This window comes from Manacus candei, unplaced genomic scaffold (genome assembly GCF_025592945.1).
Source record: "Manacus candei isolate 608988 ecotype Guabito, Panama unplaced genomic scaffold, ASM2559294v1 h1tg000014l, whole genome shotgun sequence".
Taxonomy (NCBI): Eukaryota; Metazoa; Chordata; class Aves; order Passeriformes; family Pipridae; genus Manacus; species Manacus candei.
The window spans coordinates 36925593-37049659 of NW_026138062.1; the positions used below are offsets into that span (position 1 = coordinate 36925593).

At 38.0% G+C, this 124067-nt stretch overlaps 1 protein-coding gene across 12 annotated transcripts; it reads right to left on the reverse strand.

Moving 5' to 3' along the window:
• Nucleotides 1-7310: 7310 nt before the first annotated feature.
• ZMYM2 (zinc finger MYM-type containing 2) lies at nucleotides 7311-93988 on the reverse strand. Of its 12 annotated transcripts, none has more exons than XM_051779101.1 (26): nucleotides 92730-92831; nucleotides 91595-91652; nucleotides 73257-73372; nucleotides 71522-72020; nucleotides 71164-71257; nucleotides 66523-66808; nucleotides 63105-63270; nucleotides 62053-62265; nucleotides 49841-49991; nucleotides 48991-49106; nucleotides 44333-44449; nucleotides 43620-43770; nucleotides 32649-32821; nucleotides 26518-26683; nucleotides 25677-25711; nucleotides 23744-23873; nucleotides 23457-23572; nucleotides 22425-22596; nucleotides 20920-21030; nucleotides 18943-19037; nucleotides 17627-17795; nucleotides 16568-16719; nucleotides 12528-12642; nucleotides 11196-11447; nucleotides 10734-10854; nucleotides 7311-8152 (listed from the first exon to the last, which is right to left on the reverse strand). In XM_051779101.1, exons 4-26 carry the CDS (start codon nucleotides 72011-72013, stop codon nucleotides 7960-7962), a joined length of 3786 nt encoding a protein of 1261 aa, XP_051635061.1. In that variant the 5' UTR covers nucleotides 72014-72020; nucleotides 73257-73372; nucleotides 91595-91652; nucleotides 92730-92831; the 3' UTR covers nucleotides 7311-7959. The 12 variants fall into 12 exon arrangements, with proteins under 12 accessions (XP_051635061.1, XP_051635060.1, XP_051635054.1 ...); XM_051779100.1 differs by having other exon boundaries at nucleotides 71522-72023; XM_051779094.1 differs by lacking the exon at nucleotides 92730-92831 and adding an exon at nucleotides 93969-93988 and having other exon boundaries at nucleotides 71164-72023.
• Nucleotides 93989-124067: the final 30079 nt, after the last annotated feature.

A 124067-nucleotide genomic window follows, 5' to 3' on the forward strand; every position in this document is an offset into this window, starting at 1 on the left:
TGTCACTTCCTCACATTTAAAAAAAAAATAAATTTAAAGAAGCTATAAGTTATTTCTGTGATGCAAAAATACATCCACCCCTACCTAGAAGACTTAGCACTGCTCCTCTCCTCCAAGATCCCATTCCAGTGGGTTTCTGCAGAGTAACAAAACACTGTGAAGGGGCCATTGCTCTTCTCATTGATTTTTGTTTCTTTTGCTCAACAGTTTGTACTGACATCCCTTGTTATTCACTTCCTCCCTACTGAGTTCAAACAGTCCAAATCATTCGGCCCTTCTCCCAGAAAATCCTTTTCACATCTTTGCTAGGCTCCGATTCTTAGAAAGTTCAATAACTGCAGCATGAAAGCTGGCCCCCTGTTAAACTGCGGAGCCACCAAGGAATTTCACAGGCTTCTCTATTGTTCTGGCAATGCACTGAAACTCAGCTCACCACTTGCCTGTGGTTCTGGAGGTTCAGTTGATATGAGGAGTTGCTGCTCTGAACCTCCTCCTCTCTTCATTTGTGGGATTCTCCAGTTGAAGCTGGAGAAGAAATCACATTATATCTCGACAAGACACCAATGACGCTGATGAGAATGTCCTCCCTGGCGAGTGAGCGCACTTTTTTAAAAAAGTCAAAATACACATTGGACATTGCCTCTGGGGACGAGGTGGGATTTTATTAGAAGAAATACTTTTTGCCTGAAGGCCACCAGAGATGACTGCTTTAGTGCAATGTGGTCATCTCTCTGGATGAAGAGTCATACATAGGTATTCTATAGATATGTCTTTGAAGAATATCACTTCAAGTACATTGGCTACAGGAGCTGTCCAAGATACAAGAACATTTACATGAACAAGCCTGCCCATTACAAAAGATGCCTGAGCTCCTATCCTCCAACCAACTTGAACTGAATGGACACACCAGTAGAGAATTCAAATTATGGCCTTTTAAGTTCCCTCAGCTGATATTAAGGCCAAAGACTGCTCTTCCTCCTGTTCTCTTTCAAAGCTTGTCTTTTTTTATTTATAATTTTTTAAAACTCACCTTTAATCCTGCTAAGGTCACTGATCCAGCCAGAATTCATCAGAAGGGGGGGAAAGAGGAATAAAAAAGCTTTATTTCTTAAGTTAATAGAAATCACTTTTTGTATTTATTCTTTTGATTACCACAATAGAATTGCTACATACTAATGTAGGTGTCACATCTGGAGCTGGAGAAAAGACAAACAAAAAATACTTTAATATGTAATGAGGAGGGAAGATTTTTGGGATTCATTTTTTTCCAAAGGTACCATCAAGACTGATCATTTTGCAGTGATGGTGGGCACCTTCCTTTGCCTTAGTGACGCAACTTTATTCTGAGTTTTATTTCTGAGCTGAAAAGCTTCCTCTTCACTTCTGCGTAAGGTATTTAAAAAAATATTAATTGAAGACTAGAAATGCAAATACATATTTGCCTTGTATAATGCATGTTGAAAGCAGGAATAATCTTCATGACTAGAAGGAATCTTCATGACTTACTCAGCAAACATACTGTGAAATATTTCATATTTTAAACCAGTAAAGCGCTTTCAGTGGTTTTGCGCAAATGAAATGTCAGCAGTTTAAATTATTCAGATGACAAGGATGTTCCATTTCCTTTCCCAGAAAGGACACAGGTTTTGTGTTTAATGAACCAGAATTTTAGTGTAAAAACAAAATAGAGGACTTACAAGTATGCAGGCAAATTGAACATGACACAACCCACTAATACTCTGATCACTTCCCTCCTCTGTGACTGTGAACCAGGAACAATTATCTAAATAAATAAATCAGCTAATAAATAAATGAAGGAAAAAGTTGCTAATAAACCTAACTCTCCTTGTATTGGGGAAAAGACCCATCCTTGAGGAGTTCTTCTGGGAGAAACCAAACCACCCTGCTCGTGTGTTTGGGAAGATTTAGCCACCAAAGCCTTTTTTTTTTTTTTTTTAATGTAAAGACTCAAACCCCGGAAACAACAGGCACAGTTTGAAGGAGCTTGGTTTAATGCTAGGTTTTGTTGTTTCCAGACCTCACAAGTCCCAGTCACTGTCTTCTACTTGACATCTGTGGGATTTGCCTTCCAAAGCCTTCACCTCCTGCACAGTTGTAGGTACCTGGCAACAGAGGGACACACATTTTCAGTATCTGCTCTTCTGTCAAACTCTCACCAATTCAGGCCAAGGTAGATAATATAACATAAAGATTTAAACTTGAGGAACAATTCTAGGAAGTTTTCAGCACTCACATCACAAAGGAATACAGCAGCTTTGTTGTTACCTTGATGGTGTCCCCAAGGCAGGGTGGCAGCCAGAAATGGCCCTCACCAAGAGCCACTTCTCCAGGAAATGCCACATTTCAGAGAAAGCAAAACTCAGATCATGTTTGAGTCCCGTGGATACTCACACCCCTGGAGTCTGAAAAAGTACTTGAATAAGAAATCAAAGTTGAGCTGTATCTTGTAATTTTTTTTTCTATTTGCTTTTTGTGAACATCTGCAAAAACTGCTCTGCTCAGAAGTGTTTCCAGGGCTGCCACCAACACGAGTTTACATGGGTAAAACCATGCTTCATGAAGGGAACAGCAGAGTTTGGGCAGTCATGCCATAGTTTTTCCCAGCTATGACAAACAAGAGGGCTACTGTATGGCTCCTTGCCAGTAGCCACCTCTCACATCCTCCTGCCAGCAACAGAGGAAATGACCGATTGTGTCCTTGAAGGATTTTTCCAAGAACTCTGTGATCTTCAAAGATTTTCTCCTTTCAATTCACAAAAAACAAACAAACAAACAAACAAACAAACCCCAAAACCCAAAAAAACCCATAAAAGTAAAAAAGCACACTGGAGATAGAAAAACATTTGATGAAACAATTAGAAGTGCCACAATACCTCACGGGTACCTGGGACACAATACAATGAGTTGACAACATCCTTCCCTACTGAAATTATGCACTTGCAAATGTGCCATGACTGCTATACCAGTGGCTTTACTCCATAAAGACATTAGTTCTTGGGTGAGGAAGTATTTTCCAGACATCTGTATTTGGAAACAGCAACACATCAATATCCTGAAAATAAAAACTAGCCAGACTAAACCCTTTTAAATACATACCTCATTTCCACATCCACCGACGGCGTACAGCAGTTGCTGGGTGAAAACCTTCGAGCCAGGCTATGTGGGAAGTTGTTAAGAGGTGTCACAAGCTCAGAAAGCCTCACCACGGTACATATTAACCCTGCAACTTTTTAAACCCCATTAGTTGTTCAAAGTAGATACAGCCAACCTTCTCTGTCCTGTCTCCCATTGAATTTACTTACTCCCCTTGCCCACCACTAGCTTGTATAGTGGTCATCACATATGTCTCCCCCTGCATCCCAATGCTCTTTATTACACTAGTGTCTCACTCAAATCCATTCTGGTATTTTGCCTTGGAGAATTGGGTGAAGAGCTGGCCTAGGGAGAGGGGAGGCTTTTGTAAAGGTAATGTTAAGGTGCAATTATGCCATATTGAGGAATCATGAACTTGGCTCATGTTGTAGTCACACATTTACCACCACAGACCAACAGCAAGGAACTCTGAAGTGATGGGAGCTCCTTGATAGCAAAGGAAAAAGCACAACAGACACCCCATGCACAGTGCAGGTCCTGCCCTGACTGCGAGCAGGAGAGGGGGAGCACTGCCCACCAGTGCCCACAGCGAGCTGGGGCCCTGCCAAGGCTGAGCCACTTGCCAGTGGTTGCCAGCTCCAATGGAGTAGCATGACGTGCAGGCACTAATCCCCACATCATCTCTGTGCAGCTGTGAAATGCCTGCTGTGCTCACGGGTGTCCACAGAGACGCCTCATTAGCGTCACAGACACTAACACCAGCCCAAGTTTTGAAGCAATGTGCCCCATTACGTGCTGGTTCCAAGCATCTGTGCCATGGCTTGTGTGGTGAGGCTTTCAGCTTTCAACACTTCAAATTCAAAAGCTGCCAGAGGAAAGATTTATTTCTCATTTGAGAAATGGGAAATTCCCACAGTTAACCGAGCCCTGGGTGACAGCGTGTCCTGTGCTGCGACCACACTCACAACCCTCATGAGACACACACAGACCCAGTGGCTTAGTTCTAACTCTAAACAAAAGGTAACTCAATCTTTAATTCTTCCAAAACATCATTAACCTTTGCTGTTATAATCCAGAGACTCATTTCACATATGATGACCAAAACACCCTCTTAAGTCTCAGTAACTGAAACTCCCACTCCACTTACTCTGCATCATACTCAGTCCTACATATAACACGCATGACATAATGCACAACATGAGCATAACAAACTGAAAAGTGAATGTTTAAAAAAATGGAAATGAAAATCTTTAACTGCCACTCCTAACACTAACAGACAAAACCAGGAAAGTGTAACAGCCTTCTATATAATAAAAAAGGTCAGCAAAAATGGATATGAGGTGAGTGCTTACCACCACTCATGCCTTTTCCATCTTGCACACCACCTCCTTTTGGGACTGCAAGGTTTATGGACCACCTCTTCTGTTTTCCCCACCTATTCACACAGCCTCTCATGGGGCAGAATCATAGATACCAAGAGAAAAAATTTTGCTGCATGATAGAATCCCACTGTGAGTACTTTAAAGGTAATTAATATTGTACACATTGAAATTACACCACAATTTTTTGTTCAATAAAAATTAACTGGTGTAATTTATGCTTAGTTCACTAATTACGAAAAGCTCCATTTTCCTCAATGAATGACCACAATTACTTACAAAAAGAAAGATGACTAACAAAGTAAATTTATTTTCTGAAAATTGCATGATTTTTTTCACTATTTCTCACACTGAACTATATTTTCTGTGTAATTTGCTTACCGCTGCTGTCTAATTTCCTTAGTGTCTTAAGGCTACTACTTCACCTGAGAATTGTTCAAGACTCAACCTCAAACCAAGGAGATGCAGAGCACATGCTGGCATGACTGGAGAAATCAGGAAACCCCTGCCTGGACTGAACTGCATTGCCAGGACCATCTGCAGGGCTCTGTGTGGAAAGAGCAATATAGTCCCCACACTACACTTCTCAGGTGAGCTCTGTCAGAGCTCACAGGGATGGTCAGAATAGCCAAGGTGCCACTTCACACCCTCTTAAGGGGGAAAGCGAGGGCAGGTTTTTGATACACATCAATAACCTGAAAGCTGTGTGCCTGTGTAGAACAAGGCATCAAATACTGTCTTGCAGAGCAACGTGTATCTAACTCCTTGGCACCAACCTTATTCTAGTCCAGCTGCTGACAGTTCTTACAAAGAAAAAGTATTTGCCCTGAATTCCTAATTATTATAAAATTGCACGTCTTTACTTTTTCAGAACTAAGGTCTTTTATTGCATTCTGCATCATCGTTCAAATAAAATGCATACATTGAACCATGATGCATACTTGACTGCAGTACCTTTGCAGCTTACAACGTTCAATCTGAACACACGAACCACTTGAAAAACATTATTGCTGATGATGGAATAGCTCCATCTTCTGGAATAAAAGTTCTGTTCTTGGAAACCATCTTTATATTTCCAACACGGATCTATATGTAAAACCTTCTATTTCAAGACCTAACTTGGATATTTCTTCCCAGATGAAGCTTGGGTAGAAAATGGGAGGAATTTAGAACAATAACGTGATTTCTTATAACCCTTAGAAAGTATTTTTTATTTCCTAATGATGCTGAAAATGTCTATATATTCTTCAACATGCCACACTAAAGACTGACGTTACTATTTAAGAAATAGTTTTAATCTGATTTTGAGAACCAGAATTTAAAATTCTGCTTAAGACAAAACACTCAACAAATATACTTCAGCTTCCTGTTAAAAGTTTGCAGTTTTACAAGAGTGTATTTGTGGTTAAACACTGTTGTAATCAGGGAGCAACTGAAGCCCCTGCTGAAGTATCTGAAGTCTGAACTGTAGAGAAGGGGTTGCAAGTGATCCTTACTTCTATTTATCAAAACACTTAAAGGTGTGTTTAAATGAAGTATTTCAAGTTACGCACATGATGCATTTTACACAGGTAGTTAGTAACAACTCCCATATGTAAAATTTAACTTATGGTCAATTCAGGTGCTAAAAAAGCTGGGGACACCAGAACAAAACAATGACTACAATTCCTGATTTCATCACTTTTATGTATCATGGGCACATTCTATGGCTGCTGTTCAAAAAAAAAAAAAAAAGTGTTAATGAACTAAGTATTCACTCACAGAGGGAGAAGTGCATTGAAGTTGTTAGTGATCTACTCACTGGTGCTGCGTAGTATTTCTTGATTTCACAGGAAGGGTAATGCCACCAGAAAGAAATGAAAAATTAAACATGTACATCTTCATCTCCATTTGAAATAGTAGTATATCTAAAATTAATACATACTCACAGACACACCAGAATAGCAGAAATTTAAATAAACTTGCTTAACAAAACAAAGCAACTGAAGCTTTATTTCTCTGTATAGAAAGATGCGTCCTTATGTGTAATCCTCTAAGCTAAGGAAAATGAAAAAGCCATGCAGCCTCTGCAAGAAATTAATGCTCGGGCGGTAATATATATACATAGAAACTTTCTCCTTTAGTAGATGGCTAATGCTATTTAGGAGAGACTTAAACTTATGACTACTTTATAGTAGAATATTCTACTACATTTTTTTCAGTACAATAGCAAACCCATTGCTTGAACCACCATATTTTTTGCATCAGTTAAATAAGAGCAAATAACAAAACTTGAGCAGTTAAATGTGTATCTGGAAATAAGACTACTTATGCAAAGTAAGTACAACAAGAGGATATAAACAAACAAAAGGACTTTTCTTCAAGAAAAATTGTCTTTCGACTTTCTGTAACTTCACATCTCATATGGCTTTTGAATGGAGGCATCAGTTAAGAATTTTCCCACCCATAGTCAAGTATTGCCTGTATTTAAATACAGCAATGCAAGGACAAACAAAGGTTAAAAATTTAGCATACTGTATTACTTCATGTAATACAGTAGAGAACCCCTTTTTCTAAGGCTACAAAGGACAAATTTACATTAATATGAGGTACTGGTAACTATGATTGGAAAAGTAAAGATGAAAAAGGATTATACAGCATTGTCATCAGACTTTTTTTTCTTTTTCTTTTGTTCCTTTTTTTTTGAGGGGTTTTTGGTTTTAGTTTTCTTTTTTACAAAATACATGTCTTGATGACCCCATGCTCTAAGCTTATATTCATTTATTTGTATATATATTTTTTATTTGTAGGGGCAATTGAGAGAGAGTCACAAATAACGAAAGGACACTAGGGTTTTAATAAGGGCAACAAAAAATGTTTTCACCAGAATAGATTCACATTACAGTACACCAATATTGACAGCATTCTCTTTTGTCTATTTTTGGTACATAAGATGGAATCTCTCTACATAACCTCATAAGGCTTCAGTAACTAAAAAGTAAAAAACCTATTAGTTTACAATTCATTTAAAAATTCTGAAAGACACAGCAAGTTCTAAACTTTAGTAGTGCTACCCATACACAACCATCCAGTTTAAGAAGCTATTAAAAGAGCCTCCTTTCGTGAGAGCTTCCAACAGCAGAGTTGTGCAACATGGATGTCTTGTACTACAAGGGGGAAAAAAAATACACATGGCACATTCTCATTCATATTTTGCAATGTAAAAAGTTACAAACATATCTAATCAAATAAATAATAAAAAAAGAAAATCTGAAATGTGTTTGTTATGTATCCTAAAATCACTACACAGAATAATGGAAACTTTCACTCACAGACTATTTACATGGTAATACCCACATTAGGGTACACACTGCTACAAAACTCATAAAACAAAGGGTAAACTTGAAATGTTTTCCATAGTAAAGGTCTAGCAGCATGACTATATCTAATGCTGTTTGTTTTCTTGACAGTTTTTTGGAAGTTTGTTTTAATCTATGTCTTCATCCAGTTCATAATTGTCTTTATCATAAATATCTTTTACTAAAAGAACCCGTACGAGCATATTTTCCAAAGTGTTGCGGTCTAGTGAAGTGGCAGTGTACCAGATGGGACTCTCCGCGGAGACAGAGCACTCTGGTTGCAGATAGAACATGTCTGTCCTCTGATTCAGATTCTGTGGGCTACAAGGAGGTTAAAAAAAGGGGGTTAGAAAAACAGCCTCACAGGACAAAACAGAACACTAGCAATTCCAAAATCCTGATCAAACAAAACTTTAACTGCACCTAGGCAAGTTACAGTGTGGAGAAATGCAGTCTTGCGCACAGAAGGAGCCATGGCCAGGTCTGGCCCAAGCCCAGTCGATCCCACATCCTCAGAGTCCCAGATGCCCGGGACTTCGCAAGCATACGAGAGACCACAGACTCTTCCAGCTTTCAAAAATCTGCAGATCCAGGACTTGTTAAACCAGGAAGTACTTTCTACGATTTGCAAAGAGGCCCAACACTGACATCAGTAATTGCTCACACAATCACTGGCTGATAAGGCTATCTCTGAATTAGAGCCTGGGGTTCTCCTGAAAAATCAAGGATGGTAGTTCTGAGATGCTCAGAAATACAACAAGCTAAAATCCCTCCTCCTCCTATTTTACTTAAAAGGTTGGTTGTTATAAATCTTCATTGCTTAATTCCTTACCAACCATACTATGGAGTTCGATCCAGCTCAGAAACATCCTCTAAGCCACTAGAAAAGGCTCCTTTAAGGAAATTCTAGCATTTTGTCCATTTAGGCAAGTCTCAGAAAAGAATTTTCAATTCTGTATATGCAAGTGCCCACTCATGCTCCCTCCTTCACAAATGCTGTAGATCTCAGGAGTCAACTCCATTTCACATTTCTTCAGTAAAATTAAGAATTTTTACCAGCTCACCTTCCCAAACTGGCTGATGAGATTTTAAGTATTGCTCTTCACCTGCTAGGGTAAATGTTGGTTTATTCTGCTCTCACATAAATCAGAGTCAGATAAGAACCAAATATGCATGTTTAAAATATTCTAGTAATATCTGAACCTCCTTCCTACTTTCTTGAAAAGTCATTATTTTTATAGGAACAAGCAATCACAGAATCAATTAGGTTGGAAAACACCTCTGAGATCATTGAGTCCAAGCTATGACAGAACAGCACCGTGTCAGCTTGACCATGGCACTAAGTACCACATCCAGTCTTTCCTTAAACACTTCCAGGGATGGTGACTCCACCACCCTCCTGGGCAGTCAATTCCAATGTTTCATCACTCCTTCTGTGAAGAAATTCCTCCTAATGTCCAGCCTTAACCTCCCCTGGCACAGCTTGAGACCTAATGAGACAATGATATGGTGTTCATAGCTCTGAATGAAAGCATCCTGAAATTTCAGCTGCAGCTGTTCACTGGTTGCCAAGTATATTTCAATCAGCTGGCATTGCCTAAAATTTTACAATACTTTTTAAAGTGTTAAATATTTCATTAAAATTATTTCAACAAAGATGCAAGTTGTATGTTATTAGAAGCAGAACCAGGAGAAGCAGTCTGCTCCTTTAGTCAGCAATGGTGACCAATGTGTGCAAGACACCATGACTTCAAACCACACCATAAATGACGCTCCAAATGGCTCTAAGTGCATTCTTTTTGCCAAAGTTGAGATGTTTCTAAAAGAAAAAAAGAATTATGTGTTCTCTCTCCCCTAGTGGCTATGTAACTCAGTTAAAAAATCCATCTTCAACTCTTTAACAACATATACTCTCCAAACCATGACAGTAGACAGTGAAGGCAAAATCCTCCTGCAACAATCAGAATTAACTGAGTTTATGAAAGACAGGTGGTTGCATTAACAGACCACAAGCTACTCTTTAATTGTTTCTCTCTATAACACAACATAATTGCACTTCCACTGATGCTGTGTGTAAGCGCTTTCTTCACCTTTAAGACTAAGATGCTGTTTCCTAATGCATGTTGGGTCTCATACTTCATTTCATTTATTGTGTTGTATATACAAGGTGACTTTATTTCTTTGGTATCACTTGCCTATATTTCCCTTAGAGCTACATAAAATCTACATTAAAATCAGTCACTTGAATGGCTGTTACAAATAATGGAACATATTTCCCAAGGAATCCCATTTTCAAGCTTCCAAGCTACTAAATTAATTCTTTTAGGAGTTGCCTAAGTTTTTTTTTTTTAATGTATTAATTTCTGCTTCCTTCCCGCACAATTAATTGCGCAGATTGGAAGGAAACAAGCTATTTCTAAATGCTGGGTTACCATCCATAGAACTTTTCCTAGGACAAAATACTACAAACATGTTTTCACACTTGGTATCTCAAAAGCATCTACATTTCAGATTCCTGATAACTTATAATGCAGGAAACCCATTGTCTCAATCCAATTGTTACTGAAGAGATGGGGACCTCACAAACAAAACCCTCAGCAGCAAAACCTACCAGATGCCTTGCTGGTAATTCTCTGCAGAGATACTTGGTGTTCACAGATAAGAAAATTGAATTGTACTGCCATTTTCAGAAGGAGTCCTTGACAATTAACATCGAAGTACTCCGCTGCTCCCACATCTTCTGCCCATCTTGTCCAGGTACAGAATGGGAGATTTCAATACTTTCATTTTGGTATTTTTCAGATGATCTTTGCTTGAGTGCATTTCATGTTGAATCAAAGCAGTTCCCTTCTGCATCTGGTTTAGTCTAGACCCCTTCTGTACTACCCTGTATCATACTTACCTTTTAGACAGATAGCACTCAAACATTTTCACAGGGCATCTAGCTGGATCAGACGTGTTTTCAATTTGTTCAAATACTGGTACATCATCTTCATGTTTCCTTTTTCCAGTAGTAATTTTATCTTTAAGAAGAAAATCAACAACATCTAAGATATAACTTGAAGTTAGTTTACAATTTTCAGTAAACTTCCCAGTGCAGGCAGCCCACCACAACTATGCATATCTGCAAACTGGAAATGCCACCCACAGCCACAGCAAAGTCACAGCATTTTACAGAGAGACGAGTGGGCTCAAAGAGATCACTTAGTGCAGAGACCCTGTAGTCTCCATGGACCACACACTCCGATTAGAGATCTGGGAGCTGAGAGCTGCTAAACTTTATGCAAAGGTAAAGCTCCAGCTCAAGGCAAGATGCCCAGACATTCCTCAGAAGAGCAATACTAATTTTCAACTGTTATAGTACCTTCACTATCAGCTCTGCACAGGGAAGACACTTGATATCGAAGACAAGCTTTGCTTTCCATTGTTAGCGGATTTTTTTTCCACTGTCTAAAAACAGTGCCAAAAGAAAGCCTTAAGTGCTGCTCCACAGTTTTCAGGCCAAAATATTTAGTGTTAAAGTAGAACAGAGTATTCAGAAGAGCAACAGGTGAATGTGATCCTAGCTGTTTAATCCTCCAAAGGTAATCTTCTTCAACTCGAGAGAATATTGATCCTTGGAAAAAAAAGAATATTGGAGAAAATACAATGAATTAGCCCATATACTGTCCAGGTCCAAAAAAATCAAGTTTCTGTTTACTGTGAAATGTAACAAAATGCTCATGACAGAAGCCTCTAATAAACATGTTTAATTATATGTCCATACCCCCAAAACCACCTCTTAAAGACATAGACACTCACTGAGACAGTCAATGGGAAATATCAGTATAGGTAATTTCACAGGGAACACATTTCTGTTTAATTACAACAGCACTGCTGACATGCAGCTCCCTCATGTTATTACATAAAAATAAATGCTCAAGGGGTAATCTTAATTCCCTCATAAAAAGCATATTTTTGAGTTAATTTTATTCTGCTCAGGTAAGGCCTCCAAATAGCATACTTTCTTATTACTAATGAATATCTCACATGGAAAGCACTCCTTGACAAGGATCATTAACAGGGTACAGGAAGGACCCAACGCAGAGCCTCTCAAGAGCTATACAGAGAGAAGCCAATATCAAAAAGAGAGAGGAAAGCATCTGGCAAGGACAAGCCCTCACTCAAGAGAGGATTGTGAGAAAGATGGAAGAACAGCTGATTCTCCAGTTCAGCACCAACATTTATCTGCTGGGGAAAATTTGCTTTCTCCATGAACTGACGATCCTCCTGAGCAGAAGACCCACATCAGAGAGTCCTCCTAATCCAGCCAAGAAAGGCCAAAATACATCACTTGTTAGCCCTACCAACACATAGCCCACTGCCTGCCTGTCTGCTTCCTGCTGGGAAAAAAATGGACCAGAAAAAAAAACTACAGGTCAAAGAGCTTATTCTAACTTTCTCTCCTAAAAACGGATAGTCAATTTTAACAGGCAGTGGCAAAATCAACTCTTGTAGCATGGATTACCCAGAAACCAGATAAAAAGAACAGGTACAGCCTTAACTGAAATCTTAGATGATATCTTCATAATTCTTCATCAGTTACTATCGCAATGCATAAAATGTTTTTATATACATATATATATATATGTGTGTGTGCTTAAGAATACAGAACTATTAAGAGATGAAAAACATACATCACTGAAAAGAAAATTACCATCTGGAAGTATGCTTGGTTGCCAACTTCTAAGGATTTTATTTAATTCCTGGACAAACGTCTGGTAGATTGGATCAATAAATATGTTGTCTTTTCGATTGCTTCCATATAAATACTACAGAAAAGAGAGAGAGACACAGCATTTATGATTCCAGATTAGAACAACTCCTGTGGTACAGGGTTCTTTTTTTAATAAATGCGCAAGCATTGTACTGAAAAAGAGTATCTAACAATAAAGCTATGCCACTTTTCCAATATTTAACAGTTAAAAGTTACCTCCAATATAATATATGTTGTAAATTCCTAACTGGATATGAATCATAGTTTAATTACAACTCTAACATTTTTCTCTAAGATTTCTTGTGTGCAACATTGTATCAGTGAATGGGGAGTCATTAAAAAAAACCAAACCACAAACAACTTATTTATCTTTTCCTCCACCTAGGTCTTCAAAGAAGAAAACCCCATACCTAGCAAGAGTTGGGCATTTTAAATGTGAACTCCAGACAGTGACAAAAGCATCTTCAACACAAAAGTGGGAGCAAGAAACACCCCATAGTGACATGCAGCAGTGCAAGAAAAATGACAGGATGGTGCAAGGCACTTGCCTATTCTGCAATCTAATTATCTTAACCTTCTTGACTTTACAGACAGAAACACTTTTAAACCTTTACCAAGAATTACTGGCTGAGGGCTGTACCAGTATTTGACATTACCCTCTCTGGAGACATTTCTAAAATAGAGAGGATTGGCTTCTTAAATTTTCCACTTCAGAGTTATCTTTGCATGAACAAGCCTGTTAGTGAATACAATAAAAGTGACAGACAAAAAATGTACTCATTTCTGAAAATGGCATCTATTTCTGTACACATATTTGAAATAGCATTAAAGACAGCACTCATTAAACACTAGGTGGTCACAGTCCAGCATATCTTGGCTTCTTTATTTTTGCACTTAGATTTATAATACGGAAAAATGAATGAATACACTTCCTAGAAGTCTCCAACACAACTCCTTCATTTAGATAACTATTTTATACAATACATTTAACTAACTCTTCAAAGCACAATATTCCCCCAAATGTGCTTGTTTTTACATATACCAGTCCTAGTTTCATAAAGCAATTCTAAACCAGATAATATAGCTTACTAGAAGCTTCACAGAGTCTGCCCCTCCATGAATTTTTGTTTTTCTCTGGTTTGTATTAAACACACACACTGAATGCTGGCAGTGAAAATGAAATCAGACTGAAAATCAGAACAAAACCAATTCACACGAAAGCTTGTGAGAACTCATCTAAAAATATTTCTGTTTCCTGGTTCAGAATAAGTGCTTGGCTAAACCCTGACATCCCCAGTAGAAATCTGTGAAGCACTCTGGACCAGCAGCACTAGAGAGTCTAAAGAAGAACAGTGTGGTGTAGCAGGGGAGACTGCAACATAACACTCAACATGCATCTGCAAACCTTCATTCCCACACTGTAACACTGCTCTGCTACTCTACTAACTCAAAGGGGGGCAGCAAGATTAGCATAGGCTATTCCCACCTGGGATGAGCTCTACTGTAACTGCAGCAAAAAGGAAGGAACTGGCTGGATGGGCTTCCGAATCCCACAGAGGAGAACAGGTTGAATCAATGCCCAGAGCACCTTCAGACAAACATCTGCCAACTCCATCAGCCTGAATTTTGCCCAAACACCCCCATTACCAGACATACAAAGAAAACAAACCCCAAATCCCAATCTACACTGGGACAAAGAATGAAGGCCATGATGCAGCAGAGGAGCACCAGCATACTAACACCTTTTTCTAGATGAACCCTCTCTACTAGATGCCTGCCTGACCATGCGGCAACCTTTAAGCGTGATATTTTTCAGGATCAGTACTTCAGAGTTACAAGAACCATTATTGAACCACTTCTGTCTGAAAACAGAACAATTTCAGCTGCAAATGAACCTGAACTGAGAGACTGCACTATCTGACTCAGGGACCAGATTCCTGGAACAGATTTTACAATGCTTCCTTCAGGAAAAGTTATTTCACAAAATCAAAAACCACCAACTTAGGTCTTGAAGGCTCCTGGGCACTTCACCTATGCTCAAACCACATTACACCCACGAGGAAAAGCTCCAACCTGCATGTGCATTAAGCCACAGTGAGTGCAGTAATTCTGGTGGAGGGGAAAAGTACTTTTTTTACTAACCTATGGTTCCTACATTCTCTTCCTTTGAAGAGAAACTTACTCTAAATTAGCAAAGTATTGATTTTTGGCACAACTTCATCCTTAAATGGCATCATTTAATCTCCTCTGAGCCTCTCCTCAAAGCCTGTACATTTCATGCAGTAGTAGACAATTTATTCTCTTTCAGGGGTACCCACACAGATAGAAAAAAAGACTAGGAAAATTATAGAAGGCAATGGAGTTTTGTTGTACATTGTGACAACTACATTGCATTTAGTGTATCACTATCTTGTTTAAACGTGTTTCTTCAGAAGGGTAACACACACCCCAATATGTACAATTTGCCATTAGCACACAGAAGATGGCTGCAGCCCTTGACAGCTCACATGCTCACATGTTTCTGTACCTCACTTGCTGTCTGCCTTTGTGAAATGCAAACTCATCAGAACAGGGCATGTCTTCCTACCAGTCCAAACAGCAGTGGCACAATTTGGACAACTAATCAGGCCTGTTAACATCACCTGAATTAAACACTGGACACTAAGTATAAGCAATAATTAAGTGACCACACATTGTTCCACTAGTGTTCCAGCACTCTGTATGTGCCACACACAATAATTGTGTTGTGCCACACAAACTATGGTTCTGAAGAGCTGAAAAAAAAAGTTTCACACATAACTAGCTTTCATGACTGACAAAATAGACTATGTCAAAGGCACAAAGAGAAAGGTAAAAAAAAACAACAATAATTTGAGTTTCATTTTATAAACACATGCCTCACTCTGTGTATTGTTTATCAGCTTAACACAAGTATTTTCAATTCAACAGAAAGATACAGAGAGACAGTGTATCATGCAAGTGCAGAAGCAGAAAGCTAGCTGAATTTGAAACACGCCTTGCAGCAATATTGACTAAAAAGCCATTGACTAAAATGAATGATTGCTTGTCAAATTTCAACCATGATGTAAAAATATAAATAAACTCTTTAATTTTGCGTACTTGCAACACAGAAGAATTAGTGGAGATATTGGTTAAAAATATTTCAATTAAAAAATTTGTTACTTGATTCAAGTCCTCTGCCTCAAGTATGGAACAGTTTAAGTAAGATTGCAAGCCCGTGAACAGCTTGCTTTCCACATCATATGCATTTTTTATTGCCTTGAATGAAATCTTCTGTGCACTGAGCTCTGAACACTGCTTATTCCACCTGTGTTTTGCCTTATGTATCAAAAATTAAGATACCCCCCGCTTAAAAGCTAAGCTGTGGAATAGCTTTTCTAATTATCTAATGATATAAGTTACTGCCTTCACATACATTACATCTAACCTAAATTCCTTCTATCTTACTGTGTGTTAGACAGCTAATATAGCAGTTCCCTGCACTCTATCCTGACTGCCCACAGTCTGCAATATTCAGTAAATTAGACCCTCCCCAAAAGACACTTCAATTAGCTTGTTTCCACTATATGTTAAGTAACTGAATTAGTAAAACTTTTACAGATCATGCCTTGTTTCATTCTGTTTTTACATTAGACATCTTTAGCATACAAAATGAAGCACAGCATTTGGAAAAACTATGTAATTTTTGACTGCTAATTACTTGCTTTAAGCCAGTAAGAATATTAAAATTATTACAATATACCAATTTGTATTTGAGTTTTCAGGATGGGTCTGCAAACTTGCTTCCTATACAGACATCTTTCTACAATGTGATTTACAGAGCAGCCTGTGTTCCAGATCATAGCCATATATTAAGAATAGCTCCTAGCCAGTAAATCCATGTTATCACCATTCTTCCACTGAAATGGGTTACAGTCAAATCAGCAGCTTAATTTCCCATCTCTACAGCCTCTACTAACCTCCTGAATCCCAAGACACAGATAATAGATGCTGTCAGGTGCATAGTTCTCTCCATTTGGCCTTCGAATTTCATTGACAAAATGTGTCAACCCATAGTTTAACTCAGCTGAAGTATGTGATAATAGATCTTCCTTTAATTTCACAGACTTTACTGTAAAATAGAGAAAAAATGCTACATTATACAACAGAATTATCACACAGTGAGGGTGAGATGGGATATTTTTTGGCTGGAAAGTGAGAAACAGGCTTGATGTCCTCTCCACTAACCAGTGAACAAGACTAAAATGTACTAAGTAGTTAAAATGTTAGCTTTGTATTAAAATAAACAAGGCTATCAGAGTAAAGTCTAGTTAACCAAATGCAGTAACACTCGCTAACAAATGTACTGTCATGCACAGCTGAGGATGATACAGAAGCAGACCAAGATGCTGAAGACAATGGTGTAGAGAGGCACCTTCAGGGGAAACAGCAGTTTCCAAAGATCCAACAGCATAACATAAGGGTGCTAAGATGCTTGTAGGAGGTGAAGAACAGCAAGAGTAGCAGCAATTTCCCTCTTCTGTCACAGTATAAATGTACACAGAGAGGAATGTTGCAGAAAGAGCAGTAAGGCTCCACAGGATTGAAAGTCACCTTGTGCCAGAGTTCCACAGCCAGGTAATGCCAGCCTTAGATGAAGATCATTTTCCAGGAAAAAGAGTAGGATATCCCTCCCTTGCAATTTAGAAGTCCAGAAATTATGTGAATTCTGAGGTTAGAATATGAGGAAAAATAGGATGCAAACCAAAAAAATCAAAATGGTCACAGAAAGTCAGAAGATCCAGGACGGTGTTGTCCTAGATGGCATGAGAAGTGTGACACCCAGCATTTTGAACCAAACAGGGAAAACTAGAAAAAAAAAGAGTTTGGCTGCTCTGTGATAAAATAATCTCAGTCATGGTGGGAACATTAGGGACATGTGACAACTTCTATTAAAAACCCCAGCTGAGAATCATACGAGTAGAGCAATTTTCCCTACCAAATAAGAATCTGGATGCCAGACTTGTGGAAACACTTACTTGATTTCAGTTCCTCTAGTTCTGGAAGCTCTTCATCTAAATATCGAGACTTTACCCAGTGCTTCCATGCATTCACACCGTACGCATATTTGAATGGAAAACTACACTCAGAGTTTTCAGAGCTGTCATCGTGCGACTGGTACTCAGACACCGCTTTCCTCTTGACTCCCTGCCGTGGAAACACAGTGGTTAACACCACCAGCAGTCACCAACAGCAGTAACACAGAACCTGGGCAGAACAAGCTGCAGGCCAAAGTACAAACTGAACGTTCAAAGAAACACACACTTCATCCAGGTGATGGTTTCTTTGTTGATCATCCTTCTATGGACAGCATCTACTTAAGCTGAGAGACGTTTCTAATTCACCTTTGAAACTGGTTCCTAACAGAGACAGTAATTTTTGATAATGGAGTTGCTGTATTCGTTCTATTGTATTATGCAACAAACGTATGAGGTACCAAATAATTTGATGTATTTATAGGATTTCATTGTGTTAATGCACAAGAAGCTAAAGATGCTACAAATCTATGCCAAAAGCTCAACTTTTAGGCTCAACAGAACCCATCAATGGAAAAGCCAGCACTGGTCCCAAATTAAAGCATGTCCAGTAGTGCATATGTGGATAACATCCAGTGGATAATACTGAGAGCTTAGAATCCAATCTTAATACTAGAAAGACACATTTGCTCTTAGAAAGCTTTACTAGAAGTTGGTTGGTTTTTTTAAAGCTGCAGTATCTACTGCAATTATTGGAACAAAATCATTTCAGCTTTGTGTCAGGCACAGGAAATTATTTCCTGTTAGTGTCCTTCTAAATAAAAGAATATGGGTAATTTCTTTGCAATGTCTAAGCTAAGATTGACTGAAAATAAAATCTGGGAATATTACAAGGAAATAATTTTTTTTTTAAACTCTTTTATATAGAAGATGCTACAGCTCCCATTATAAGCCATGGCAATGCCAGCATTCTTCCATTTTACTACCAAATTAAACCAAGACAGCTTTGTTCAAAGTAGAAGGTAGAAAAGCATTACTAAGAGTACAGCAGGTACAGTACAAACTAGCACATTACATCAATAATTCTACCACTGTGAAGCAAAAATGGGATCAGAATTTACAAACCACACTCCTCTTAAATCCAACAGTTATCTGCAACAGACACAGGACTAAAATAATTTTATTATTTGAAATATATCAATTTACATCATAAATATAGGATATTAGATATTAATAGACAGTAACATGTTTTAGAACGGTATGATAATTAAACTTAAATTGTGCTTTTTTGGATATTTTTAATAGCATGACAAAATTACCTTCTTTTTGGACCGAGGCCTTGGCTGTTCCTCATATTCTTCACCAAAAACAGGAGGTAATAAAAACTCATTTTCTGTATCAAGCTCCTCAGTTGCTGAAAATACATTAACAGAAACTTATTTCTAAACATCCTCTGAATAATACTGCTTTGAAAAAAACAATGAGCTACATTAGTGTGCTTTAACATAAGGGGTCCACAAAGGCACAAATATAAACATTACCAAAGACTGGATTCTTATATTCAAAGACCTATTCTTATATTTGAAGTAAGACAAAGCTGTCAAAATGTTTATTTCTAAAAAAACTGTAGAGGACACAATGCTCAACACTTTCAAACATTATCTGAGGTCACCATGGCAGCATTTCTTACAGTGGGCTCTTACATAATTTTTTCTGCCCAGGTTGTCTTGGTATCAAGAAGTTTTACTTATGGTGAGAATGAACAGCTTTGACTGGAAAAAATACAAATTAGTACATGCACTTCTGTTCATGTATTTCTATCATTTCTACTCATGGTTTATATTTTATAAAGCACATTATATTTGATTAGAAATATTAAGAACCAGAAGGCAAACTCCCTTCAGAAAAACTGGCTTTAGTCTATATTTATACAAGTGGTGGAGGTCTATCTCATGATGGATATTACAGTGAGTTCATTAAACAGATATATGGTAATCTGTCAAAATACTATTTACCTAACGTTTCATGGGTAGGGTGATGGACTCTATTTCAAGCAGCACAGTGGAACGAAACAACATATGAATTTAATGTTGGAAGTTCCATCTTTATTTATTTTACTGAAGGTGGTTCATCCCTCGTTTGGCCATCAAACAATGTCTTCACTCAAAATTGAATGCCTTTCTGATAGTCTGATTTTATCACCTTACTTCTCAAGATACCTCTCAAACTGGTGCAGATGAAACAGCACTCACATCCAAAGATTTATGAACTCTGCCCTAGACTAAATAGCAGTCCTTCTCCTGCTACCACAAAGACTATTATCTCAGAAGCACTTCAGTGTAATCAATCTCTCTTACAGACTGCTGTTACTATTCCACTTTATTTCTTTTCTTCCCTGGTTTTCCTTTCTCATGTACCAAGCCTCACTTACAAAGACGGTTAAAAATCTAGCACACATCTGACTAGTAAACTTCCTAAAATTAAGGTCAGACTAACCCCCAGGCTTTCTCTTTAAAATAGACATACAGCAAAGTGAGAAACCCAGTCTGGGTATCTACTGTGGTTACCTATGGCAGAACACAAAAGGAGAGTGTAAACATTAGATACAGAAGCTACCCTGGTAAGGTATCAGTTGTATGTCCAAGAGAAGCTATGTCAAGAGGGACACTAACTAGAGCCAGAAAGAAGCATTCTTGGATCTTGGATTGATTAGGACATGGTGAAAGGAAACAGACACTGTTCCCTGCATTCTGTAGAGTGATAAAAAATGTACTATATAAAACGAAGAGCTTCTTTCAACAAAGGTCTCAAAGTAGTGATTTTGCTGCTTCAAATTCAAACAATGCTACCTTTTTAAATACAGGTATGGATATTAACAAGATATTAAAATGTAATACAAGTGGTGTGCAGCATGCCAATTGTCATTTCTGCTCTAAACCATGGAAATACCTGGCAACTAAAGAAGGCATCCATTATGTTTTCCAAGACATATGCCAGCTGACTCCTTGAGTCTTCAAAACAGCTTTCCTAAATCCATGTTCAAAACAAATGATGCAGCTAAGTTCTCTGTGAAAGGTAAATTCCCTTTTTTTTTGCATTGTTTCAAATATTGTATTTAGAAAGATAGGAGAACTAATTCAGAAGTCCCCAGTCTTACAACAACATGGCAAAGTTTTACCTAACAGTTGCTCATGTGGATCCTGCAATCACATTAAGTTTCTCTGAAAGGATGATTAAACAAGGTACAATGGATGCACACAATGTCACGGTATTTATTAAAATCACAGAAAAATTACCTCTTGGAAAGTCTATTTCAATATCAAGGTCTGGTTCATATGGAATATCAGGCAAGCTTATCCGTGACTCTGTTTCTGAGTTTAGTAGACTTGATTCAGCTATCACACTTGCTAAAAAAAAAAAGAAAAACTCTCATTATTTTAACCAACACAAGTGGTTCTAAAGCTGCTTGTCCTGCTTATCACCATCCTACATTTTGTTGTTATTGAGAACTCAGATTTACTTCTCCAATCTGACTTCCTTCAAACGTAAAAGATACTTACTAGCTCTTTGTCCTCTTCATTAAGATGAGTCAGCAAAGCACATGTATAGAAAATCAAATACTAATGAATCTGGATCATATCAACCAATCACAGAACTCAAACAAGCTTGACAAACCTAACTATCTATTTTTCAACCTGATTCTCCCATAACAGAACAGATTTTCAAGTTTCTTTTTGTAGTATCTGTTTAACAAACATGGCAAGCAGGCAGGGAGAAACAAAGTTTGACCTCTTTCCAACTTCTGGCAAAGACAGATTTCTCCAAATTCAGTCCTCTGCAAATGAGTAAGCTCTGATGCCATATATCTACTCATTTAGCTGTACTTCACAAAAGAGAGCAAGGAACTGCAAGTGACAACTTTGCAGCACCACCAGAAATGTGCAGTTGTAGTAGGGGAGTGGCAATAGTTTGGAAAGCAAGAAGCCTCCTGGGACTGCAGCTCCACTGACCTTTGTTCATTAATTTATCAACATTCTTTCAGACACCTGTTAAAAGAGCTTGAAAGAAACTCACAAAATTTCACCTGAGCGAAGGCAAATTTTCCTGGAAAGATACAAAAGAGACCTGAGGATTGTGGCAGGCAGAGCCAGGAAAGAGGAACAAAGAGACATGTGGACTGAGAAAATATAGTTACAGGATACATAAATTTTTATTATGAGAATAATATTGCTCAAGGACTTTTCAGTTTCACGTGTTCTGTCAGAGAGTAGGTGCGCAAGAAGCTGAGAGGGAGTAGATCTAACACAGTTGAGCTGAAGTGTCCAAAGTGACACCCCATACCACAGAATGTCATGTTCAGTATATGAAGGGGAGTTGGTTGGGGAATCACTGAACGTTGCTTGGGGGAGGATGGGCATCTCTCAGCAGTTGGTGATCAATTCTATCGTGCATCACTTAGTCTTCTTGTGTTTTATTCTCTCTCTCTCTCTCCCCTCTTCACTGTACTTATTCGTGTTAGTAGTACTATTATATTTCATTTTGTTTCAATTATTAAACTGTTCTTAACTCACAAAGTTTACTTCTTTCCCGATTCTCCTCCCCACCAGGTGTGGGGGAAGTGAGAGACTGTGTGGTACTTAGTTGCCCTCTGGGGTTAAACCACAGGGCAACTTAATATAAGATCTCAGCACAGTACAACAGCACTGTTGTACTCAAACTTCCTCCACGAACCCAATGCTTCACTTGATTCACACACATCCCCCAGCACTCCAATGAGCCAAAAACTCACAAGGAAACTCACTGGTCACATCAGAAGCTTCCGCTTTTCCAGCATGTTCAGGCACCATCCCTGACAAGTTCAGTAGATCAGTTTCCAGAGGATCTGAGGGCACTTTTCCCCTCAGTTCTTCTATTGCTGCATGGATTTTCTCACTGCTACCCAGAGTAGTGGGTAAAAAAACTGGAACTGGCACCTGTGCAGACAGGGAGGCAGAGATAATAGAGAAAAGAAAAATTGCTGCAACAAAGCATCAACAGTAGCCAAGACAGAAAAAAATTCTACACTCCTCTTCTAAAAGACAAAGTTAATACAGATTAGAAATAAATCACTCAAATGTGAGCTAGCAAAAAGTGTTGACAGGTTAAAAAAGCTCAATATAAATGATTGAGAAGAGAAGGAAAAGCAGAAAAGAACACAGAAGAAAAAAAATATGACAAAATATAGGTCGTCAGAGAAAGAACAGAAGGAACTTTGGAGCTTCAAACATGTCTGATTATAACTTCAGACTAACAGTTCAGACAAATCAGCATCCTGTTCTAATAGCTTGTTTGTGAAACACAGAATGTTAGGAAATCAGGGGGTTTTTTTCCACCATTTGGATGAAACGAGGTACATAAGTGATAACAAAATAAACTTAAGAGCTATTTTCTTTTGCTGGTACAAGTTCAGGTTTTGGTATTTTTTCCTTTACTTTTCTTCCTTCTATTTATCCCATGCTGCCATCCCTCCCCAACACAACTTTTTGGCTTCCTCGTTACTAGAACAAATCTTGCTGTTGAAGGTTCATTCAGCAAACTCAAAGTATCAGTCAGAACTGTTCCTTAAAAGTTCAGCAGCACAAGATTTTCACACTGAAAGCAGGCAGATAAGTACTAAAGAACAATCAGGAAATTAAGTGCCGCTGGCAGATTCTAATGCTTTTTCAATATATAGTGCTGCAGCATCCTGCAATGCTTTAGACAGACCAGAACAAGAACAGCCAACAATATGAAGTGGTCCCACACGTGCATGTGAATGGATGCAATTTTAAAATGAAGCTGAAGTCTCACTTACAGGAACAGGAACTGCTGTAGGAACAGGAACGTTTTGACTATACATATTCATAGGCACCGGAACATAGACGGGTACAGGAATAGGCACTGGGACATACTCTTTTTTCCAATCATCTTCTGTTAAAAGAAAAAAGAAAAAGGTGAACACTACCAGGTATTTAAATACATTTTACAACTGCTATTTAGGGAAAAAAACCCCAGAACATTTGCAATATGTTCAAAGAAAATAACAGTTAAGAAAAATCTGCAATAAAGAAATTTGTAGTTCCAGCACAGTTCAGGAGTTACCTGTCTGACAAGATTTTGTCTGCATATGAGGTTTACAGTACGTGGCTTTCGTCATTGTCAAAGGCTTGCAAAGAACTGCCTTGTTCTTCATTTCTCTGTTAGGTGTTGGAGAAGGTGGTGGTGCTGAGCCCTGCAGACAAGCAAATAAGAGAACGTGCTGTTGTTCCACACTGATTCCAACATGAAGTTCTTGACTTAATGTACCAGTTGATACTTTTCATAAACAAGATACTGAAGAGGAAGCTCACAAAAGCTTAACACAACAGGACCAATTCCTATTCCATAATTTCAAGCTATTCTATATTCCTAGTAATGAGGTGCCACTGCCAGGAATGTAACATTTAGTTGTATTTTACTCAGTCAGGGTTAGCACTATGAATAACAAATTCTGGTTAATTTTCTTTTTTTTTTCTCCCCCCCCCTTTTTTTTTGTTATTATTGTTTTTAAATTTAAGATAAATATTTTTTTTTTACATTCTTGTTCAAATGAAAGTGCAATTTAAGCACTTTCATAATGTAAAAGTAATTTTAGCTGTAAAAAGAATTCACTATAAGCAGTATAGCAAACTACGGCATTCTTGAATTATGCTACAATCCAAAGATCCCATTTTAAAAAAAAAAGAAGTACTTCTGAATAAAAATTCTCTAAACAATTTTTTAGTACCTGAAGTATGAACTTCGAGCTCCCCCTACTGGTTTTACAATAGCGACAACAAATACTTGGGAACATCCCATAATGCTCCAACTGCATCCTTACAGTCAAGAAGTAAAAAAATCCCCCTTGTTCCAGACATGGTTTTTGCACCCTATCACCTGTTTTGGAACCTGATTTAAGAAACAAACTCTCAGTTTAATTCAGTCATATATATGTAGGAAGACTATCCCCACATGTCCTTTTAAATATGGAAAGAAAGTGAAGTTCCAAGGGCAGCAGTACACTATAACAGTTGTACACTTTCTAAAATATATTTAAAAATACTGTATCACACATAGCTTTGACGTGGTCTTTAAAAATTTATGGACTGAATTAACATCATTAAACATAAAATACTAGAAATTTTAAACATGACAGTTTAGCTTGTCTGATGTCTCTAATTACCTAAGCAATTTTATTTTCTGTGTTTTTCATAAATATATTTCTAATGCCATCAAAAAACTTTCTCTTAAGTCTAAGATTTATCTTTAATGCCTATTTGCATTTAAAAGGTGAGTCAATTTTTTACTTGGTAAAAATAGGCAGTTCTGAGACCTTCCATGTGACAAATAAATCAAAACAAAACTAAGTTTCAAACAAAATACCCTAGGCTAACTGAAAACAATATTAATACTTTTGACAAGCTGACAAAAACCAAAACTGAAAATGAAGGCTGGTGCTTCACTGATGATCCCACTCTCCCAGACAGCAATCCCGCAAAAGGTTAGTTATGCTTCCCTACTCTGCCACCTGCAGCAAAGCCAATCAGACCTTGACCACCTAGAGCACTCTACTCTTGGGAATTATAAAATTTAAGATCTGAAGCCTTATTTTCAGCCTTTCAAAGCTGAGCTACAATCTTCATATTTTAATTGGCCAGTGAAATTCCCTTCCCTTTCTATACTCAATAAATACACCCAGTTGGTCTAAACATGTGAATAAGATACACAGTTTGTTGACTAACTTTTAAGCAACTCTTGAATGCATTATAGATGTAAAACAAATGGCCGATGATTTAGTTTCCCAGAAGACATTAAAAAGACAAAGTATGAATATTTTAACTACTGATGTGAAGAAGACTAAAAAACTCTGTAAATTATCATTCAAAGAGACCAATTTTTGTTTTTTAATAGCATCCCCTTAAGTCACCAGGATCTCAAGTTTAAAATATATCTAGTTATGTTTTTTATATATAGATATATATTTATGAGCGTGTGTGTGTTAAATATATGTACTTACCGTTATTTTTGTCCGGGGGGTTTGACAGCCCTGATCTAAAAGTATAAGGAAACATTTTTAGAATTGTTTTTCCCCTTCTTCAAAATCAAAGCAAATTTCAGTAAGCAACTCATGACAACATCTCTGATCAATATAACATTAAATTAACAGCACTGATGAGCACTATATTGCAGGTGAGAACTGCACCCAAGACTTTTCCTTCACAGGCACCTCTCTACTTTGGTACTGAGTCTTACACAAAGGCAAACACTAAATCAATGTTCTAGGCAGGTCTGAATACAAATATGAAAATAGTTATACAAAGAAGCTGTGTTGCCATAATTACATTAATTTAAAAGCTGATTTACATGAACTTTGCCTGACTTGCCCTAATATCATATAAATCTGCACTGAGTGTCCATCAGCAAATTTACATAGTACCTATTACCAACAGAAAGGAAAAAAAGCAGTGTGTTCCTCTTATCTAGATACTTTTATTCCATTCTCTTTTCATTTCCATTTCACTTACTTCCTTTTAATTCCTTTTAATTTATTTTTTTTCATTCCTAGTGCATTTATCTGCTCTCTGTGACCAAAAGGGATTTTGAGAAGTGTTTCCACAGAGCAAATAATGACAAACTGGAGCACAACGAAAAGAGGAAAACATTTTCTGTTCCCACAGTGATACAATACTAAAGTTACACTTAACCCAAAGCAGCTCAATGATGCCTCTCATGATAACATAAATACGATAATCCCTAATGCAGTTTATCACAACAAATAAATAATTCATGCAGCTTTCAATTTTTCATTTAAAGGAAGCATCTTGTTCGACATTTATCAGCCATAAAGCAGCACATACCATAGTGTAAGTTCTCAGGTCCTTTTTGGGTTGCCAGATTTGGTTCATTTTGTTGGCAGTAGAATCGGAGCAAACAGTGCTGATCGCAGAAGTGCTTCATTTCGCCGCGCCACTGCACCTTCTCTTTGAGAGTTCCTTGAGACTTACAACAGTCACACCGTACAGCCTTAAGGCAAAGGAAGATTTTGACATTTTTAAACAAACCTTGGAAAAAAAATTATTTCTACATTTTAAAAGTTCACATTTTTAAGAGTACTGAGGACTCATTACCACTACACAGTCAAGTCTCGCTCATCTACAATAGTTATGCTACCTTCTAACTTGTGAACACAGGAACATCTGTTACTTCATTCTTCATTGTTTGCTGGGGGTTAACACCCTGAATAAATCTACTTTGTTTTACTAATTCTTCATTAAGTCTTTAAAAATTGGTCACTTCTAAACAGTCAGCAAAAAAAATTAATTTTATGCATCAATTTTAATTAATTCCATTGAAGCATTCTGCAAAACAAGAGCAGAAAGTGATGGACTCCTTAATGATCCTATTGAACTGAGGACAAATAGTTGTTTTATCTTCCCCTCCAAAGTTTGATGGGTTTAAGTCACCAACAGAATCACTTCTCTAGGTATCAAATCAGCCCTTTAGTGTAAATAGGTTTTATATTTCCATTATTTTAGTAGTCTGGCAACAATTTTAGATTCCGGTTCTTTAGTTTGTCCAAATTTCTCTCTGATTTATAAACCACAATTGCTCTCAAACTAAAGAGGGCTCCCCAAAATCTAGTTGGCACGTTAACTTGAAACTTGAACATTATCTTTCACCAGTCTACATGGTATTTCACGAGGCATCACAAGACAGATACGGGTTTTCTCCAAAATAGATTCCACTGCATTTAATCTGCCATGCTATAAATTATTATTTGAACAGTGGTGACCCCAGTTTCACATCTTCAACTAAGCAAAGAACTGTTTGCACTACAGCTTGCCTCAATATTGTTTGCAACCTCCACCCTAAAGCAGACCTTAAAAAAATAAAAGCTTTATAGATGCTCAGGAATCCAAAGTAAGTCAACCTAATAACATAGCCAGAAGAGAAAGAGGGAAGTTATAATATGCAACATAAAACATTAATACATAAAACCATACACAACATTGCAGTTATCACAAGGCTCTGATGGCTAAAAAACGAAACAAACCAAAAAGAAGTCCAATTGCAGTTTTAGTGACTCCAAAAACGTATGAACAGGCCAATTAGTTCAAATTTAAAAAATAATTAAATGTTTCGTTCCTTCTCTGTACTTGAACAGTCTGGCACCATTCTCTGGCAATGTAAGAAACTAAGCTCTCAGTTGTAATTTTCAAGTATTTAAAGATGATATGTAGAGACTCTATTCTAACAGTATAACCAGCTTTAAATTGGGAGCAATTAAAGCTGCAGCTTCAGGATCACCTCACGCTTAGCACCAGGTGCCCCTGGAAGGGCAGGTATTTCTCCTCCCCCTCCTCTATGCAGGTGTCAGCAGTAGTGCTTGGTACCTGCAGGGCACACAAAGTCAGAGACCTTACAGCACTGCATTATCCCCATCCTCCCTCAAATTTGTTACATTTATCACTTGGACTTTCCACTGATGCTGATCCACAGTTCTTTTTGCAGCAGATATCTTCTCAGTGGGACAAAAGAGCAAGTAAATTGTATTCTTGGAAGGGAGTGGGGAAGAAGATGAAGTGTAGAGTGTTGCCAAAATAGTCTAGACTTATCAGTTCAGGGAAGCTGTGAATTCACACCTTTAATGTAAATGCATCTTCCAAAGCCACCAAAAGACTAAAATACCAGTAGAAAAAAAAATACGTATAATTCACTGTAATTTTAAATCTCAAGCCCACCTAACACTGATTGACAGCTGACCCACGTACAGAAAAGCTGATCTATTCTGACCTGTTGCAAGCTGCTTGACTATCAAAGCACCACTTTTTGCTCAATTTTTTCTCTCCTTCAAAGAAAGAAAAATGGGCCAAATCTTGTCAAATCCAGCAACTAAAGCCTTCCTACAGCAGGGCCTATTGTAATAGGACAAGAAGTAATGGTTTTAAATTGAAGGAGGGTCAATTTAGATTAGATATCAGAAAGAAGTTTTTTAGAATGAGGGCGGTGAAACACTGGAACAGGTTGCCCAGAGAGACTGTAGATAGCACATCCCTAGAAACTTTCAAGGTCAGGTTGGATGGGACTCTGGGCAACTTAATCTTATTGAAGATGCCTCTGCTCATTGCAGGGGTGTTGGACTAGAAGGCCTTTAAAAGTCCCCTAACCTCAAACTCTTCCGTGATTCTATGATTCCTGTAACTGTTTTCTCCCTTTCCTTGTTTGCTTTAGGCCTTTGTCTCTCCTGAGCTGTTACCAAGTTAATTTGGTAAAAAAAAAATTTTGGTTTGCTTCCCCATGGAAATTACTACTCCTTAGCAAGTTTGAGATTCCTTTATAGCAATGCCTCACTTCTCATCCCTACATTTGCTCCACCATAATTCTACCATTTCCATAATCATGCTTACAGTCAGTATTATACACCCTTCCACACAATGAAGTTTCCTGCTACCTTCTTGCTCACCCACTGCCCTGACCATGACATTTAATGAAAGTAAATTAATGGTTATCATGACATTCTATGATTTTATGACTTTCTGCTTTTTCCTTCCTTCCCCTTTCCGTTTGTTTTCATTTGGAATACTGTCACTATAACTGACTCTCCAAAATACCTGCCTTCAAGTCTGCTCTATCTCTGTTTCCAAAAAGCCCATCTCTACTTCCTATGCTTCAACTGCATATTAAGTCCTTTGCAACTCATAACTACTTTTTGGTATATTTCTTTTCCCGTTTCTTCAGCATGTTCAAATGGGCACGGTGATTAGTATAAAGCACTAATGTCTGCCCCAAATTTGGGTTAAAGAACAAACTTTTCATATGTGGGGCTTTTATTTACATTTTTAATCCTTCCATCACCTGTTCCTAAATGTTCTCAAATGGTATTAACTTGGCCTAATCTTAGCTGTCTATTACAACTTCAACTGCAATAAATAAGAAGCAAAAGATGTTTCCAGAGAGTGAATGATTATCAGAAAGGAGATCAACTGTTCTGAAAGAGTACTTACTGGAAATCGAGATGCCATCTACAGAACGGCTGAATTCAGATAAGAGAAATTCCACAAGGCTGCCTCGCTGCCTTTACTGTTTTGATTAACGCTGGCTCCAGTTTCAAATTCTACCACCGCTGACAATCACTGCTATCTGAGCTCACCAGCCACAATAATTTTTCTATGCCTCGGACTGTAGCTCCCCACCCCTACCTCTTTGCTGCAGACATCTGACCTCCACTGAATACACAGTCACCACTGTACATGCTGAGTCTAATCAATTCTCCACTGTAGCCTCGAATGACCTGTGTGCACTTCAGCTGTAGTACTTTCAGCAATGTTTCTCAATGTATGTTTAAAGAAACAGATTTCTGGGCTGTTCTCAGAACTGTATATTCTTTTTCAAGGTACTTTCAATGCTCTAGGATAACATCAAATGATTGAAATGGTCATCAAACATCAGGCTACTAAAGTCATTTATACTGAGATTCCCCTGGCATTTTTCAGATTAATATCTAAACCATTGCATGCAAGTTTACAGGAGAATGTCTAATAACTTGGGGAGCTAACCTCAAGATACCAACAATTTTACCTCTTGTCTTGGAGCTGCATGGACACCATAGAGCAGAAACTTCCTCAGAAATTGGCACCAACTGGTAACTGTAGCTGCTGCCCAACAGATGATTAGGGCTGAATTATTCTTTTATATTTCAATGCTTCATATTAGTTTGAAAGGACAATTCTAGATAAGTCTGATTAACTCCTAACACTTCTAGATAACAGTTGTTGTGCTTCTACCATTGCTAACTTCTTTTGGCTTTTTTAGAAGAGAATTTTGGCATTCAGGGAAGTTCTCCCATAATACTTGATTATTTCTAAACATTACAATATTTTCCAGATATTATTACATGAGAAAGATGTGTTCATAAAAAAAAGTAGACAAAGAAGATGGAGACAAACACTTGTTTAATGAACACAATGATGGTGTTAAAACATTACTAGGTTATTACTACTTATTTCTCTTTGTGTATACAGTCATTGAAACTCCAAAATAACACTGAACATTGCATAAATGAGACAAAGCTCATACATATGTAACTATTCTTTTAAGAAGCTAACAGACAGAACAGCTAATGAAGTACAAATTCGGGGAGTGGCCCTTATCTATTCAGTCCTCCTACATTTTGATCATCATCTATTTATGGCTAGGTAAGAATATGAGCTATTGAAGCACTACCAAATCTACGATATCTGGAGTGACTTTTATAAAAGTGATGGAAGTTACGAGCAAGGAGGTAGAAAAAAAAAAAAAAAAGACAATTTTAGCAAAAGACACAATTTCCCAAAAGTATTATATGTCTTCCCCATATAATAAATCTCAACCTTTTATAACCAAAACCCAACTATGTAAAGGCTTTAAGAAGCACTTGAAAAAAATGACCATCAACAATTCTTCATAATGAAACACTAGTTCCACTAGCAAGTGTAAGATTCAAAAAGTACAAATATTTAACACCTCAAAATCATCAAAAATATCAAAAGTCACTAGTTATCAGAAAATCTGTTTAAATTGCCTTTTCACAACAGCATATCTAACCTTCCCATAACACTGTACCATCAAGCATTTCTTAAGTAGACTTCATGGGCCAATTAGCCTTATCCCATGAATCAGGGTTATCCGAAGCCCAAGTTTTCAAGTGGTTCTCAAAGCTGAATCACAGTACGAGCTTCCATAGAAGCTTATGTACATAAAACTAGTTTGGTATGCACACTCCCAGACTATATTGTTTGCTGAATCACCAAAAGATTCTAAAGCACACCAAAGATTTATTAAGTTCTCCATCAGAAGGCACTTTTTATGCAGGGATAAATTTCACCCCATATCCCAAGTTTTAAGGCATATAGATTTAATCTTATTGTATGAAGTTAACATTTTAGTTAAGAACTTTGCAGCCAAGTTTTCTTCCCCTATTTTCACAGGAGACAAAAGAAACACATGGTCTTCAGTAGTTTTTTTTTAGGAATGTCTAACAGTACCCTACATACATTTTTCAAAATAAAGAATTTACAACATTTGGCTGAAACATTTCTGGAACCAGCCATTCCAAAATATCAGCTACGTCTTCATATTCAGTTCTTTTATGGTAGGTAGATCATCTTGAATTACAGGACTTGTATCTAGCCCTCTAACATTTCAAGCTTTTATTGCCTTCCAGGCTGTGTGCAGAGTTTTGGTACAGTGATGAATTTTGTACTGTCTTTTTGCAATTGCATCCACAACCGAAGTTCTTGTTTTGATATTATCAATGTAGCTTTCCAGGATGTTCACAACAGAGATCAAATATTTTATCCACGGTACTAATTGCAGGTTTTCATCTTTTTTCTTTCAAAAAATGTAAACAAAACCTCTTAATGTGAACTCTTTGCTGGTTGTGCTTCACAAGGTAGTTAAACTTCCAGAGATTTAGAAATAGATGCCATCTGTTTGATTTAAACTTTTATTAGAAATCCATTTGGTCTTGCTTTTCCCTTTGAATAAGCCTCTGTAGTTCAAACTGTGGAAGAGGGAAAAGGCAAAAAAGGAGGCAAAAACAGGAACAAGAAAAACTCCGCTAACCTAGTTTTTTGTCAGTCAACTCAACGTATCCACCTCCTACTAACAGTGTTTTCAACATTCTGAATATACATTTAAGAAGTTTTGACAAGAAAAATGTGGTATCAATTGAGAAAAAATTGGAGTTGTAAAGTAACAAATACAAACATAGTAATTTCTTGGTTTTCTGTAACTCAAGACTTCCTTGCCAAATGAATTAATAAAATCTGATGACAGAAATGCTGCTCCTATGTCTACAAAAAACTCAAATTAATACATTTGCTTATTGTATAGCAAATGGTTTGTTGAAGTAATCCATATTTGCTGCACAGTCCTTGAGATATCCTCACATGTGCATTTTTGGTTTTTTTAACTGTGGAGCTCTCGTCAAAAATTCTGAGTTACTTGCCTTGTAGTACCAGTCCTGAAATTTTTTACAGCACTCTTCACTGCAGAAATCTCTCACTACACCATCAAGTTCCTTAGTTGCTCCCTTTTTGCACAGCTGTGAGCAGTAATTACAAGAAACACATCTCAGTCCTAACCGTCTTGCAAAGTCTTGTTTATATAGCAGCTTGCAGCCTGGAAACAGATTTTAAACATTAGGAACAAAGTAATTTTTACAGAGAGATATCACAGTTAAGAGTTAAATATCGAAAATTAAATGAATACAACAACAGCTAACAATTGGGGCTTCAGACAAATTCAGGTTGCATAATAAAACTATATTTCAAGACATTTTTACCTGAATATCTTTCCTGCATAACTCTATGGTTTCCTATGATGCCTGCATCTTTTTTAACAAAACCCTGTGTTGAATCTTTGCTTATCTAATCCCTGAATAAACAGTCAGGAAAAAAATACATAATTTTCTTTTAATAAAGACCCATACAGAAGCGTTGACTTGGAATTAAATTGCTCAGTTGCACATCCTCAGAATACTAGATATCCAGATTACACTATCTACCAAAGAAACACCTATCATCATAGATCAACTTAATTTTATTACTACTTTTATTTATATTAATACCACAAATCACTTAATTTTTAAGAACACTAATATGTACAAGATGACCTAAGAACTGAGGAGTTTCTTTAAAAATATGACTAAAAAGTAAGTAATGACCAGTACTGAGAAAAATTATGCAATAATAGGAGATTACACATGAAATTAGTGAAGAATTTGTATGCAATTAATGTTTTAATTTTTCTTTTCATATTGGGGTGGGGTGGAGGTGCTGGTTGTGTTGGTTGGTTGTTGTTTTGTGTTTGGTTTTTTTTTCATTTGTTATGCAGTCATAATTTCAAGGTTGCCATAATGACAGCTATATTCTTCCATAATCTGATCCTCCCTCAAGCAAATTGGAAAAGACATTCTAACATATTAAATGTGTTAAAAGATGAATACTGTAGCTATTACTTAGGTTATTTTGAGAATATAATGTATTTAAACTACCTCAAATCTAGTGTCTATTCAGCTGATGCCTAAATCATATACCATATACCCCTGTAATTGTCCTAATTTTATAGAAGAGAACAGAATGAGAAGACAAAGTAACTCTCTATATTAAACACTGGAGGGACGAGATAACATTTACACAGACCTAATGTACTGCACCTGGTTTTATGATCTCACAAATATCACAGGACCACCAAAGACCAGAACTCAAGTCTTCCAAGTGTCCACTCTGCAAGGGCATATGTATAGTCTAACAGATGCAGACTTCTGTACTCCCAAGTACATTACAAAACTCAATATGCAACACACATACCTCACTTCCTCTGCCATACAGAATACAAAATTCAGTAATTTCAATTCAGTGACTTGTGCTGTTGTCTATTAGGGTTGAATTCATATGTGTGAAACTGAGATACTATTTTTAAATCACTAAAAGCACAAGAATGTAAATGGAAACTGCAACAGACAGCATCTTCCAAAAGGTAATTGAGGAACGTTAACTTGCAATGCAACAAGCTTTGCTAACAAATTAAATTTGCTAGTAATTTAAAAACAAGACAATTATAGAATATTACACAAATAAGACATGGTAGGTAATAATAGTTTTAAACTAATTTGGATTTTAAATATACTGCTTTGAAGGAAATAACAATCCTAAAGATAACAGTGTGTGCAAGCTATTAGTTAAAAGTACCCATTAAAAGCATGCAAAATTTCTTGCCAGTATTTTTTCCTGCTGCTGTATCTCTTTATTACTGCATGGTACATCAGACTTTTTCCACTTCTTTACAATTCCAGAGATAGTTTAGCACCACAATGTATCCTCCTCTTCAGCTATGTCTTAGAAAAGCCATTCAATGCTGCATAAACATTTCAAGGCTATAAATTAGTACTACTCCTCTACTACCAATCAGGCAACCTGTGTCCACCTGGCTAAATAGTTTACAAAAAGGATTGACAAAGTTGACATTTTTCTTGGCTGCTAAACTAAGGGAAGTAAAATTGAAGATGCTGCTGCTGTTATATTAAAAAAAGTTATCAGGTAAGAAATTTTCCATTCTACAGTCAAACATCTCCCACATTTCTGTGACTCATGGAAAAAAATGAGCAGTGAACATTAAGTAAGGGGAAACAAAAAGTCTAACATTCCAGCCATTAAGAGTAAATGCCTGAAAAACATTTTTTTTTCAATAGATCACTGATTGTAGGGGTTCTTGAAGGAGGCCTCTACAGATGATAGAAAATCCATCTTTATAAAACTTGACAGTAGATTGTTACAACCGTGAAGACTGTTAAAATGGAAGTACAAAGGTTTTCTTTTGCAACATCATAAGCAAAATTTCTTCAGATTTGTCTGAAACTTTTCCACATCTTTGTAATAGGTAACTTAATCTACCTGGCCAGGGAATATTTGGTTTAGCTTCAAGATCATGTCATTTCAGACAAAGAGAAAACAAAACGCCTCTCCCTAGGTCCTTGGTACTCTGTGCAACCTAGGATACACATTTTTATGATAATGCTATGGTTTTGACAGGAATAGTAAGACTTTCTTTGTATAGAAAAAGGTATTTGCCTTTGACGAAACAGGTTCTGAGCTCCAACAACTTGGTCTCCATGGTGCACAATGGAAATCTTGAATCAACACAGCAGTAGCATCCATGATGGCTTTGCGGATATGACTATGAAGTGGGCTTTAAATTACAGTACGTTTCTGATGAGTAATACAAAAAGCACTGGTTGTCTGATCTTTCCAACAATAATACTAAAATCCTGAGGATTTGGACAGCCTAACTCCCCTGGGGACTTGGGGTTCATGAGTATAAGCACTGCCTAAAACAAACAGCTGACAACCTCCAAGAGACTGAAATGGTTAATGGCTTAAACATTGTAAGATCACCAAAAGACTTCTGTCCACTGTAGCAAACTAAAAAAAAAGAGCTGCTCATCCAGCAAAGCCCACCCCTCCTTCAATATGCCCCCTAATTTGGACTGTGAAAGGACCCTGAGATAAGATAAGGGGATATTATTGTCCAACTATCCCAGGTGCAGAAGGGCCTGCATACCTGAAGCAACAAAATGGATTTCCAGATAAGGGAAGAGGCTGATAAGAGGCAAATCCTGCAAGGTGGAACAATCTTTCTTATCATGCCAATGTCCTCCCTTACATGATGACTCTGCTGTGAAAATCCTCCAGGGAGCATCGAAAGACATTTCACACCTAGCCTGGGCTATTCATCTCAGTTGATAGACCATAATGGACCATGACTGATGCTGACATAATAGGCAGCTGTAACTTCTTAGAAGGTGTCAGAGACTCATGACATGTCCCCTGACACTAACCACTGTAAAACTCTCCGCCTCAGGAGAGGTACTAGATGTTCCCACCTGAGCTTGCAGAGTATAATGACTCATGAAATCTTTGAGTTTAGGGGGCCTTCCCCCATCCCCAATGGATCAAGACCATCACTTCAACCAATAGACATTGAAGCTGCAATACCGAGTTTCATCACTGGATTCAGCAGGTGGTGACTCCTTCTACCACTTTTATCCTTTCTTTCTCTTCCTTTCCTTATACATTTCCTTAAGTTTTATTTGTATGCTTAAACATTGCTGTATTATTACAGATGGGAACAACCAAAATGGCTACATACCTGTTTTCCTTTGAAACAAAATTGTTCTAAAATAAACCCTACATATATATATTTACAAACACCGATCATTCAGTGTTGTTTCACTCTAATCCACCCCAAAGGATTTTTTAACAAGAAGCTGAGTTACCCTTCCCTTCTGGGGTGGGTATTAACACAACCCCAACATTTTGTACAAAAAGTTATGAGTAAAATCCCAAGTTCCCCAGGATTTCAGCTACAACACAAACACACAAGTTACAGTGTGACCAGATGGAAACCTCTAAGTGCTTTAAAGTGACTGAGAGAAAACAGCTCTTATTTTCAAAGAAAAGTGTAAGCACAGGTTATCTGCCTCAAGCTACATCACTTATGGTCTTTATCAAAGTTCTAACAGACCACTCTGTAAGTCAGCTGTCTTAGAAAGACCACTAAGGAGCATTTTCAGACAAAGTATCTCCAACTCAAAATCTGAAGCAGCAAAAACGAAGTAGCTGTTTATCTCCTAAATTAACATAACATCCCCTTAATTAGAATTCTGGCTTCCAAGCAAAGCCCAATACAAAATCCATCTCTTCCAACAGTCCAGAATTTTGGTTCCCCACATAAATGGTGGAGAGAAGATAGGGATCTGAACACATGCAACAGAAGATTACTAAAAAGACAACACCCAACCAGTTCATCCAAACCTTTACCTCAGGTTCTATGTTAAGAGGGCTTCCTTTCTCTTGGCAGATCCAAGAGCTGCCAGGCCCAGCTGTGCAGAGTTGCCAGCACTGCAGAGTTGCCCATTGTAGGAAACCTGCTTCACTTGACTGACTGCAGACTCAGTGCAAACAAGCTACTAAGCACCTGATTCTATTCCACCTAGCAGCACCTACCTGAATTAGAGGAAGTTCAGTACATTTCCACATCAAGCAGCTGTGAAAAAGGAATGCTGAACTAGAAATATTCCTGAGTCCTCAACACCAGTCTCTTTTTACCACAGAGAATAATATCTTTTATAGAGAGTAACTGTTCCATCCTAAAAGCAATTGGTTTTTTTACCTCTGAAAGGCTGTACTTACTAGACTATCTTTGTCCTTCAAGTAACATACAATACCTGCTGTTCTCTCATCTTGTAATAACTTCCACTGTTATCCATTAACAACTTCATCTAGAGAAGAATAACAACAGGCCTGTAGCATCACAAGTTAGGCCTTAAAGATTTCTGGAGTTACGTTCCACCCATGTTTTTCTGCTGTATCTCCCTCTGTATTGATTTGCATGCAATAGCAACCTCTTCCATACCCACATTCCCATCATCTGCTGTCTCTGGATTCATAAGAAACATCATTATCCTTAGGAAAACAATGCAATGCATCCAAATTTTGGGTCCTGCTTGGATTACTATTAAAGTAGACCCCATCCTCTTTATGTAACAGAGAAGCTGTGTACCACTTCCTTCCTTGCCTGTAGCTTAAGAATCTTTTATCATTATTCAATTCAACTTTTATACACTCTCAGTTTATCCTAATATTTTCTGATAATTAGATACTATCTCCTTCTGTTCTCCTCTCTCCTACTCCCACATAGTTACTCATGTTTTGCTTGTTCTTAAATCTTTCCAGGTTGATTATTCTTTCACGTTAATAAGAAGCATCTTTATCAGCTTTCTTCTTGTGCTCATAATCTCAGCACCTTAAGCTGCATCACCCCTTACCTGCAACAGCCAATTCTTCACTTAAAGAACTACCTCAAACCTCTTTAAAAGACACAACAGTGGAATTAACACCAAAGGATGATAATTTAACAAGGACTACTGGTGTCGAACAATGCACAGGATTTCACTTGATACTCTTTACCTTGTTAGAAATTAGCTCTACATGAATAAAAAAAATCTCAAAATTCAGCACAACATGTACTCAAAATTTAAATGACGTTACTTGAACAGTATCAGTGTTCTCCCTCTACAGACAGAAGGAAGATAAACATAATCTCTTCCACAGCATATTTTTCAACTACAAGAACACTACCAGAAATACCAAAATCCAGGTTAACAAGTTAAAAATTTCAAGTAATTTCAGAACATATGCATCCAACAAGCACTAACTGGAAACTACATCTACACAACAAGACTCTTCCACAAGTAGAATACCACAAGAACAAACTGTCCAGCTCTTCCATGTGTGTTTGCCTAGAAGGCATGGAACTACGTTTTCCTTTGGCATGCCAAAAGCCTTCACTTGGTGCTTCTGTTGCAAGGGAACCTGTTAAATATTTTGTAAGGGACTTGTCCGGTTTGAATATCCTGTCCCTTTTCCCTTACTCATTTTTATCAGCAGAAAAGAATATTTGAGCTTTTACAGTGACAAAATTTGTTTGAAATAGCCATTTGCAGCTCAAAGATTTAATACCAGACTACTAAATCAGATGATGTGGTCTGAACAACTGCACTGTGCCATCAGAGTTCCCTAACGAAAACTGTCATGGCTCCAGGGGATGTCAGGGATGTCCCATTGTACCTTCTGTCCACAGCAGTCAAAGGAGGTCATATTCTCTCAGAATAGCTCACGCACCTCAAAATCCCTCCATGTTTGACTTCCCCTTCTCTACTAACCTGACTTGTGGGAAAGGAATATATTCCCTTAGTAACAACATGACTCTTGCAATTGTCAAAGGGCATTTTTATGGATCATACATTTTATAGCATTTAAGATATGTTTTGCTTTTCATTTGTACCCTTTTGCCAGGATATTCCAACTCAGCACCAAATAACCTTCAAAGAGAGCCACCAGGAAGCTGATATTTTAGGTTAGAATTTGTCTCAAGAGAGACATGGCCAAAAGTGGTCATGAGCAAAGCCAAACTCTCTAACATGGTAGGCTACAACTGAAAAAGCACCACAGCAAGAACAAGTTATTTTAACATGGTAGGCCTCTGTCAAAAGCTGCAGAAAGGTGAGGCAATGGCTCTGTGAAGTACAAACCCAAGAGCTAGCAAAAGAAGATTTCATTATGCAAAACACTTAACTGAGATATTTACAAATCACATATGATTTACATATACTAAATATCTTTCCCCCCCTATAACCACATTCTATACTACTTACCAATGCTTGAATGCTATTGCAAAGCAGTATGCAGTTAGCAAGTTTCAATTATACCATAAAATTTTGCATAAAAAAGGATGCTTTTCTACAGTCTTCAAAAATTTCTGTATGCTAGCCCAAATACTGTCCATTTTATTTTTAAAAGCTGTATCAGTGCCTCTAAAATAGATAGTTGATAATGTAAACTATTACAAAGATATGTTTAAACAGTTTATGTAGCCCTCACTTTAAAAATAATGAGACCAAACATCAGGAACAAAGTGATTCAAGCAGGTTTGATGGCAACTCCCTTCATCTAGGGGAACACAGTAGCTTAGCACAGCTTCCTTGGTCCACTGACCAGAGAAACGCAGAAATTAAGTCTTAGCACACTTCATATCACATGTCAGTTTTTAAATCAGTTTTTTCAGTTTCTAATAACAACAAGAATTGCTATAAATTTCAGGTAGTATCTTAATTGGTTGTGAAACACTATTCTGTAAGCATCTGTATAAGATTTAACACACGTTTAGGCTAATCTCAATTATCTGTAATGTTTTCATGTAAATCTAAAAATTAATCAACTAATCGTTTAATAGTATACTTTACTGAACAATTCACAGTGCAGCAGTGGTCAGTAAAATCCCACTCTAAAATCTACAATGCTTTAAATGAAGGTTAAAGACATTCTAGACATTCTCAGTTCCACAATCACTTAATTTTCTAAATTTCTTTTTCTACTTGCCAGCTTGACAGTATTTCAAAAGATGTTATCTCTACTCAGATGAAACATCAGAATTGTCTACACTGGGTTTAATTTGCAGAATCCATAATTCCCAGAAAGTTATTAGCATGCTGTCAAGATGACAGTACAGTTGCTGGTTTCATAGCTGTCTTTTATCTGTATTATTCGTTTGAAAGGAATTCCCAAGCATCAGATAACTGAGTTACTCCATAGCTTATTGACCTTCTCCTTCCAAGAAACAGACTACTGGATATGAATCAGTGCTATTAAAATTTGCATTATAAAATTATTAAGCCTGTGTTATTTAAATCATAACACTTAGTTCTACTAAAAGATGAATTGAATGCAAAATAAGTCTACAAGTAAAATAAAAATTATGGTGATACTCATCATAAAATAGTTTTATTGCAGGATTGCAAAGGATTTTTTGGCCTAGACTCTCAGAAGGGATATATATTAACAAAAACAAACAAACAAACAAGAAAACCCACCCCCAAAAACCCCAAGCCCCAATAACTTGAAGATTTCCTCAGGACTCTAAACTTTCACAGCCTATCCTCAATTGTCACTCACGCAACTATACATACATAAAAATCCACAAGCAACTTTGATTTTCTTTAGTGTACGTAATATGCATCTTATTTAATTTAGATACTGGTAGTTTGGAATGCATCATTCTAGTGGTAAAACATCAGGACAGTTTAATTTCCAAAGCCTCAGCACCAGGGGAACAGATTAAACTCTTTCCACTAGTCCATTCAGGTTGTTCATTCTCCACAAAGCATCCAACTTTTGAACAAAAACAGAAAAAACATACTATACTCCATGAAAGAATTAATAACCATCTTTAGCACAAAATCTAGGTCACTTCTAATTATACCTTACTGTAATGGAAGTTTCAGCTACTCCCTGCACATATTTTTAAATATCTCAAAAGAAATATATAAAGAAACAGAGTTGGAATGAAAGTGCACAGAAATACTGATCCCAGAGACTTTAATGTGGTTGCTGGGCTTTGTGTGTAAATACGTATGTATATGTAGGTGTAAAAAAACCCTCAGGTATGAAGAATATGAGCAGAACAATGATGACACCTTTAGTGCTCCAGCTAGGCAGTTCTAAGCAGTCAAGAGATATTTGTCATTGATGTATGCCATTATGTATGCTTTCCCATCACTTTGCTTGAAGATGAACAAATAAGTACACTAGCAGAAATTTCAACACCTCTTTACTTCTGCTGATTTTATCTAGGACCCTTTATAAACACATCCCTGAAATTTCCCAGTATTTTCCCTTGAGAGTTCAATTTCTTCCACAAACGCCAGTAACTTCTGTGACTGAGTACTTTCAGCTATTCCTTCTCAAATAGTGATACATTGTCTTCTGGTGAAGAATAATTGCATGCTCAAAAAAATAATCTATATTGGTGAGGTTTCTTGAACACTTTGCAATATCAAAACCAGGATGGCCTCCATATCCAACAAGGATTTGGTACTTCTACTAGTTTTTCTACTTGACAAACAGTTGGACGTGTGTCTGGGAAAAGGCCATGATACCAAAGACAAATTGGTGGTGTGTAGGTGCCTGGAAAAGGGGGAAGCAGCATCTATCAACTCTGATGATGGAACTTCTATTTGTTGACCTCCACTCTGTCCACCAGAAGTCCTGGTGCTCTTCTTCCCATGTCAGATCTAAACACTGTTAACTCTTAGATTGCACTATTTCTGTAGCCATTGATGACAATCATTGGTTTTCCTTTAAAATACATGGTCTAGGTTGTTCCTATGGAATTTCTGTCCAGGTCAGCAGATTATTGGCATCAGGAACACATCAGCTCTTTGTCATATGCATCATCTCAGCTACAGCTTGCAGATATGTGCTATATTTATTCAAGTTATAATCTACTTAATGGTGCTTTTGACTACTCTCTCTATTACTCAGTGGTTCAGACCATCACAATAAGCTGATAAAATTTGGTTTTATGATAACATTTCACATATTCACCCTCAAAAAACCAGTATTTCCTCCTAAGCTGGCAGTCCAACACTTGCAAAATTCAAGACTAGCACTAAGACATCTGGCAATAGATTTCCCCCACTTAGTAACTATATTCACACAGCAGAGACTGTTTTTATTTCTTTCCTTTCTCAAATCTTCCAATAGGAAACACAAGTCCTCACTTATTTCAAGCCTCCTCATACAGAAGTAGTAATATGGTATAGCTGGCATTATGAATCTTACTAAGTTTGTTGTGACAGTCACCAGGCTTTAAAATGAGGGAGTTATTAATATTCACAGTAATACAAGCATATACTGTAATCTCCAGAAAAGTAGTTTGCTCTTGTTCAAATATATTCTGTGGAATTGTTTAATTCATAGAATCAATTTCTAGCTAGATGTTGCTGAGCACTGCAATGATACACTGTGAAGCTGGGCCTTGCTTCGTTCTTTTTTAACTCTCCAGCTATCACTTTGCAGTCCAGAACACAGCAAAAAAACCTAAGTCACCATACTCCATTGCTTAGAAACAAAAGATTGCAGAGTCCAGAGTTATAAGGGAATGGCATGGAAGGAAGGCTGCCTCCAATCCTGCACTCCACCCTTCTCCAGTTTAACAGGATCCTCCTACAAGTAAATGGGCACATCTACTGTTTAATCTGCTTGAAAGCAGAGTTCAGGGTTTATCAATTGACAGTGAAAGCAGTTTTATTATAACTAAAGAAAAACAATATTCACCATATTCTTGAGAGATAGGTCATCCAAACCCACAGTTTAATTTCTAAGGACTTCTACGATCATGATTAAATACCAGTATCAAAGGAGAGCTCACCAGAAGTGGAAAGGATTGGTCCTCATTAAGGCTCTATTTTGCTGTTTCTATTAAAACCATGCTTTAATGCAACTTTAAAGAATCCTATGCCCATATAGTTCCCTTTTAGTTTGTATTCTTTTTGAAAATTTGAGTAATTAGTCAAAAAAATTATAGTGACAGTAATCAATACACATCAACAGGCATCATTCAAGTTATTGCTTAAATAACCATTCTAAGCCAACACAGAACTTCCACAGTTGTATTAAATTTTGAAAATACTAATCAAAGAGAAAGTTTGGTATTCATCAGTGCAGTTACTGTTGGTATATACTCTGCTAAACAAATTTTAAAAATTGATTTTTTTGTGCACATGTAGATATGCATGTGCCTACATATGTGTATGTATTTATACACACACACACACTCAAGAGCGTTACTCGCTCTTCCTTAACCTGGAGCAAGTGGTGAAAGCTCTAAAGGCAGCTCAGATAAATTAACAAGTACGTGCACTTCATTAATAATAATGATGACGAAACTTCTGGTTTAGCCTCAAATACACTAGAATAAGTTGGTACCTTAAATTTTAACATTAAGTATTATCAAAGTAAGTCAACCACAGTAGAACTACAATGACCAATACCTTAAAAAAACCCAAATACATACATACCTTCACTACAAAAGGGTCTTTTGATACCAGAGAAATTCACCGTCTCGTGCAGCGTTTTCTCTTCTTGACAGTATTCACAGTATGTAACTATGCAGTGCAGTTTCTTATAATCATCAGAACATGCTCTGCTGCAGAACTGATACACTTTGTTCTAAATGCAAAGTTGCAAAGCATCATGAATAGGGTTAACGGATAAAATCTTAAGGTCTGGATAGTGTAACTTTAAATAATAGTTGCCATTAAGACACAACTTGCAAAGTAAACAGCAGTGCGAACACACAATGACTTCTAATGCTAAGAATTAACAAATTCCAATTAAGCTAATAGTGAGTGCTACAAATACTCTTTATTTCACATGAAAATACTGAACGGAAAGTATGCCAGTCAATCTTAGCATACCCTCTTCAGATACTTCTCTCAGTTCATAGAGAAGTGCAAAAACTGAAGATGAAAGCAGATTTCAGACTTACAGCTGACCTGAGAAATTACATTTTTCTTTAAATCCCACAGATACTATGTTCATATGAACAAAGACTTCTGCTTTTATCCATACTGAAGTTAAATGATATTCTACAGAACTAGGTAGATTTTAACTGAACTTATTAAGCTTCAATACCTTATAAAATATCTATCTAGAAAAATTGTACTGGAGCTCAAAGGCTAAACTTTTTAACACTTCATCATTGTCATAATAATACCAAAAAACCCCTTACCTCCCATTCCAGTACTTCTGGCTTTGAACAAAAAGAACTTTTGCAATAATTACATTTCAACTGAATATCACTGGGAGAGACAAACTGACCATTTGTTGAAGACTGCACACTGAGAGTCTGAAAAACATAAATATATATACACACATCACTAAAAAAGAAAGTTACTTCTAAAATGGTGGGTTTTCTCAATTAAGCTTATAGTGTTCAAGAATTGGGGAGTTTATAAATAAACTCAGGACCATTACGGCAAAAGCATAGCAGGTTAGTCTTTTACCTTAATTTCTTTTCTGTTATTATCTTAGGTTTTCCAATTTTGAATCTCTACCCTTGCTTCCACCATAATTACTTTAACTCATGTTTCTTTTACCTTACCTTTCTAATATCTATTATTTAAGGGTAAATAAATTTTTATAAAAATGAAAAAAAGTCTCCACAAACTGAACACTCGTTAATCACAAAACACATCTTTTCAGATAAATACACTTCACAGCTTGCATCATTTTGGTCACAGAAGCTCAGATAAAGATCCAAACCAAAATATTTTCAAATCCAAACGTCACCAAGGCAGATTATCAATATCTTACTTAAGCATACCACTTGAAAACACAAATATTAAAGTAAAAGGTTTTCAGTGAGAAACCACACATCTACTTAGATTAAGAGAAAACCACTTAACAGTCCTAGCTAGCCTCAATCACCATGGTAGGAAGATGTAATTATTAAATTTTTATACAGTTATTCAAACAATCCAGGCTTTTAAGATTGAGAAAAATACTACAGATTGCATGTACAGGTATGAGAATTTAATTCTGTAACTGAGCAATTTCTTTAATGCATTTCTGAAGCAATCGGTAGATAAGAGAACTCAATTATACAGTACCAGTATCTTCCAAGTAGGTCTTATGGGCATACAGAACAGTCTTTTTGCACATTCCCTGATCAAGCAAGAACTACTGGTGTATTACACATGCCGTGTTCAAGAGAAAAAATCTGAATCAGTAGCAATCACAGACAGTTGAAGAATCCAGAGGAAACATTTCTTACATCTGTCTTCTCAAGAAACTTTCCCACACTGTTTGCTACAAGACAAATATATTTAAAGGCAGTTCTCTTCAGACAGATTTCTTACTACCTCTCCACCCTGTAACAGTGAAAATTCAAAACATTTCTGCTACAGGATACTTTTCTTCAGACTCTCATGTTAGTAAGGGTTTACCTACACTAAAAAATAAAGAAAAAATTGCCATGAGACTTATTACTGATATAAACCCTGACATAGGTGGCACTGCTATGTGCTAGCTAGCAGTACCAGCAATATCATTTTATGCAGATGCATTAATTCTGTGTTAGGAGTTTGCAGACATGAAGTAGTCATGCACATTTCCTAATCACAGGCAGGACCTGAGAACCAAATGCCATACAGAAGAAAAGATGACACCTTTATCCCACTGGCCCACTGTCCCTTAACAGCTTTAACAGAGATGCACACACAGTATTGCCATACTTTTCCCATTATATCCAGCAAATGACCCTGTGGTTGAGTGAGGTTTGCTACACTTTGGCTGCTCTAAATAAGGTGCTGAAGACTTGCACTAGCATGGGAGCCACAAAGGTCCAACCTGTGCCCTTCTGCATTTGCAGGTTTCTTCACAGAGCAAACACCATGCTCAACACAGGCTGCCATATGGGTCATGTAAGCACCATAGAAATCCTAGGAGCTCTAGTTGAAAACTAAAAGCACGTATACCCACCACCTCCAGTTCAGGAATGAAGAAAATGTAAATAACTAGCAGATGTGGCAACTTGTACAGAAACACTGAAGATAGAGGGAGGAATGAAGATGAAATTCTGCTTATAACTAAGGACTGCTTCTATATAATATTTTAATGAGTCAAGATGACATGGCATACAGTATTTTCATCATCTTGCCTTTCCTTTAACTTACAAGATATTTACAGTATCTTTAGAAATTATTTGGGAGTATTATTACACACAGAGAATAACACAGAAAAAAGATCATAAATTCATTAAAAGCTTTCCCAGGTCACCCTGAACAGCAAGGTTTTACCTATGTTGTGCTTGAACAAAAATATCTTTGAAGTCATGTAGATACATTCACTCTTTTGAGAGCCCGTCCTGAACAACAAGAGCATGGGAAGTGCCAAGCAAAGCAAAAAATCATTGTAAAGCCCTTTTCAGCCTTCAACGCAACCAACTCAAACTGCTTTAAGTTGCCAAATTACTAATGAATAGTAGGCAGGCACAGCCCAGGACTCTTCTGAGAAGACCACCATAGCAGTACAGCTTCTGGCCTGCCCCTGCCACCACAGCATACATGGCAGAAGGGTTATCCTCGCTCACAGCAACACAAAATCAAATTGTGGAAACTTTTCTATACCTAAGTGTACATGTGGAAGAGCTAGTAGGTTGCCAGACTCTGGTTAGGTTTTTTTCTAGTTGAGAAAAAAAAAGAAGTCTTTGAAAAAATCAAGTTGTTCTTAACGTGAATGAGAGAAGCAAACAAGTATGAGGAATATTTGACATACTGCTATCCACCAGGACTGTTCCACATGCAAATTCAAGGGCATGAAATGAAACACGGAAGGAACTAAACACTCTCCTCATGCTCATGCACACACAGACCTTCCAGCCTGAGTATGGAAGCCTCAATTATTGTTATTATGATCAAACTCAGAAAAGTATTTTTGTGTGTGTGCACATGCACATGCGAGTCCAAGAAAGAGAGATGTAAAGTATATAATGAAGAACACTTCCAGACAACCATCACAATGCTGAAAGAGAACAATTAGCTAGAAACAAAAGGTTATTTGTAAGATAAAATTGTAATCAACCCTAAAGTACTGTGAACAAATTATGAATTTAAGTATTCCAACCCATTTGTAAATTAAAAGGACTAAAATTTTTGCATAAGGGAAGAGACACAGCCCTGTAATAGCAACTACTCTATTCTGAGAAGGATAACCCTTGAAGAAAAAATATCTAGGAAAAACAGGCACAATAAGAAAAAGGAATGAATACGATCACAGCAAATTAAAACAAGAGTTATCTCCATTAGTAAACAGTGACAAATATGGAACTGTATAGCAAATTGGACATTTTTTCAACTTAGGTTTAATGCCTTGCATGTCTCTTAGGTATAAAAGAAGCCTCAAGGGAACACCTTCAGTCCAATGCTCACATTGTGGTATACCATCCTTTCCACCTAAACACTACGTGAACAGAACAGAGAAGCTGTTCTCATACATTAAACTCTTACCTAATGGTGAATACATTTTATTCTTCTACATGAATATACAAAAACTATCAAAAGCTAAAACCCGACAGCGCTGTCTGAGCAAACCAACTGTAAGCAAGTGACCACCTACCTGTTCTTGGTCTTTACTGAGAAGTCACAGACTGTATGCCTGCTCAAATTAATACAATATTGAAGGGAGAGATCTATATGCAGCACTGAAACTGCAACAGAAGTGTCAGCAAGGTCTCAGTAAGACCAGAAACCCACAACCAGCATTAACTGATCTGGCAGTTATATTCAATAATGTCATTTAATGCTGACTTATATGCAAATTCAAAAAAGTTTAGGCTGTATTTGGCATTCACTCATTTTATTTGTTCCAAGAGCTTTTGAGGCCACAATTAATTGTAAGATCATGTACAATAAAACAGATGCTAAATGAGTTTGCAAGAAGTATTACAGATCTGTCGTGACATACTAACAATCTGCAGCTATTCTGTTGATCAGTTCCACTGACAGACATCTACCAAATTGGTTAGGATGGAAACACAGAACATGGCTACATGATGGATATCCTGGATAGGATATATTAAAGAAGCAACTAAAAGATTGATCTGCTGTCCAGTTGACAGAAAACAGAAAAGTTCAATGGCAAATGGGAAAATCGTGTGTGGGTGTAACTATTCAACATATGAGGAGGCAATTATCAATCATACAGAGCACATTTGGGAAAACTGTTTTCACAGACAAAAATTGAAACATTTTCTTTGCAAATATTCTTTGATCACCTAGAGATGAATCAGTACAACACACTTCCCATATGCTTTAACCTTAAGTCATATTAAAAATATGACATTTTCAATAAGTATTGCAGCATCTTCCAATGTGCCTATCACTGGCCTTGCAGTTTTTGGACATAACTTGAACAGCTAGTTTCATCCATCAACAAAATGGCTTAGGCTCTAACCTTTCATTTCAGAGACAGTCACTCTACCCAATGACAGACCTTTACTAGTACTATATTCAATATGAGAATTCTGTTACCACATTTAGTATAAAAGAGACTAAATTTGTTGATCTTCAATGTAAACTAGCAAGGCTCACCTCTGTGAAGAGGCTGAGGTGATAAAAATAAGTACTGACATTGCTTTGTGTTTTCTTATGATATCAAGGAGAAATTGGTTGTTATTATCTGATTTTATACATTTAAGACAGAAGCCAGTGTTACCATTATGAAACAGTATTTTAATCAAAGAAATTGTTAGGAGCCAGAATTATCTGCTATGTTAATTATAACTCATAAGCACGTATATACAAGCAAGTTAGTTTAATATGTAACTACTTAACACAGACATAGGCACACAAATATTTAGGGAGGAAAAGGTTTAACACAACAGCTAACCTGAAATTTAGCTACACAACTGGAACTGCAAAAGTTGTACAGTTTTCCATCAGGCATTGTGGCTTGATACTGAGGTAAAGAGTTTCGTTTACAAAAGTGGCAAATAATTTCCATACCTAAAAGAAAAACGTAGTTTACAAACAAAATAAACACAAAATAGTCGTGGAAAAAAAAAAAAGTATTACCCTTTCCACTATTTCAATGTAAAAAACTACGACTTGTCTGTTTTCCAGTCAGCTTCTAGAAGTCACACAAAACTAAAGATCAGCATTAAATATGAAACTGCACCTCCTTCCATAAAATTCACTAGAGCATTTTCAACTTCAGGTTGAGATCTATGACTGCTTTGCATATTGAAGAATATGTGTTTTGAGTTATCTACCAGTTCCTTTCACCTGGATTAAAAACTTTACCTAGACAATATCAATATGCATGATAACTACTTCCTTCCTTCTCCATCTCTTGGTTGAGGAAAAAAAAAATGGGGTGGGGTTAGATCACATAAAAGAGAATATGAATTCATGAGCATAAAAACTACACTATTATTCTGTGACACATCAGAGCACATTATGTACTAGCATTTTTTCACAGGAGGCCTTAAGACAGTTGAAAATCGTTTTCAACACCAAGAAAAAAGGTTGTTTGGGAAAATGACCCCTCATGGGTCCATTTGCTAGTGTTCAACATAAGATGGTCTTTTTCTCTTTTGTTTTTAAAGAAGTTAAAAAACCCTATGAAGTCACATCTGCATAGACTAAGCGTAAAATAAAACCACCCACCCCCAGTCTTCAAACTTCAAAAAAAAGTCTACTCTTAGCAGTGATGAAAATCCACCATCCTTTTCACTTACTTTGTGATTTTGCATATTTTGATTTGTGTGTGTTCATGCATACAGTTGAGCAGTATGGCTCCATATATCCATTAGGTCCTATGCATTGAGTCATGTCAAAAAACCTGCACTGAGCTCTGCAGCCAGTACAAGATGTTAATTTGCCACATTTCTAAAACACAAAACAAAGTAAAACAATGCATTAGTTAAAACTATGTTTGGCTTTTGACTTTAAATTATGGTCTTAAAAAAGAAAAAACAAACACAGAAAACTTATTTCTGCAACTTGCTCTTCCATCAAACCCTTCCTATAATCAACCACCTCTCATAATCACCCTCTTAAGAGCATTCGGCACTATGGTTGGGTCTCTTACTCCTAGGGAAAAGCCAGCTAAAACTATTCTGTGTAAAGACAAAACACACATACACACACACCCCCTTCAAAAAAATCAAACCAACCAAAATATCCCAACTCATTCCAAATCCCACCATCTGTGAACTGTGATAAGAGTATACAGCAAGTTGTGCTGAGTTGGAGAGTCTGAAAGAACTCTGTTCCTCTCTCCTTTCTGATAGGGCAATGGTTGTTAGGAAAGAAACAGGAATCTGGCATGGCAAATATGATTCACAGAATGGGTAAGGTTAGAAGTGACCTTTGGTCCAACCTCCCTGCTCAAGCAGGGTCTTCCTAAGGCACATTGCATAGGATTGCATCATGATGGTTCATGAATATTTCCAGTGAGGGAGACTCCACAACCTCTCTGGGCAATCTGTTCCATTGCATAGTCACTTGTATAGTAAAGAAGTTATGAAGAATAAATAATGGTCCTAAACTTTGGAAAGAAAGTATCTGTACTCTCCAGTCCTCCAGGCAGGAGGAACACATTGCAGAGTTTCTATGTTCCTTATTGAAGTCAATGAGGAACTGTGATCTAGTAACAGACTCAATTTTGACATCTCTCAACACAGCAGTCAGTCCATCAAGTTTTCCACAGAATGGAACAAATGTTCTATAAAAAGCACAGAAAAGCTGCACCAAGCAGAAATACTAATGAGGTAGTCAACATACAAAATCAATAGTTCTGATGTGCTACATGTATTACATGTCAGTGGTAGGTAAGTATCTCAAGCACCATAAATCAAGTTTCAGAAAAAAATACCTAGACACCTTCCCTGCCCATACAAATAGTATCATGTTTTTGATAGTGATCACAGAAAATTCCTCATTTCAATAGTGATGAGCCTCCTATCAGACAGGTTCGTGCCTTAATGAGCACTAGAAAAAACCCTATCATAACTCAGGCACTTTAGATTTCCTGCCTTCTGTTGAGAAATTTTGGCATTACCTCTTCTTTCCCTATTCTCAAGGACTGAAGGGGGAAGGAAAGGCAAAGTATGTTTTGCAGGTGCTTCACTTTGATCAGATAAGAGAAGCTTCAGAGGATATCTTTGCTCTTCCTATCTTTAACTACCTACGTTTGAGAACTAGCTAAATCCAGTCTTACAGACTGCCAGTTCTATAACATGTCATCTTCCCTATAGTAAGAGCATGCAGACAAAAACATACAAATACACATGCCTGCACCACAAACTGGATGTAGCACCTTGCAGAGAACAGCAAAATTTCCACATGCTGCTTTGGTGAAACCTTTGCTGTGGGTTTCCTCCAAAAAAGGGTATCTGTCAAGATATCAAGCTCCTGCCTAGAGCAGAGTATAAAGTACAACTCCATGATCCTTCCTTCCTATCTTATTTTTTTCTGTGTACCTTTAAACATGTTACCCAGCACCTAATTATCTTCCTAATGAGCCAAAATATTGACGAAATTCACACTAAGTATCAAAACCAAAATGCAGCAATTATACTGTTCTATGAGTCAGAGATAGTCTGACAATATACATTCATCTCCTCTGACAGGCTAATAGACAAAGAAGGGCATAAAGAAAACTCAACACAGTATCCCCAGTAACAATACAGGAGGCTACATTTATAAAGGACTTGACTTCTTGGAACATGCCTAATGGACAACCACTATAAAAAAAAAATCTGCTTGCACAAACATCCTTGGTGTCTCTAGAATAACCTCAAACATAAATCTAGAAGCACTGAAGCAGCAAACATGCTGGCAAATAACTTAACAGAGGGCATTCAGCAATATAATCAGAAAATAATGCACAGGTAAATGAAACTTGCACAAGTTCCATGTCTGAAAGAAAAATCAGAGGCCATGGTGACTTCAAGAAACAGCAAGATAAAAGTACAAGTTTAGTAAATTAATTTATACTAAGTAGATCAGAGCATAACTGGAAAAAAATCATTGTGTCAGCAAACTACACATTTTGACTAAAATTCCTTGAAAGTTGAAATACCTTTTGCTAACCAGCATCTCAATTAATGATGCGCAGAAAGAACAGTGCAACAGCATGTCAATCACTTCTACATTTCATACATTCTCAAAATTTGGGTTTTTACCGATTTTTACCGATTTCACCCTAGCTTTTTCAGACTTAAAGCAACAAGAAAAATCTTTATTAATAGCTAGTAATAATCTAGCAAATGCAGATCTAATTTGTCAAGATTAATAAGAGCACGAATTTCCAAAAAACCTGTTAAGGATGCAGAAGATCCTATCAGTGGGTAGAAACAAAACTGTAATAGCAAATCTCTCATTTTATTCTTGTCATAGCAACTAAGAAGAGTGTTCAAGCATTCCTGCATTATAGAAGTTTAAACATGCTGTTACACAAGTGAAGAAGATAGGACACTGGTGGAAAAAGAAAATTAGAAAGCCTAAAACCTCTTGAAATTTATTGCTTCTAAAATGTTGTAATTATCGTCTCCTTCAAGCTGAACATTTTTCTTGCATTTTTTATTACTCTTTTTCACAATTCCTAAACTTGCAAGCTTGAATATTAAAACCATTCTAAAGACAAAGAGTACAACACTCTTATTAAAAAAAGATTATAGCATACTTGAAAGTATTCAATCAGTATTACACAGGTATCTCAAACATTTATGCTTTTTAATAGTCTAACTCAAAGACTTCCTCCTGTCCCATGCTTTTGAATAGCCCTATCACAAACCAAGACTTTTGTCCTGTTCTTATGAAATTTCCAGATGAGACTCTCTCTTAAGGTTCTCAGGTAACTTATATTTTTACTCTCATATTCATTACTTGTTCTCTTTCATCTCTAAGAATCCGCAGTATTAATTCCTTTCTGTAGAAAAAGTAACATTTGAGAATCCTTTCCATAAAAGGACCCTTCTGGCTGGCATAAACAAATAGAAGACTCCCTAAACCAAAGAAAACTATAGTAATACACAGGGTCAAAGAACATCCTTATGAGGTAAGGATTTTTGGCCTGAAAACAAGATAACTCAGGAGGATAATGACAGAACCAAAAATGGTATGATGTAGAGCACTATGGATCAACTGTTCAGTGTCTTTTCTAATATTAACAACTATAAGAAATCACATTAATATCAACAGAAGTTTCAAAACAAACAACAGAAGGCAGCTCTTCGTGTAACAAACAGCAGGTCAGCAGAACCTCTTACCAAAGAGAGTCATGGATGTAAAAACTGTTTGTACGTGTTCACAAGGAGACTGGACAAGCACTAATTAAAGAGATTCTCCAAAAATAGCATACAGGAACATTGCATAAAGTTCAAGAGATTCCCTGACCTCTAGAGAGTCAGAAGCTGAGAATGCTCAGGGGAAAACATCCTAAGTACCTGCCCTGTTCTTACTCTTCCCTGCATGCCCATTTACACACCACAGGAGTCTCAATCCCTGACTGGCACCAGAACACCTTTCTCATATTCTTACTACAGTACATTTTTAATTTAGTATTTTAACCAAGGAAAAGTGGGTGTTCAGAAAAGAAATCAAGGAAAACGTAATGCTCTTTCAATGTTGTTGATTTTACATGGCAGGAGACAAAAAGAACTTCACTGGTAGAGAGGAAAAACAGAAGAAAATACCAAAATCTTCATTACTGATTAATTAAAGAGGGATCCAAAACTTCCGGACTATTTTAAAAATCTCTGCTTCCTTTTTTGTTTCAGGAGTACAAAGTCACAGGATTAAACAGACTGAAGGGGACCTCCTAGATGTCAAGTGCAACCTCTTGCTCAAGGCAGGATCAGAGGTGGTTGCTCGGGACCTTGTCCAGTCAAATCTGAGTATCTCCAAGGACGAGCATTCCAACCCTTACAGAAAAAGCTTTTTCTCTATCTAAAGAAGTTTCCCCTTGTTTTCAAGTTGTGTCTCTTGCTTCTCTTTCTTCTGCTCTGCAGCTCTAAGAAGAGTTCAACTTTGTCCTCTTCTATCTACTTCCATCAGATAACTAATCCTCCTTTATGCTTCCAAGGCTGAACAAACAGGTTCTCCCAAGGCTGTCTTCCTATGTCACGTGCTCCAGCTGTCTAAACATCTTGGTAGGTCTCCACTGAACTTGCATCAGTATGCCAATGCCCTTCATCCTGAGGAATCCAAAATTGGCCATGGTACTCCAGACACAGTCTCAAAAACTCAGAAGGATGGGAGTCATGGGTCAAAAAAATCACTTCCCTTGTCCTGTTGGCTACACTTTTGCTGATAAAGCAGTAGGTTGCCTACATGGGCTGTGGAGTATCCATCCTTGGAGATACTCAAAAGGATGTGGTCCTGGACAACCTGCTCCAGGTGTTTGACTGGCAGGGTTGAGAAGATGGCTTCAAGCATTGTGTGATACAATCCAGGACACAGTTGGCTATCTTTGCTGCAACCCTTTCGACTTCACCAGGACACCCACGTCTTTTTCTCTAAAGGTGCTTTCTTGGCAGTTATCTTCCATTTCAGATGAAGTATTGGCTTTATCTTGTGCTTAAACTGGTATATCAACAGTAAGCAAAAATGACTATAAACAAAACCTGCAGCCAAGCTAGATTCAGCTTCAAGTGTCCTTCAAAGATGGAATTAACTCAGAACCAAGCCACAAGAGACAGTATCAAGCATTTTCCTCTGGGTACCACTTGTGGTAAATTCACATCTACAGCATCCTATGAAAACATATACACGTCTGAGGACTGTAATTTCAAGTAAAATTTAAGTAAAAACACTACCAAATTAGTGCAGAAAATTGTATCCATTACTAATTACAAATAAATTAAGTTAAGCCAGAGGCAAAATTTCTAAAGAATAATGGCCAGTGCTCTTTGAGGGGAACCTTGATGCACAGTAGTCTGACTACATCTGTCCCTCAGTACTCCACCTATATTCTGCCTTGAGATGACCTAATTTTTGCTAGATTTGATTGCATGCTTGACCTCTTCCGAAGCACAGTCCATGGTAGATGCAGAAGTCTGAATATTATCCTCTTATTATATTTTATTCTAAACTCACTCATTGTTTTATGACTTCTTACATACCCTCTTAGAAGCTTAATTCTAGAAATAAGGTCTATTTCATGAAAGGTATCTCATGATAGACAAGACACATTATAAAACAATGTGATATGAAAACTCTTGCAAGTCACTAGATCTAGATACATTTCAAATATTCATTCCATCCACTAGGAGAGTGTCGAACTCAAATGGACAACTACAAAAGTGGCTATCAAGATGCAAGACAAGACATACCAGATGGATGGGATATATTCCAGAATTAAAAGAATTGTTTCAACAGAAATCCAAATTCCTTGAAATAAAGTTGACTTACAGGGGTTTTGAGGAATTTATATTCTTGCCATTATAACCAACTAAAATTTCAGGAATCTTGATCTTCCATTACATCTTACTGAAAGGAGCATGTAAGCTGTTGCATACATCCTACTAAGAAAAAAGATCAAATTCCAAAATAAATGTCAGATAGTCCAATAAATGGAAGTAAGGAGGAGTTTCCAGAAAACAGAAGCAAATAAACAGAAGAAAAGGTAGAACAGGATAGTTTCTAGAAGGATATGATCTGCATCAGAGATGCAAGAAACTTGGAGTCATAGATACCAAGAGGTCTCAAAAAAAATCCCCACATGACTAAGCAGGAAGAAAGGGGAAATAATTATTCCATGGTTGATAAAGATTTTGTCTTTTAACCATGGCAGAGGGTAAAAAGCATCTAACTATCTCCATTTGTAAAAGTGTACATAGTATTAGACAACAGTATTATCAGAGATTACTTAATACCAAACTAAGTATTACCTGAAGCAAACAAAAGTGGTTTACCATATGAGGAAGAGATTCCACTATTAAACCATAGTTTGTACTGGCTGAAACCACAGAATTTCTCTTTCAGAGTGACCAGAAATGGGGGGCGGTGGGAAATTGAAGTCCATATTTCTAATATTTCAATGTAAAGGGGCTGTTCAACTCTCATAATTACTGACTTTGTAAGAGTATTTACTCTTGAAACAGACACTTGGAAATGAGAGTTGATAAAACAGTAACAACAGCAAGAAGCAGTCGATTTTGTAGTTAATTATGAAAATAAAAGGAGGACAGGAAGGGCAGTTCTGTTTTAGTAGCAAAGAAGCACAGAAAAAGAACAGACACTGCACGGGACAAGACAAAGTTGAAAACCCCAGATGCTTCCATTAAAGTACTAAGTGACAAGACATTCTATCACTGCATTTGGTGGTATTTAAACCAGTAGATAACAATACACTGTACAAGACTAAGAACAAACTCTACATAAGCAATGAACTGTATGCTGCAGAAACGATACGCACATTGTTGTATACAGTGAAGGCTCTTAAACCCCTGCACAGAAATAAAACAGATAAAATGAGTTTTAAGAGAGTTTCACAAAAGCAGTTGCTTGGCAAGGAGCAGAATAAGGAAGCACAATTGCCTAGGGTGGGAGTTTTTTATTGCTTGTAAGCGAATAGCTTCAAGGGATGGCATAGCCTGGTTAGTCTCAAAGCACATTTAATAGCAAGTGTTCATGTAATCAAGAAAGTCAATCAAATGTACTTTCAGTCAGTATGGAAGAAAAATTTTTACTAGATAAAAAGATACTGCAAGCAGCCTTTCCAACTAGTAAAACACTCATTTGGCTTGCATTCATCTGGTACTCACTTCAGTCCATAGCTATTAAAAAACCTCTGAATAAATAGCTAGAGAGCTCCTTCCCCCCCTTTTTGACAGTAGATGAAGACCATCACTTCCAAAAAGCACCCAAAGAAAGCAAATCCCAGATAATATTCTAACAAGAATTCTAGTTATAGAAACAAAGCAGAAAAAGCAAAGAAACACCTAAAACTAGCAAGGCATTACATGCCTTTCATGGTAGAATCAAGAGCACTGTGGACTGATGAGGCCAGGAAGCAAAGTATATTTTAAAGTGACATAGACTCAGCTTTAGCTTAGTTGAACAGCTGAAATTTGAAAGGTATGGTTGGTTGCACAAACTGAGTCACAGAATTGCACTTGTTCCCTAGAACAAGGCTGTCAAGTCTGTATCCAAATCCAGCAAATCACAACACAACATGGAAACTTCCTTGAAAAGAAAGTTGACTAATTTTGGAGAGACAAAACAGAAACACTGAAACAACCTAAGTAGTTGTGGTTAATATGTACTTATGGCAGGCATATTTGAGGTCAGTTCTAATTTGTTGCATAGATACTAATTTTCAAATGAATCACTACAGTAATTTTTAAAATGGTTACATTTTCCTTTTTAATGAGATGGAATGCCTACGCAAAGAAATAAAATATTTCAGCATTTGCACAATTACATGGACAATTTTAGTCACCTCCTTTTCAGATGTAATCTCATTCTCGTCAAGTGTGGTTTTTTTTTTTTTTTGGTTGGTTGGTTGGATTTTTGTTTTGGTTTAGTGTCATTCTTTAAGTTCCTCTTGTCCCTCTACACTAAAGAGTTTTAACCTTAGTGCAACAGTTAAAGTTTACAACCTAGCAGTAGTGGTCATCCTCAGGTTTAAAAAAATATAACCACTTCCAAAAACAGTTCTGTTGTGACATTTTATTCAAATTGTTACAGTTACTTAACTTTTCAAGGAATGATTTTATCACTGTTTTCTCTTTTTAAAAAAAGCTTGACTTGCATTTCGCTGTCTTCACAAATGGCTGTTGTCATCAAGAAACTAATACGCTCTTGCATATAACTACAGTGAGCATTAATTAGGTTATGCTTAATAATTTTTTTTATTCTTACAGAGATTATTTATTTATGTTTCATAACTTTTTTATATGAAAGACACCTAAGCTCAGTAATCACTTTGAGTTTTAGGAAAGAAAGAACAGCTATCACCTCTCAGAAAAGCAAAACACACGATACAATATTAAAGATTATGTGTGTCTCAGTTTTAAAGCAAGTTCTGAAACTGGTACATAGGAAGTCAAGTACATCCATCAACTCCAAAGCAGACTTAAGACACTTTAGAAAAAAACTGCTCTCTGTCCCAGGAATAACACTGTTTCTTCCTCCCACCAACAGTATAAAGTAGAGGAAAGAAACCCTTTGTAGCAAACGTGTTACTTGATGTAATCCAACTACTTGTCATTCTGAGAGCCACAGTAATTTTTATCACCCATAATTTCAAATTTTTCATTCCAAGAAGAAAAAAATGTCCATGATAAATTATTGAAAATTAATTGTTCAAATCAGTGTAATATTTATTTAAAAAATTGTGATTAAGTAGATAGATAGGTACAATGAGTTTTCATTTATTACTACTACAAAGGTATAGCAATATTGATAGGTGTATGACATTTACAATATAAACTGCTTAATACAAAGCCCATACCAGTATGACCTATTTATTTTACAACTCTTTTTGTAAGAAAACATTTGCTAAAACTGTTAAGTGACAGACAATAATTACTTGTACAACACAACGCTGTAATCAAATGATAACACCAACTTTTTTTAAATTATTGATTTCATTAAGTTTATTTCAGTATGTAATGACTCTTCCAAACTCTCTCCTTCACCAGTTCTCCTTTAAAAGCAGAAGAAAATATTGTTACAATTGAATAAAACAACCTACAGTTTATCAACTGTGGCCCAATGGGTTGTCAGTGACATTTTCTGAAGTTGAAATTTCTTTTTAAAAACAGAATTCCTTGAACACATTCAATTCAAAAAACCTTAATGCAAATAAAAGTTCAAATCAAAATAAATCCTGCTAGACAACTAAATATTCCCAAATAATTGTGTCCTGAGTAACTTTGGACACCTACGGCATACACTAAAACTCCTAATTTTTGAGCAACATAGAATGGTTTGGGTTGGAAGGGGACCTTGAAGATCATGTGGTTCCAACACCCCTGTCATGGACAGGGACACATTTCACTAGACCAGGTTGATCAGAGCCCATCCAACCTAGCCTTGAACACCTGTGCCAGTGCCTCACCTCCCCCATAGTAAAGAATTTTTTCCCAATATCTAATCTAACCTACTCTCTTTCAGTTTAAACCTTTTGTACTGTCACTGCATGCTCTTGCAAATAGTCTTGCCCTATAGGGAAGGGCTACAGATGTAATTTATCTGGACTTCTGTAAAGCCGTTGACATGGTCCCCCACAACATCCTTCTCTCTAAATTGGCTAGTGATGGATTCTATGGGTGGACTGTTAAGTGGATTGGGAATTGGTTGGACAGTCACAGTCAATGGCTCAGAGTCCCACTGGACATCAGTGAAGAGTACTGTCCTCGGGGATCTGTACTGGGACCAGTGTTATTTAATATCTTCATTAATGACATAGACAAAGGGATTGAGTGCACCCTCACCAAGACTGCAGATGACACCAAGCTGAGTGGTCCAGTTGACAAACTTGAAGGACAGGACACCATCCAGAGGGACCTGGACAAGCTCAAGAAGTGGGCCATGGGAATCTCATCAGGTTTAACAAAACCAAGTACAAGGTGCTGCATCTGGGTATGGGTAACTCCCAGCATCAATACAGGCTGGAGGATGAACAGATGGAGAGCAGCCCTGGGGAGAAGGACTTGGGGGTGCTGGTGGATCAGAGGCTGGACACGAGTCAGCAGTGTGCACTTGCAGCCCAGAAAGCCAATTGTATCCTGGGCTGCATCAAAAGCAGTGTGGCCAGCAGGTCAAGGGAGGGGATTCTGCCCCTCTGCTCTGCTCTGATGAGACCCCACCCAGAGTTCTGTGTTCAGCTCTGGGGTCTCCAGCATAGGAAATACATCAACTTGTCGTAGTGACCCAAGAAGAGGGCCAACACGTTGATCAGAGGGTTGAAGCACTTCTCCTACAAGAAAAGGCTGAGAGAATTGTGATTGTTCAGCCTGAAAAAGAGAAGGCTTCGAGGTGATCTAACTGTGGCCTTCCAGTACCTGAAGGGAACTTACAGGAAAGATGGGGCACTCCATCATAAAAAGCCACTAGGTTGGTCAGACAGGATTTTCCCTTAAGAGTTTCTCTTTATATCAAAAATACTCCAAACCCTTAACACTCCAGAAATATCTGAAACCTAACAGTTAAGAATTACACTTAATCACCATTCCAAACCAGATGCACATGAGCACTCAAATAAAGCTTCTCACAGTCTATTACACTTGCACAGTACCAAATATTTCAACAAAGGAATTAAGAACCTGCTTGCATAAAATCTGCTTGTCAGAATACACCAAAATAACGTGTCTTGATTTTAAAGGTTCTCTTAAGGATCCTCACAATAATGCACAATACTCGACACTACTTGTGAAGGTTCTTGGTACTGCAAACTGCTCCTCCTCCCCAAATCAAACCAGAACATACAACTTGCTACCCATATCCTTCTCATTCTCTAATACATATGTAAACAGAAAAGACAACAATATATCCGAACAAATAGAGTACATTCTGTCTTTAAGAGTTAAGTATAAATTTATCATTCATCCTCTCAAAATTCCATGTTCACTTCATATTCCACGTGCAGTGCATGTTATATTGGTTGTGTGGGAATGTCTCAAGTTCACAGTTAATCTCAGGCCTTTTTGTTTCTTCAAGATACAGTATTCAATATTTCTTCAAGTCTTTCCATGGCTTCTGGGCATGGCTATGTTTTTAGTATCTTGGAAACCTATCCTGTCCCTTTTGGCATAGCTGTGACAAAAGAATAACGCTTATGTTATGTTTCCAGTTACACCATTTCCAGATTTGCTCTTTACACGTAGCATATACACAAGAACAGCCATCCCCAAAAGCATCAGAACTGAATGTCCAATGAGAAAATACAAATACACGAGGCAATATTAAGCACTGTGATGCCTCTTCTTCTCTTGGACCACTGGTTTCTTAAAAATGGAAAGAGATGAAGAAAGAACCCCATGCAATGTGCAGCACTGGGGCCACTCACATATTCAGGTTTGATTTTCAAAATCAGAAACAGAAATTTCTTGCAAGTAAAACAGTACTGTGATATTTGAGAACACTACCCCTATAAACTCAGAACAGAACATACCAAGCAAAAGAACCCAAACAAAAAAAACTAGAATACCCCAATGGCATATCCTCCCCAGAAATATTTAATATTTCAGAGCTATCCTATTATACTGTAAATGCTGTGGTTAACATTTAAACCTTCCAGCCAGCATTAGCAAGATGCTTCAGAACTAAGATGGCTCTGTAATATGTAAAAGACATCAGCATCTGTTGTCTTGATTTGGAATTATTTTTAACCACAACAATTATTACTATCTTAACAATCTAAAGAATAAATTAAAAACAAACCAAGTAAAGAAAATGAAGGCAGAAAATTTAACACATTGAAAGATGAGAGTAACAATATTTTTTTTTAATCCTATGCTGTACAGTGGAGATTAGACAGTACAAGTACAGAGCCAAAGTGTAACCAGTTAGAGTCTTTTTGCAGCAATGTCCAACCTGTACGCTCTGCATATTTTTGAATGTTTCAACTGCATACAAGTGAGCTTTTATATCTAAAAAAAGAACTTAAGGACCAGTAAGCCCCTGTGTTGTGCTTGCTATTAATACACTTCAGATACACCCATTAGAAAGAAATAAAAGTTATTAACAGAAACTTTAATTTCAGTTATATTTTCATTAATAACAAACAGGTATCGCTATTACAGTAACATTAAAAAAAACAGTAGTAAAAGTTGCATTGCAGCTACTTTGCCCTCATTGGCACTAATTTCATTTTTGGAAGTCTTTGTTACTTATGTTTTCTCATGAGAAGTAAAACTATGTTATTAGTAGCAGGATAAACTTAAGAAGTATTAATGTTTATCTAATTCTAATTTGTAGATAAAGAAATAATTACCTGCTTGTATTCACCAACGCAGTTCTGACAGCAGAATCTTTTTTGTTGACCATCAATAGTAAGAACATTGTTTCCAGCTCCTTTACTGGGCAAATACTCCCCACAGTGCTCACAGCAATTCATTATTAAACCATTTGCCATCCTGTATCTATTGAAGCAATGGTCACTGCACAGCTTATGAGTCATATTTTTAAAGCTAACTTCATGACGAATCTAAAAAATAAAAATAAAAATTATTCTATCACCACACAAGCACAAAGTTGCCTGAAACTAGTAGACTAGCCAGAAGTCTTACATTCTAGTACAATAACTAAAACCAGATTATACTAGCTCACTATTTAAGAACAGAGATGCTTGAAATGACCATGAAATCTAGAAATAGGAATGGGTGCCTCTGTTGTCTCCAAAGTTCTATGAAAAAAATCTTGGACCCATCTGCTCTTTAGCCTATAAGGAAAGACCACAGGGAAGGATGTAGTCACTGCATGTTACAGCAGGTCAATTTATGTGATTTTATAAAATGGTCAATTTGCAGGCTAACAACACAGCATATGAAGACTGGTCAGACACATATGCTGTGTAAAGCACTAGTCTAAACTATGGTGGGCTAGGTAACGGCACCAAGAGTAAATAAACACGTTCACAAGAATTCGAAAAGTACACATGTTCTACAGATTTCAACAACCATCTGCATTATCTTTCCAAAGATATAGTAAAAGAAGTAGGTAATACAGTAAAATCTTGACTTTTTTCCAACAGGATTCTTCTACTGGGAGATCTGGGTTATAATTACAAGATTCTATGTCTAGTAGAACACATTATCAGCAAAAGGCACTTCAAGTTTCTGAAACAAAAATCAAATATTAACCTCTTGGAATTCTTTCTTCTCTCAGTTGCTCTTCATGAATATTAAGCCTGCATATCTTAATATCTCATAGCATATGAAAATACTGAAAATAAGGAAATTTAAAATCTTCAGTTCTCTTATTTCAGAATATAAGTGAATACGTCATTATTGAGAAAGATAAGAGGAAAAAAACAGTCAATCAGACCTCAGTTAGTTTACCACAGATAGTGCATCTTGATTTATTCAAAGCTCCTTTTGAGGGATTCTGTTTATCTTCATAGAAGGATAAACATGATGTACTGCAAAACTCCTGAAAAGACTCACTTGAATCTACTTGAGCAACTATGGTACCTTTCATTGTTGTTATATCTCTGAAAGACAAAAAAAAGAATTCATGGCTTGTGTGTAAATACATACATATATTTAAACAAGAACACTTCATATGTTATAAGATTCATTCTTCCTTTCAATGCTTACATTTCAGAAGTTTATTTAGTGTACAGTTGTTAGTGATAGGATGAACACTAAATTTAACAATATTTTTACACTACTCTAAGTACTGCAAGTATGTCTTTACTGTGCAAAACCCTATTTTATTTTCTTTAGATTTGGGTTATTTTTTCCCCATTAAATTATTCTAGAACTAAGAACATTAATGCACCATTAGGTGCAGTTGTGTCAAACTGAATTTTATACAAAAAAATTAACATCAAATTTGAACAAGCCATTTTCTAACTTTACATAAAAGTTACATACTTAAGTTTCATATGAAAAACTCAAGATTCATAGTAAAAAAATAATAAATGGTCTTTACTTCTACATAGCTCCACCATTTCCAGTATTAATCTCAGGATAAGATGAGAAGGAGAGAGAGACTTGTTTTCTCATATTTCTGAAACTTATAAATACAACCAAAAAGCTTAAAACGCTACCACAAACTTGTCCTAAAGTTTTGCAATTTAAAATTTAAAAAAGTTAATTCCACCATTAAAGTTCCACAGCACCTCAACAGTTCATGCAGTTGCCCATGAAACTGTGTAAATTTAATGCATTAAACCATAAAACCAACCATCAATAAAACTAATTTGGAATTGAACAAACCTTCTAACCAAACTTACTTATACCATCCCAAACTATCACATACCATACATTAGAAGTAGCAAGGAGAAGAAATAAAGCTTCCCCTTTTGCCTTCTAAGAAAAAAAAACGCTATTATTGACATACAGGAAATGCCATTGGTAAAAATATATAAAAAAATTGACTGGGCACATCTGGATCACCAGCTGGAAAATACACGCCCAAGACACTCAACACCTATGAGCCCCATAATGAAGATGAGGGAAATAAACCTAGAAAAAGATACACTTGCCTAGACAGACTCCTTTGAAAATAAAATTGTACCGCCCCTGGATATTAACACTTGCAAGCCTGCCTTCTTCCATCAAGGTCAGCATATTTTGGTTTACTTTCTGGAAAGCAAGTAAGATCTGTACTAGGGAGTGCTATCTCTGCTGTTCTGCAAAACAAAGGCAGAGCTCCCACCTCCGAGGAGCTTATGGCTTCTGGCAGGATTCCACCAGGACTTACACATGCTATTAACTTGTATAAAAGCACATACTAACTTTCACCAAAGGAGACCAGTGCCAAGTCAAAGAGTGACACAAGACAGTAAAAACTATAAACACTAAGGAGAACACCAGGTAATTCCTATACCTTCCTTCTTATGTAGTTACAAAAGTTCAGAAAAGTGGACTACAATAAAATACCTAGGAATTTTGACTTTTCAAATGGAGCTATACAATTCTTTAAAAAATTTATTGTAGGCTTTACTTTCTCCACTTCAAAGAAATCTAAGTATTTAAAGATACATCTAAGCACAACCTCCAAAAGTCTGACATGATAACCAAAAGACCTGACAACTACTATCATCTATGCAACCTACATTCGAGATCTCCTGGATTTTCTGAAGTCCTCTTAGCCTTCACTGAACTGTAATCTGACATTACATTTTCTTTAGTAGGAAAAGAACACAGAAGCAAGCATGGGGGATGGTACCTGGAGTGCTACTGCCCAGTAGCAAAAAAAGGTGAATAAGACTGAGCTTCATAATGAAATCACACTACAGAGAACAATTTAATGCATATGCTACCTTCTGTTTAACAGTAATTAACTAAAAACAGCATAGTAGTGGAAAAGCAAACACCAACATCACCTCAGAAATTGCCAAAGGTCACTTCATAGAGGTTGTCTAGAAATTAAATACAGTAAAACTATTTCCAGCTTTTGGGGTTATTTAAAAATAAAGTATATTACTCATAATTTAAAATAAAACCTTTTCATTTGGGGCAGTTTTGTATGTAGTCTCTTACAATACACAGATTAAGTATAACTTTATCATAGTTAGTTGATCATGGTAGTCATCAAATTACTTCTAAAAAAATAATAGTGTATAAACACATAACATGCCAACAGAAAGAGTAGAGATTGCTTTTGACTAGCCCTGTAGAGGAAAGGGTTCAGAGAATTTGAGCTTTTACACATATTTTAAAAAATATACAATATGTTAAATCTTCTAGGTTTTTAGTGTACTAAGGTATGAATACACAGGATATCAACAATTTTCTATACTTTATTTTTAGTGAGTGTCACGAAGGAAAAAAAAACAAACCAGTAGTTTACATCTGATTACAAGCCATTAATCCACTGCACACCGAAGTAAAACCTTTACACTAGTTTAAATCTGTGATTGAGCAAAGACCACACTCCCCAAAGCACACATTAACAAAGGCAGTCTTTACTGCAAGCCTTCTTTAGTTCAGCAAGAATTTGTCCTTTAACCAGGGCCACCACAGCATGTACCAGACTGAGAACATGAGAAAGTGCAGTAATCAGTACAATGAAAGAAAAAGATAGTACAGCTATTTTGTACATTTAACACTACAAGAACACAGTTATAGAAGACTTCTCTTTGGCAATTTAGGTTTAGCAAATAGTGAAAAATTACTAGTCAAACCTAAGCCATAACTTAGAATAAGCCACTCCTAGGTATGCTTGCCACTCCCTCTGTGCTGCCCACTTAAGGTTTCTCCAGCTACAAAATTGCCATAATAGCCCCACTTATGGCAAAAACATAAGGCTTTTCCTCTCACCATACTGCCAAGACTGGAAGAGCTCCCAAGCTTCTTCCAGTTTCTTGCAATTATCAGTTTCTCCTCCCTTTAAAGCCTCTTGATTTTGTATCTTCATCTATCAAAATGAGTGCTTTCTACATAACACAGAGTCCACTTTTTCCATAAAGGACTTCAGATATGAAGTATATCTTGTCACAGGTTATACTATAATTGGACACCTTGTCTTAAAAAACCCCAACAGTTATTTTTAGTGTACTGGCTTTTAATGCAACAATTTCCCATGCTCTGAATTCAAAAGTTGGTACATTTTTTTTTTTTTGCTACAGCAGACACAGCGAATTCAACACTTCCAAACAACATTAAAGTGACACTATATAAACTACTTATATAATCAGATTTTATATTATCAATGGAGCAACTCTCACACATGCATGAGTATCTCAAGTATTACTGGATTTAGTTGCTAATGTAAAACAAAATAAAAAACTCACTTTCTGCACATAACACAAAGTTTCTTTGGAGTGGGTTTGTGTGAAAATGATGAGAGGCAGGTAGTAGAACAAAAAAGGTGAGCCGATCCTTTCCGCTGATATGCAGTCTGTCCCTTTTGTAAAGGCTTTTTACAGTTCGCACATGTGACTTTAACCTGTTTAGAAGGCTGTTGCTGGGCAGAAGGCTGGAAAATTTGCTTAGGAAGTGATGCTACAGGTGACAAGGAATCCACACCTGGTTGCTTCTGATTCCTAGGGAAGGAAGCTGACTGAGATATCCAAGAATCTTCAAGACAAAAAACCCAAACAAAAATAAAAGTAAGTGAAGAGAATGTACATACATATATATAGAATAACATTCACAGACGTATGATCATAAAAATCATTTTTCTGTTGGAACTAACAGAAGAAAGATATTTTCAATTCAGATTTAAAGTAAAATCCCATTTGATGGTACCATTCTCCGTTGTTATTTCTCCGTTCAGAACATTAGCAAATTTCAGGATGGTCCTATCTTACATCTAGTGACAAGTTTTGCAGACTTTGATTCACTTGGACTGGGTTTGCAAACTGGCAATTTTATCTTCAGAAAAACAACACTGCAGTTAGCAACTGCAATTAAAAGATAAAAAGAGACCAACAGAGAACATGGAATGTCTAAACCAATGTTTGAGACAAACTCTGCAAATTTGTAAGAACTTGAAGTCTTAAATTTTCATTAGCTACTTTGTTCTAAAGCTATAACTAGTGACAAACCCTCGAACTGGGGTTCCCCATACTGGTTTCCTAGTCCAGCCTACAGCCAGAGAACTATACTGCAGATAGAGTGAAACACAGTAGCTCCACATCTGAGACCTGCATCCATGCCACTGATTCCTGCAAAAGTTTGTGGTTTTCTCAGTAACCTTTTCAATGCAAGGAATACCAATTAATGTGCAAACTTGAAAGGTCATGAGAGTTTCAAGTCTTCCTCAGTAGAAATCAGTGAACCTAGAAAATAATATTTCCTTTAGTTCTGGCAATACATAAATCCAAGACTCCGTGTTCCAGACTGCACTAGTCTTCCATCTGTATTTTTGGAAAACAGGTTACCATGGAACAAAGTCATCTTTGCCCTAACTTCTCTAGCATAACCTGCTACATAAGTAACTTGCAGAAGGAGAATGTAAGCAAAACATTTTCTCTAAAAGAAATACATCTAGAAAGATCATATGTTAAGTTACATGCTCCATATCTTGGCTTGGAGCAGAATATACAGTTCTGGTGGAAAAAGAAATCCCCCAATAAAATTTCATTTCTAGACTTTTCTCTGGAATTTGAGCTTTCATTCAAAACAATTATCACCAGAATTTAGGAATGTTGAGCTTCTGAAGACTGCTAATAATATAACATTACTAAAACATGAATTAAAACTGAATAAAAACAATTTTGCATTACAAAAAACATTTACACAAATTCTCAACAGTATGTCTGTTATACCAAATAGTGTCACAGCACTTGGGACTTACAGCCTTGAATGTCTTACTGCAGTAATTCAGCGTATTCCTGCACTGTTATTACAACTGGTATTAATACCCAAACATAAGAAAGATGATTTTAAATTCTATGACTTGAGATAACAAAACCCTCAACCTACAGACGTCAGTGACTGACTATACCCCCTTCTTAAGGAACATTATCTTAGTCCATAATTGTTCATTAAGAAGAAGGTATCCTTTCCTCATATTATTTTCTGAAGTTCTTTCTTTCCCCAAAGGTTTTATTAACAACATACTCTGATGTGTTACTTTAAAATTCATTTTAGGGACAAAGTTCCAAGAACCCTTGTCAGTGAAACAAAAAACATACATTCATTAGCAGGTAAAAGATAATTTTCTGGTGTGACTTTGTAGCTGTCAAGGATGTCCTAATTCTCAGACATGTAAGACAAGTTAGGAATTCAGCCATTGTAATGCTTGAGGGTAAAGAGAAGAGCTGGAATAAAGAGGTGAGGGGAAGAGGAAAAGGTCACAAAACAAAACACATTTCTCTTTAAAGAGGCTTACTTTGGAAAGCATGAGTATCCTTACTGACAAACTAAGACAAGCTACCACAGTGCTTAAAGTTAAAATTCACTTGAGTGCCCTCTTCAAACTTTTCTATACATCTACTACTTCAGATATATTTATAGCACCTTAACACCTCAAAGTATTTTGAGATTCTCTACCTTTCTCACAGATTTCAAGTGAAAGCACATTGTCTCTCTTATCAGGAATGCACAGCATGTGCAGTAGAGTTATATCTGCTTGTAATTCCAGTAGTGCTCAACTGCAACTCATGAAAACTGGAGTTTGCTGGACTCATTTGGGTTTGAAGCTTTCACCATGACTTTCTAGTACCTCATTAAGACTACTTCAATTATTCCTTAGTTTCTTAAGGCTTCAAATGGTCATCCCTGACATTTTGTTGCATTTCTTCTTCCACAAACACACCAAAAGAAAATATTCATTTTTATATTATGCCTTATTTTCACATCTCACTTCTCAACCATGTTACCTCCTCCGCTTTAGATTCTCTGCAAAGATCTGTAAAATCTGGTTTTCATGTCCTTGAACTGAGAAGGTGTATCACACTTCCTTTGCTGATTGCTGATGAGTTTCCATGCCTCACTGCCTTATGTCTTCATCCTTCATGTTCCTACCTGCAATACTTTATTGGCCAAGTTTATGAGGCTATACAGTTTCACGTTCAACTTCTTACCACAACGGCTTTTCAGGTTGTTCTCATTTTTTCTTATTCATTCCTGCTCTAAACTGCTATACAATTATTCCTTATTCTCATTTGTACCATTTATTTCCAGAGCCGTCTTGCAAAAATGACATCTTTTAAACGAGTTGAAAGAAATGTGTCATTACAACTTGGGGCAGAGGTGGAGAAGAACATAGTACTGAAGTTTTACAGAGGTACACAGCTCAAAACATTTGCGTTAATAACCTGGTTCAGATCAGGGCAATTCTGAAATGCATTCTCAATTTAGGTGTTGGCTCTGTTTCTGAAGCATTTTTGAAGCACAAAAACTAGACTCTATTGAGAGAAACAAAACCCAAGTTCCAGTCCAAAGCATGTGAAACTCATCTACATGGACTTCTGTTCATCTACCTGGACTTCTCCAAGATCTTTGACGTGGTCCCCCACAACATTCTTGCTGCTAAATTAGAGACATACAGATTTGACGGACAAGGAATTGGCCGGATAACTGCATCCAAAGAATCACAGTTAATGGCTCGATGTCCAAGTAGAAACCAGTGACAAGCTGTGTCCCTCTGGGCTCCGTACTGGGACTGATACTATTTAGTAACTTCAACAGCACAGACAGTGAGATTAAGCACACCCTCAGCAGATTTACTGCAGACACCAAGCTGAGTGGTGCAGCTGATAAACCAGAAGGATAGGATGCCATGCAGAGGGACCTCAACAGCCTTGAGGAATGAGCCCATGTGAACATCATAAAGCTCAACAAGACCGAGTGCAAGGTCTTTCCTCTCCATCAGGGTAAGCCTCAATATCAATACAAACTGGGGGCTGAATGGATTGAAGGCAGGCCTGCAGAGAAGGACCTGGGAACACTGGTAGATGAAAAACTGAACGTGAGCCACCAGGGTGCTTCCAGGTGATTCTGTCCCACTTCTCTGCTCTGGTGAGACCCCACCTAGAGTATTGCATCCAGCTCTGGGGTCCCCTGTACAAGACAGAAATGAGCCTGTTAAAGCAGGTAGAGGAGGAACATAAAAAGTGACAGAAGGCTGGAACACTGCTCCTGCGAAGAAAGGCAAAGAGTTTGGAGTTGCTCAGTCTGGAAAAGAGAAGACTGTGGAGACCCTATTGCAGCCTTTCAACATATAAAGGGGGCTTATAAAAAAAGATGGAGACTTTTTAACAAGCCCTGTAGTAACAGGGCAAGAGGCAATGCCTTTAAATTGAAAGAGGGTATGTTTACATTGGACATGTGGAATAAATTTTTTACATGAAGGTGGCAAGATGGCAAGACACTGGAATGGGTTACCCAGAGAAGCTGTGGATGGCCCATCCCTGAAAAGTGTTCAAGGTCAGGTTGGATGGGACTTTAAACAACCTCATCCAGTGAATGATGTCCCTGCCCATGGCAGGGTGGTTGGATTAGGTGATCTTTATATGTCCCTTCCAACCCAAACCACTCTATCAAATGTACTGCAATGCTTACTGAGGACATTAGGTTCTAAATTAATGCATTACACAGAAGTTTTGCTGTTACGCACCTGCTGCTTCATATACAGTGGAGGTACTTAGCCAAGAGGAACAGACTAACACTGAACCTGAAGAAATCTTCCAAACCACATATATAATCATAAAATTATTTAGGTTGGAAAACACACTTAAGATCATCAAGTCCAACCATAACCCAGCACTGCCAAGTCCACCACTAGACCATGTCGCAAGCATCAGATCTATACCTTTTTTAAATACCTCCAGGGCAGGAGACTCAACAAGCTTCCTTGGGCAGCCTGTTCAGTACTGGATAAAAGACTAAGCAGTGACACTGCTAAAATACTTTAATCAAATATTCTATAAATATTTCACAATTTATTTTCAGCTTTTAAGGAAACATTCAAAATTGCAACTTACCAGGATTATGATGAGTCACAGATTCCCCATTTTGAAATACATCTCCAGCCACATTCATTCTACCAGGATTGAAAGGTCCTACACCAGTCTTGGTCTGTGAAGTCAAAGATGGGGTGTATGTTTGCAAATTAACACCAAAATTACTTGACTGCAGTCCGTTAGATACATCTCCCAAGCTGGCATTCTGCAGTGACGTTACATGTGTAATCATTAAGTTCATGTCATGCCCTTCAGTATTTTCTAAATGACCGTCACTGACAGACCTCAAAGCACCTGTTTCTAATGTAGTAACATTAGCAATCTGAATTTCAGAGTCTGGTTCTGTGGTTATACCACTATTATCTATTCCTGAATTTACCTTACTTCTTGAAAAACTGGAAGCTGAGAATTCCATTTCGTTGGTTCTATTTTTACACTCTGGAAGTCTTCGTTCATTAAAACTGGAAGCATTCTTCTCTTGTCCTTGATTTGTTTCAATATCTTCTTCATCGTCTATAATAATAGTTTCACTTATACTCCCCTTTTGAGAATTTAAGTCTTTTGGAGGAGAAAGCATCTTGCAATCATTCCCTTGAAGTTCTTCATTTTTGGATGATGTAAATGCAGTGTTCCTTTGATCTGCCACCAGTGACGTAGAATTTTGCGGAGGTTGTATAGGTTCAATAAAAACTACATCATCATCATCTTCTATAGGCGAGTTTTGGAATTTATTAGGTCTAGAAACTAAAGAACTCTGTGGCCCTCCAAATGTATTTCCTACATTTGCAAGACCTGCTGCCATGGTGGTATTCCCTAGCAGACTAGGAGTATATTCAGACAGGTCTAATCCTCCCAGAGGACTTGTGTCCATTCCAGATCTGCTGTTTGAAGAAAAACAAAGCAAGAAAAACCACATCAAATTTCAGAGTAAGATACAACTTAACAACAACAGTTATTAAAAATAACTACAGAATTAATAGTTCCAACTTTTACTTTATTTTTCCTGAGATAATGTAAAGACAAAACCAAAGTTTTTCTATGCTTTTCTTTGAATGTCTTAACATTCACTTATTTTCTAATCCTATACTAGCAAAAAAATACTGCCATAACTAACATTTCACACACAATAGCTAAACATCGTTATGTTTAGCAATACATACATAGGAATAAAATTTTTGATGGAATTTATTACATTATCCTGATATCTCAGTCCCTTTCCCACACCACATGAGCACAAAATGAGCCTTTAACACTGCTTTTGCTAGACTGCAAAGCATGATCAAAAGTCAGACATGCAGAAAGAAAATCTGAATTCCTACTGAATTTCATTCCTATTAGAAATGTTACAGTTTCAATATAAATACAATGAGATGATAAAAGGCTGAAGTACATATCCAAGTGCCTAGCAAAAAAAAAAAAAAAAACAAGGCAACATCTTTCTTTATATTAACAACTTTGAAATTGAACTGATTTTCCTCCAACTACACACTGCCAAAGGTCCTTAGGTAGCCCCAAGACAAATGGAACAAGGAAGGGATATACGAAACCATTGCACATGACAGGAATAGACACATTATTGAGCAGCAGAAAGTGGATAGCAACCGTTCATTTGTAGCCACTACCACTGGTAGCTCATTTGAAGTCCACGACTCACTAAGTCATGTTCTACTGCAACTTTCAGTAACTTCCTCTCTTTTAACAGCAAGTGATGCTTATTCAGGTTCCTTCCTAACAGCTACTTTGCCTGGAGGGTTTTGTTTGCCTTTAGTAATTGCTCAGTTTGGGGAATCTGTTCTTCATAACTGTCAATTCTACCATGAATTAAAAAAAATTATAAAAGTCAAGATGGATATAATTGAAGCTAAAGGACCTGAGATCACTCTAAAAAACATCTGTATTAAAAATCAGTAAGTTAAATTGTACTTGATTTATATGACAAGAAAAATACAGACATACTTGTGTTATAATTTGGGTATGTCTTGGAGTATACACTGATGTGTGTCATCACTATGCTTTTGTGAAAGGCTAGAAGTAGCTTTCTGTGCTTTTTAATAAAATCTTTATGCAGGAAAGCAAATACAAGAAGAAGAAATGCCCTGCTCATCAATACTTACCCATCCAGAAATCCACTGCAATCTGTTTACCTTAATAAGTTGCTCCAAGTGCTTTTATTTCCTGTGGGGAAACTGCTCTTGCACCAATTTGCTGCCTTTCACAAAAGTAGTGTGTTCTGAAAAAGGGTTAAAACAAATATTAGCTATTCAAAATGGTTTCTTCATCTCAAGCCTCATCTACCAACTATGTTTCTTAAACTGACTTCCTTCTAAACTTATAGTTGAAGTTAAAACCCGACTTTCAGTACTATCATCCTACAAAGTTAAAGAGAACATGAGCCTCTTCAATTATTGCTGTGAGTCAAGCAGCAACAGGACTGTTAGAGATTTTCTACTCTCACATCACACTTTGAGAATCCTTTGTTTGATGCTTTATAGACAGAGAGAAAAACTACCATGTTTGGTAAAAGACAGACAGACATAACTGCAATTAAGTAATCAAACGCTAGAATTAAGAAGTATATCTCTAATACAGTATTAAGGAAATAAATGGTTCAAGTAAACTGAGAATAAAAAATCTGAGCAGTTACATTTCTTTCCTTTCTATTGGGTCAACCTCCTTGCTGCTTGCAGGACAATATACTATGCTAAAATTAAGATATAAAAGGAAAATTATAGAACATACATTATAAATCTGGCCTACAACGCAATATAAACCTTACATTGCTAATAATTTTCAGGTTGTATATATGCACTGCAGTGATGCTTAGCACAAATTCAGGCATCCATAGCTTATATTAACACATATGATTATTCACATGAGACTGAAAATGTTCAAAGTTCAAGCCACTATTTATTCTCCAGGTTTTATAATAGTCATTAGGCTTCCCAGAGTAGGCAGCATTTTTAAAAGAGAGAGTATCAACTTGTGTAGTAATCTACTGTTTGGACAGCCCTTAAAATCCCCGGACAGTAAAAATGCCCAGAGGAATAAAGCTCAAATACTCTTCTACACATTTACAACATTATACAAGCCCTCTTGTCCATTAGCTGAGCAGGAGCAGGGAGGGCAGGAAAGCTGTGAACCCGATTAATCCAAAAGAGAGGCGACCACCTTTTAATTCCTTCCTATGTTAGCCTTACAGCCAAATACCATTATGTAATAGCATTTGAACTGCAATAAAGGTAACATTGAATTGGAATGAAAGAGGTTTTCTTACAAAAAATTGCATTATCAATGCAGTTGGCTTGTACCTCCCTGGAAATCAGTCAGTTACACTGAAGATTAATTTAATCCAATATTCTCTTTCAGGTATCTTACTTTTTCCCTCTAGGGCTGAGTAATTTAAAGTTAGATTTTCCTGCATCTCAGCTTTTGTTGAAAAGAATTAATTCAATTCTTAGTTTCACAGGTTTATTTCATGTATTTTCTTTCTCTACAAGGACAAAAGCATCACAGGCACATAAAGCTTTTAATAAGGTTTTAAATACACCTGAACAGATAGGAGTGAAGAAAAAAATGAGACTATGCCAAGAGTATACTTCAGGCCTGACTCAAACATTTGCTATTCCTATTTTTACAAATCCTTAGCAGAAAGACAGACTTGGTCTGTATTACAGTACACACACATAATATGTAGCCAAGTTAAGATCCAAAACATGTATATTTTTGCCTAAACCTAATTCTTTTTCTGCAAAGCTCTTAGAAAGGTTTTAAATACCTGTATTGTTAGATATTACAAAAATAAAAAAAGTTTGTGTGCTTAAGTGTTACTGCATTTATCATAAGCCAAATCTGCATATATTTCCTTGCAAATAGTTCCTTCCTCTGCAACAAAATTACCCATAAAATCAGAATTATTTTTCAAAAAATGTGCAAAATCAGGTAGCTTACTTTCTAAATGTGCTAGTAGCAAGGAGAAACACAAAAACCACAAAGCCAATGCCACAGTCAGTATTTCTAAATTAAAAACTACCAAAAAAAAGAACGATTTAGAGAGTGAAAAAGAGGAGGTTTAGAATGGGAAACTAGGAAAAAACTCACACCTTACAACTGGCAACTGCAAAAGATGCTTAACAACAGAAATACAACTATTAGAACCTGTAAGATTGATTAGACTGATCACTGAATGAGCGGTGAGATTTTGGAAGAAAAACAAACAAAAACCAACAAAACCACCAAGTAGTGAGACCTGGTCTGCAGAAAATGCATGTTCAGTACTGCTGCAGAATAAGCACAAGGCTTTCTGCTGCTGCACAGGCAGCAAAATTTCATCTAGACAGAAACAGAGGCACTGCCAATATACAACAGCCCTTCCTGAACTATGCCTTGTACGTCCCTCTTAAATTAGGCTACATCACTCACCTGTACAAGTCTTTATGCTGAAATAATTTACAACCCCACTGCTATATTCAAGGTTTAATTTCTCAAATAAATAAAAGGCAAAATGCAGGCTCTTGTTTAGAAGGATGGCAACTGCTACAGCTCTTAAGACAGTCAGCCAGGTAACACTCAGGTCAAGTCTTAACTCCATTGCTGAATGATAACAATTAAATATATCATGAATTGCAGAAATTGAGGTGGGGTGTATGACTACCTAAAAAAAAAAAAAATCAACTCCACTTTAACAAAAGCAGAAACTGGAATTTAAATGCCTTTACCAAGTGCCATTAGTAACACCCAGAATGAAGGTGGCAGAAGAGCACAGTCATGGTTATGTACACTTGGAGCAAGGATACAAAAATCAAAAGGAATCACTGAAATCCATCTTAAACTACAGTTCCACCAATATAGAGCACTTGAAAAAGACATCCAAAGTAGGACCAGCATGTATAACTGCTTCCATAAAAAGGTTGTAAGCCTAAAAATAAAAAAAGAAAATCTTGAAGACTACTTTCAAGATAATACATAACTCAGACATCTTCAAATGTGAACAGATGAATAAAATTTAGGAGACAGTATTACACTAAGATACAAATACAGGAACAAGAAGAAAGGGACTCATTTGCCCCAGCAAAAGAACACTACTTTCTCCAAGGAAAGCACAGGATCGTAACCAAATTATTTACCTCAACAGGTACTGTGCTACATTTAAATTCCACATCCAAACTAGCAGAAACAGCATATCAATGGTGTACTATCAGTCGCTTCCATTCAGTGGTGACAGGACATGTGAGATAATGGGAACAGCAAAGCCAGAACTGAAGATTTCAGCTACCGTTGTACAGACCACGGGAAGAGGGCAAACGGCAGATCCAAAAAATGGGAAAAAAACCCACCCCCCCAAAACCCCAAACCAACTCATTATTGAACCACGGGGACAAATTTTTACAGCACAGCCAACTGCAACCAGTTAGAAGACAAAACAGAAGACAGAAGGAAAAACAACTCCCCGTCTAACTCTGAGCCATAGTTCACATATGTTCAACATGTAATTACCCAGACAGCACTCCTGAAAGCGTATTTAAATTCCCAGGGGAATAAAAAAAAAATTAAAAATAAAAAAAACTCATTACTTCAACATCTGACTTCAGAAAGGAGAACAACCTAAGCACAAGGAACAGAAATGGAGCAGCTAGAACAAAAAGCTCAAGAGCACAAAGGCGTTTTAAAAAACTCACTGTTTTAAGTATACAACCAGTCTAAAAAGACCCCAAAAACACTATAAAGACTGTTATCAGGAAGTCTCTGACCTGCAAAGATGCTGGAATTGTACTGGGGGAGTATATTTCATATACATTTGCCCTATTTATCTTTTGCTAGATGTGGTTAAAGACAGGCTACTGAGCTATGTCAGAGCAACAGTTTGTCTAAAATGCCAATTCTTGTCAATTTTACAAACAGTAAAATTTTCCTAAAGAATACTCAAGAAGCCTGAACCACTGCTGAAAACACAGAATAAACTCTTTGCATTGATGTTCAGTAAGGAAAAGATCAGGAAAGACTATATCTTAAACTCTCTTTCTAGGGGTCAGGCCAGAGAAAAAAATGTCACAAAGTGCTAACACCAGAGGATTTTAGAACAAATCACTAGGGCCACGTGGCAGTCACTTAAGATTTCTAAAGACAGGAAGCAATTTTTTATTTCAGTATCTGCAATCAATTACTTAAGCAGAACGTGAGAACAATTACCCAGACTACAATCCTATTTCTATCAGTAGATTAACTAATAGAAACTACAGCTGAATAAATTAAAAAAAGGAGAAGGGAACTAACATAGCTTTTGCAAAGCAAAGGTAACATCTCACAGGACTACTGCAGACATCTTTTGAAGGGTTCACATACCAACCCTGATTAAACCGGTATACACCACGTAAGTCTTCCAAAAGGCATTCAAACACTGTCCTCACTGGACTGCAGTGGAAACTATCTATAATAAAGATTTGAGAAAGGGTTCTCTGGGGGATTAGTAATTATTTAAAGAGAAAAATATCATGTCTTGTTTGCTGTTATCACAATAAAGCAAAGTTACCAGAAGGGTTCCAAAATAAAATTACATAGGTCAACATACATAAGTCAACCAAGAGACAGAGATTCCCAATGTGAGTGCTTCCTAATTACACAGACTTATTCACAGCAGCTGAAAACAGAAACTGATTGTAAAAAACTACAAAAGGATATCACAGTGCTGAATGCTTGGACAGTGTCACAGGCAAAATTACTAGTGATAAACACAAGGTAATGAACAGGGAGCAAAGGGCAACTACAGACATAACAATTTAAGATCCAAGTTGCAATTCTCTCACTCTTTCAAATCAAAGGTACTCAATCATCAACAACCAAAGAGGAAAAACAAAATAAAAGAACAATCATGAACAAAACAGAATATATTTGTCACTATATAAAAAACATAGTTCACCAGCATCTTGCTTATCATGAGATGTTCAGGTCAGTCCCTTTTCAGAGAAAGGGAAAAACAGACAAGTTCCACAAACAATTTATACTAAAGGAAAAGACTTATCATTGAAAGAAAAACAACTGAACACGCTAAATCTGCAAGAATAAAAAAAATACATAGAAGATAGAGTTGCCCAGTGTCCTATAAGAACAAAAAGGTGCCCTGTGAAATAATTTAGTAGCTTTAATAATCTATTATGAATGAAAATCTTTTCTTCTTAAGTATGAGAGTTACTGCTGTAGAAGGCTATAAATGCAACTAGTTTAGACAGGGATTGGGTAAACATGAAATAAATGCACTGATGACTTAAACAGAGTGGTCCAAAGGCAACTCTACAATTCTTAGCCAGCCAGCTCAAAACCAGAACACACCTACAGAAAATATTAGGCTATAACTGAAAAGCTTCAATTCCTAGACATCACTGTTGCAAACAAGCTACTGAATTGGCTATTAATTGAGTACAGCTATTACTATAACCTAGTAGAGGAATAATCTTCTTTTGCATAATGTATGCAAAAGAAATATCACTAGCCTCATGGAAGCTCTACCCACTTACCCAAAATCTGAATTTTGGACTATGGCTGTCAGGTTGACTTCAGTGGGAGAATGGGTGCCAACATTTTGGCAAAAATATTGAGGTTAGAGACTAATCTGGACATATCTTGATTTTTTGTGAGGCTCCACGGTTCTAATGATCAGCTCCTGACCCTGACACTTCTTTGACCATAGCATCATTTAATTCCTTAATTCACCTACTTCCAGAAGTTGCAATCCTTATTACAGGAAGTGACTTCTTACCACTTGACTTTTTGAAAGTCTGATGATTAAAAACTCAGTAAAGACTACCTGTAAAGCAGTCATCAAGAAGCTGTATAGCTTCATAGTATGTTGCATGTCTTGATACAACTCTGAACATTCATTCCCTAGCCAACCAGATGTAATCCACATATCACAGCTTTCTTGGGGTACGAAACACCAACCCAGTGGTTGACTGAATATATGTCACAGTTGACTCCAAACGCAAAGTAAACCACTCCAATTAAAAACACCTTGAAGTAGCACTTGTTCACTGCAACTGAGGCAAACTAGTAGCCCAACTATACCCACACATAAGAACTGAAAAGTGCTAGAAAAACATAACACAAGTAGTCCAACATTTTTAAAGGGTTGTAATTTAAGCCAGCTTTAAGTTAAATCTAAATCTACTGCAGTCCAGTCTCAATTTGGGTATAGTGAATGATATATACTGTGTATGGACAGACTCCTAGCTCTGCAAATATCAGAAAAAAAGCAGTTGCAGGGCCCTTTTGGGTCACCAGATATAAAACTCTTACCACAGGCAACCACACAATAAAACAATTTTTAAACATTCTTACTACAAACATGCAGCAATTTTAGCTGCTGGGGGGGGAGGAGGGGTGGTAGAGGTTGGGTGTTGTTTTCATTTGTGGTTTTTTCCTCCTTATATCCTTCCTGAGGGATATCTAGTCATCAGTCTTAGCATTTTATGCTCAGATAGGCCTTGGCTACATTGTGGCTCTGATTTACTGTTAACTTTTACATCTCTTAACAAAGGTTTTAACACTTCTGCTTACTTATGCTATCATATGGCACAGTTGTTTCTGCAACCACACACATAACCAGACAAAAGTTGATCCAGCTGACAGAGACTTTCCTGCTGGAATCCTTTCCAGCCAGGTCAGTTCCCCAAAACAAACATTTCTGTGCAAGAACACTACAGTTGTGCCTGAACATAACAAGGTTGGTGCCACTGAGGCCCCGAATTTCAGCACAGAAATGCTTTTAGCAGACAGCAAAGCCATGACAAGTCGACAGCCACAGACTGAACTGCACTACCCTGACAGCAACTACTGTGTAGAACACTGCAATGCACATGTGCCAACTGACAATGAAGCAAACAGTGACGGACTGAATATTAAACCACATCAGACTGAATTTTAAAACACATATATATCCACTTGTCACAATCAGTAGGGTATCTGAAATGTGCAAGACTTTAAGCAAACTGAAGATATTATGTTAATGCCACAATGACCCAACTATTTGATCAGTCTGCCAGCTTCACACACAAATCATGCGAGTTCAACACAAATACTTGCATACTTCGGGCTAAACTCAAGTGCAAGTATTCACAACACCAAAATAAAACAAGGGTCTTTCTTAAACTATTATACAAGTTAATTAAAGATTCTGAATAACATTTAACATAAATCTATCAGTGTATTTATATTGCTGGTTTTTCAGAACACAGTATCCTGTTCCTGAAAGCTCTTACCTAAGTTTAGGTTCACAAATCTAATTTATCTATTCTGAGTACCATCATTACAAAAGTCTGATACCTCATTACTTCAATCTTGAGACACTACTCCAGAATTTATTTTCCAGTAGGTTTGGACCTGCTTCAAATTTCATTCTTTCCTCAGATTTTCAAAGAAGTTATACGGATTGAAGAAATTCGCTTACTAAAAGTCATTATGTAACACCTAAAATGTGTTTGTCACACAGATTTCAGAGAATTCAATAGAAAAGCATATGCAAAGACCTGTAATCCAGCAGAGACAGCAAGGAAGAACAGTAAACGGGAAAGATCTACATAGTGAAAGAAATATTTTGAAGCAGTTGAGTGGGTAAATTTTGGTTTTATTCACAAGAGAAACTATTTACACGCAACTAAAGCTTACAAACTCAGGTATCTTCTGAGCATCTCAACTGCACTGCAGCCACCAGTGTTACATATGAACGCTGACAGCTGGTTTCCAGCTGATGCTTCCAGGAACATTTGAATAACTTTACTTAACACAGCCTCTTCCTTGAGTGTTCCTACTAAACAAGTGCTAAGAAATGCTCCCTTGTATGCACTAACAGAATTAAAGTTCAGGGTTAACCTCAAACTTGATTCTGTGCAAGGGTATCCAAACCAAGCACCCATCATTCTCAAGATTACTCATCAGAGAATAAGCAATACTTAGCATGGGAATTAAGGACCAATCAAAATCATAATATTGACTGACAGTGTATAAGTTTTAGGGCAACCTTACTGACTTGTATCTCCCCCTGTACACACACTTCCAATGTATTTCATGGTTGTTTAATCATGAAAAGATGCTGATCAGCAAGAACACAGCACCATTGCTAGCCTTAAAAACCATTATGTGTAATGCGGTAGAGAGTAAATTTTATCTCTCTAATACTCAAGCAGCAAGATGCTGCTTAAGGATATCCCTATTATAAATGGAATAGAAAGGTGAAACAAGACAAAGAAATAAAGGACCCACAGAGGAAGTTATATCCAAATGCTTATCTATTACCTATATCGAAAGGCATATCTATTTCCAGAAAAATAGGCAACACTAGACCATAGCAACAGACTTGAAAGATAACCTAAGTGGGAAGGGAGTACAGTAGCAGTAGAGCAACACCATGCTAAAGATATGAAAACAGGAAAGGGGCAAGTAAAATCCTGAAAAATAAATAGTAGAAAGTGGCATTAATATAGCATGCAAAGAAGTCAAATTCTCATTTGATGTATCTCAACTTTAAAAAATATAACATTTAATTGGAAAAACATAAATACTGAATGGCCAGATAAGAAACAGACCTCAGAACAGAAAATTATTTAGATGTCTGGCCTGGGCAATAGAATACAGACCCTGACAAATGTCAGTGGGTCACAGCACATATTTCAAAAACATGCCTTATTCTTGTTCCCCAGGGAGCAATGAAGATTAATTGAGAATTCAAATCTATGCTAGCTTTTGCTAGCATTTCAGGAGCACCTAATACACACAAATAGCACACAATCTTTCAAATTTGCCAAGTTACAAGACATTGGGGGTACAGTCAATCATATATAAACAAATAAAATCTGAAAAAACAGCCAGAGACAAGAATTTTCCAATATTTGATTATCATAGTTATTCAGGATCTCCTTTGTTGCTACTTATGCCCATTATGTGCCATTCTATCCATAGGCATCGCTGAGAAGAGCCTGGCTTTCTCTGCTCCATATTTTCCCACTAATTAGTTGAAGTAGAAGGCTGGTGATGGGAAATAAGATGAGAATGATTGTGAAGTACGTAGTTGAGGCAAGTTGTCCGATGATAATAAATGGCAGTAACCTGCCCCTCCAGCCTTCTCTTTAGACAATACACCCATCCCTCTCAGTTTTTCCTTCTCTGTAATGTGTTCCAGCCCTCTAAGCTGGTGGCCTTACACTGAGCTCACTTCACTATATCTGTATCTTCACTAGAGCAGGGTCTAACCAAAATTGGACTAAACACTGTAGATGGGTTTTCCCAAGTATCAAACAGTAGTGACAATCACTTCCCCTAAACTGCTGGCTAAAGTCTTGCTTAACTCAATAATCAATAATTGATCACATTCACCCTGCAAGGGTGTACTATTCATGTTCAACTTGCTGTCCAACAAGACTAGTCAAAGCTGCCTTCTATCTCATTTCCAAACATTTTGGAAATGAGGACGCTTTTCTAATTGTCAACGTGGACTTTTAATGCTATTCATTAGTGCTGCTTCTTACTTGGTTGGGGTTTTTTAATTTTTATTTTAAACTAGTATTCAGTCTACATTTATATATGTACAGCCCATGAAACAAGCAGATTTGCAGGATAATCGCCATGCCTAGAGGCACTTCACTTCTCAGTGCCTGTGGCACAAATCCTTTTTACTAATGCTTCTAAAATACTTTCTTTTTACTTTTCCTGTGCTTAGAAAGAGGAAAAACTGTCATGCCACAGAGTTCATAAATGTACAAGTTTGTAGGTAGACCATTTTTCTTGCCTTTTACAATAACTAACATCAACTAATAGTCTCAACAATATTTTTCAGCCCTGAGAAATAATCAAATATTGGCTAACAATCAATTTTGGGCCTGGTATGGACATTAATACAACTTACTTGCAGTGATTACTATTGAATGCATCTAGTGATTCAGAAAACTGAATTTAAAAGAGTAGGTGAATATTATGCTATATGCAAAAGGGAAACCCATGCAGACTACGGTCAAGCAAACAGCCAATGAAGCTACAGTGCAACAAAGGAAAGAAAAACTTATCACCACAAACTAAAAAAGGAAGGGGAAGAAAATAAAAACAGCCACAAAACAGTTCAAGTTCTATGCTGGGAAGTGGGATCCAAGGCAAGAATAGATACGGTCAGCAAGGCAAGTATGATAGGTTTTCACAGCTGCACTGGCTGGCTGCAAGTTACATTATGCAATCAAGACTCCAGGTTATCAAACTATTTTTAAAACGTAAAAAGGTAGTTTTATTTTTAAGTAAGATGCATATTGTACTTGCTAAGATTGCAAATCACATGCAGTCTAGGACAGGACTACTCTGGTTTTGAATTCCTACTCCTATCTCCCACTTTCTCCAACACAACTCTTTCTGCCTTTCTCCATAGCTGTTTATGGGTCATAACAGCAAGTCCATCATGGGAGCTAACACGGTGGAAAGCTGAAACACAAAAAACAGAGTAAATGCCCTACACCTACATAGCTCTTCACCTCCAAATTTCACTGTAATGATTCATGGAGTTAAATTCACTTCCAAAGTTTGAAAAAAAAAATTGTTTAAAAAGCCAGAAAGGGCCAGTGTTGGTACAAAGAGAAGACAACAATGACCAATGACAAACCTAAATTAGGCTGGTTTAAATGGCCAAGCAACCAAGGATATATACTTTAAATTTAAACTCATGAAAAATACACTATACAGAATTTCTTCTAAGCCAATATTTTGTCTTTTGAGTCCAAATCAGCAATCAGAAGTGTATTCCAAGCCTTTAAAAAAAATAATCTATTATAAACTTTTCTAGAGGGGAACTTTTCAAATCCTCTTTAAACTTTCACCTAAAAAGAAGAAAGTGACTCCTGAAGAAGTTACTCCAACTCCTAGTTATTGTACCCACTGAGAGGCTACCACACTGTTTGTTCCCTGTCGGATTTTGTACTGTTTAGGCAATAATCGATGCTCAGAAAGTAAGTCTTTAACACTGGGGAGTGATGGGGGAGTGGGAAAAGCTCACCCTATATGTTATTGGGTGCATAGTCTCGCCTAGACCAGGATTAAGTCACAGCCTAATCAATTATCTTTTAATTGAGGAATAGACTAAGTTTTTAAAGTCTATTAACAGAAATCATGGTTTCCACTCCTTCTTCAGTCATTCTTGTAGGTTCTGTCCAAAATTTACAGTTCTTCTCAATTATTAGAAAATGCTGGGCTTAGTTCACATCATATCTATGTACTATACATAATATTAGTCACACCATCTCAGTATTTCTATTTGTTAATTCTTTGGATAGAAGTATATATGTAATAATGGTCAAACACAGTGACAATGGCAATAGCACCAACATATATCCAACATTTGCATCCGATAAAAAACAAACAACCTTTGCTGTGCTCTCTATTTTCCGTCACTTCTAAATTGCAATTATTTTTTCATTATATGTATTACAAAGATCTTCTTACCTGGCCTCTAGATACTACTTGGCTTCTTTAATGAGGCACCACTGACCAGAACATCATGTCATTTTCTGAATGAACATTTTTTTCAAAAATAACTTAACTACCATCACAAGCAAAATTACAACTACTACTACTACTAAACAAAAACCCAACCATGCACACAGAAATACTAGTTATAAATTCAAAAGACATCTGGAAATTCTTCCAGCTTAATAAGAATTCTTAAACATATTCAGATTGGTATATTAATGACCAATTGTTGCTCAAACACCATGATGAAATTATTTCAGGTGTAAGAGAACAGTAGGTCTTCTTCCCCTATCCACAAACACATACATATAAAAAAAACCAACACAAAAAAATTATACCACACCCATAGATTACAACTCTTATCACAGACTCTCAGAAGCTAAAGCTATAGACTACATTATGCTAGCCACTGTGCAAACACATAGTAAGACTGTTCAAAGAGCAAACAACCTAAACATAAGGGGCAACAGATGGAGAGAGACAAAAATGAGAATACAAGGAAACAGCACCACCATAAACAATGGTTAGAATTAATTCTTGTTCTAAGGATGGTATGTTTAAGTCCCAGGGTGACAGGAAAGGTAGTGGTTTGGTTTTGTTTTAAAGCCAGCTTCTTTTGCATTAACAGGCTGCAACTGTTTGTAAGGGGGCACATAAAGAACTTCTCCAAGCACAAGGAGCACCACAGGAGAACGAACGAAATTGTTTAACTGCTCATGATGTCACTTCCTAACGTGTACTTATAATCTCATTAACAATGACAACAAAAGATAGATAGTATCCTTCATAGTTAATTCCAAGCTGTTTGTTTTACAGCCATAAAATACAAGATGCAAAAAGACTAGACAGTCAAAAAAGAAGATTGGGAAAGCATTCTGGTTTAGGATTTTGAATCTGTATCAACAGAGCAGGATCATTATTTTTACCACAACTATTAAGAAAAATTGTTACCATGCAATACAGAAATCAAAAGTATGGTATGTCATTTGATTTATTAACACAACTAACAAACACTTAATTGTCTATTAACAGTTAAGAGACCACTTACTATGTGGGAAAAATCTGCAGCCTGTTAGAAGAGTAGTGTGTGCTATGTTTAAAACAAGGGCTGGATTATGATCTTAAACCAAAGATCTCACGACAATGCTGTCTACAAGTGACAGAGAGCAGAGAGTTTTCCTTTTGGGAAGGAAGGATTGCCTTTGCAAAAACAGCCTTAGCTAAAGGTCAGACATCCACAAAGAGAAGTCAAAAGCACACACAGAGATCTAGCTAGTATAGAAGGCAACAAGTTTGGAAGAGAGAGAGACTTGAAGGTCATCCATAGAGGGATGACAGCTGAGTTTATGAATGAGATGAACAAAATAACTTCTAGAGAAATTTGATGTAGTACTAGGGGTAAACACCAAGTCGGAGGGATCTTACACAGATCTAAAGAAAAGGAACTCTGGAAAGAAGCAAGGTTTTCATCAAGGTTAAACTTTCAAGGAGGGAAGAAAACAAAATGCAAAAGAAAGAAAGGCACAGTTGCCTCACAAGTGGTCTTTTGTTTAAAGTTCTGTATGGTTATATTGCACAGAAGAGCCTTAAGGAATACAAGATGCCAATACAGTTCCAACAGAAGTCTGCAGGTGGAAAACAAACAGGTCCATGTTTCTAGGACTGACTATGAGCCGTAACAGCCCTCAGTTAGAAAATCATGCACATAGTAAAATCTGGCATAATCCACTGGCAAAATCTGGCAAAATCTTCCAATGCCATTTTTCACAACAAAAGATTAGAGGAAACTGCATGGAGAAACTAATACAAACTCTTCCATAATACCACTGACTTTTCCCAATGATCTGCTTTCTTTCCTGGCCCCCCAGAAGTTACATCAGTGAGCTATGGAGCAAGTATTCAAGCAGCTGCTGTCCTATCAGTGTGTGCCCATCACCACTTTGTACCATGTTACATAGGGAAAAAGGTGGAACTGAGAGGCCACTCTGCTTAGCATGTGTCAGTCTTGAAACTGAAGAGTAAGGACCATGCCTCAATAGACTTCTATACAGCATTAGGTACCTAAATTTAGGTACTACAGCTTTCGAAGTTACAGTGATGCTAACCAAAGGATACTGATAAGTCTCATAAGGGTCAAGGGAACTGTACATTAAGGTTCATAAACCTTTAAAGTACAGAGTGCCCAATTCATTTATTTTAGGTAAAGAAGTAACGTGTTACGTGTTCCTTTTCAGAGACCTAAACCCACCATTTCTGCACAACAGCAAGCATCATTAAGTAGTCTCATCTCAGACAAACTTAAACAAAGCAAACAAAAAACCCATCACAATCCTCTTGTGCTACTGACACTCAGTATGGTCGGCTAGAGCACTGGTAATGCCCGAGTATGCTTCAAACCAGTACTGCAGCTACTCTGTTCAGACCACTGAACACTTGCTTCTGAGGCCCTGCCTCTGTGATGAATCCCTGCCACCCCCATAAGGTTATTCTCCAATAGCTGATGGTGGAAGGGGCAGAAGTAAGTTATGGTGAATCTAGTTCCAAAAAAGTTTAAGAAACATGGACAAAAACAAAGCACTTAAGCATTAGGGCAAACTTACAAAGTGCAAATGCCCTCTGAACACAGAGCAATTTGAAAAACACTTTGGTGGCAATCATGTCACTGAAAACACTCAGCTGACCACAAAAATTATTAATCTCTGTAGATTATGTTGGACAAGTAAAATCTGAATTTGCCACCTGTATTACAATCATTGATTGAAATAATTCTGTTCTGACAGTAAACTGCAGTAAGAAAACAACTTTCATCATTGACATGTCCAATCCATGACATACCTCAGTGGACACCTATGATCTAACCTAAAGGACAGTCACTGATCTCATCTATGGCAATTGTTGATGTTTTCATCCATGAATATATAATCAAATTTGTTGTGTGTCTGTGTGCCCTATTGAACTCTAGTGGCATTGAGTTTCACAGAATAAATATGGTTATTGTCTTAAAATTGCTAATTTCTGGAAGTTCACAGAAGACAAAAACTCAAATTGTCAAAACAATTTAAGTATAAAAAAGTGGCATTGAAATCATAGAATCATTTAGGTTGGAAAAGACATTTAAGATCATTGCATCCAACCATTAACCCAGCACCATCATATTCACCACTAAACCACGTCCCCGAGTGCCACGTCTACACATCTTTTAATTACCTCCAGGGATGGTGACTCCACCATTTCTCTGGGTTGTCTGTTCTGATGCTTGACAACTCTTTACATGAAGAAACTTTTCCTAATATCCAACCTACACTTCCCCTGGTACAACTTGAGGCCATTTACTCTTGTCCTGTCACTTGTTACCTGGGAGAAGAGACCAACCCTCACCTGGATACAACCTCCTCTCAGGTAGTTGCAGAGAGCAATAATGTCCCCCCTGAGCCTCCTTTTCTCCAGGATAAACAACTCCAGCTCCCTCAGCCACTCCTCATAAGACTTGTGCTCCAGACCATTCACCAGCTTTGTTGCCCTTCTCTGGTCACACTCCAGCATCTCAATGTCTTCTTTGCACTGAGGATGAACACAGGATTCAAGGTGTGGCCTCACCAGTGCTGAGTACAAGGGGACAATCACTTCCTTAAGAGTCCTGCTGGTCACCCTATTGATGATAAAAGCCAGGATGCCACGGGCCTTCCTGGCCACCTGGGCACACTGCTGGCTCATGTTCAGTCAAGCCTACCAGAGTGGCAAAGAATGCTCCTTAGCCATCTCAGTGAGGGCAAGGGACGGAGATCCACATGAGAGCAAAGACACAAAGCTTGTCGATGCATTACAAACCATAGAAACACCCAAGAACGGTCCCACAGAAATTAAGGCCTCTCCCAAAACAGGTGGCAGGATGAATAGCGCAACTCAAGCGCATCTACACCAAAACACACAGCATTGGCAACAAACAGGAGGAGCTGGAAGCCACTGTGCAGCTGGAAAACTATGACACAAAATCAATATAGTCAAAGTGCTAACTGAAGAAGCCATAGCATTCAACTGCATTCCAGAAGTCTCACACTGCTCCCTTCTACCTAAAATTTCTCTTAGAAGTACAAAACACTATGTTAATACTAGCATTCAAATAGAGCAGATCGTTCATATATCAAGTTAGCATCTACTGCCAGCCATATCTGCCAGCAGCACGCAGGGTAGGTCACATGTATGGAAGAAAAGCTAAATTTCTTCTGAACCGTAATCTCTCAGAAACCCAGTTATTCACATAGAACAGTTACCTAGTAAGATTAAATCACTGAAACAAAGTTAAAAAGAAGTTGCAAAGAAAGTGCTTTTAACTATGGAGTTAAATGTAGCAATGTCAGCAGACACAGAATTCCTGCAGCATACCGGGATTTAAGAGCCTCATGAGGCAACTACTACCTCCAACTTCTCATAGGGAACACCTTCCTAGTCTTTCGAACTCTTCTGAACTTCAAATTTCAATCCTTTTCCACAGATAGGTTGAATTCATTGTTATTTGTAATAGAAAAGAGAAACAGTTCTCCACAAAAAGTGATTTTTTCCATTGGTAACAATTCTTGATATAAATTCTTCACAGAACTCCTCTTTCTGCTTTTGTTGCAGGGTGTATTAATTGGTTGCAAACTCAAACAATGTGACTGAACTTCAGTAATTCTGTATTTAGTCCTCAAAACCAAAAGCAAAACTTCTGTAACAACACAAGATTGTTCATTATGATTCTGGACCAAAAAAAAAACAAAACCCAAAACCAATCAAACAACCTCAGCAAAAATCTGAAAGAGTTTGTACCAGTTTTGGTCCCACATCCCTCTGCATATTTGAACAAGCTCTACTAAAGACAAAGAAACTTGCTTTCCCTTTTTCACTGGCACTTTTACATTCTTGCTGATGCAAATTCCTCTTTGCATGTAATTCCAGGATAAGCAACAGTAGAATGCAATCATATATTTGGGGTCAAAGAGGATTAATAACAATAATAAAAAGCAAATGTAGTAGAGAATAAAGCAAATTTATTGCTCTAATTAAGACAGTCTTTTATTAAAACAAGTTATTTAGTTTAACCACCTAATCATGTGGCTGAGGAGTTCGGTTCCTACAGCTGAATTTGCAACACTAAGCACCAAATGTGTTCCAACACACAACAGCATGGTCCTATGACATGCCATAAGAAGGCTGTACCACCATCATCACAGTTGGAGAAGGACAACGTGCCATCTACTAGGACACTTTCGCGCAAGAAGTTTACTGAGTCTTAGTAAGGTTTGTTGAATCTTAGCCGTACAGTTGTTCTTGGCAGTATTCTCATCTTTTCATAGGCAGCCACACAAAGCTTCAATAATTTTCAAACTAACTCCAGTACACAAAAGCCTTTTTCACTCCCAACACAACAGCCTCCCTACTTCCAAAGCATTATTAGCCTTGATCACTCTCAGAAGTAACTTTTTTTGACATGAAGAAGCATCAGAAAAAGCAGAATAGTTGTTAGACTGGAATGCATAATGAATCAGAAGTAAAATTAAATGGTAGCCTTACATCCAGGATATGGTAAGAGTTAAAACATTACCATTAAAATTTTTATATTGCAGTAGGAAGTCAAGGTTTAGAATACACCACTCTATTAATGATAACAGGCCATGTAAATTCTTTGGGAGTCTTTCATGTGGTTGGTAATTTTAGATGCTTAAAATAAATCCAGATCTAATACCTTCCTCCTAAGCAATGAGGTTTTGCATCAAACCACTCATTCTTTGTATGTGTAAGCCACCAAAAAGTGACAAAGAAAGTTGCAAGCTTAGCAAATCTGGGAAATCTACCACATACAATGGCGAAGAAATAAAGAAAAAAAAATAATTCAAGATACAAATGGTGGGAAAGACTGCAATACCTGAATCTGTGCCGTACCCAAGCAAGGGAGTCGGAGCGAAAGACAGGCGCTGCCTTTTTGTTTTGTTCTCGGGCTGCGAGGTCCCCACCGGAGCTGCAGGGCCGCTGCACCACCCACAGCCGCCTCTAGTGGCACAGCCCGCGCACCGCGTCCCCGTTCGGGCGCTCCCGAACCTCTCTATTCGTGCGCCCTCCACCTTACTTGCTCCTTCACTGCACTACTCTGCAATTTCAGAATCCCCCGTGCAGCAAAAAAATAACCCCATTATTAAAAAGGGCAGAAACTAGAGTCAAATTACATCCCAGTCCTGCTGATAGGGACTGGCAACCAGGCACTCCTTAGCCAACCCAACAGAGATCACAACCTGCTCTGAAAATCCCACACAGACAAAACACCAAAAATGCTCGCTTATTGAGAAACTGTGGGTTTCCCCAGCGTTCTCCAGCTTTTTGGGGAAGAGGCAAAGCAGATAGCTCAGAAGCCCTACCAAAGAGAACAAACTGTGACTGGCACCCAACAAAACCAACCAGGCAAATCTGGGGGTGTAGAGAACAAGTCTGAATGCACAAAAGAGACACGATGGAGTGCACTTCACAAATTGTGGGGTGATTTTATACCTCTCACGCCTCTTCTTAGCTTCAAGATGTTATGCAGGAATGGGATTGGAGAAACGGGGGAAAAAATTCAAGATGGCTGAAGGTGTCTTGTCCGGATTTTCATGCACGCTCTAGAACTCTAGAGGGCACTCGAAATATGCCCTCGTCCTCCTCCCTCCTGAGCCGGGTAACGTGAGCGGCGGCAGCAGCCCGTCGTCTGCTTGCCGGAGTTGGTATTGCAGGAGCGATGTCTGCAGCAGCAGCGCCAACCCCGTGGAGGCGCCGCCTCACAGCCATTACTGGGGCTTCGCCCCAGGGCAGCAGCTGCTGGACCCAAGAATTTCCCCACCCAATCCTGGAGGCACCTCCTTCCACCCCTGCCCCCGGGGGAATAAGGGGGATGTGGATCAAGCCCTCCCTAAGCAGGGCTAGCAAAGGCAGAAATAGATACACAAATAGCACTCACAATGGAGCTCCCTCTCCTTGTTGGTCTCTGCCAAGGCTGCACCAAACTGGGCTGGAGCCTAAGGGAAAGACACGGGGTTAACACAGGGCAGGGAAGATTAGGCAGCGCCCCCAAGCAGCGTTTCCTTCGCCTGGCCAGGGCAGGTACCGCCTGCATCACTCACCACTTCCCTTTAATCCCAACCCTTAAAATAAATAAATAAATAAATAAATAAATTCGTTGCCCTCCCCGGGGGCGGTGGGGTACTCCTCACGGCACACCCACGCCGCCTGCCCCCGCTCAAGGAAAGGCGGACACGGAGCCCCCTCCCCGGGCGCCACCGCACCGGGGCCTTCTCCGCGCGAGTGCTGGGGGCAGAGGCAGCGGCGGCACCCAAGGCGGGCAGCAGCGACAATTACCTGCGAACTTGCCGGAGCAGCCCCGAACCGGCGTCTCGGAGGCCGCGGGGCCCTCAGCGGCAGCGCCCCGGCGCTGGGCGAGCGCCCGCGCCCCCCGCCCGCTCCCGCAGCAGTTACCCCCGGTCTCGGGTTTGCCCCCCTGCAGTCGGCCAGCAGCACTGCCGCCTCCTGTCCGCCATTAGAGGGACCCAACCGAACAATACGGGAGGGGAGCAGCGGCGGCGGCAGGAGACGCGGAGCGCCGCGCCGGGCAGGAGAGTGGAGGGAGGGAGGCACCCGCAGGGGGGCGGCGAGGGCGGTGGGTGGAGGACGCACCGGGGCAGAACAACAGCCGAGGGCCCGGCGGGGAAGGGGAGGGAGAGAGTTAAAATAGGAGGCGCTAGAGCAGACCCGGCCCTTCCCCCAAATGCCCCTGCCCCCCCCCTCGGGGCTGCCCCCGGGCGCTCCCCATTTACCCCCGCCGCCCCGCTCCGTGCCGCGACGGGTACCGGCGGGGCTGCCCCCGGTGTCGCTCGCGCCCCCTCGGCCAGAGGTGGCGGCGCGGCGGCAACACGGGGTACTTCGCCCGGGTAGCCGGGAAGCACGGCGGCTGCTCTCCCATCCCCGCCCTGGGGGCAGCTGAGCGCCGCCAGCCCCCCGCCAGCCCGCCCTGGTGAGGCGCAGCGCCCCGCGCCCCCGCCTTACCCGGCTCCCCACCGCCTGCGGGCACAGACCCCCCCCGCCGGGGACGCACGCACTCTGCGCTACTCCTCCAGCGCCTCAACTCTAACTCGGTCCAGTCCCAGGCGAAGCGCAGCTGCTGGCGAAGGGGAGGAGGAACCGGGCCAAGCGAGCTCGGCGAGATCCGCCTTCCTGCCCCGGCATTGGCTTTCCCAGAGGGCGGGCTCTGGCGCTGGGCTAGCGGAGTGGGTGCACCGCCCATCCATCAGAGCCGCCCGCAGCCGGTTGACCCTATAAACTGCCAATCTTCCTCCTGGCCACGCTTTGGGTTCTTCCCACTTTGATCCATCAGGTTTGAGGAACCCGGATCGTTGCCCACAGATCGGCTCGTTACCCGCGCCAGGGGGCTGCGCTGGCGTTCCCCGCGCCGCTCTAGGGCAGCGGTAACTTGCCGAAGTTGTGGGTGTCGCTGAGCCGCCTGGCCCTATCGGCCGGCGGAGATAGTGCGCTGCCCGTCCCGGCCGTGCACTCGGTCCCTGCGGGCGCCACCGTTCCGCCCGTGGGGCGCGGGTTCGCCTCTCCCGCTCCGTGCCCTGCCGCCAAGCCATAGGGCTGGCAATGGTCCTACGAGAGGTTCCGCTCCGCTCCTTCCCTTCCCTCACTAGGCATTGAGCCTGGGGCCATATCCATGATGGACAGAGCATGGGTAATGGAACCGCTCCCAGAGGGAAAAGGGAGAGTTCACGACTCTCAGGGAGGGCGCCTGGCCCGCGCCCCGCAGCCTGCCCCACCGAGCAGCGCCTTCTCGCCCGAGGAGGCCCTGCTGCCCCCGCTCTCCGCGGGGGAGGGCGCCATGTTAGCCGCCGACATGGGTCCTGGAGGAGCTGGTGGTGGTGGTGGTGGTGGTGGTGGTGGTGGTGGTGGTGGTGGCAGTGGCAGTGGTGGCGTCCTCCATTTTGTCGGAAGCCGCTGCGGGGAGCTTGGGACCAATTCGAACCGAGGCGCAGCGGGGCGTCCATTTGAAGCGCCTCTGCCCGCCTTCTCCGCGGGAAGAGGAGCCGGGTGCCCCAGGCAGTGCTACGGGGTGGGGACGAGCGGTCCTGCCAGGCGCCGGGAGCCAACTCTCCGCCTGCCCTCCGCCAAAATGGAGGATGCGCACTTTCCCTGCGCGGCTCCTTCCCCCGCGCTGGCCATCGCACTCGCGCCCGCTCCTTCGAGGACCGGGAGAGCGCAGCCGCCCGTCTGGCGCGCTCGTCCCGCTCTGCCTATTTACCCGTCCTCTTCTGCCCAGAAGAGGGAGAGAGAGAGCGCGATACCCGCCCTGCCTCCTCTAGCCGGGATCAATCTGTGTCAACCACGCGGAGCAGAGTCCCTCGGAGATACAGAGCCTGTTGTATGCGCGAGGAGCCGGGTTTCAGCCGCTGGCGCCATTTCCAACCCGGAGCCTCCCGCGGGACAGCCTTCCTCTCGAGTTGCGCAGGAGTCACTCAAGGGCTGTCTCCTTTCTCCACCATCCTTGATGTGTTTGGCTAATAATTTTCATGCGTAGGAGAGACCAGAAATTTTTTATCTTCCATTGTCACAACAATATCTCTAATTTCTTCCTAATGATCCGACCCAGAGACACAGGCTCCAGTCAACAACTCAAGCCAAAATCATCTACTTTCTTACTATATATTGTTGATGGGAATCACTGTGGATTTGGTTTTGTTGTTCAGGGTTGGTTGGGTTTTGTTGGGGTTTTTTTCACGACATACTACTCAACAGATGAAGCTGGGAAGGGCTACTTGGTGTGAGGGGGGAGAGTTACCTCAGGGCTGGCAGCACCTTGCTCATGCCTTCTAAAAAGGATGTGAGCTGATAGCAAAACAGCTCTAACAATCCCTGCCAAGGAAGAAAGTGCCATGTAGATGTATCCCCACCCATTTTGAAGGTCTCCTCCAAGTTGCCCTATAAATTGATACTTTGTTCTACAGCATCACATTGTCTAGCTATGTGTGTGAGCAGGCAGCTGTTGAAATTTCAACATTGAATCCCATTCACATTAAGTTAAAATTCTGATGAAGTTCGGAAAGAAATTCAAGAGGGTTTATGCATCAGAGATGGATGGTGGAAAACAAGTGGTTTTCTAATTCATAACACATTAAAAGAAACCTGTCGCACTTTAAAAAAGTAACCAAAGGATTACCATTACCCTAGCAAGAGACATTACCTAATGGTGTTATCTAGGACTATTATGTAGCAATAGAAGATTTACATTAATGTCTTAGATTATACAGCTCAAAAAAAATTTAATGTTTTTTCTTGCAATTTTGGAACTGTATTGAAATGTATTTATATATAAACATTTCATAAGTCCAGAGAACCCTTGTACCCCTGTAGACATCTAACCCTATTTTTAAATTTGTATGTTCAAATATAACCAAAAATAATGAAAAAATTTTTCCTTTGTTTTTTTCAATTGACATCAGGAAAAAGAACAAAAACGTTCAGGCACCTATGTAAATTCCTCTTCATCTATAAAACCATGTATAATTCTGATTATTTTTAAGAATAATCCATATAGAGCGATTTCTTTTTATGGTTTGAAAGAGTTAGCATTAGCTCAAACACTAAGCAGCAAAATCTCTTCATGAACGCCAGAGACCTCAAACTTACGTATTTTTAGGCTCCACACCACTGCTTTCATGGACAGGCCTGATGTCAGCAACTTCACTAAAAAATGTCAAATGTATTGACTGGTGGTAGATAAATTCAACAAAGCTGAATCAACCATTTCTTCAACAAAGAGTGACATCCTTCTATCTGTCATGGAGTAAAATTGCCTCAAAAAGCAGTCAACTGTATTTGAACTGAGAAGGAGTAATCAAATATGTTTTGAAGAGTTTATGTTTGAGCAGAAAGCTTAAGAACATTACCAAGCCAACCTTTAAGTGATGCATAGTATGTTCTAAGAACAGGATGAACACAGTTTAAGGCTACCTGCTGCTATCAGCAGTATTTCTCTGTGATAAAGAATAGTGGCATTTGTTCCAGAGTTAGAAGGAAACATCTTCCTTTGACTGAAGGACTTCTTCTGCCTAAACACTGTTTTGGACTGCATCAACCTAATTGTTCAGGTGTCTAGAACAGAGTCTAAGGAATGAAGAGGAAATACTTGAACAAGATGTCTATCACTACTTCATACATGTAACACTTGGAAAGCAGAAGCTCACGAAACCCTTCAGAACACAGTTTATTATAACTGATTTGAAAATTAGCTTGGGAAAAATTGTGTTTGAAGTGTAGATAAAGCTTATGTTTATAGAAATGTCTGTGTGTTTTCACCACCTGTGAAAGTGAAAATGAAGTGCAATCTTTTGTAAAGTATGTGACCCCAAAAAACGTGTCATTGTTGGCTTCTATACTGTCCCGCCCCACAAAGTTTGTAATCTCTGCTTTGCACAGTCTGATTTATTTTATTCTTTTCTCAACTCTCTTCCCCTACAATTTCTGCCAATATTTCCTTTCTTTTTTGTCCTTAATCTCACTTCTTTGTCTATTTAGCCTCAATCCTGCTTGGCCATCACGAAGAAGAAAGATGTGGACAAACTGTATTCGTTGATGGAACATGTGTTCTCATAGTCATGGCTTAATGGAATTCTGGTCTACTAGTTGGTTGCTCAACACAACTTCAAGAAATAGTGGTGGATGGAAAAGAGATTAAAAGACAAAACCAACCAACCAACCAACCAAAGTAGAATCTTAAAACACCTATGATTGGTAACACCTTGATCATTTTGGTTTTATTATGTAATATTCCCCTCTATCAGTGTTCCAGATTGTGGGTTTCATTAGGCATAGCAGCTATTCTTTATAGACTAAAGCTCTTAATGAAAAGATACTAAGGAAAAATTTCTTTATATGGGGGTAGTGAGGCATCAGAACAGGTTGCCCAGGGAAGTTGTGGATGTCTCATCCCTGGTGGTGTTCAAGGCCAGGTCAGATGGAACTTTAAGCAAGCTGGTCTAGTTGAACGTGTCCCTGCCCGTGGCAGGGGGGTTGGAACTAGATGGTCTTCAAGGTCCCTTCCAACACAATCCACTCTGATTCTATGATACCATATATTTATGTATGTTTGTACTGTACATAACAGAACCCATACAATTTTAAAAAACAAAAAAATGGTTTGTGCAAAATATTATCTGTGGTCTTCATTATGGTTGTTGAACTACATATACATTTCACGATATTTATGAACAAATCAATATGTTATCTATAAGCAGATTGCATTCTGCTGTTTAATTTGCAGCTTATTTAACCAAAAGTGATCTTTCAAAAGATCAAATAATGAGACAATATACACTATCCTATAAGATTACTATTAATTTCATAATATAATATGCCTTCAAATGCTACATCCTATATTTCAGTTTGGTAAAAGTAAATAATAACTTATGTTCTAAACTGGGCAATTTCCAACAGAAGACATTGCAATACTGTAAAAACTAATAATGTAATACCCAAAAAATTATTCCTCTGAAATAATTTTCAGGGAGGTTAAATAAACAACATAATCTACATGCAAAATAATTTTTATTAATTTTTAAACATTTGAGGGTTTTAGTTGGATAAATCTCTTGTCTTTATGGAGACAAAATGACACTGCAAAACGAAGTATAGGATCTTAAAAGTAGAAGAGATTGCCTAGGTCACTGAGTCCACTTTCTTGCTATTACAGGAAACTGTGTCATCTAATCCCTTCCAGAAACTTTTCAAGCTCCATCTTAATGGTAGTTTGATATGTTTACCCCCTACTTTTGTTGCAAATCTGTTCCAGAACTTCATTGTTTTGGTGGTTAGAAACCTTCTTCTAATTTCCAGACTAAATTTATTCAAGAATCCATTTGGGTTTTGTGCCAATATTCATGCTTTGGCTTAAATAGCTCTTCTCCCTCCCTGGTGTTTAACCCTGATATATTTATAGACGGTAATCATATTCCCTCTCAGCCTTCCTTTTGCTTGACTAAACACTGATTTTTTAGTCTCTTCTTGCTCAACAGATCTTCATTCCACTGATCATTCTACTAGCTGCCCCAGTCTGAACACATCTGTCTGAATGTGGGTTCAAATTCCCATAACATCCCATTTTAGGCTGATTACTACCTTGTACTGTACATCAATATTTCCATATCTCCATGAAATATTGCAGTCTTGGGTATGCAGTTGCCTTTTTGCACAAGTACATTAGATAACCACCATCTCTTCTAGTAGTACCTATGTTCTTTTCTACACTACTCATTTACTGGGAAAGTTCTCCATTAACCGCAAAATTTAGCCTCCAAGTGCATGACCTTGCATTTTGTGTTATAGCAGTTTGTTTTGTTTCCACTAGTTCAATCACCAAGGTCATTCATTGTTTTTCCATATGACATCCCACTGCAGCTGTGTTGATGATGCTGCCTAGTTTTGTTAAACCAGCTGAACCAATAAGCTTATTTTCTCTTCTTTGCCAAAAAGTAAGATCAATCCCAAGAATAACTCCCAAAGAAATCTACTAGTAGACACTATTCAATTTGACACTCTCCTGTTTGGTACTACCTGCTGCCATTTCCCTCATTCTGCTCTGGAAAATATCATCTTGTCTATGTGCTTAGCAACGTGTAGCAAAGCTTTTCGGCTAGTCAGTCCCTCTTTCCCTGAAAGCTCTCTACTTCATTATCCATTTTATGAACTCTGTTAGCAGCTGCCCCTCAAAGAAAGAGCAAATGATTTTCATTTCAAACTTCTGACCTCTTCAGTTCTGTTGTCTTGGTTAACTAGGTGTCTTAATTTACCAAAATTTGCCTTATGAAATCAAGAGGTTTAGATACAGACCAACTTTTTTTATTTTCTTTCCATACAATTTACCCCAAATCAACTTTAGGATCATTTTCTACCACCAGTTTTTCTCTACTGTCCTCAAACTGTAAGTCCCAGTCTAAAATAGCATCATTTCATGTTGGTTTAGTGATGTTTTGCTGAGAAAAGCTGTCAGCTATGACATTCAGCTATATTTGGGGCCCTGCCACCATTAATAACATTTGTTCTCCAACCTACTAAACCAATTGAGTAAAAAGAAAAGGCGAATAGCTTTTTGCCACCTTAGTGAGTTGAAGTGACTTATGTGTCAGCCAGGTACCAAAGCCCCCACAAAGACAGCACAGAAGAGCATGCAGCCTGAAGGAGGAGAGAATGACTCCCTTTCAGCAGGAGGGAGTTATTGCATGAACCTAGCTTCTCATCTTACCATAACCTATCTTTGGAGTGGCATCTGTGTATGTATTCGTATATATAAAGAAAATTCCCTATTCTTTCTAAATCCAATTTCTTTGTAGATTTTCATTAGAAGATCTCAAAAACTGTTTGATAAGAAATCTTAATCAAGTACTGGATTTGTTGAATCAAAGCTTTTCTAGTTTCTTAAACAAAAACTTTCTACTTAAGAGGTTGAAGATCTCCTGTGGCGTTTGTAAGAACAGTGTTGAAAGAGCAAGCTTCAGTATACCTTCACCTTTGTTTCTTTCCAGTAAATCTGGCATGTGGTATTCCTTTATTATCCTGGTATTTCTCATACTGAGGAACTTGAATAAGAGCAGGCTCCACAAGGTTTAGTGTATGGTTTTATCACAGGCAAGTTGCTGCATGATAGAGCTGCAGTAGTCCTGTCCTCTCCTCATTGACTGGCTATAAATTTGTGTCACCTTTCTGTGCTGACATGAGCATTCATGCGGCTAAAAATTGGCCAATTTTCATTTGTACCAATACATTGATCTCACTGTATGTGCAATCAGATGAGTGATAGTGCCAGATAAGGGGGTGCAGTGGGAAGCACAGGGGAATAATGTATATCCCATTTTTGAAACATCACTGATAGCCTGCATAAATCAAAGTGATGCTACATATATGAAAAGGAATGAGTAGGTTTTGACTGGTGATCTGGCTTCTGCTTTATCTCAGTAAGATCCACAATGTAGTTTTTACTTAGTAACTAGAATTGTTTAAAGCTGTCTGAGAGAAAAAAACAAACTTGAAAAACATGAAATTGTGAAGTGAATTTTATTTCATAACACTTAAATTTCATCAGTTTTAAAAACATTTTTAATAAATTTCTTGTAGCAAATTTAATTTAAAATTCAAATTATTTAAGATCATAATAAGATTCTCTTACTGCAAATCACTGTGATGATAGTTTTGACAATATTTTGACATATACTTCTCAGGCAAAAATTAGAAAAAACAGTCTTTTTTTGTGAACCTTTTCATTTTCAAAGAAAAGCCATTTTTCTTCAGTTTCATTCAGTGTCTGAGGCTGTTCTAGCAATTAACAAAAATGCTTTTTTAGGCAACTTGTCCTTTCCTGTTGGATGAGGACTGTGCCATAGTCACCACTACCTTCAGATTGGATTATTGCACTGTGCTTTTACTTGCTAAAAGGCCATTTGGAAAAATGAGTTAGGGCAGGACACAGTCAGGACATTTACTAGAGGATCTTTCCATCAGGGTTTTGTTAGAGTATAAAGTAAATGAGAGAGTATCCTAAACAGCACTGTCCCTTCCTTGCTGTCCCTGACTCAAAATATGTGCCACAAGAGCCTTGCAAATGGGAAGGATCCAACCTGACTTTCCACAAAGACAAGATTGTGTGATAAGACTCCTTACTGACCTTACCATTTCTTCCTTTAGAAAGACTACAAAATGGAACCTTGACTTGTGACCAGAAAACTAAAATTCTTGTTCTTCAAACATCTGTCATCATACTGCAGTCTCTTTTCACATACCCCAAATTTTTCTTCTTTCTTTGTTGCATTAACCAGTCCTTGATCCTCAGTTTCAGAGTCCTCACTGGTGCACCACCACCTCTAATGATGAATCTGTTGTGGTCTTCTCTTTAGTTCAGTGGTCCTTCAAAGGTCTGCATCCTTCTAGCATCCCTTAAGGCACCTTCCCTTCAATCTCTTGCTCTTACTCTCAAACTGTAATTTTCTTTTACAAACTTTTCTTCATTTTGTTCTAAACCATTCTTGCTCATTATAAATAAATAAGTTATACATGAAAAAATAATCAAAGCAATAGTAAGTTTACAAAGTCAAATGCTTAGAGGTTAGGAAATGCAACATTTCCTACATGCCCATGCAACAGTTGGCTTTTTAATGACATATCTAACAGGTCAAAGAAAGTGATTATCCCACTCTGTACTGGTGTGGCTTCACCCCGAGTATTGTCTGCAGTATTGCGCTCCATAACACAAGAATGATATAAAAATATTGCAGTGTGTTCAAAGGAGGGCAACAAAGATGGTAAGGGGACTAGAGGGTTTGACTTACGAGGAGCAGTGAAGGGTTTGTTCAGCACAGGGGAGAGTGAGGGGTACTGACCTCATTGCTGTCCACAACTTCTTCATGAGTGGGAGCAGAGAGGGAGGTGCTGATCTCTCTGGTGTCTGGTGAGAGGACAGAAGGGAATGGCTTAAAGCTGTGTTGGGATAAGTTCAGATTGGATATTAAAAAGTTTTTCACTGAAAGGGTGGTCAAGCACTGGAACAAGCTCCCCAGGGAAGTGCTCATGGTCCCAAACATGTAGGTGTTCAAGAAGGGTTTGGACAATACCCTTATATATATGGTTTAACTTTTAGGTTGTCCTATGTGGAGTCAGGAGTTGGACTTGATAATCCTCCTGAGTCCCTTCAAACTCAGCATATTCTACTATTCTATGGTTCTTCTGACACCTATCACTAGCATGTGACAGCCTCACAAACCTTACTCCATTTACCCCTATTTTATACAAAGAGAACATACGATTATATTAATGTCAAAAATACGTGTTATTTTGGCTGCCTGTTTTGGGTGGCTATGTTTGTCAAGTTTATGGTGTTTAATTTAGCACTTCATTTGGCAATCACATGTGACATCAACTTTGCTTGCAGTTTAGAAGTCTCCAGAGCATGAGGCTGGGTACCCGGAAAGCGAAAAATACCTATTTCTCATTGCGTCTCCCAAAACTGCATTAAATGAGTTTCAGCCTCACACAGGATCCCTTGAAATAATACAAAGAGAGAATCCAGTTGCTCAGGAGATATTCTTCTGTCCAAAAAACATAACTAACTTTTTCTTCTTGAAATCATCTGCCTGAGTCACTGCACTGTGTAGCTTTTGTACTAAGTGAGGAAAGGGCATACAATCAACAGGCTACTTCATGTCTCCTATGTCTTCTTTTTACACTGAACACTAGGTATCCTGTGTAATGGAGTAAGGAATGGCCTGTGGTACAAATAGTATGGGATCTCACAGATAAAAGACTATCATAATACATATATTCCAGGAGTTTAAATTAAGTTTTCACAAGCAACCTGAGTTTGAGTGCTCTCTAATTTTTGCATGTTTTAGTCTCTGTATTCTTAAAACTTTCCAAATTACTTTTAGGAGGTAACTTTCTAAAAGGCAATCCAGAAAAACAACCATCAGAAATTCTGTCTTGTTGAAGTAAATTTATATATGGCCTAACTTCCAGTTTGAGAATGCACATCCTGGCACATTTGAGGCTTATATCCTAGTCCCCTGTCTCTTTGAAACCTTGTTCTAGCTCCCATCCTTTCCTTATCTCTGTAATCATTCAGTCCCCTCAAGCATATCTTCTCACATTTATGTACTCCAGCAGCTCTTCCCCACTGGGTGAAGAACCTTTTCCTAATATCCAACCCAAACCTCCCCTGACACAGCTTCATGCTGTTTCCTTCAGTTCTATGGCTGGTCACCAGAGAGAAGAGATCAGCACTGTGAGGAGGTCTCAATCTCAGGAAGAGGTAGAACTTTAATGTAGCACATGAGACAGGAAGCTTACAACCAGATAACCTAGAGGAGAAAGTTTCATCTGAACTTGAAGTATTGTTTATGATAAATCCCTTTACAACCATGCCCAATGCCATAAAGTCTAACTCTATGCAGTTTGTAGACCTTTAATTTAATGGAAAATTGTCAACAGGTACATGTTACTGGTTTAAAAAATGGAATATTTTATTCTAGTTATGTTACCATCTTTCAGGGGCTCTATCCTGGCCAGTGCTATTTGGATCACAGTGAAATATGATTCTTCAGCACTGTTTTTGTAAGCAAGAGAACCATTATAGTCCTTAGAACAAAATGTTAAAAGGTTCTAGGAAAGTTATATGACAATTGTACTTGGTGAAGTTATGGACCAGTACTGCGGTGACCATTGATTGTTTACAATAGTCTCTGTGCTTACTTATTCTCAATCTCCAGCTTTTGGATGTTTGAAGAAAGCAAAGCCAATCTGTAGTGAGAGACATCATTGTACTGAGAAGCTCATGTGACTTTTGTTTTGTACAAATCCTAATTTTATTTAACATTTCTCCCATGGGAAATTTATGCTTGGTAGTACTAGAGCTCCTAAATGTGGAGGTCAGACATAACAGAACAAAAGGCAGGCACAGGCTGCATTGGAACTACTTATCAAGCTTTGGTATGAATTCTTCATGACTACAAATGTTTTAATCACTTTTTTTTCCCTTAAAGTTATAATATAACTCGCATGGGAATTAATTCTGAGGAAGTCTGTCATTCTGTGTTGATTAGGCACCCGAAGGTCTATTCTAGATTCATTCAGTAGAGGAGACACAATAGCACTTTCTGGCTTTCTGTCAGTGAAACCATCCTGGGCACCCTTATTTCAATAATAGGGTCCAGGTAGTTTAACTAGAATAAAGAATTAAGAAGACAAATGGAAAAATATTCTGTGACACTTAAAGTAAATGTAGTCTAATCAGTTTGGCAGAGGAAGACAGATGATTTTCATGTTACTGTTTATTTAGATGTGATTATACATAAGTAGATGGCACATCAAGAAACCAGTGAGAAAGAAATTCAGAATGTGGAACTGCTAGAGAACAGTTATCATCCCTTTCTTGTTCTTCTGCTATAAAAGAAACATTAAATTGTTCTATATTCATCAGAATATGTATCTTTTTATTTCTTTGGAAAAAGTTGGGATTGTGTCAAGAAATAACTGACTTTATTATCAATTTTTCTTCTGGAGGAAACAAATCAACACCCAGAGTTATTGGGAAACCCACTGACTAAACAAAGGTATTGTATTTTCCACTAAGCAGCTTTGTGTTGTTGGTTTTGTTGTTTGTAGCCATTACATATTTCAGAGAGCTTTTCAAGCGTGATTAAATCCTATTATAAGCATAGCAGGAAAAACTTGTGTTTTATTTACAAAGAGCAGTTAATAGTAGTTGACCAGTTATTTCTCCTGAATCGGGTTGCATTTCTTAACTTGATTTTCCTCCAGCAACAAACAGCAAGCGGCTTAATTTTCTTCACATTTACCTAGATGCAAACTCAGATAGATATTTTACAATAACTATTTTACAATAGTTTTACTGGACTGATTCAGATATTTTTGTGTGGATTAATGGGTGCATTCAGAATTTGTTGCAGTTCTGTATCGTCTGTCACTGATGGGAATATCATAATCACAATAGATGTATAAATACAGTGTGATGCTTTCAGAATTAAAATGAAACTATTTTACTAGAGGTAGAAGCAGAGAGGTAAACAGGAATTTGGATGGTACAAATTAAATTAACATCAAACCTTTCACTTGTATATTGTAAGAGATGCACTTCTGTAATAAACTTTTCTCAGTATATGGAGTAAAAAAGTCAAAAGTGTTTTAATTTTTTTTTTTCATTGTCTCAGAGGAGGGTTCAGAAGCTTCACAGAATTCCTACCACTCCCAATTGCCTCAGTTCTAGAAATCCTAAAGCAGGTGTTTCTTGGGCATTGATGACTTTTAAATTTCAGACTAAATATGGATCATTTAAAGAAAAATGTAGGGAAATGGCAGCATTTTCCTGTTTTAGTGTTCTCACTTTCCAATTATTACTTAGAAGTTGATGTACTGAATATTCCCAGTTATGTCCCAGCTGAGGTACTGGTTTTCTTGTATGTTTGGCATTGGCCCAGGGAACCTTGATTACTCTGCTATAAAATGAAGGAATCATGTACCATTTGATAGTAAGTGATTGCAAAATATTCAAGTACGTTCATCATTTAAAAAAATACTCCAGAGAAAAAGAGAATTAGTTAACTTTTCAGAAAAAAAAATCACTATGAAGTTTTCTGCATAGCACAGGACTTTTAAACGTAGGAATGCAATATTACTTGAATAGGGAGCAGAACTAATCTGGTATATTTTGTATTATAGAGAAAGAAACATAAAAGTTAAATGCTTGGAGAATTCTCCATTTATATGCAAGTTTAATAATACTGTCTTGAGGTCAACCTTCTTTGCCTAAAATACTCTTGAGAAGCATTATTCTGAGTCTAGCAAAAGCCAATGGAAACTGAAAGCAGTTATAAGTACCATTTGAAATTAAAACACTTAAAACCATATATGAATCAATAACTGAAAATATTTGCACCTACTATTTCTCAACAAGCAATAGAACATGCAAATAGGCCACAGCAAAACCCACAGATTTTCATTGTAAGCAAAGAAGATGTTGAACTCAGGAGGACAGAACTGTAAAAGGATTTAGCACATTAAGTAGTAAGTCAAGTGTATGTCCACTGACAAAGATAAAAGGAAGCAAAGAAAATTCTAGTGTATGCAGAGAGCTGGGGTGATCTGGTCAAAAACAAGTGCCACTACTGGAGTGGGAGGGGAAACACTACAGGAGCAGAAAGCAGATCTCAAGAATACCAGTAAGAACTCAAGAGCAAAAGTCAGGATCATGATTACAAATGAAATGCAAAGAACAGCAAAGAATTCCAGTGCTCATGAAATGTATGAGGTAGATCTCTGTTAAATACAGAGGCAAGGTCTATGATCAGCTTCTAACTTGTCTGCTTGTCAAGACTTGCTGTGATCAGCTGCAGAGCTGTTAGCCCAGAAAGTGACTCTCAGAGCAATCTGACTGGAGGACACAACAGGATGTAAGCTTTAACACATTGATGCTACTTGGATTTCTCAGTGGCACAAGTGAACAACAGCAGCTCTCAGCTGCATGCAGCTGAGTGTGGTTTTACAGGGAATAGAGCAAAGTGTTTAAAACCAAACAAAGTAGAAGTTCTACTGTGAACATGTGGCAATATTTCCACCTGAATATGAGGAAGAACTTCTTTACTATGCAGGTGACTGAGCACTGGACCAGGTTGTCCAGCAAGGTTGTGGAGACTCCCACACTGGAGATATTCAAGAACCATCTGGATACAACCCTGTGCAATGTGCTCTAGGAAGACCCTGCTTGAGCAGGGAGGTTGGACCAGATAACCCACTGTGGTCCCTTCCAACCACACCTGTTCTATGATTCTGCGAATACCACTGAAAACATTAATTCCATCAATGAAAAGCTGTTTTTAGACATTTTGACTATATAGTACGATTTGCTAAAGTTTGTTTCTGGGAATTTTAGTCATTGAAGCAGCTCCATTACCTAACACAGGAGCAGAACAGCTAAATTCAAATGAAACGTTATACAGTAGAGAAAAAAATGAGTTGGTCTCAGCAGACTGAAGTTTCCAGTTGTCATTACGTTTTTTACTCTAAAATGATCATTTAATATCATAGTACATTTTTGAATATCATTTGTCATCTCCCTCTGGAGGCAAGAAAAGCAGTATTTTTAAATATCTTAGGATGATACTGAAGGCTTCTATATTTTTCAATCTAAACCTCTTAGCTGTGTAGAACCCAACCATATTTGCATTGACAAGAAGTTCTGAGAATTGGAAAAATAACACCTGTATGGATATGGAACACCAGTATGGATATGGAAAGCAACTTACATTATAGATGACATCTACAAATTTTAATTCTCAGGGTTGGAGATAGCACCTTTGTTGAGTGATAGCTGGATCCAGGTGGCCTCTTCTATCCACCACATGATAGAAAGAGTCCACCTCAGCAGGGATGCTAATGTGAGACTGGGAGGGAAGCTAGGAGCAGTGCAACATGGACCTTTCACCCTTATCTGTAATCAAAAAAAAAAGGAATATATGGAATGGCAGGTGTCTAATTAGATAAACAAATATTTTCAAACACTTGGTCATAAAGGTACAGAGATGAAAAGTAATGACCAACAGAATAATGGACTTCTCACACATTTGCCATTGGTGATGGCAGGTGAGATTATCAAGATTCACAACTAGAAGCAGCTCCTCTGTTGTGTATAGCACAAATGGAATTCTGTGGAAACAAAGAGATGCAATGTGAAATCAAAAGTGTGCTAGTGCTGGCTAATACAGATCTTATTATAGTGAGAAAAAGAACTTGCTCAAGTGAACAACTTACTCCATCTTTATTTGCTTAAAATTATAGTTTAGAGTATACCAAAGATAGTGTGAAGCACCAGAACAGTTATTCCCGGTAAATTTACCACTGTGAGTAGTAAAAATGACAATTATTACAGACATAGCCTAGTATCTATCTTCTGCAAATAGAAACTACAAAATCAAGGAGAATCACAACCACAATACATGTAAAAGAAACTGTCTTGCACCTCTGGGAATGGCTAATTACTCTGCAGCAGTCTGTGCACACTGAGTGATCAGAAGGGGTCAGCATGTGACAGTGTGCCATACCAGCTCTATTTAGAACATCAGACAAATATTCTGGGACTTTTCAGATACTGATCAGAGGATGAATAATTAATTCCATTTCAACTACTGTGCATTTCAACTACTGTAGTTTTAGGTGCAAAAGGTGCCTGAAATAGTCTTCAGTATTCTCTGCAAAGAAGTGTAAATAGTGAAAGTAATAAGGCCCACAAAGAAGAATTCCCTGAATAGACAATAGGTGTCAATGGCTCAGTTCACATATGAAGAGTTCCAGCTGCTTTTGGAGGAAATGGTATCAAAGTGACACATCAGCCTCTTACCCTTTTGCCATTAGTGGATTAGTGAAATGATTCATTCAGCCATTTGAGAAAATCTGTGCTCCCATTCCTGCATGGTATTAAGCTAGCTAGCTCAAGATAGTTACCCACATAATAATCTTCTGTCTGTAGAAACATACTCTATCAATACCGTTTGCAGGACTTAAATTAAGACCTCACCAGAATGTCCTAATCCTTAATGTACAGGATACTGAAAATAAATATTATGACTGAACAGTTACAGCTAAAAACATCAGAGCAAGCAGTTTTCATTAGGAAAAAAATGTATTTTGGAGGCAATTTAGAAAGGTGGAGTAATTGGGACAGAGACTGATCCTATCCTCTGCTTCACTAGGCTGAAACCTCATAGAACTAATTAGGCTGTGGAGAAGACATGGAATGATAAGGCTAAAAGAGTCTTGTAGCCCATTGCTTTAGCCCAATGCAAAATGAATTATATCTTTAACATTCCTGGACTGCTCTTTAAAACTTTAGCTTGTTTTTAAACAACTTCTACAACCTCATGAATTTTATTCCAAGACTTCAATACCTTCAACATTCAAAAGTTTTCTCTAACATCCAATTTGAATTTTTCTTCTTTTTCAGAACAAATGTAAACAGACTATATTTCTAATTTCTTTCAGTCTGTACTTTCTGCAGCTCTAGTAATTCTTTTGATTTTCTTTGGACTCTTGCCAATTGATGCATGACTTTTTTTTCAGTGCCATGAACACAGCATTGTATCAGAAGAGTCTTCAGAGCCATACAATGTATGCTTATTTCCTGTGTCTTGTAGACTATATTCCTGTTTATTCATCCCACTATTGCTAGGGGTTTTGTAACACCATTGTATTTTGGCAATACACCAGGAGTCTCACATCGTTCTTTGCATAACAGTCACCTGAGCACTTCATTGTTCTCCATCCTACATATGATTATTTTTGCCTGAAAGTAGCATCTTTTCCCTGTTGAGTTATAGTCTTTTTTTCCTCCAGATGATTTCTCTCATTTACTTTTTTGAATTCTAATCCTGACTAAACACAGCTAAAATCTCTCCCATTTTTGTGCAAGGTTGGATTATCTGTTTAACTACTCAGGTACTTTTTGAAATAATGAACAATATTGGACCCTGTCCCTGCAGGACACCAGTTAATATGCTGTCCACTCTCCCACTTGTACAGAGAACAGTCAATAACGACACTATTAGTATAGTTTTGCATTACAGTAGTTTCATCTTGGTCATGTATCTCCAGGTTATTTATCAGGCTTTCACATACAGGAATATCAAACTATTACTTCAGTCAGTATACAAAACATCAACCAGTTCTTCATCTGTAAGACCCATTAACCAGACACAGAAGACAGTTGAACTAGCTTGCTATGATTTGGTTTGTGTTGGTTGTAACTTTTTTTCTTTCTGATTCTTATAAGTAGTTTGTTCCAGCATTTTTACAGGAAAAGACTGTTCGGTTTATATTTCCCAGATTTATCTTTCCCCTATTTTAAATGCTTTCCTTTTTCTAATTACTTTTTAGGATTTGTCAAAGATAGCTGATAAGTACTTTACCCATATCCTAGACTGAGGTTTCTCAGGTTCAGGCAGTTTGAGAGTACACAACTCAAAGTATTTTCTTATCTATACTTTCCTATTCTTGGCTGAGTACTTACTCCTTTAACTATGGGCCTTTTGCTACCATCTGATTGCAACTGACCTTGGTGGTGGAAGCTGATGCGAAAAAAAGGCATTAAACTATTAGATGCCTTGATAACTTTCTTGTGTATTGATCAGTGGGCTAATTCTTTTCATGATATTCATGCTATTGCTAATGTATTTAAATACTTTTTGTGCACTTTGGCCTTTCTGATTTTTGTACCTTCATATTTATGCTATATATTTTTATTTCTTCCCTGGTAATTTGGCCTGCTTTGCAGTTTCTCTGTGTTTCCTTGTTATTTAAGAACTCATGGTTTAACCAGATTGGTCTCTTTGTACATTTACTGTCTTTCCTATACAATAAAAGAGTTCACATTTTTGTATGTACGTTATTAGGGAACTAGCAGTTTGTCCAATGTATGCTTGTTTTTACTTTCTCAAAGATCCTCAGTTCCTGTTTTCTAGTCTCTTCTTCCTAGGTGTTCTCCTAACTTGCCATTTTCAACCAGTTCCTCCGTTGGTTAAAAATGTATCTTGTAGAAGCTTCCTACAAGGTGCTTTCTCCTGCTTTATCAAAAAGTCTTCACAAACTGAACAGTCTGTGTCCCATTCTGTTCTTTTTCCAACTTAAGCTTAAGTAATAATCTACATTGCTATCAAATAATTTCTCCGGATCATTTGTCTACAATTAGATACAAATTTGGTTTACTGATCTATAATATGTTCTCATTCTCACAGTGGTGACACCCATTCATATTTCCTTTATTCTTTGTACAAAGATCTTCAGCATAAGATGTCCCTCTACTACCTGTAGTATTGCTTATTTCCTTATCTGTGTCCTTTTACAACAGGTTTTACCCCATTAGTATTCTAACTCCATGAGAAACAATACAATATGTTACTCCAATTTGATCATAACTTGAATCATGTACTAGGATTTAAGGGTCTATAAACACAGTCATTTAGAACAGCATTTAAGTAGAAAAGTGAGGAATGGGGGTGTTCATCTCCTAAGCATCAGGTGAAGACTGAAGATTCATGAATGCTTGTACTAACCATGAAAACTCAGGGGTTCTGTTTATTTGAAGTTATCCTCATCATCCTGTAAATTTTTATGCTGCAAGACTCAGAGTTTTCCTTACTCCTTCTTATGCTTCAGTGGGGATCAGCAATTTCTCAGCCTAAAAGACTTGTCTGGCGAATCCCAGTGCACTCTCCATACATTTTTGGGGCCCTTGAAGCAGTCAAAGTATATCAGGACAAGGGGTTCCAGTTAGCTTTGCTGTGGGTTCTCTGCTGGAGTAGTGGTGGCAGGTGTTGCCTTCCCCACTATTCTGGCAAGAACAGTATCATAGAGTCATGGAATATCCTGAAATGTAAGGAACCCACAAGGATCATTGAAGTCCAAACTCCTGGCCCTGCACAGGACAACCCCAAGAATCACACCAAGTGCCTAAGCACCAACCCTGTTACCTACTCCCAGACAGGCCTAATGGGGATCCCGCTGGGGGATGACTCCTCTCAGAAACAATGAAGTGATTACAAGAATACTTATCTCTTTCAGAGAAGCAGGAGGAGCAGGAACAGGTATGCATAGACAATACTCTGTAGCCAAGCTATGCAGGTGTCTTAGTCTGAAAGAAGTTATCTGTGTTCTTTTGTCTGTTCACAGAGTTCTTTCACTAAGTTGTAGTTTCTGGTCACTTTTCTTATTTAGGCTGGGAGATTACACACCCTCAGTCAGTCATACATAATTCATGACTGCAGTATTTCATTCTCTACCACATGACCAGAAATTTGCTTTTTAAATACAAGTCCGAGATTTTTTTTTAAACAATATTGTTCCAGGAGGTAGACAGCAGGCACTAGGATATAATATGTATTTTTTAATCCTACCCTAGATAAAGTTAAATCTCAATGTCCTAGAAAAACTCTAGAATGCATTATTCAGATCAGGTAGATTTTCTATCGTTATTTGTTAGGCTAAGAATGAGATACTAAGATAGACATTGAATAAGCAACTGATTTTCAAATGTGATACCTGACAGTTCCTAATGAACTTACTGGCAGCTGTAAATTACTGTTGCCCCAAATCAAACTATATATTTAGAAACTTAAATATGGATAGAAATAGTAATTCTAGATTTCCCTTAGAAAACTGACAATTTTGGGGGGATCTATAATGTGACTGTACAATTACCACACACCAAAAACTCCTTCGCCCTGAGATTAAACAATGGACTTTCCATGTGACACGTTCTATTGTGAGAAAGAAACTTTACTTGAAACTGTCCCTATTTAAGTAATTTTCACTGTGCTTTAGCTCAGAATCATTCTTGTTAATAATCCTTATACAGTGCAACTGAAATTGTTACTTGGGTGCTTTCATCAAAACTACAAACCAAACCAAAACATACAAATTAAATCCAGTTGTTGCTTTCTGAAGACACACTTCCTCTGCTTGATTGTCAATGAGCGGACAGAGCTGAGATCCACTTTTTGACCTTTGATGACATTATGCACACAAAGAGGTGCTAGGCAATAGTTCACAGAGGTAGCACCTCTCTTGGAGAGTTTGCAGGCTTTCAGATGAGTTACAACAGAGAGGAAGTTGCTCAAAACTTGCTCATTGGTCAGCTTGACCAATGTATTTCTGCACATGCCCCACTTGGTGACTAGTTTATTATTCAGAGGCCATCTGATATTAGCATGTCAGGTTCTCTCTCAGGGGTGTAATTTTTACCATGGTAATTAGTCCTAGGTAACCTTCGGGCAACCTTCCCCCCTTCTCCCCCGTATCCCTGGACATGTGGTGATTCATCTTTGACGTTAACACACCATTGTTGTTCTTGTGGTATCTTGTGATTCTCCAGTTTGAGGACCACAGTATTAGATCAAAACTGTTGAAGTCAGGTGATGCAGTCCTGAGCTCATACATCCCCCACCCCTCCACCCCCCGTAATATAGAAATAGATCCCTCTGAAGTAGTGGATGCTAAGATCTAGGTACTACAAGGTATTTGGCTGTCACACTGTAGTGGCTATAGTGCTATATAACTTGAATATTTTAGGTTGAAGCAGTTTTAAACCACATGCCAGTGCTGCACCAGGATTTTTTTCTCCATCATCTGGAATTCAAAAATTCAAAGTCTGTCCAACTTTTCAAGTCAAACAAATTTAATAAAAAAATACAGGACTAAAGATAGAATATAGATGAAAGCTTAATTGTGCTGCAACAGTTCTACAGCTGTAACGGTACACAGTTTCTATAGGTAAGAGTGAACCAATTGAATTGCATATTTACCTACAGTCAACAACAATGTATTCTAGTGAAGTAATCACAAAACTGGGAGACATGTACCAGCTCCATCTGAGTAATAAAGATGTAATATTCTGCCACTTAACAGTCAATTAAGTAACCACAGTTACTTTTTACTTTGCAGTTACTCCCAGTCAGTATCTGGACGGTGAGTAGAAGTGGTTTGGTAATTGTAACTAAGAAGAAATGTGTAACTTTGAAAGCCATGCTGTCTGGAACACTGGTATTTGGGATACTAGGTATGTACACCAGTGTGTCTTTCTAGTTGATGGATAGTTTCATGACCAGTTCCATATAGATCTTTAAATCTGTTGAATGGAGACAAATGGAAAGGCAGAACGCATGCTCCTATAAAAATGTCAACGTTGACAGCAGCATCTAGTCTCCAAGAAAAAGCAGGCTGATGAATGTTCTTCCTTCACCATTATTTCACTGTGTAGCACAACTAGCTGACGATGTAGTGGTGATCTCTAAACCACTTTTTACTGTAATTCTTGTCATTCTACATCAAATAACTTTGCATATCAAGAAGACCTCTGTAATTTCTGAAGGTATTTTTTCATCGAAACTTCATTCAAGCTTGATCTCTCTGTACCATTTATCCATTAATTTAAGTTACCTGGAGAGCAAGTTTTGCATTTATATGTCTTTCCACAAGTTTAGAAAAAGAATATTAGTTGCCTTTGATCGCCTTACTGCACTCCTCTGTATAAAGTGAGCTTTTCCCATACTTCTCCAATGTACTCAGTTTTCCTTTTTGTAGTGTTTGCTCCTCTGATCCTCAAACGTATCTGTTAGGAAAAGTAAAAGATTCATACCAGAATATGGAATATATATTTTTAATTCTTTAATTAACCAAAACTTTTATCACACTCTCAAAAGGATTTGCATCTGAGGATGCTGGGATAGGTTTCCCTGGAGTGATTTTGAAATCCACAAATAATGTTTTATAACAGGAAATACAGTGCTTCTCACAGGCAGCTCTTCTCTAGATTAAACATCCACACTGTCTGGATGGACTGCAATCTATGTTCACTGATTTATGTGTATTTTTCACCCATTTTGCACAGTATGGTCTTCTGAAAGTTCACTTGGCAAGAAACAGTTCTTACTAAGTATAAAGTGTGAAATCTGGCAATAAAGTTTTAAATTAAACCCAGCATTTTTCAGCCGACATTCTGGCAACTGCTGCCTTACTAAACACTATCAATTTATAGCCAATATTATGTGTAGTCTTACAGACATGTCCACCACCATTTTTTCAGAGCAACGCACTCCCAGCCACTGAGATACCAGGTATCACAAGGCAACAAAGGTTGGGCAGGGATGACTGCAACACCTCTGCTGAAGATATGGTGAATGTGGTCCATAAAAATGAATAAATTGAAAAAGAAATAGACAAATTACATTATTATCTTTCAAATGAATTGTCCATTGGATAAGTGTCCTGTAAGAGCAAATACACATTTGGGAATCCATCCAAGTCACCATCAAGGTAAGTGATGCTTAGTCCTGTTGGCAGAGGGGATCCTGCCTTGGGAGACAGCTCTTGGTCCTGACATGTCCAGGCATAAACAGATGGATCAGTGTAGAGTGAACATCTATTTACTATATACATAAGAAAGAGAATATACTTATTAATATTTAAATGCTCTCTTCTTGTGTACAAATCAGTTATAGGATTGTGTAAATCAATTACTTTGCCTACAAGTTAAACTGATTGCATTGAAGGTTATCTATGCCATGTGTAGGCTTATTCCTAAATTCTGTCCTAATATGGAGATGAGGATTGTTCAGACTCCTGCACTGTTGAAAACCACTGGGACCTCTATCACCGCATCCTTCCAGCATCACAGGCAGGGATGTGCTCTGTTGATGACCATTTCCCAGTACTCCCAGAGGCGAAGGCACACCCTGTGCAGAGGTTGAAGCTGCAGTGTTCAGCGCCCTCTTTAAAAATGGCATCCAGTTCCCATAGTTCTCAACGGGAATGAAGCCGCCGTCACCCCCAGGCCTCCATTTGGAGAGTGTGGTGGCTTTGTGGCTGGAGGGTGGGCTGGGCTTGCCAGTGTGGCAGGACTGTGAGCTTGATCCATTGGGAACAATGGCACGGGGCTGGAAAATGGCAGAACAAAACACATCAGCCTGAGACCTCAGGAAGAAGAGAAGGCATTGTGGAAGGGATCAATTATTCATGAGTTTCTCACAGGCGACTTTATGTGCCCGCCTCTGCTGATGGATAAACCTCCAGCTTTAGTGGAAAATAAAGTAATAATTAGACAAGGAGTTTGATCATGAGTGCTAAATAACTATTTTAAAAGGTAACCCATGGTAGCACATTTTCTAAAAAAATGATATGAGCTTAGAATAAAAAATGTGCAATGCTATGCAAGGCTATAGGGATGTAAAATAAAGTAGAGAATTGCACATGTTTTGTAACACACGCATGAAAATGCATGAAAGTAATTCCCACTTCAAAATCAACCTTGCCACTTACTGCAAGTGCAGCTAGATCTCTTGCTGTTTGTGTAGCCCAGCTCCTCCTCCCAGCTCACTCTGCTGTCCATTCCAATACTGCCAATTTTTGTGCTTATTGCAGCATTTTTTCTTTTAACACTGTTCATCCTTCTGTATTTTATGGGAACATTCACTGATTCCTGGAGTGGAGGGTACTCGTCTACAGCCCATGCCAGAGAAAATAGCTTCAGCCCTCAATGTATTTTGGTATTTTGGCCAGCCATCTCCCCATCATCCAGCACTCTGTCTTGGGCATCTCCCACTAGCAGCAGAAACTGGAAGCAGTGAGGGTGATGTTGCCATGCTGATAAATGAAGACTTTAATCCTTTCAGTGCACTTGCTCTGCAGGTTGACACATACTGGTTCCTCACACTGGTCGCTGTAAGAGTAGAAGACCCTTCCATAAGATTTATTATGAGGAGATCAAGGCTTATTTTGCTTAGGAAGACTTTCCTGCCTGGAAGAGGCAACTTTTCCAGAGACAGTTTTAGGTGTTTTCTCCTCCTGCGTTCCAGAAGAAAACTCTCCGTGGTATGAGAAAAAGACAAGTCTTTGCAGACATGTTTGAAGGTCCCCACAGAGGAGGGGCCAGGGACGTTAAAAACCCTAAGAAGAACAGGGGGCATGTCTTTCCCCAGGCCCAGTGTTTGAAATGCCATTAAGGTTAACGTTCTTCAAGTCTAGTGTTCTTGACTTTGGAAATAAATTTTCCTACAATCCTTCCACTACCTGGCATTTTGGGGGTACCATGATGTTTTCTTACTTCACAGTCATGCATCTTCTTTCTTATTCCTTCCACATAAGGGCAGATTATCTTGCATTTGGTTCTCTATCATCTGTGTTCTAGACTCAGCCTTATCTGTCTTGATAGGTGGGCTGGATGCCACTGTTCTCCAGTTATTTTCCTTTCTATCCCTATTATTGACCTGTATCTGTAGCTTTTTCCTGTAACTCATATGACAGTACAGCTTGGAAAGATGCCTTTTGCCATTTTTTAAGTGTAACAAAGTGACAGTTGGACTCACCAGATGCTTTGTTGTGTGTACCTAACATCAGGTCTGTTTCTCTGATTATAGCAGAGTCCTCTTTGCCTTATCTTAATTGAAATATAATCTTCATGATTCTTCTGCTATTCTTAACTGAAAATAGGGAAACTGTTCTCTAGTCAGTCTTACCAAGGCAAAGCTAATCAAAGCTAATCAGTTTAGTCCCTGAAAGAATGCACCTTGATGGATCAAAATTGCCTAACAGCACTCCAGGTCTCTACTTAGCATTTGATATTCAGTCTTGCAGCTGCCTTTATGACCAATTTTGCCTGTGCTCAAATTCTATCCAGTGCAAAACCATTTACATTCTGCTACAATGTATGGTACCCTGTCTAAGTGTGACCATCAGCCAGGTTTAGGTGACCTAGTCGTGGACCAATCATATAAAGATTCCACTTGGTCATGTGAGAAAGGAAGAGGAAAAATAAACACAAGGAGATGATTATTTCCTAATTTCTTTTGATCTATGAGAAATACTGAGAAAGGATGCATTATTTGACACAGAGAGCTCAGGTAAAAGTCATCAAGTTATTGAGTTACTATAAGCAATCTTCTCTCACCAGGTATAGCAGGCTCAGGGATAGCAGTATCCCTTCACAGCTGGACCCCAGCCAGTCTATTTTCTCTCTCCATTTTAGGGCTTCATTGATGCCTGACACGCCTTAGAAAGTGTGTGCACATATCTGAGGACACTCTCCTCACTGTGTTCTGCATCCATCACATTCAGCACAGTGTGTCAGGATTGGGCTAGTTTGAGAAAAAGTATCTCAAGGGCTCTGGCTGCAGTTCTCCGCTGAGTACCCACCAAATAAGTTCATCTGCAAAAAGCCGAATTAGCGACTGTGACCCTATAGTTTCAGGTTTAATTATGTTCAAAGGAATTGGACACAGGACTTTGGACATTCTAGGAACCTGGAATGCCACTGGGTTCCAGGTGCTTCTGCATCATCACATTATTTTCAAATTTCATGCTATTTCCCATATATACTAATAGAGGCACTCATCCCTAGCCAGTAGGCACACATCCTTGGCTAGGATCAGGCACGTGTGTGTCCCACTGTGCAAACACTCTGGGCTGATAGGTTTGCATGTAGTTTGCTTTGTACATTGTACATGGCAAAGTAGGTTGCGTGGACAATGCTTCTGGGAGGCATCAAGTGGTCATGTGAGCTGATTTGCAGAGTTGTGGCGGGGTATCTACATTTAATTTTTTTTTTTATTCTTTCCAGTCCTGTTCCTACGAAGCAGTATATTTGGTCCCTTGCTGGATAAAAAGAAATGACCACAGTGTCCCAATTTTTCTCAGAATTGGAACACCTAATGAACATCACTTGCTTTGGGGATTTGTCCTGCTCACATTCCTGCCATAGGATATCTGGGATTTTGTGTGCGATAATATGCTACTAATCTTGGGAATTTATATTTGAAGAGTTCCTTTCATTTGAGAATTCAGAGTGCTAAAAAGTTAATTCATATTACATTACATTACCCTTGTGAAGCAAATAAACATTTTTCCCAGTGAGGAAACGGAGATATTAAGAAGATCAAGATTTTGCAGTCTGTATGCCTTATAGACACCTATATAAAAAATGGCCTTATTTTTGCAGGTAGTAAGTACTTAAGGCTTCCACTGATTTTACTCTCTAGCTTTTGTCACGTGCTTTTGAAAATAGTCACTTAAATAAATGGCCCTGGGACACAAGATGATGTGTTAAATGTGTTCACATAAAGTATCTGCCTTTGTTTGGTCTGACATACAACCAGAAACCCTAGTTTAACTCCCTTTACAGTCCTTAATATCAGGAAAAAACATACCAAAGAAAAAAACAAACCACACCCCAAACCAAAAAGGAGCTTATATATCTGTCTCATCTAGAAGCTGGTAAAATGTGCTGTTTATATCTCAAATTTCTACATGGGAGAGCCCAATTCCTAACAGATTTCTTCATTGCTGTGCAATGAAGCAACCTTGCTACACTACAGATTTAACCAGTGACTTGCAGTAGCTGTCATCCAGTGTGAGTAGCACCGAGGACCTGTGGGAGCAGCTTATTCTGCCCTGTAACTAATCAGTCACTGGTGCAGGGAAGCACTCAGGGCAACAGTTCCTTGCTACTAGGCTTCAATGGGATTCCAACAGGAATAGAAGCTGGCTGGCTACAGGAGGGTTGTCTTTAAGTGCAAGAGGTTTTCTTTGAGACCCTGCTATCACTGCAAGGCTGCCTGACTTGCAGGCATGTAGAGCAGTTTATTGTATTTGCTGAATGAGCTAAACTGCCCTTTCATTTACTTTGAGATTAAAGCTTGCTTGAGAGAATAACCAGGGAGCCTGTGGACTTCTTTATTCTGGTCTGAAAAGAGATAAAATGGGCTATACCAGACTATTACCAGGCTATGACACTGGGGGAAAAAAGTGGGTCTACATTAAAGTTTTCACTGGGCTAAAAGATTGTTGTTAATTTTACTATCATGATTCAGTGTGTTACATTTCTCAGCTGCCTGCCTGGTAGCTGAGCTACCTTTCTTGACAAGATAATCTTACTTTAATCCTAAAATGAGCTGGGAGCAAGAAATATGTGCTCCTATCTCATTTGCTTGAGTTTAGCCTACTATTTTAGCTCAAGTCCACTTTGATGGGCAATGTACCAGAAAGCTGGCAAGATTTGCACAAAAGATGGCTGACAGAGGGATAGAAAAATTTTAAACTTCAGCAAAATCTCCTCAAATTCCTCAAGTGAGGGTGTCACAGGGACAGACTCTTTGTCATGCTCATGAAGATGGATACCTCCAAATTCCAAATAGGGACGGAGATAGTACTTTAAGGAGTATTCCTTCCCTCCCTTCAGGTGAAAGGAAGCCTCTAACAGATGCTGTTTGAGATGAGGATGGAATGGTAATACCACATTTATTAACTACCAATGCCTGCTAAATAACCTTTCACTTGCTGCTCTTCTTCTCCCTTTATTCTTTTAGCTGGATTAGTTCTCCCATTCTGTTCACATGTGGCTGTATAAGCAGCAGAGTAAGGTGTTAAAAAACCCCTGCAGTAAGAAATAAAACAGGGACAATAAGAAATGTCAGGGGAAAGAATGGAGCAGAGGTTCTACAGACCATTGGAAGTGCTGCTGCTGGGCATAGCCACACTCACACAACCTAGATTCTCAGAGTTTTACAAAAACGATAAATATCTAGCAAATGTTAAAATCTGATCTATGTATGGTATAATTTTAGACATACACCTGAACTAACAAATACCAAATAGCAATTATAGCAAGTTAAAAACAACTTAATGCCAGCATACATAATATGAGATTAAACTTAATTTTCTGATATCAATTTTAATTTATCAACATTGAGATAATTGAGATTTTTTTTTAACAGTAAAACTGTACATCTGCTATTTACATCTACTTCCTAGACAGGTCAACACTTTTCTCAAAAAAAATTTGGTATCCACTACCTGTCAAAGATAGTACAATGAATGAGACAGGCCTTGAGGCTTCTCTGTTATGCCAGTTCATGAATTCCTGTGTGTTATACTACAGACAAACCATATTCTACCTTAAAAAAAATAATTGAAGTTAAATATTAAAAAGTGTGTCAAAACAATGTTTCAATTCACCAAACTTGTTCATTATTTCATAATTTTTGATTAGGTAAAATTTTTAGGTTATTGAGTTTTCAAGATGGTAAAATATTTTGACCTGTAGAAAATGCTCAAAGATTATAAATACTATTTCTTTTCTAGCTGCAAGAATCATTGACAAATATGAGTGAAATCAAAGAGGTTTAGGTAAAAGTATTACATGAACTACTGAAAACTGAGTTCACACACTCCCAATTCAGTTTAAACTTCTTCCCTTGCCAAACACAAAACCCAATCCTAGAACTGGAAAGCAAAAATAAAGACCACAAAGAATGTTTCATACCTTTCTAGATCATAGTCACTCTTCAGATTACAGAACATTTTCAGCCCCAATGGTATTGTGGAAGAGTGAGTTGATTCACAGAGAAATAGCCTTATGTTCCAGTCTGAAAGGAAAATCAAAAGAAGAAATTACTGCAAAAAGAAGAATTGTGTAAGAAAACTTACAGAATATGTTAGCTAACTGAGAGGATACAAATAATCAAATGCAAGAAATGTATTTTGCTACAGATTGTAAGAGAGATGATTTGAAGTAAAAGACAACAAAAACCCCAGCCATTGGCCATCTACCACATCCTACTGAATCCCCAATTGAAGCTCTATTGCCTGATGTGCTGACAGCACATCAAATGATTGTTTAGAGATAAATTAAGGGCTGAATATATTTGGGGAATGCTTTAGGGCTTTAACTTCCTGCTTGCCCTAGTATTTAACTGTCACTCTTGCACAGAATAGGCAAAGACAATATGCTGAAAAATATTCAAAAAGGAATGCATTGTATGCTTTGGTTATATTAGTGGAGAAAGTAGCTTTGGAAAGGTCAGGTAACTTTTATCGAGCTTAGAAGTCCATCTGGCAAGTACAATTCCACAGACAAATCTGTTTTCATGTATTTTCAGTCCTTGTTTCCTTGAGAACAATGTTGTTTTAAAGAATAATACTGACTAGACATACACGGTTAATTCTGAAATACTGGTCTTAATTCACATTAAAAAAATCTATTAATATGGCATGCATTTAGGTGGCTACTAACCATATTAAGTTAGGATTTATAGATTTTATAAATGTGATTCATATACACTTCAATCCATGTAAAAACAATAAATCTATGTTGTTGAATTATACTATTAAGAAATGAGGACAGAGAGAGGAGGGTTTCTCATCAAGTTTAAAAATAGAAAATCCAAGCCGTGCTGTCCATCTGGGACCAATAAGATAATATTATTGTAGGGTTTTCATCTTCATTTTCGCTTGGATTATTCTATTAAAGTTCTAGTGATAATTCCAGTATTTGTCACCAGATGGCACTGACACGACACTCGTAACCACTCTTAATACTCGATTAGTAACATAATGAGGTCATCTTCAGATGATCACAAAGTATGCATCACTATTTCAGATTGCATTAAGCAATGTTCCTCCACACTGCTATGTTTATACCATCAGGCTCACTGGCACAGCTATGACAGCTAGTATTTTTAATATTCTTAGCCAACTGAACCTTGTAAGAAAAGCTCAGTAGTGGAGACCAATACCTACCTACCAAGCTAAATTTGTTCCGATCCTGCCATGAGCAAAACTGAAGGCAAATGCTGCCTTTAATGGCAAGAGATGAAGAGCAGCAGCAGCTCCCACCTATGTCAGGTCATGCACAGAGGTGTACCTCAGTTCCCTAGCCTTGCACTTCGAAATAGGATCCCAGTCTCAGGCCATCAACCACTACCTATCCCACTCCATTCTTTTTCAGCGCAGAATTTTGTGCTTTCCCTTGTTTCCCTTCTCCTCTCACATGGATCAACCTCTTCTATGCCCTAATTTACCTCTCAGTTCTAGTGCTCCCTGATACATTCTGTCATTATCTACCACTGTAGCTTGAATTACAAATACTGATCCTAACTGTGACTCATTGCAGATTTTAGGAAGCAAAAAGAAATAAGGCGGGATTGCAGAGATGTGTTGAGCAGTAAGCTACAATTGCCTTTTGAGAAGCCATCTTCACCACTAACATAGCTGTCAGGACTGCAGTGCTGGCATCCAGGCAATCACTTTGAAGTTGTTCAAGGGTAAATACAAATAGTTTGGGATTTTTATTCGCAGATCAAGATGTGTAGCATTTACAAGTTTGCAGCATAAATAGCTGTCATGGTTTTCTCTTAGAGGTCTGATGCCTCCCTGGTTTTCAGCAGGATGCTGATATTTGGTAGAAAAGTAATGCTATGATATAGAAAATTAAAAGCTAGGACAATTGCTTCTCTCTGTGTCTCATATGGCACATAGCTAGATGGTGTGTGTTTTGGCAAAACACTCAAATCTCTTGACAGCATGAACACTTTAGCATACACCGAACTGAACTTTTCTCTGTAGCAGACAAAATGAAAAATATTGGTGATTTTCAAAATTTTGCTCCTGTTTTCTGCTCAGATTACAGAGTGAAAACAAATGACCATGTGATCACAATTGTTACTCCCCCACTCTTCTGCAATTACTTTCATGTAGTTCAACTGCATTAAAAGTATTAAATATAACAATAGCAAACTTACAGAGAGTGGCTGGAACAGTCTAGCAGAACTCTTCCCATCATATGAATTGGAATTAGTAAAGTCATAAAAATGTCAGTGGATGTTTACAACAGAAGGAAAGCATTGGAACAAGAACTTCAAGAGTCCCATTTTGTTTACTTTCAAAATGTTTACTTATTAACTGGTGGAAGTGGCAAGGTGTGACAATCATCAAGCCACAAAGACTCTGGGCAGTAAGGGAGATGAACTGTCTGGGGCTGTTCTGATGAATAAGTAAAATGTAAAGTGATATGTAAACGAACATGAGGAAGTGACTGAGCATAGCAGATATCGAGTTCTTTTTGTACATTACCCTTAAATGTTTGACTGTGGGGCATGTGCAAATAGCTCCTCCACAAAAAAGTTTAAACAGGGCATGTAGGTGCATTATGATTATACTGTGAATCTGACTAATGAAGATAACGTATGAATCCACGAGCACACAACAACATAGACAAATTTTCAAAAACATTAATGATTTTCTTGTTTCTGGGGAATTTTATTGCTCTATTTTACTGCATTATCATTTTCAGCCAAGGAAAGGTAAGAATAGTGTGGAATTTATAAACACTCCTTGCTCCTCCTATTGACTTTTTTATAATACACATGAATTTATGGTTGTATATTTAGATGGTTACAGCTTTTATTACTAACCTGATTTGGAAATCAGTGTTTGAAAACCATGACAATTTTATTACATGGCACTGGCAAAAACTTATCAAGCAGATAACTTCACATCTCCCTTTTCTCATCTACTGATGAGTATACCTCTACAATGCATAGCCACATAATTTCTAACATATGTTTCACTCCCTTTACATGTTTACCCATTTTAGAAAGTTACTGGTTTGTTGTAACTTAGTTCTTTTCTGTCTTAACACTTGTTATTGAATCCTAAATATATCACAAACCATACCTCTTTGGACAGTCAAGATGATTAAGCTTTAGGGACTTTAATACCTCCCTCATGTTCCTACACTGCCTGACTTCCTGCCTTTGCTATGAGTAGATATCCTTCCTCTACTGATTTTCAGAGCTTTAAATCTAGGTTTAGCTTGATGCCCTACATCTGTGAGTCTGCTTCAGGAAGAGGTGGGCTGATAAAGCTGGGAACTTGTTTTTCTCAGGGTCCTGGTACAAGATCAGAGACAGAAGGAAAAGAACTGAGATCTTTTTTGTGCCTCAAATGGAAAAACAAGACAGAAGAACTGAAATATTCTCCAATAGACAAGGAAACCCCTGAGCAACATATTCATGCCTGTTGTAGAATTAACTTGTTCTTGAATATCATGCTTAATATTGGTTTCTCCAAAGAACAGTATATGCCATGCACTAGCTGAAGTAACTATTAACATCATGAGATGGTTTGGACTTTTTCAGTGCTATCATTGTACTAATGAAACAAATAATATGGTTATTTTCTCCTTAAGTCTTGCTCTACTGGCCAGGAGTTCCCCTATGTGATGCAGTGCTACATGGACACCCAAAGTGCTTATGCTACTGTGTTAGCAATTACTGAGCCAAGAATGGATTACCAGGCTTTCTATGAGGCAACTAGCAAACTAATGAGCTCTTTGTCTGATGAAACTATGCTCCCATTGAAATACTGTTTGAAACACACAGATCAAACCAGGCAGCTGGGCATCTCGCAGGTGAGCAGGAGAGCAAACTATAGTCTTGTGCTGCAAATGAGATATATATATAGTCTTTGCTACAAGAAGGGGTGCCCGAGGAAGGATACGTTTTACTTCACACCTC

Excerpts from the sequence above, each read along its gene's own strand:
- ZMYM2 (XM_051779094.1), bottom strand. The coding sequence starts at position 72,013 with ATGGACACAAGTCCTCTGGGAGGATTAGACCTGTCTGAATATACTCCT. Across the intron at positions 23,573-23,743 it reads GACAAAATCTTGTCAGACAG|AAGATGATTGGAAAAAAGAG; the intron begins GTAACTCCTGAA and ends TTCTTTTAACAG. Across the intron at positions 16,720-17,626 it reads ACTAGAGGAACTGAAATCAA|TAAAGTCTGTGAAATTAAAG; the intron begins GTAAGTGTTTCC and ends TCTATTTTACAG.